Below are 101,896 nucleotides of genomic sequence, written 5' to 3' on the forward strand. Positions count from 1 at the left end.
ACACCATCTGGAGAAGGCACCCTTGAAATCTGAGACAATGGAGTAGTTTGCCCCTGAGGAGTGGACCACAACACCTGTGGACAAGTGCTGAACTCAACAGATACAGAAATTGCTCGATTTCTTTAAAAAAAACCCTGTGCAACAAAATATTAAGTTATAGATCCTACCATTTTTGTCCAGGTCTGTTTCAGTAGTTTGTAAAATGATTGTGTCCACACACATTTCAAAAGTAATGTCTAATTTTCATTAGTTAATTTTTAGTAAATGTTTATTAATTATTTCTTTTGTCAGTTTCAAGTTATTTCAGTGACCATTGTGGAATTTTCATTCAGAAACAGAGGTGTACAGACGATGTTGACCATGTGTGTATGTGCACCACCACTGCGTATTGCTCTGTCTGATAAAACCCCAAAAGATAGAAATGTTTGGTTATCATGTGACAAAATGTGAAAAAGTTCAAGGGGTTGAACTTTCATTGAGCTTTTTACGTGTCATCTCATTTTCTTCTTCAAAGACAGACTGTCACTGTCTTTGAAGAAGAACCAAACTAAAACAAGATTTCAAGCAACTTTTGTGCCCACAGAATGACAATTCCAACGCATATTTTACACAGAAGTACATTTATTTAGATCTGAAAACATTGATATCAAACAATATTACAATTTCTTATCATTACAAATCAGACTTCACAATTTCAGTTTTTTTTTTAAGTAAATGTAACAGATTTTGACTCTAAACTATAACGTGGGAATTCTTCCTCTTGTTACGAGGAGCCCTTTGTAATAAATGTAAGTAAAAGTGCATCATCTAAATTGGTCCAAAACATGCCTTTTGAGCAGGACTTCTCTGATGAATAAATATTGTGTATTTCATTTTCAAAATGCAATATAACTTCACAAGTTTTTTAAAGTAATTTGCTTTTTGTTGCTATTTCTCTAAAAACCTTTGATAATTTCAGTAAAAACAGTATAGTTAAAAGCTTAGCATATCGATCACTGCATCATCTATTTTCTAAATAAACTTCACCCCCCGCCCCATATAACTATCAGGAACATAACGTTTTGACAAGAACAACACCATAACATCACAGGGTTATGTTACATTAAAATATTTTTGTTAAAAGTTCAAGGGGAAAAAAAGGAGAAAATATAACGGCAACATAGAATTAAGGAATACAATGCATAGATTCAATCATCTGAAAATGTAGAGATATAATTTACTTAGTACAGCTCTGTAGTTTTAGAGTAAATCTACATAGATTTAATACAGTTAATCCTGACTTGAGTGACCGGCACAAATATATTTATACATTTTCACATAAAAATTATATATATGATTTTAAACACATCACATGATGGAGACGTTGAATATATCGCTTTGACTTCAAAGGCAAATTTGGCTATAGTACATATAATGGCATGTTTGGGTTAAAGAAAGGCAATGCCTGGCATGTAGGCTAAGCAGCAGCTTCTTTGAGGGCTTCTCTGCTTTTTGTAAAGGGTTAAGAATTTAGCTTTAGTCTTCTAAGATTTGACTATTCTGGCTGTACTGAGATGTTACTACATTTACATGCTCAAACTGAAGTTTACACAGAACATTTATCTGTGTTTCTAAAGCTGAAGTCATGTCAAAAAAGGTGATATAAAAACCGGCAAACGCAGAGTCTTCAAGAAAACGAGATTAACTCTTGTCATGCTCCAGATACAGCACCCTTCACAATTTTGCAACCCTGGTAAACATGTGCAACAAAAAACCTTAAAATGATATGAAAGTAATCTAAAAATGATAAGAATGTCATGTGAACTTATGGGGATCAAAGGTTAAGTTGCTAAGATATTTGAAAAACATAACCATCTCCATATGAGTGCCATTTAAAGCAGTACTTGTAAGTGAATTTAGTGTAAAACCTACATTTCATTATATTACCATTAAATATAAATTTTAACCCTTCTATAACAAACTTCATTTAAGACGATTAAAGTTCATTTAGATTTACGTGAATCTGTTGCAACTCATAAACAGGTTGGAACTGTAAAAATAAACTATGTTGATTAACAACAGGTTTATCTCTTAACATTCTTTTGTGGTAACGTCCTGGTTTGTGATGATCACTATACATTTGCCTTCACAAATAAATTAAATTAAATAAGTAAAGGCTTTTTCTAAGTTTCACAGTTGTTAAAACTACAATTTTTTAATATGGGAAGCTTACTCTACTAAATAAATGCAGTTAAATTAATCGCTGGATTTAAAAAAAAAATTCTGTGTGAAATTATGCTGCAGCTGCAAAAAAGAATTGTTACACAAGGCTTTACCAGGTGTTGCCAATAATTGTGGGTTGCACTGTAAATCCCACTACTAAAGTTACTGTCAAACTTAGTTTATCAAATTCCTTTTCATTCCTTATCCTCTTTGCCTTTTCGCCATGAAATGAGCCGACTTCATCGGATGAAGTCATGTTCTCAGACAAATTCACATTTTTGACTCTACATAAGATGAAATGTCTGTTAGTCCAGCGATCAGCGAGAAAATGCAAATATACAAGCGTAAGATCAGACTAACACTCAGTGGCATTTGTTTTAGGGACAATAAATTTAGTAAACCTTTTAATAAACAAAAATTAGGTGCCATCAAGACATGTAAATATTTAAAGAAACAACAATAAGCAGAGGTAGGAGAGGGCAGATTAAGAGAAGTAAGGCTGTTCTTAAAGACAGCATCAGAGGGCTCCTTTGGATCAACTCTAACCTTTGACGCCAGAAAGAAAACACAACAAAGCTCTGGCACAGGCTGGTAATTTGCGTGAAAATGACAGCAGCGCTAGGAAATTTCTTTCATCCAAACTGTCTGGAGCCAGTAACATTCACAGCACTAAACGTGTGTTCAGCAAACCTCAGCAACATCATTTTACAACTTTTTAAAAAAAAATTGAGCTCCAGAAAAGCAAACGGAAATTAAAAATATTTTTTTTCTCTTCAAGACTGCTGTATTTGAGCATCTCCTTGACCGTAGACATTTACAATATTATCTGAGCCTGCAGTCAAAATCTACATTTTCAGGAACTACAAATAGGCCCCTGTGGTATTAAGGTTCAGAGTGACGAATAACTCAGAACGATTCCAACGTCCGAGTGCAGTTTGTGCACCAGCGTAAATCTATATTAACCTCAAATAACTTAGCTCACAAATATATACTATATCTAGTAAACATGTACTGCTTCATTTTAATATACATTTGCAAAGTATGTACAAGAACTCAGCCTGACTGACCTGTTCACCCAACTTGTAATTAAAAGATCCAGTTTTCATTTTTATTTTTGAGCTCACTTCTGCTGGTTTGATTTTCATTTCCTTTCTGTAAACAGTATTTACAAACTCAATAAAAAAACAAGAAAAAAAAAAAACAAGGAACAAATATTACAAACTGTTCGATTACATTATGTACACTCAGGCAACAAGCATGTTCGTATCATTCTGAGTCCACCGAAAAATCTCTCATTTTTAAGCACTTCAGTTCCAAAACACACAAGACGCGTTACCTTCATCCTTCGTCAGAAGCTGAAATCAGTTATTTGGTACAAAAAGCTTGACTGATGGAACATTACAAACTGCTTGAGAAGGTGCCCATCTTCTGATTGTTGTGCTGCTGCTGCTGCTGCTGATGAGATGTATTTGGCAGTGTCCGTAACCTTTTGCGTGTAAACTCGAAAAATACAGCGCCTTGCAAAGGTATTCATACCCCTATAACTTTTTCCACTTTTTGTCAGGTTACAAAAACAAACTTCAATGTGTTTTTACTGGGATTTTATGCAACAGACCAACACAAAATGTACATAAATGTTAAGTGGAATGAAAACAACTCAAAGTTTATAAACTGTTTCAGACATAACAAGCTGAAAAGTGTTGTGTGCTTTTGTATTCAGCCACCTTTAGTCTGACATCCCTAAATTAAATCCAGTCCAATTGAAAGCTTTCACCTAATCACTAAATAGAGTCCACCTGTTTATTTAGAGCATCATAAAAATCAAGAGTCAACATGCCCAACAAGTCAGTGAGCAGGGATCAGAATTAATTCATAAAACAACATCAAAAGCTCTAACGCAATATTGTTTCTTTTTTTCATCACATGCAAATACAAAGAAGCCCAAGTCTGCAAGAGTTACAGGTACCACAGTTCAGGTGAGAGAATCACATTTGGCCTTTATGGATAAATGGCAATTATAATGCTATTGTTGAAAGACAGCAATCCAATGTTTAAAATTTGCCACAAGTAAAGGGACAGATTTATTGACGTCGTCGCTCTGGTCAGGTATGACTAAAACTAGACTTAAACTTTCTGACATACATACAAAGCATGAATTATGAAGGAATTCTAATACTGCCAATCACCTCTGGAAAATATATGCATACTGAAACATGATGCTGTCAGCATCATGCTGTCGGGATGCCTTTTTTGAGCCATGTTGGGGAAATGGATACTGAAAGCAATACTGCTGGAGTCTACAGAAGACTTGAGTCTGTGGAAGAAGTTGACCTAGCAACAAGAAAACAATCCTCAATCTGCTTTCAAAGCTAGAATGGAGCATATTCATGTTTTAGAAAGGACCAGTCAAAGTACAACAATAAAATCCAATTGAGAGTCTGTGTCAACACCTGAAAATTTGCAAATGTTCTCCATCCAATCTTATTGGGCTTGAGCTATTTTACAAAGACGAATGAGCAAATTAATATCAGTCTCTAAATATGTCAATCTCCAAATGTGTAAAAATGAATAAAAGATCTGGAGAAGTGATTGCAATGAAAGGTGGTACTTCAAAGTTTTCACTCCTATTTACTCAAAAACATCTTGAACAATTTTTTTTTGTCGCATTCACTCTTAAATTGTGTTGGTTTTTGTCATGAAATTCCAGTGAAATATAATTGAGTATGTAATTGTAATGTGGTAAAACATGAAAATGTTTAAGGGGTATTAGCCCTTTTCAAGACATTGTTTGTGTTTCAGTTCGACTCTCGTTAAGGCAAAATGTTTGGCACTTGGAGAAAATCCTGATCTTGTCTTCATTGGCTCTGAAGTTGACATGTCCATAAAGGGTCTGCAGAAATAACGTTGCCTGAAAATATAATTTTGGAGCAGAAATGTCGCTGCTTTATTTATTTTTTTTTGGATACGAAACTTTAATCTCATATTTAATTTTCTTTCTTTGCCTAAACAGCATTGTGTCAGTTGAGTAAATCTCTGATTGCCTTCACTTTCTACCCAGACACCCAGCTGTGTGTAGTGGTCTTCACTCCGTGTGGGAAACCTTGTTGGGTCACGACTGGCTCAAAGTTGAAGTCCAGTGAGTCGCCGTCCATGAGTGTTTCATGGAGCACCCTCTCCATGTCGATCTCAAACTTCTCGATGGACATGTCGTCCAGGTCACTTGGAAGTTTCTCCATGTGCGATGGTACGGACATGCCCGCTCGACCGTATCCGTTGGTGTTGAGAGGACAGAAGCTGCCGGGCATGCCTCCCCCACCAAGGTGCCCAGGGAGGCCGTAAGGCATCTGCATGGGGCTTTTGGTGACAGGTAGACGCGCGCCGCCCCCGTTGTAGCTCAGCGACATGAGCAAGCGGCCATTCATAGCTGGTGACGTGGCCTGGCCTTGGCTGTGCACGTTGTGGGGGTGAGAGAGACTGTGCGGGTGAGCGTTCCCTCCTGCCATGAGTTTGGCTGCGTGCTGGCTGCTGCTGTACGGTGGCAGCATGCAGCTCCCGCTGGACTGAGACACCACTGTGTCCACTGACGGCATCATCTCGCTGTGCTGGTCGGTGTCTGACGTCAGCAGTTCCTTCAGGAGCCCGGCGGGGCAGCTGTACTGCCCCATGCTGGGCACGAAGCCGGACTTGTTTTCTGACAGAGTCTGCAGAGGCATGGAAGGCAAGGTGTTCATCCCAGTTTGGCCGTAGACGCACTTGTGGAACTCCTGCTGCGACTGCGAGCCCATGCTCGGGGAGCTGTAGGCCGGGTAACCTGGGCTCGGCTGCATCATCGGTGAGGGGGAGGACTGGGAGGAGCCGGGGGTCGTCGCCCCCCCTCCGACCTGTGAGTTGTTGGGCGACAGCAAGTTCAGGTTGTCCAGGAGGTTCTCCATGACATTCTCAGAACTGTGTCCCAGAGATCCAGTCATCTCGGTGAGGCTGGGCAGTGTGGCTGTCATCTTTGATCCTGGAGCTCCAGGGTAGCCCATGTGCACGTCGGATTCCCCAAGGTCGTCCTCAGGCACGAACGGTGACAGGCGGCCGCTCACGGTGCTGGCATTGGAGCTGGTCCGAGGTCTGAAAGCCGTTCCAGGCTTCATAGTCATCGTTGCTGTGGGAGTTTGGGCTGCCGGGCCACTTGGAATAGGAACCTGGGCTGTCTGCACTGCCATCGGGGCCACCCTGCAAGGACAGCTATGAGGAAGAAACCAAAGGGAGATTATCACTGTACAGCAATGAAATAGAGAAATTAATTCAAACTTTCATTTAATTTACACAAAAAGTAATTATATTCTAGGTAAAGTAAATAAGTCTAAGTTCAAAGGAGAATGTATATGTTTATAGAGCAGTTTTGTTTAATTCTACTTGGGAGCCTTTCCCAAAGACTTAATGTTATTTACACTGGAAGAATGTTTGAGCCCCTTGCAAACTTCATAAGTTTGCAAGGGTGGATAATAGTTATCATGCTTATAACAAGGTGTAAAGCAGTACGGTATACCATGTACAGTTTTTAAAACTGTTTGTGCTTCATGTAACTGATATAAGCATAACCTAAAACTAATAAGAATATGATCCTGGCTAAATGTTTCCGAGGAAGAAGGGAAAGTAAATTAAAATCAAAACCCGTATTTGGTCTAAGGTTTTTATATAGAGTGTTTTGAATTATCATCAAAACACTCTCCAAATGAGTGTCTTCTAATATTGTAGAAGACAATGTCTTTCACAGTAAATATTAACATTATTTGATTCAAGAAATGGCAAAAGAAATATGTTGTGGGAGGCTAGTAGATCTTGAACAGGTAGAAACATGTAAAAAACTGTTGTCTTTATGGGATTAAGTGCTTATCTTAATCTGAGTAGAAACCTTTAAAAGAAGTCAAGTGTCAACTAGAGGAAATCTACCACTACTAAATAATTCTATCATCGGCAAAGAAGAGAACCATAGCTGGATGTAGACCTATTATTATTTATATTAGTACAAAAAAGGAACTGGTCCCAAAATTGATCTTTGACAAACATCCTTAGACACACTTTTGGTTCTGTCAGTTAGGTAGTTTATAAATAAATTCAACATAGGTTCACTAGACTATTTATTTTTAAGTCTTAAGATGTTCAAGTCAGGCTTTTCTTGCCTGACCCAATTTCCTGGTTTTCTTTGAGGTCAGAACTGCTGATTCTGACTTTTTCCAAGGACTAAACCATAGCAAAACTATAAAAAGTGTTGTATGTTTCTTGATAGAGCAAATAGTTTTCAATACCAGCAGAAAATGTTTAAACATCAAATTCGATCTCTAAAAATTCTTATCACTGAATGCATCAGTGACGATCATTTTGATCAACCACTCATTGACCAGAGCTCACCAATTGAAAACTGACAGATTTTTAGATGTAACTCAGTTTTGGATGTATCTAAAAAGAAAACAAGTTTGGCATATTATTTTTTTGTTACACAAAGCAACCTCGTCCAAAATGCTACATGTGGCTTCAAATATATTCTTACTGGCTACTTTTAGCTATACCAGATCCAATTTCTAACACTTATTTCGATAACACATTTTAATTCATTTAAACAGTGTCAGAACTTCTGTAAGTAATTGTTTTACACATGGAAAAGTACTTGACTAACGCACCTTTTTCTTTGCTGCTCTTCCCCTGCTCTTGGAGAACTTGCTGTTGTTGTCCATGGAGGCAGCCCTGCGTCGTGGGGATTTTCCACTTTTCCCGCCTTCTGGGTTCAACATCCACCACGAGCTCTTCCCTGTCCCCTCATTCTGGACGCGGACGAAGCGGCTGTGCAGGGACAGGTTGTGTCTAATGGAGTTCTGCAGGAGAGGGAGAGAGAGGGGGGAAAAAATGATGAGGAGCAGACAAACAGGGACATTTGCCCTTTTCCCAAAACACCTCAGATGTGCTTTATCACAGAAGTGTAAATCCGTGCGTACAGGTGGCGGCCCTTGAAAACATGCTTGCCTTGACAATTGACTTATGAGGAGAGAAGAGAGGTTTTTAAGGTCACTCAACGATCCCATGCTGTTTGCTTTCCAAAGAAAACACACGTGCACACACTCAATAGATGTCAGTGGGTTTACACGAGCAACACATCCTGAACTAATGTGGACTCATAGGAAAACAGAGAAGGCTATTGTAGAAAAAAAAACCAAAAAAAATACCCAGCAGTCACATTCCACCTGACTCTGTGTCTTGTCTAAACCAGCACAAATTCAAAGGGAGGAAACCGACTAATCTTTCCTCCTTACAGACACATTAATGCTAAGCTCTGACGTTGCTTAGTGACACCACCAGTGGAAAAACTAATTTTTGAGCAGGAAGCTAGTGAAGCGTTATAAAAACAGGGCAAACAAAAGAGCGAGAATATTGGGTAAATGTCTGCTGAGCAAACCGCAGAAAGCGAGACACTCTTTCTCTTCCACTGCACTCTGACGCCTAAGTCAGAAAACACTCAGGACTTCACCTGTTTGTTTGATTTTAAACTCCACACTGACTCAAAGTGCTGCTAAAGTGACCGTTTAACCTCAGAAAATAGTTTCAGCTCTGCCTTCGCATCATTTTCTGTACATATTTAAACATGAAGTAATGAGCCTTGCCCAGACATTACAGTGCCTGCGTAAAGCTTGTTGTTTTGGAGGAAAGGCTGGAAGTCCCGGCACGCACACTGACACACACACACGCACACACACGCACACCCCCACTCGCACGCAGAGCTTAGCGTGCATAGCAGCCAACGTCATCAAGCCTTTTGCCCGCCGTGAGTCACTGCTTCACATCTGGTTTGTAGTCTGCACCCTCTGTACTGCCTTCACCTCTGTTTCTACTCATCTCAGCCATCACTTCTTCTGAATTCCAAAATAAGTCCCGTGCCACAAATTACTGTCACTGTCTATGCGTTCACTAACTAGATGAATATTCTGATTACACAATAATGTCAGAGCACAACAAACTTCCTTGAATCTGAAAATCATTATAAAAAAGCACCTTAACTTTTTTTCCCTCATTCCCTGACATTAAATCAGATCAAACTTTTCCTGTTTTATGTCAGTTAGGATTACCAAAATAATTTTTATTCATCAAACACCAAAATAACTAATGAGAGGGATTCTTTAATAACTTGGCTAAAATTTAGATGTTTGCATGCGTTTCCTTACTACATCTTTAAATTGGTTTTTAAACTGTATGACTTAGGTCAATTCTTTTCTTTTTTCACTCAGTTTTTGACAACATTTCCCAGGAAATATTGCTCCATTAATCCTGACAGAACTGGTGGAACAGAGTCAGGTTTGTAGGCTGCCATGCTAGAACAACTTTCTTCAGCACTGTTTTTTATAGGAGTGAAATCAGAGCTTTGTGATGGCTCCTCCAAAAACATTGACTTCTGGTGTCCGTAAGCCACTTTGTAACAAATTATTCAGTATTATTACAATCATTGTCTATTTGGAAGACCCATTTGTGCTTTCAGAGATGTTGTTTCAGTATTTCCACAGCAGTTTATTTCATCATTATGCTATCTATTTTTAAGTTCACCAGTCACTGCTGTAGCTCAACACCCAAACACTATGTTGCTGACACACCTATACTTTACAGCTGGGATGTTCTCAGGCTTCCCCCAAAATCTAAGCATGACCATTTTGACTACACACTTCAATTTAAGTTTTATCAGAATTATGATAGTATCGTACAAACTACAGGCATATCTTTACAAGATCTTGCTTTTGGTCCAGCAGATTATAATATTTTGCACCAAAAAGTTGTTCTCTTTTGGCTATTCCTGTATGTAAAGTCATATTCAATAAATTATAATATGCAGTCCAATGAGACTTGTTTTGTCAGATTAAAAGTACCGTTTGAAAAAAAGGCAGGTATTAAAAAATCATAAACCCCACACTTCTGTACGTTTTATTTTCTTCCGATGTAATATTCTAATCTAAAATGTCATGTTTTCATCAGAAAATCATAACTGAAAAAAATCAGTCTTTGTGTAATTAATCTATATAATATATTTCACTTAGTGAACTGACTTATTCTAATTTACTGAATATATATATATGTAATCAAATATCTGGTTTAAACTGTACATATTATTGTAATAAAAGTTTTTAATTTCTTTGTTTTTCAAACTCAAGAGAACACCAAGTTAATTGAACATAAAAACAAATGTGCAAAATGAAAGACTCTGTCCGTTCTTCAGGGGTTAAATAGTCATCACGCCATTTAACTCTAAGCTCCTTGGAAATGGGGAAACTTGCAAGATATAAGAAAAAAAAGTTGTTTGTATGTCATAAGTTTTACATAATGCATTCTAATAACACCTCTGCAAATTACAGGAGCTGAAGAAATGTTACTATTTTAAGATGCAGATTCATGGCAATTTTTTTAAGTGAGGTACTGCAACATTATTATCAACTTGTGTCCCTCTATGCACTTGTATTACTCACTTTCTTTCCCTTCTCAAAGCCTCCAAAGGCCCATTCGGATCCGCTATGAACACGGAATGCAATTATTCCTGAATTAAATGACTTGACTGCTTCAGCCAATTGTTTTGGGCGAGTTTTCATGATCTGGGGTACGTGACAGCCCTTCCCTGATTAGCTTCGCCAATGCTTCTCTCCCGTTTCTCCTCCTCCTGCTGCTGCACATCAGTAGTTATGACAAAAGGCAAAGAGAGAAAAGTCTAGTCATGAGTCTCCGTCTCCCATGACTGCTAAGTGTGCTGCTTTATTCAGCTGTGCTGGAGTAAGGAATGCCTGCAATGTGTGTGCAGACGCCGGGATGTCCTGTTACGGCCCTTCCATCATCCTGATGACAGGATTGGGAGAGAAGAAAAAAAGTCTCAGCATTGAAGAAATCTATTTTGCCTTGTGACACAATTTAAAAGGCAGGGTGTGATGATCTAGAACATTTAGTCCAGAAGGAATGGAGCAAAAGAGTGAGCAGATGCGAGGGGACATAAAAGTGCTCTGATGGGAAATACCAAAACTCTAACAGAACTTGGTGTGCTGTGTGGGGAGTGTGGCCCGGGGTGTCTGGTGTGGCCAGTGGAAAACGCTCGTCGTCTGCCCCACTGTGTGTGTGTGTGTGTGTGTGTTTTAGTGGAATGGCACTATGACAAACAGCAGCTCTGTAAGTCTTTGATTCTGCAGCACAGTCTGCCTCAGCCAGTGACGGTGGTTTAAAAAACACACGCAACTGGGGATAAACATGAACACACACAGTTACCCACGTATATGAATCAAAGTCCCTCCGGTTACAAGTGTTTTCCAAAATATTCGTGCCGCTCAAACTTTTTATTACTCTGTCCCGTTCAAGTTTCACGTTTATTTGTATAGCACATTTCATCAACGAGGCAGTTCAAAGTGCATAACACGATGAAAACATAATTATGAAACAAGTAAATAAGCTTTGTCGTGTCAAATTCATCAAGAATAATCATCATCATATACAATGATCGTCCAGTTATGAATCAAAGGCAATTCTAAACAAGTTTTTAGCTTTATTTAAAAGAACTCAGTGTTCCAATTGTTTTGCAGTTTCTCGTAGCTTCTTCCAGATTTATGGTGCAAAACTGAACGTTTCTTCTCCGTGTTTGGTTTTGATTCTGCATCTAACAGGTTTCAGTTAAGGATTACCTTGTATTCACCTCTGCCCAGTTTCCCTGTTCCCTGGGAAACCATTCCCACAGCATGTTTCAGCTACAACAATAATTTTTACCATGGGGACGGTGTTTTCAGGGTGCTTTCCAGCATTTGTTTTCTACAGAATACAGCCCTTTGCATGTTTCGTAGGGCAAAAAGTTCAATCTTTTCTTCTTTCCACATGGCTTGCAGCAGACTAGCCATTTGGAACATGAGCTGTGAATCTCTGTAGCTCCTCCAGAGGGCTTCTTGGCTGCTTCTTTGATTAAATCTTTTCTTACCCAATTTGCCAGTTTAAGTGGACAAGTGTTTCTTGGGAGGTTCATAGTTGTGCATTTGTACCACATTAAAAATTTTCCATTTGTAATAAATGTGGTCCAAAAGCAATCTGTTTACTGAAATTAGGGATTTCAGATTGATGAGCATCGAAACACTTTTCAGATATTTATTTCAAAACAAAATGTGTTAGCCTATTACATGAAATCTAACCCCTAACATCACAAAGTATTAATTTGAAGAGGTACTGTACCAGTTTCAACACGATTCTTCTGCATGAAATAAAGAGCGTTTCTTTTGGAACCAGAGATGCTTTGTGACAAAGATTTATCTCTGGCTGTAGTACACAGGAATCTAAGCATTCCAGCTAATCACTGTGTGCAAAGTTCAATTGTAATCTCCGCCAACGTGCTAGTATCTTTTAGGAAACAGTAAATGCAGGATTCCCAGCCAGGCAGTCATCACAATCAACATTCCTGAGCAAGGTTACAAAACCCACAATTTCACATAGTTGAACTTTGATTACTGTAGCTGGGGGACATCTCGGAAAAAATACATGATAATGATGCACAAAAATAAAACAAATTAGGAAGAGTTTCTAAAAAAATAGATGGAGAAGGCTAAAGTTTCAGTCAACACGCCCAAAAGTCATTTTGAACTAAGATATGCAGCCATAATAAGCAGGCCATAAGCTGACATTACTGTCTTTGTGAGAGCTTACTTATGCAGCCGCAGATATGGAGAGAGAAAACTTCTCGCTGTTGTTCTTGAGCCCACCGTGAGGAGCACCACCTCCTGTTCTCCGAGTCAACACAACAGTACTGGCAAAACAGAAGGAAGTGACCACATGAAAGAGGACTGTGACAGGAAACAGAGCTGACTTCCTGCCTCAGGAAACATGGCGGTCGGTAAGCAGTGAAGAAGGCATGGAATGCGAAGCCGCAAAGGCCGCGAGCCAAGTGGACACCGCAAGTTCAATTCAATCCCCGTTCTGTCAGCCAGAGGAGTTTATGTTTAGCAACAGGCACTAAGGCCTGTTGTCAGAGCACATGCATTAAAAGAAAGTAATGTTCACTATGCCAAGGCGGGGCTGAAAGTGAATTACATGAGTGGATGCATCATGACTCAACATGTAGTAAGTAGTAAGGGGGTCGTCTGGGTGGTGAAGGCTGTTGAAGAAATGGAGACAGAGTAAGCTGTGTGTGTCCAAGGCTTGGATCCTTAAAGAACACACTGTGCAAACTTTAAACTGCGCAACTGGCAGCGCTACTGAAAGAACTCTCTGTTTGGTATATCGCTCTAGATTTGCATTTCTCCTTTTTTCTTCTTGCCATCTGCCATTTTTTCTGACCTTTCCCTTGCCTATTTTTTCGTGTTCTCGTGATCTTTTTGGGTCTCTTTCCCTTTACAATGTCCCAGATTTTCACTTCAAGTTCTCCTCCTCCTCTATTCTTATTTCTTAAATTGATAAAGCACATTGAAAAAGTTTTCATACTTCTAGTTTTTGCACTTTATCTAGAGATGCACCAATCCAGTATTAGTATCTGTATTGATGCTGATATAGCAAACAACTCTAGATTAGGTATCGCTGATATGCCGAAACCATATCTATTCAATCTAATTCTCTGGCTTGGCTCTGAGCAGCATCATGATTTCTTATTTATTTAGCATTGTATTTAGAATTTCTAACTACATTTTATGAACATCTGAAAGAAGGTTTGTTAATTTTGCATATTTGACCAAGGTAGTTCTTCCACTTATGAACTTTTTTTTTCATGAAACTGTTCAAGTACAGTCAGTTTGTATAAATTTTCATTTAACAGATTCTCATTGGATGTATTCCTTCCAGAATTGTTCTGTATGTAGCTACACCCATCTTCCCATTAACTCTGACCAGTTTTCCTGTTCTTGCTGAGGACTGCAACAAGTGCAAAGATTCCCTTTTACAAGTTATTTTGAAAACCATTCATCTTCTTTCCACTTCACCTGTTGCACTCTGTTACTCTTTCATGTAATATTACAAAAAAATATATTAACCTTGAGGCTGTAACCTAAGAAGATGACTAAAACTCCACTTATTTCCTTTCTTCTCTCTTTATCATCACCTTCTCTTGCAGACTCAAGCCATGTACTTAAAGAAAACTGACTGCAATGCAACAGAGAAAGAAAGTTGTTGGCACAGTGACCTTGGTGCTGACACTTTCAGGGCTGCTCAAATGTCAACTTGTCTAATGAAAAAAATCCCCGGAGGAAAGCGCAACACCACCTACATGCAGCGCCGCTTTGAATCAGTTGAAGCCACATGTAAAACCTCAGCTGCAAAGCCCATACAGTTATGGGTACGAGCAGCGGTGCTCTCTTCCTCACTGACTGAAAGCGTGCGAGCAGGTACGAATGTCACACAGCAGCAGATGCAGCTCAGCACACATTCACCCAGAGATATGGAAGAGATGAAAGTGAAAATTGTGGTTTCCCTGCACTAGTTCCACTGAAGTCATTAGAGAAACGGTGCTGTCCTGAGCAGAATTTTTTTCCTCTTTCGCTGCAAGTGTCTAAGCTTTAACAGTAGGTGTGTTTTTGCATGGGAACTACATATTTTTTATGTAATGTCTGAGATTATGAAAGCTGACATATAGGGCATGAGCCATTTCCAACCACCTCAGTAAGTAACCCTAAAGCTTCAGCCTGGTCATGTCTGGAGGTTAGTGCTGATTCTGGTTTATTTAGGGCTGTGTGGTTGAGACACAAGACATGCAAACTTGTCATTAGTTTAACACTGGCTCAGCATGTCTGCCCTCCTAACAACAGCATGTGGTTGCTCACATCGCTGCAGGTGAGAGGGTAAGACAGCAAGTGACAGCAAAGTATGTCCCACAAAGATCACAAAGTCATCAAAAGATGAGTCGAGCTGTAGCTTTCTGCCCATTGTGATCAAATATACAGTCCATAATATGGAGCGGAAAGGATCAAATGCTACCATACACAAAACAGTAGCATCTGGTCAAATCTAAAGCCACCCTTTCTGGAAACTCACATGCATCAATGTTTGCATCTGGCCCAGTGCAGCTCATCTTGAGCCTGGTTCTGAAGGAAGATTCTTTCTGTTAAAAATGAGTCACTCATATCTACCTTGTGCTTGCCCAGGATAAGGCAATTCAACAAAATAAAGATTCAAAGCAATCTGTTGGTTTTCTTGGTACAAATCTAACTATAATGATTTAAGCAGGATGTAACTAAACTTTATAATTTGATTTCAGAATCTAATTGTATTTGGTTTGATAATATTGGAATTAATCAAACAAATGTTGAGGGAATTGCTGCTGAAATAGATATTGCAGATTTTAAGGTACATTAAAAACAAGGTGGAGAAAATTAACTGGAATCACATTTGTTCTTTAACAGATCATTGAGTCATTGAGTACCCAATGACTATCAAAATTCATGAATGTGAAATTAATACCTCATACATGTAGACATGGAAAGGCAGGGTTGTGACACGACTCGAGTAGTAGCCATCGCTATTTCGTTTTATGTGCTGGGCTTCCCCCAAATAGCAGACTTTTGTAAGTCACTCTTGTTCATCGCTCCCCGTGTCGAGGCTGTTGTAAACACAACTTTAGTTTTTCAAGTTGGACTTTGCTGCTGTACTTTTCGTACCATTCTGTCTAAAATGTTTTTTCTAGTTCAAGTGCTTTCACCTTGCTTGACCCTGATCACCGCTCGGTACTTAAGGGTTGCACTAATATCCACACTCTTCTTGTGTGAATGCCGTTACTGACTAAATAATACTTAAAGTTAGTTATTTTCAGTGTCAGTAAGGTATTCAAATACAAATTCGGGAAAATTGCAGAGTTGAGACATGTCTGAGTTTCAGCTGGCCAGCCACAGTGAGAGAACAAAACTTTAAAGAAATAAGAGGAAGGCTAGAAAAATATATAGAGATATTTCTGTCATACTCTTTTGAGGTTTTTAACCTCTGCATATCTGATTTTGGAAATTTAAGAGTAAGGGTAAGGGTGTACTTTCTCAATGGAATATACACAGAGAGAGCAAACTTGAACGAAACGTATAACTTTTAGCATGTAGAACTTGTCTTGTTTTGGATGCTACTTATTAGCTAAAATATGTTGTATTTGCTAAGGGCTCTCAGTCTGTAGATGTGGGTGTTCTCAGGTCATTCATAGTGATAACCAGCAGCTTACCAGCAGTAGGGTAAGATTTTCTATACTTCTATACTTCCATTAGGCCATCAAAGCACCACAAGCTACATAATAAGTTAAAACAGGCACTGAAGAACATCTTCACGATTTTACTTTAAATATCAAACGAAAGCAACTCTTTTGCCTTTTGTTGAAAAAAAAAAAAAACTTTGGCTGATGCTGCATTTTGCTACAATATACTTGAAGGATAATCAACTAAAATTGGACTAGCAGAAGAAAGCTTTACAAAAACACAAGGGCAGACACCTTGCAACAATTTCTGATTGGTGCATTTCTAATTTCAAGTGACTGATATAATTTTTTACAATGCAATGACTGGATCAGTTGTAATACCTCTACATTTCACTCATTTGTCTTCACAATGATTCATCTCTTTCTATAATCTTTTGCATACTGGTACTACCATCTTCACAACAGGCTGAAGATGCCAATGCAATTCATGGTTTACATTAGCATGCAAACCATAAATGTATAACACTTTTAATTAATATATTATTCTACATTGTGATAATTATTTATATGTATTGTACAACCAAAGAGTCCAGTTCTTTGGTGTCTTAAGCTATCTATTAGGCATGTAAAGTGACCATATGTTTTATTAAGTTCTTTCTTAATAAAGACAAGAAAAACAAAATTTTAAAAAGCTTTAAAATTTATTTGAACGTTTGAATATTTTCTTTGAAGTTTTAGAATGTACTAAATGTTTAATATTTAATAAATTAGGAAGTCTCTTTACTTTAGTATTGATGTTTTCCTTGATGAGGCTGAATGTTAGAACATGAAGGATGTAGTAGAAAAACATAAACAAAATCACATTCTGTTTTTCTGTTAAGTTTTAGGTTAATTAAGTTTTCATTAACCTAAAACTTAATTAAATCTAAACTAATTCACGTAAACAATAAATAAATACAAAGAAATCATGCAGTTGTTCAGTTCATTTTTGTAACTGAACTAAAAGTCACCAAAGGACATTCTACAAAGTAAACAAGTTAAATGCAGATCCAATTTATTTCTTTTTGCAACACCATAACATTACCACACTTACAAAGCAATCTGAACAGACGGCAATGACTTCATGTGTTTGCAGTTTAATAGGTTATCATCAGCACCAATATTGAACTGTCCAGTTGTAATCACTGAAATCACTGACCTGTTTACCAAAGTCAATATGGCGATGATTATAAAAAGGCAGTGGAAATGAAAGGCCAAACACAGGAAATGCACAGCCCCGGGTCTGATTTTTTGTATTATTTACATGCTCAGATTAAAAACAGAAAAAATACAGTCTGAAAAATGGAAATGATTGTTATCATTAATGTTGCATAGCAGCGAGCAGCAAAGCAGAGCACCTCAGGTTTGTCTGGTGAGCAGAGTATAAATGTGTCACTGTTAGCAAGGCTATAAAAAGGAAACTGTTTTGCCACAATTTCTTTCAGAGAGAAAGCTTTTGGAACAAAAATGGAAACTGACCCTAGGACATGGGTAACCAAAAATAGGCCGTTTCTGATTTCTCTTCCATCCCTTATTATTTCCAGTTGCTCCTTCAGGCTCCTTAGTTAAAGATCACTACTTGCTGCACCTGATTGCACACTCGTGCTTCAAAAGGGTCTCTTTCAGCAGTTTATGTCTTATAGGCATTAATATCATATTCATTTTGGGGGTTTTATTTTACTTTGGTCATTTTTTTAATGGATGTATATGGATAATAAAAAAAACTGCGATGAATAAAAACAAACTGGTTGACAGTTTGAGATCACTATTTTTTCTCAAACCTAAATAGGTTAAAAATATACAATCAGGCTCAAATATATACATGTACCACTGCTTACATTAGATTAACAGTCTCTTAGCAAGTTTAATAAAGAATGCATACCTGGGTTATTAGAAGTAGTGGTCTTCCTTCAAAATGGTTGCTGTCTGAGCACACACTCAGCTTTTAAGCAAAGCTCCTAAACTGTCAGTAGCGTTGAGGTTGGGATCATCCCAGAAGCTTAATGTCTGTTTTTTCCCTCCCAACCAGTTTTATTGTTTGTTTGGAGTCCTTTTCATGATGGAACCTCAAACCGTGTTCAAGATTGACTCATCCTGCTGTTGGGTGACGTGAAGTTAATCTGGAGGTAGTCCTCCTTTATCATTAAACTGTTCACTTTTGTTACTGGTACTGCAAGCAACAGTGTTACCGGTGGAGAGAGCAAAATGCTGGAGAAAGAACTGTATTGTTAAAAACCCAAAATGCAAAATGACCCTCATCTCAGTCATAAATGAATTAAATTTTCTGACCAGCAGTGTGTATCTCCAAAGATAAGACAGTAGGCTATGCATTGAGCTGCCAGTGTGCAGCCCGTCAAATTCACTTTACAATTCTATTAGCCTGAATAGTAGTCAATGACTTCCAGGAAAGTACTTCTTTACAACAGCCATTACCAGATGGTGAGATATATGACCATCGTAAAGAGCAGATGGAAAGACAGAAAACACAAGTCATGCAGAAGCAAGTCTGTCTGCAAATGTATTTACCAACTGCACTCTTGGCAGGATCGCCTTCTCACAACCCTCTGTAAGCAATCTCAGAGCAACCAAACGCTCTTTCTCCTCAAACTTACACACAGTCAACTAAGTTTGGAAGCCACAGAGGACACCGACTGATAAGGATGAGAAGTGATTATTCTCAGAGTCTCTGCAGAAGGCTTGAAAGCAGATTTTGCAAACGATGAGGATCCACAAGGCCTCTGGCACTCGGGGATCTATCGTCGCTGTGACCGCTGCCGTCCCGTATAAGGCGCAGATTGGCTATTAGCAAACTTCCTGCTGCATTGTGTCCACACAGGAAGAGCTGGCCAGTCCTGATACTGATCCCGCAGATGCCTCTGGTTTACTTGAAAAACACCACAAAATGAGACCCTGCTAGGTGCAGAGCCAAGGGACCAGCTGGAGAAAACAGTGGGTTCATGAGCCACAACTTCCTAATCAAAACTCTAGTCTGACCGGGCAAAACAAGAGGAAAAAGGAAAGAGTGGTGCCTGGTCCAGGTAGGCCTTTTCATGGAGAGGTTACAATGGATCAGGAATTACTGTACATCCCAGAAACTATTCTTCACTGAAGACTTGACCCCATTAGGTACCCAAAACAAAGAGAAATAAATCCTCTCCTGTTGTTCTGGGTTTGACAGTTTGGAAAAATATTCAAAAGAAAACTTGGTTGAGGAGGTATCGCTGTGATCACATTGGAAACAAAAAAAGCTCACATTTTGTCACATCAAAACTACAAAACTAATTTTTATCTTATTGACATTTTATAAGTTACTCTAGCTCAAAATAGCACATAATTACAAAGTAGAAGGAAAATGATACATGTTTTTATTTGTGGCATTTTATGTTATTTGGATTTAGGTCTACAGTTTCTAGCTTTATGTTTTGAGTTGTTGTCCTGTGGAAGATCAACCTCTGCTCTAGTCTAATGTCTTCTCCAGCCCAGCCTCTAATAGGCTTTCACCTAGTTTTAAGCTTCAGCCACATTCTCATCAACTTTGAGGAGCTTTACTCTCCTTGGTGAAGAAAAGCCTCCCTGTGGTCACGACCATGACAATCTGTGAAAGAAATCAAACTCTTCTGCTCCTTCCCTGTGGTCCTACTGCCATCTGAAACAACCAATCAACTCCAGGAGGAGGGTCTTAGCAGCTCTACAGCTCCTCCTCCACAACGGAGCCTGCCATGAATGAGCAAACTAGTTAGCAAGACCACCGATGAGTGTTTTAAGTTTTAAGTTACTTACTGCAGCTTTAAAATTTTCACTTATAAATGTTAAAAATATTTGCACATTAATGTAATGTAGCTGTAGGTTTTATGACAGTGGACAGGTAATAATGTTAATATGCTGTGAAAATCATGTTCCTACAGTAGCCCTGAGTGGACAAACCAAAGCAGGGCTCTGGATTGAGATTACGTTCTGATTCTCGTTCTGTGTAAAATGTGTAATTAGTTTTTTGCCAGGGGCAACTTCATCTGTGAAGATGGATGTAGACTATTCAATAGTTTTCATTGATGTTTTTGTTTTTTTAATGAAGTCACACTGATTTAATATTAAATGTTCAAAATACACCATTGTTTGCAACATGACTAATTGGCATCGAATGACTCCAAGTGCTTTATTGGCATTTATTATATTTTTTATAAGTGTTGTTAGTGACAAATTCCTTGTAAGTAGTGTCTCGGCAGCAATGTGAGCTCTGTGTTCACATGTTGGGTTCGCTCGCGTGCTTGTTGATTATCTGACTCAGACTGGAGCAGCGTGCAGCTCATGTGTATAGACAGGGACTGAGTTGTGCTGGCTAAGCTTGCCATGCTAAAATATGTGCATGTGTTGCTATATGCCACACAATGTGAGTCTGTAAAATGGACAGAGCTGTGTCTGTGGAGTGGGAATATTTTTTGCCTCTGATCAGCACGGCCAATGATGCAATTAATTGCTTATTACGACAGGCATAGTGTGCAGCATTAAATCCTTGACTCAAAGTCCAGAGTCTGCTATTTTGAAGACAAAGTGCTGCTCATTACACATTATTGGACAAAAGAGAGTTACTGATCAGTGAAGTCTTTATTAAATACAGATTAGCACCAATTCATGTCAGAAGCATGGTCTGATTTTAGACTTTGATGTAGAAATGCAGGATATATCGTCATTAACATTAGTAATGGCCGATGTCTATTTTTAACATATCATTAATGGCCCTATAAGTATAACTGGGGCTTGGTCATGTGGTGTTTGTAGTGATGCAGAAAAGGATTGTGGGATGTTTCACTGAAGCAAAGAAGCAATGTCAGTTGTTTTTTTTCACAATGTCCAAAAGGTCAGGAAATATTTATAATATGTAATACAGGTGAACAGCAATATTGTTAATATCAGTATCATATCCCTACTCTAATATATAATATTTAGCTAATTTCCACACACTATTATTTGGAAAATTGTCAAATGTGAAGTAAAAAAAAATAATGTGAGAATTTACATGGACAAGCATCAAGAGTGATTCACTTCCTGCTCTCAGCAGAGTTCAGATGAAGGATGTTGAAAAATTAAGGAAACTGGAAGAGGAAGAAGCCACTGAATCTGGCATCACGCTCCCCGTTGCTTCCTCTGCGCATGACATCACTGCGATGGTGCTGCATACCTTGAGCTGTTTTCTAAAAAGCCCGCTTCCTGTCAGTGAGAGGTTTGAAATTTACATCTTCAAAAGTAGAAGATGAAGTAGGTGGAGAAAAGTGCCGGTGACAGGTTCTAGAAAAGACATCGATGTTGCTCCTGTGAGCTGATGACACAGAATAAACTGATAGACTCAGCCTGGAGTGCTTTAAATTAATCGGACACTTTTCTTCATCTTGTTTCTGCTGCTCACAGTCTGTTCCTGAATGATACAAAGACATAAATGTAGCACCTTGCAGAAGTATTCACACCACTTCCATGTTCAGAGAAGATAAAAAAGGAACACATGCAAAAAAATGCTCTTTGTAGAGGAAACACAGTAGATTACCATCCTATCATGAAACATGATAGTTTCATCATAATGAGCAGATGATATTATGATGAAGGACAAAAAACTGAGTTGACTTTCAGCAGGACAGCCATCCTAAACATACACAGAGGGCTACAATGGAGAGGTTTCCAGTCAGAACTCTTTTCCGCTTAGAAACTTAGGTCTTGGTTCAGTTGAATGCATATGTGAATACCAAGCACCACTTAAAAAGCAGGAAGGGAACTATTGCACAGGGCATTCTGGGTAAATACAACTAAAACAAATGTGCAAATCGAATGCAAGCAGAAGAAATGGCTCATGGCCATTTGCCAAAGAAAAAGAGAAATCCTACAAACTGCTAAAATTTGATGTCACCTAGGCCTGTCACGATAGCAAATTTTGCTGAACGATTAATTGTCTCAAAAATTATTGCGATAAACGATAATATTGTTTGAAGACCTTTTTACACTGAAATGACGTAATAATGCATGCGATTTCTTGCCAAAGATAGATACACTTTATTTTCAAAAGAACACTAAACACTGGAACTGATAAACAAAATAAACAAAACAACCAAAAACAAAAATAAAATGGATTCTCAGTCTCCATTAACAAAAAATGTACTTGAATAAAACCTAAACATAAAGCCAAAGTGGAAATAAATACTGCATTCAACCAAAAGATTATGAAGTCTGTATACTATGTTGCCCTTCAATAATCATTAGATTTAAATAGAGAAAATGGGCACATCGACTACATGATGCAATAGTTCACACTACATGATTTTTTGCTCCTATTTTTCCCCTTACAACAATCTTAGAAAGTTGGTCTTTCTAAGATTGTGTGGTGTGTTATGGTAGATCGTTGTTGCCACTCCAATCCAAATCAGGGTTTTTTCCCCGACTGGGATCTTTAACGCAGCCTGTTGAATGTGACAGGTAGCCAATCAGAAAGCGCGGCTTCTCCTCCGTGCTTTCTGAGGGGAAATTACGTCGGGGAATCCCAAACAGCTGACACGGCGGAACACGAAGTCCAGCGGACATTGGAGATGATATGTGGAAACAACATTAATGTTTATTCAACATGCAAAGAATATAGAAACGACAAGGGGAGGAGTTGGAGCGAAATTGCTACCGCAGTTGATAAACCCGGTAACTTTTCAGCTGTTCATTAACGTGACGTAAATAGGTTATAATGATTTTCATTCAGTCAGGACTTTACGCTGACACTAGCCACATGCATTGCAGGTAGATTGTAGTAAAGCATTAATTAATGCCTGGTTTTAAAATTAGTTAACTGGACTTGTAGCCATTATTTTGTGCCCATTGTTGGACACCACACGGCAGGAACGAACCCGATCGAACCGTTTTACCAAGGATTTCTGTCGGCTAATGTGTGATCTGTCAGGTTTTGAAAATGGGCCGACAATCGGCCGACAGCTCTAAGATCGTGTCGTGTGCGCTGGGCTTTACCCTAAGGGAATGAGGAAGGGAGGGTCAGTGCAGAGCACCGGAGTTGAGCCTTTTTTCATTCAGTGTCATTAGCTGAAAGAGAAAAAGGTCGGAAGAGACGATAATGCCGATAATGAAAATGACGTCGATAGTTTTAATTTATCGTACGATTAATTGATTTATCGTTTATCGCGACAGGCCTAATGTCACCCCATTTTTGTTTACATTTTGTGAAGAAGGAATTAGTGCTCATGTCTTCTTGAGAGGTTTTTGGTACAGCGCCACCACAGGTGAGGGAGACAGCAGGTTTTTCAAACAGTTTGGTTTGATTGACACAGATGAAATAGTAACAAATGTTGCTATTTTGATCCCCACTTGAACCATGTCTACCACACTATCAGGTGTGAAAACCCCCGAAAGCTTATTCATGACTGAGAATGGCCAAGTCAAAGTCAACAACAAATCCAAAGGAGAATCTGTAGAAAGACTTGAAAACTGATGCTCACAGATACTTTACATTCTGTCTGACTAAGGTTGAGCCATTTTGCAAAGACGACTTGCCAAAAATTAAAGAACTAACTTTCTGGAGGAACAAGTTGAGTTCAAGTGACTTTTTTTAATTTTGTTGAGGGGGACTCCAAAGTTTTCTGAGTTTAAAGTCAGAATTCGGAGAACTAAGATTTCTGAGAAAAAAAGTGTGAATTCTTAGATTAAAGTCTGATATTTTTTTCTTTTTCAGTGCCTCTAATCCTCCTGTAATGCAATACAGTGCTGAAAAGCTCAAAGGCTAAAGGGCAAGACACTCTCAAAGACATGAACTTAAGAACAGCTAAGTGCTGGTTCAAATATCATCTGAAGTAATACTTCAAATAGTGAAAGAAGCAGAAACTGCTGAATAGAAACTTTTCGTCTCACTCACAAGGCTCATGACATCAACTGACCTTTCTCACATTACGGCCGCCACCTAAAAATATCACTTTATATCAAGTCTTAAACAAGTGTTGAGGGGTTTTTTTTTAGGTTAAGTGGGTGATTAATTCTAATCTTTTGCGTCAATTACGTACAGCAAGAATAGGAATGAATCATTGGGAGACAAATAAAGAGATCTTTAAAACCATACTCTCAGTCTCACTCTGAATTAATCACAGATTTAAATTTCCACTGCTGAGCATTCATGAGTGTGACAGAGAGGGTCGAGTGAATGTGTGATGGTGTGATAATGCCAGGCCAGTCTGACAGGCACCGTGTATAATCGCTTTAGGGCAGGAATTGCACAACAATGTGGGTTTGGGTAATGCCAGTGGTTTGGGGCCCGGGGCAGCGAGCGAGCAGTCCCGTTAGAACGCTGCCCTCCCCACGGGTCTGCAATCCAGTTCAGAGATCCACGAGAGCGGATTTTCACATGTGAAAAAGTACTGGGGACTTTCATTTCTCGTTTTAACACTAAAACATCGACAGTTCCTCTTTTTGCACCGTAAAACAATGTCGATGTCTTCCTGCAAAAAGAATCAGGAGATTTATTTTTTTGGTTTGGGTTGTTTTCTTCAGTTTGTGTGAAAGATGAGAAGCTGCGACGGCACGCGGGGCAAAAGCACACTCTGCGCCAAGCCCGGCTAGACCCGCGACCAAAACAAAGTATCACGTGCTCCTGTCCCGCTACTACCAAACCCGCTCTGAGAAAAACAAAACATTCTGACTCATCCTAAATGACTGTTTACCTGGCAAGCTAACATGATCTCTACTCCATATTTTCACTCTTAGTGTAAACCCCCTAGATTTGGTGCTCCTCCCCTCTTTAGCTGAAAACCTAACTCTTTGCTGTTACGGCTACACTCACTGTGAAGTTAGTGGTCAGCCAGGACACTGAGTGGTCTGTCCTCTGGGCTGCAGCCAGAAAATGGGGACTGACAAAACAAAACACTGGCAGGAGCACAGCGTCTGAGGTGGGTGGAATCAGCCGGGTACACATTCCACCTGATTTGTTTGAAAATGAAAGGGTCACAATATGGGATTTTCCAGAGTTCAGTCCTGTTATATAAAGGCTCAGTAAGTGTTAATTTACCAGCTGCAGCACCTGATGTTTCACTAACTCGAGTAAAAAAAAAGTATTCCACAGCTCAGAACACATGCTGTGTAAATGGAAGGTGCTCTTACCGAGTATGTTTGACCTACTTTTAGAAAAGTCTTGTAGTTTGATGTAGTGCCTTGCAAAAGGATTCATGCCCCTTGAGCTTTTCACATTTATTCATGTTACAACCAAAAACCTTAAGCTGTTGTTGAAGGTTGAAAGACATGAAAGACCTGGGGTCAGCCAAGCAGCCATATTTAAGTTCACTTACACAAGAAAAAAGTTATCTAAAACCGCAAAACTTAGAAAAAAAAAACATGCCCTGTCTGGTGGAGGGACTGCTGAAACCAACTGGTTTTTTTTCAGTTTGTATTATAAACACAACTCACCTGTATTTATTAATAGGATTGATTTAGAATACAGTAGATCCCATGTTCGAGGGATGTAGGGACCTGAATTGGATAGCTGAAATCCACAAATATTTGAGACTCCCTTTGGAATCCCTCACAATTGCCTATTTTACCAGTTCTAAAATGAAATGCACTTTAACATGCTTTAATTTGCATAGTTGAAACCACTGAAGCTTTCTTATCTCTGCTCTTGAGGATACAGTCAATCAACGGCAAGGCAAATGAATGGCACTCCTGGATCGGCTGCTTTACAAACACAAGCCAATAGCGTGTCGAGTAGCAGGTATCTCAGCTTCCAAAGATGCTAAAAAATCCACAAATATGTGATTTTTCAGTAAATAATTTCAAGTAGCGCTCCACAGAAAACTCTGCAAGCAGGTGAATCCTCAAATACTGAACAACGAACAAGTGAAGATCCATTGTAATTTGCATTATATTTGTCTGTATGATAGGACTGAATTGACTATATATTTATTTATATAAATTGAATAATTTTGTTTTTAAAAGACGAGATCAGTGCTATATAAAAAAAACTGTATAACAAAAATATACAGATTTTTGTTATACAGATATACAAATAAACAGATCTTTACTTAATATGCACCAAATGAGATCAAACTGTAAAACAAGGACACCAATGAAGAAGTCCAACATGAGATAAATTAGAAACATTCAGCTGAAGTTAAAATGATGTGATGTCATTTCATCAGAATAGCATCCATAAATAAACACACGTGTTCCACACTTAGACATCAACATGCAAACATCATTTGATAGCTGTGCTGTGCCATAACTCTGCCCTGCTGTCGTGCCTGTTTACTGCTTCAGTCTACTGAAGTTTGATTAAATCCCCTAAAGCCCTTCTGGGCAAACAAGAATGAAAGAGTGCAGAGAGCAATAGTAGTGCCGGAGCTGAGGAGGTAAACAAATCTGGAGCAGGATAGAAGGGAAAACATGACGTTGTGAAATCGTCTGTGGGGCTACTAGTATCATGCTGTTGCTCCATCAGATCAGCTTGGATCAGCACAGTTACGTCACAATGTTACATCGTTCCCTGCCAGCACCATCAAAACAAACTGATTGACTTGTACTTACAAGGGCATAAAAATCAGATGATGTGAAAAGAAAAACCTTCAGTTTTTTAATTAATATATTAAACTAATTATCTGAATAATCCAAATAAGCAAAGACAATCCAAGAAGGAACAATGTACTGTTTTGCAGTAGGAGAAGGAGAGCTGTTGTAGAAGAAAAAACAAAGGACCTCCAGTAACTACTGACAAGCCAGAGAGATCCAATCCATTGATGTGAGAAGAAGCAATTGCTGAAAATATGCCATAAGAAGTTCCGTTTGCTGTTTGCAGCAACCAGTGTGGTGGCCCTGTTTTGCATAACTTCATTTCAGCAGGAAACTGCTCAGTTTTGGCTGACTTATATCAAAGCATATACAGTATATGTTTTGCAATGGCCCAGTCAAAGGTCATACCTTAATTCAATCCAAAATCTGTCCTAAAGTTTTAAAAAGACATGTTTACAGATACATTCCATCCAACTTGATGGTGCCCATAAATCAGTTCCTATGTCCATTCCCACTTTGCTTGACACCCCCTGTGTGCAGTTATGGTAATTCAGCACTACAAAATGAAATGTGATCCAGTAAGTGAAGAGTACAGGCAGTTTTAAAAGTTTCCGCATTGAAATCAGGCGGGAAGAAAAAAAAAAGACACAAAGTATTCCTCTACAGTAAAGAAAAGGATATAAAAGCATGTGCTGGAATGTTCCCTGTGTCTGCCTGTCTGTCTGCCATCGTGATTGTGCATCTGCCAGCAGAAGAGCTTTAATTATGAGGCCCAGGTTATGTGTGTGCACTCACACACTCACGCACGCCTACACACGCACACACCCACAGAAGACTAGCGTCCCACATATCTCCAACACAGGCCTCACAGTTCCGCTGACTAACCAGTGGCACCAGACTTTGGCCTGCGGCTCCCTGATTCCAGTAAATGTCTTGTTATGCAACTCCTCACAAGTGTCACCCAGACTGAACTTGGAGCTTTCTGGGACTCTCCTTCCCTTAATCTTTAGCTCTTTGGTTTTGTACAAGGAATGGAAGCCCCTGGTGTAGCTGAAGGTTTGACAATGGCAAAAGAATATGGAGAGAAAACAAAGGAGGGGAGTGTCTGGTAACCTTTTAAAAAATTAAGTGTGACCTGCTTTTTGCTGAGGCTAGAAACTGGGAATGAAGAGCAGACAGTGCAGGCAGGAAATGGGGAGGAGGGTGAGGAGAGCTCCTTCAGTTCTTTTTGCCTAAGAATCACAGCTGCCCCTCATGTCTTGGGACAATGCCAAGGCTAGACTCCTTAAATGCTTCACAGGGGTTTGGTGTGTGTGCTTTTTGAGTGTTGGGGTGTCCTTGTGTGTGTGTGTGTTTTGAACCAGCTGAAAGAAGAGGATTGCTGTTCTATCTAACTTTCTGTCCCACTTAAAACACTTTCAGGGAAGTTAACAATCTTAAAGTTGTGACAAAGTTCAACTAGCTTTGTGCTTAATCAGGATTATAACACCTTCGGTCTCAGCTTCTGGTTGACTTTAAGCCATATTTCAGAGGTTTATAGGGCAAACATTCCAACATTAAATAGCTTTCTGTATCCTTGCTCAAAAACAACAAAGAGTTAAACTGTAGCCTATAAGTTACTTAACTGCCTCAATTCAACTGAAGAGTGTTCATCATTCCTCGCTTTGAGGGAAATTTTTTGAAGGGTTTTATTTCTAAGGCTGACAATATTAGAAAAACGCAGATATACATTATTATTGTTCAAATACTGTTAATTTGGGACAATTTACATTGAGATTAACCCAAAGTAAATCTAGTTCATGCCTGCCATTTCAAGGGCTTGCAACTGAAAAGACAGCATAAAAAGGCAATATCAATCAATAGCTTCTTTCTTTTCCAGTTTAAATTCTGACTTTAGGGAGCACTATAGTTTTACCGAATGGGAACTCAGAAAATCTAACTCCAAAGTACAAAGGGACCACACCATAAGTACTTGTTCCCGTCAAACAATTACCAAAATAAATGTCACAAAATATTGAAGAAGCCTCCGGTAGAGAAAAAATGGCCAAAGAGAAAGACCAGATTTAAAAAAGCCATGCCAACCATCTTTAAGCTCTGAAAAAATACGACAACTAGATAATTGCTATAGCTACTCATTGTGCCAAAAACTAGTCTTTGAATCAGGGCTTATGCTATGTCATGAGTTGGGTAAAAGTAGGTTTCAAGTCAATACTTGGTAGAAATGGAAACAATAAGTTAACAATAAGTTCTGATATCCATTTTATAAAAGCTTGGTTGTTCACTCTTTTTGAGTTCCTTCCTGCTTTCTCAGAATTTGAGAGGACTTGTTCATGTTCTAGGTGAACAAAGACTGGCCTGTTTTAAAACCAGCTTTGATTATATTTGATAAAATCTCAACAGTTTAAGTTTAAGTAACTCTTATCAACAGCTTTCAGAAATTAAACAAAGCATCAATTGACAGACCCATGGTGAAGCCTAGGGATGATTCAGCCAATTTGCAACTGAGCAATTACAAAATGATTCAGTTCAACTCTGAGTAATTTCCAATGAAAAATTTGTTGCATAACGCAATCATTTTTTTAAGCGGGATGTTTAATTGTCTTCCACAGATTGCATAACTGCATTTGGATGTCAAAGGTAAGATAAAAATGCAGAAACAAGCAACTGTTAGTGTGATGTAAATAACCAGCAAAACCCAGTAATGAGAGGCTATATTCAGTTTTTACCCATTACTGGTTGAAATGTTTAATTTACTGGTTCATAATTTTTGTACTGGGACAGGAAGTGATCAAATGAAAAGTTTGATATTTTAAGAAAACTATCAACTTATGATACTATCCTGGGTCATTTGTCTGATTTGAAAGATAAATATATCTTTAAATCATTTCAGTTGTCATTCGCTTCTATGGTGTTGCAGGTGCTTGGGAGTTATTCTGTTAAAACGCTGGAGCAGAACCTTTCTCCTGTCAAAGTCAGTGTTTACAGTAAGACTGAGTGGGATGGGAGTCAATAGGCGCATTGACATGGTAATGACCCTTGTGCCGCTTGCCGTACAATCTGCTCGGACCGATGTGTTTGTCCGCTGCTACAGTTTGTTTTGAGTTCCGTGGGAGTATTTACCAGCGTAGGTTGAGGAATTTCAGGTCAAGAGAGCGCCGTGTACGGAGGAAATCTCTGACTGAACTGATCCTGATACTGACATCAAACGCACCTGAGCCATCAGGCTCCACCAGCTTAAAGCAAATATTTATCCTGTAGTGACGTAAAAGCAGAAAAAGAACAGATTTTTGGCAGGTATGAATGCATGCGTACCTCGTGTTATTTTAATGTGTGACTTTATTCATCTCATTAATTCCATTCATAAAGTTAAACTAATATACTATACAGATTCTTTACACGCAGAATAACAGAAGTCAAGCACGTATTTCTGTTAAGTTTTATAATAAAGGCGCCAATGATGCAGCACCAAATTGGTGTTCATGAAGCCCAGGTTTCTTTAATACTAGTCTATAGCTTGTCTGCATTGTTGGTTCTGATGTCTCTCATCTTGCTCTAAACAATATGCCTCAGATTCTCCATAGGGATCAGGTCAAGTGAGCTTCCTGGCCAATAAAACACATTGATTCTATGGTGACAAAGACAGGTATAAGCAGTTTTGTGGTAGTTTGGAAAGTGTCGAAACCTCTTGAAAAATAAAATCAGCAATAAAGCTTATCAGTAGAGGGAGACATGAAGCACTCTAAAATTTCATGTGCTGACTAATACTTGAGCTTTTGAAGCACACATTTTCCTTCCACATAACCTTCTACTAATGTGATTGTACAGAGCATATAACTGCCATTCCATCTGTATAATACTCTTATAACTTTGTGTAAGCAAAAATAATCAAAATTAACACGAATAAATTATCAAAACGTATTAGTGCGTGCAATGAATCTATATAATAAATGCATTTCACTTTTTTAATTGAATTAAAAAAAAAGAAGAGAATTTTTCAATGATAGCCTAATTTCTGGAGCTGTCCCTGCATTTCTGGCAATAACGCTTTACAAAGGGAAATAACTGATCATAAAATGTGCACAGATCTAAGACATGGAGAATGAGCTCAGCAAAAATGTTTGGTGATGCATTGTTTGTGCCATCTGCTCTCTTTCCCATCAGGTGGCATCCTGGGCTTGGGCCAGTGCCCAGACCAAGCTGATCCCACCTGACACAACTGTCCTCCAAATTCACACTGTCACAGACGGCCTGAGAAGTGTGGAGGCTGTCATGACTCAGCTTAGACTGGACCTACCGTGGAAGATTAGTGGGACTGTGAAATGAGCTCTGTACATTTACAGAGCACAGAACCCTAATTAGATATTAATGAGAACTTTATGTGCTTTCTTCACTAACAGTAGATAGTCACAGCAATAAACCATCCTCAAGTTAATTATAATTAATATCTGAAGGTGTTAAGGAAACCAAGTATTTTTTTGATATGCGGCCAGTCATGTCTACTGTAGCTCACATAGAAACCACTGTCAGCCAAAGACTTACTCAATCAGTGAATCAGCACAAACCACATATTGTTTTCTGATTCAGTGATTTGTGTTCTGTTAAGGTGATTTGGTGTGAGTGCTTTTATCAAAATTACTTTTCCAGCATCTGCATTAACAGAATATGTGCCTTTAACTAATGAAACCAACATGCTTTTGTATTTCCAGAGAGTTATTTTGTCCCATTTGAGACAGAATGTGGGTAACAGATAAAAATTAGGATAGCAACAAGCCAAAACAATGAAGACAAAAATGTTAAAATATGAGAGATGAGACCAGAACTGACCAAATTTTAGCTTGATTAACCGTAACTTCTGACCAGTCAATCATAAGCTCATTTTCTGATTAGTCATTCCATCACACAAAATAAGTGTTATCAAGTTGCAATGACAACAATCTTCAAAGTAAAAGCTTCAACGACACAGATTATTTCAGTGTCTTGTAGCTAGACAAAGGCTGAACAGAGTTAAGTAAAGATGTCATGTTTTAACCTTTTGAAATTCCAACCTTTGCTTGTCATAGAACATGCAAGATTTGGAAACATTGATAACTTTTGGGAGCATCCAGCTAAGCTAGTGATCTAAGTTATGTAGAATTTACAATTGGAGACTGCTGTTGTAGTAATGTTAGCCATGCTAACGGCTACAACAATGCTAATGATGCAAATGCTAATATAAGATGCCAAAGATAGATTAAAATGGACACTTCATAATAGCTTTGTCTTAAAACTGTTTCCCAGCAACTATCCTCTCACAGTCAGTAGACTGACTTTATTGCCGCCACTATCAGAATTTTTTTATTTTTTTTAAATATTTCTCAAACTGTTCTTATATTATAGTAGAACTTAGCTGATTGGAATAGAATTAGCCATTCAAGATTTACCAAAAACTAATTGGAAATCTGTCAAAATTTAAAAGGAGAAAATTAGTTTAAATATTAATTATATTAATGTCTTTTGAGATTGGGCTGCCTTACAACTGAGCTCCTGCTGAAGATACATTGTGTGACAGGCCCCCTGTGTGGAACCGAGCTCTATGAATAACTCCTCTCAGCAGTACTGAATGGTACTTTGATTTCCAACAGAATTACTCAGTTTTAAACACCCCCAACATGGCAGGAAAGGCGGCAAACCCAGGGGGTAGCCAAGCACCCCTCACTGGGCTGCCAGTCACACACAAACTGCTACATGGCTGCTACAGCAACAGAGAGGAAAGCTGTTAACTTAGATGCAGTAGATCAGACAAAAAACATGTTAAAATTCTGTCAGTGTGACTCTGTTACATATGTTATAAAATAAAAATTGACTGATGCAAATCAGAGTGCTGGAGACAATTAACCAGCGTTGATATTTTGTAACACTGTTTTGCTATAACAAAGTCACAAATTATCTCATTATACAGGACTCCAAAAATATAATGATCAATGGCTGAAAAACTGAAAGTGGGGTACCAACACCTTTCTTCCAGGAATCTTGCTTCTGGTTTCCTACTATTATTACAAATTAAAAATGGTTCCATGCATTAATATATTCCAAGGTTGCACAAATATTCTGTCAAAATGTTGCTACGGTTTAAAGTCTGCTTAAAGCTATGTCAGAGAAAGTCTTAGACCAGACCTGTTGCTGAAAACTCTGGGTCAGCTGGGTGAAAGAACATTGCTACAATTTTTCCTCACTTACAGGAAATGCAATTGAATTGTTTGGGAACAAAAACAGCCATGACATATCCAAATCAACATGATAAATAAATGTTAATTATAGTCAATAAGTTACTTTATTTCAGCAGAAGTGGAAATAACCGTTTTTTTTTTTTTCCTGTCTCCAATAATGGCGATTCAATAATTTTTTGGGTAGATTTTGTTTTACTTTTTTTTTAGCAAATAACATTTTATTGTGAGGATCTCATACTGGCTAAGCTTTCAAAAGACAATCATTAAAATAGCAAAAATACAATAAAAATTTTAATGCAATGTAGGATAGTTATCAAAGAAATCCTGTAGGCAGGTAGTTTTTTTGCATGTGGATTAAATAATGATGCACCTTCTCAAGTAAAAGCAATGAATCCTGCTTACGACTTTGTGTTTGTGTTTAGCCCACAAATCGTATGAAAACGCACTGCGAGAACATTTTAGAGCAAAAATGCACATCCAGAATAAACAGTGGGTAATTGACTTCAGGTAAAAATCTACTTGAACAATATCAGTCCCCCCGTGCACCACATCTGTCCATTGACGGCTTTGTTTACTGAGAGTATTCCACTACACTGGAAGGGTTTTTCCACTTGTGGGACAACATCTGACAACTCAATGTGAATTTTAAGCTAATTTACTAAAATCCTGGAGGTCAGACAGATGAATATGAAGCAAAATGTTTGCAAAAAAGAAAAAATACCTGCATGAAAACAGTGAAAATCCAAGTGAATCAGTATTGTTTATATCAATCTGTGTCAGATTCAGCATAAGCACTAAAAAACAATATTTTCTCCAATAACCGTGACTGACACATATGTCAAATTTCAGCACATGAGGTTGCTCAGATGGAGACAGCCCAAACAATAAAGAAAAAATCTACAACTGCTTCAAATTTCAAAAACCCGGACAGCTTACAATAGAGAACAGTCGTAGTAAATCTTTCAGTATTATGGGCTCACTATGATTTCCTGCTGGGAAAGCAGACTGTCATTAATTTATTGTCAGACATCAATGAAACTATGTTTCTCCAAACAATAAATTAAATGAACGAAACATTTTCGCCCCTCAATGGTCCTCAGTAGGCATGCTTTCTTTCACACCACATCAGAAATTTTGAATCTACTCTTGTGTAATGTTTTGGGAAAGTTTCTAGGACACATGATCGGCTCCAGTGTCTCCTTACGACATAGCCGCTTAAACTCAGCTGCATTGGAGTTCCACAGTCCAATGTGGAAAACTGTGATTCAGCCTGAAAATGTACAACATTTTCGCAGGACAAGAAAAAACAGAGGGGAGCTGCCTCAGCGGTACAGTGATTACCATGATTACCATGTTTAAAAGATCAATACGCCAAACTGGAAGAAAAAAAAAATCCTGTTGAGTCAGGAGACTCACATAAGTCACATTGTGCAGTAAGAAGTCAGATGACTGTTTAAGGTGATGGTAGTAACAGACAAGTTTGCAAAATTATAATGTACTGGTTGTAAGACATGGTACAATTAACAATTTCATTGGCATTTAAATGTTCTTGCATGCTTTTTCAGTTAAGACCATTGAAAAAGCAATGATCTAAACTTAATCGTGAGGTGAAATGAAAGATGTACCAATCAGTCAGCTGGGGATCGGCTTAGGCCAATTTTTCTCTTGATCAGCTCTAATTTTTGACGGCGTGTACTTTTTGAGTTTAAGAAAGATTAAAAATGTTAGGGACATGCAGTATGAGTGGAGCATATTGTTTTCTCTTTTATGTGAAAACATAAAAGATTCATGTCTGAATAGGAGAAAAAAAACCTGAAGTGTCACAAATTAAAATCGACAGGTCAGACATGATCAACCAGGAAAATCCTGATGAATGAATCATTTGTGAAAATGTAGACCAAAAGATAACATGCCAGTAACACAGACAACACAATGGAGATATAAAAGTAAACAACTCTAAAACAAAGGATACAAAATAAATTCCTTGTCTATCAAGCACCACAGAGAAGCCAAATCTCCCCAGAGGGGATATTACAGTTATACCACATGAGATAAAAACAGCATAAAACACAATGAAGTCCATAAAAACCCACTGTGAAATACCACAGACACAAAAAATTCCCCTGTGGATAACATTGTACAGGAACTGGCATAGGCAGAACTGGCATTGGCCAATCTTCACCTGATTGGCACTGATCAGTGCCGATCATTGTTTCCCCAACAGTAAAAACAGCAAAAGATGTTTAACCACAGATGGTAAGAACTTCATACCATTTTCAGTCTCTAAATGCATCAACCAATGACAGGTTTTGCTGCATAAATATCAGATTTGTTGTGACTATTCTTGACAGCACTTTTCTTTCTCCTGTTTTATGGATCATAGTCATTTGAATTTTAAAATATTAAAACCGAAACTAGCAGGTCAAAGTTTTATCAGCTTTGTTGACAAAAATGTTTTGACCTAGCCAGACCTTTTCTGAACAACTAAAACCACATGCAGAATGACTAAAACTACAGCAGAAATGAGTGAAATTTATGCTATTGAATAAAAACTAAATTGTAAAAATACTGGAAGGATCCATATTTAATTTTAGCTTGAGGAACGGTGGGATAGATTGTTTGTGTTGCAAGATATAAGTTTATTTCTATTGCATTCTAAAATAAATATTAGACTTTGATGTAAAAAATATATATATTTTCCTGATAAAAGTGAACTAAAAAGTATTTGAATATAGCTTTACACTATTGTCAACTGACTAAATTGTGAGTAAAGTCAAATTACAATTTAGTTAAAAGACTGTGACAAACCCCAATTTAAAATGTATTTTTACTTCTTCAAAAAAAATCGGTAATGGGTATCAGTCAGGAAAAAAACATGATTGGTGCATCGCTAATGTTGTCCACAGTAAACTCCAAGAAGCAAGTATGAAAACAGTCAGACATACCTTCCAGCCTGCAGAGCTGTTGCTGTCTCCCTTGTCCTTGAAGTAAGGCACACTTTTCACCATCCAGTCATAAATCTGAGACAGCGTTAGTCTGTTCTCTGGAGAACTTTCAATAGCTTTGGTTATGAGGTCTGCATATGACATATTCCCCCATGCGTTCCGCCGAGAGGAGCTGCTCTTCCTCTGTGCAGCGGCTGCAGCAGCTGCTGCGGCTGCCGAAGGTGAGGAGCCCACCGGGGTGGAGAGCAGAGGCACCTGCTGCTGCTGCTGCTGCTGCTGCTGCTGATGCGGGAGTTGCGGGTTTGGGTGCTGCTGCTGATGCTGGTGATGATGTTGCTGTTGGGCTTGCTGGTGGACGCAGTTTTCCTGACACTGAAACTCGCTGCACAGGATGACCGGCTTCTGCTCCGTGAAGTCTTCATTCTCCTCCAGCAGGCTCAGATTGTTGATGAACTCCGCATTGCCAACGCCGGGCTCCTGCTTCACGGACGGCACCGGCGACGAGGTGTTGGAGTCTCCCGGGTTGATGAACTCCGGCCGGGGCAGGGGCCAAGTGCACGACCGGGGCCGCGGAAGGGGCTCGAAATCCGGGTCGATTTCCACCAGGTGTGGCTGCTGGGCCGCTTCCGCCATGGTGTCGAGAGATGACCGAGTGTTCTTACAATGTCATATAAGTGTGACACCTTCTAAATAAGTCAAAACTTACGTTTTTGAAATGTTAAGAAACTCAAGAAAAGTCTCAGTGCTCCGCCTGGGCGCAAAATCCTCACTGGAAGTTACATCCCAAGCCGGTGGAAACGTGAAGCAGTTGAAAAAAGTCTGCGACCGAGTGGTCTTTCAAGGGGGCTAAAGTTGAGTTGGTGGGACGGTTCTGCTGGATCGCTGGTTTGTTTATGTTGTCCAGTCGTGGTGATGTTCCGTCTGATGTCCCGCACAGCCTGTTGACTCTGTGTTGTAGAGCATGTGAGGAGGACTTACTGGAAGTCTCATCTGTCAACTGATACCACCCACATTTGACTGACAGCCCTGAGCCACCAATGAATGCTATTTTAAAAGCTCCTCTGGTTTTATTCTGAGAAGGACCAAAAATACATTTAGTTCTCAGATAGTCTTCCAAAGTACTTTTAAATGTCAGTTTAATCGACTTTCTCTAAAGTAATCTGGCTTCTATAACAGTTTTTGTTGTAAATTTCTCCCCTAGAATTATATTATATTATATTATATTATTAAAAAGTGCAGTAACACTTGCCTATTTCAGTAACACACAAAGAAAGACATTTAATTACACCCTTTTTTCTTGTTTCTGTTAAATACTATAAGAATAAAGTTTTCAAAAGTTACTTTCTGTCTCACAAATGAGCTTCATTGGAACACACATTCTAATTTACTGAACATGATTGAATATATATATATATATATATATATATATATATATATATATATATATATATATATATATATATATATATACAGTATGTATATATACAGTATGTATATATATAGTGTATATTTAGACTGTGAGTTCAAGGTAGAGCAGATGAAATCAAGTATTGTAAATTAAAAAAACATTTAGTTTTCAAATAAAATTAGGCTAGTTATATTTTCCATGGTGCAATTTTTTAGGTAAAAAAAACAAAACAACAAAAAACCAAGAATCAAATCAATGTTTCTGATTAGTTGGTTGATGAATGTGGTGGCAGCATCAAGCTGAATGACGAAATGTTTTCATTAGGGTCACCTGAAGCAAGATGTAGCTGAAGTTGAAGGAAGAAAATCTGCAAAACACTTTATCCAATAGCAGAGGTTACCTTCCAACAGATCATACAGTCATAGCTGTCATAGAATAGTATAACATGGCAATATCCAGACCTAACCCCACTTAAACATCTGTGGCAAGATTTGATAATTGCTATTCAAAAATACTCTTTATTCAGTCTGGAATGTTTTTTGCCTACGTTAAAAAACAATGGAAGCTTTTAAATGGTAGATAAAAAAAATTCTCAGGCAACATGTTAGCTGAGCCCCATAATGATCAAGAGCAAGAAATGTTAAAAGGGTATGTTCTAAATGGATCAAAAGTGCAGTGCAGTTGTGATGCACATAATGATTCATCAAAAAAGCCCCTTTTGCAACATCTGGACAACATAACGTCTTTTTGATCTCTCTCTATTTCTCTCTCTCTCTTTGTCAGTCTCTCTCTTTCTCTCTCTCTCTGTTTGCCTCTCCCATTCTCTCTCTCTTTTTTCTTTCTCTCTCCAGCTCTCTCTTTCAGAATAGAATAGAATTGAATTGTACCATATTGCACAAAGAAATTAGGACAACCCATTTACCAAATACTTTCATATTTCACTGGATCTCAGGAAATGGTGGATTCAAACATCCAAACGCAATGAGAAATCTTAAACGAGAAGCAGCAGCATAAAAAAAGAAGCTGATTTATTATGCAACTATGTTTTTTTTGCTAGGTTTGCATTCTATTCCTCCCCTTATGAATCACAGCATCAGCACAGCAACTTATTCTTAAAAATGTATATATATTCCTAAATAAGGATATTCAAGTAATTTCGACTACCCTTATTTTGCACTAAAATGCTCGGTAGATAGATAGATAGATAGATAGATAGATAGATAGATAGATAGATAGATAGATAGATAGATAGATAGATAGATAGATAGATAGATAGATAGATAGATAGATAGATAGATAGATAGATAGATAGATAGATAGATAGATAGATAGAGTTAGTAACTACAAATTTCAAGGCATCCGTGGAGTCTGCTGACATCTTGTGGATAATATTAGGTATTACAATCTCAACTGTGTTCGAATAACCTATTCTGTCACTAGAGGGTTTAGTAGATTTTATTTCGCTCATTCTGAGTTTGAGGCTTTACGAGAATATATAAACAGAAAACATATACTAACTTTCTGTTCCGAACCTTTGTAGTCATGTCTAAATTGATTCCATGTTACTTTCAGAGAGCGTCTCATTTCTGTCTTCTGTCATTGATATCAGTCTCTTGACGCGCTTACGTAGGGTGTGCGCCACATCTTCAGGGCTCAAGGGAGACGGAAGTTCAGCACGGAGCACCGACGTTAGCTCGTTTCTTCGGGCTGTGTGAGAGCTCTGTTAACCTTTCCTGGAAAGTGGGGTGAACAGTTTTACCTGAGTGGTTCTTGTGGGGACAAAAAGTAAAGTAACGCTTCGATTAACAAATAACACCGTCTTACCTGTCATACTCTAAATCCGAGTTAAGGTGACTACAGAACAGGTGAGTGTGAAATATAAAGGTATGTACTGGCTGAATTACACCCAGTAAGAGTAATTCTCTTACTGGGTGCTTTTCTTTTTCTGCTCTAAAGTTACATGGGCTCTAGGGTTTGTGACTCTTTTTTATGAATTAAAAAAAGATTTGACCCTCAGGTTTGTTTATATGTACACAGGCTTCATCATCATGGCTCCACATCCTGTAATACAGGCACTCATTGACTTTTCAGCAGGAGCAGCAGGTGAGTTCATTATTTTCTTAAACCTTCATTCTGTTAATTAAAGGTATATCAGTCGAATTAGACTACATATTCATGCTTTTTAAGGACCAGTTATGCAGAGATCTACAGTTGGGTGATAGAATGCTAATTTTGGCCACTACAAGTCTGCCTTTTATGATATAGCTGCAAGAAAAAGCACTTGTTGAAAGAAACCAATAAGAGCTCTGATTTGGAGTTTTCTACAAGCCACTACAAAGAGGAAATCTCGGTCCCTAATCACAGTGAAAGGTCGTTTTACAATATATTTACTCCGGAGAGCTGGATACAAATGTGTGCCACACACACTTTTCAGATATTTATTTGCTAAGACATGTTGTTTGTTGATCTGTAATATAGAAGTCCAATATAACACAATTGAACTTGATTATTTCCTAGCCATATTTACATATACTTTAATGGTGAAGTAGAAAATATTTGTTCTGCTTTGTAAAACTTAAACTGTCCTATTTTAGGTGGTACAGCCTGCGTGCTAAGCGGTCAGCCATTTGACACCATCAAGGTGAAGATGCAGACGTTTCCCAGCATGTACCGTGGCTTCATCCACTGCTTCATTTCAAGTTTCAAACAGGTGGGACTCCGTGGTCTCTACAAAGGCACCACACCAGCCCTCCTGGCCAACATCAGTGAGAATGCGGTGCTCTTCTTGAGTTATGGCCTGTGCCAGGACACTGTCCGTCTTTTGTTAAGGATGGATAAAGGAGCAGAGCTCAGGTTTGAAACTGATGAGGATTTCTGTTTCTTTTATTTCAACTAAAAGTTTCACTGTGGACAAATATATTTGTTCATCTGTTTCCCACCCTGTTCTTCAATGAACACTGATCTGCATGTTTTAGCATGCAACACACCACATTCAGATGATAGCAATTCAGTAAAACCCCATTAGTCAGCCATCTATTGAAATCATGTGTGCTAAAGCAGGGGAATGCCTAAAACTTGCAGAGCAGCGTGCCTTGAGGACCAGGGTTGAAAAACACTGTTAGGCCACCACATTAATGTTTTGTAAAGTTTTAAAATCTGTACAATTTGCAGATCTCTTTGAAGAAGTGCTGGTAACAGGATCTTATGGCTTAATGAGCTCCCGCAATTTTTCCAACTTGTAGCAAGCAATATTGATATTTAAGAAACATTTATTTGTTAAGACATTAGGTGCACAATATTTCTGATAATTTTGACTAGAAGTCTAGTTCTGCTCTGGGGTGTACTGTAGGACCTCTGGAGATTATTTTGGAAGAAAGAATTCTTCATGAAATCTAGAACATTCTTAACCCTGTACAGTTTTTGAATAAACTTGGATAATATGAGTTAGAAAAACCTCTTAATTTTTCTTTGGCATTAATAAAGTATTTTTGGACTAATTACTAAAAGAACACTTAACTAAAGTTGATTCTTGTTACCTAACACACATGTGAGAATATAAGCATATTAAATCTTGATTATTCTGTGCAAATTCATAGCAGTCATTTCAACCTTTGCATCAATGTGTACCATTGTGTCTGAGGACTGTCACTCATCTTTATACATTGAAACATTTTCTGTTTGTGTTCAGTGATGTCCAAAAAGCTTCTGCAGGGTCTTTAGCTTCCATCTTCTCCTCCATGGCCATTTGCCCCACAGAGCTGGTGAAATGTCGCCTACAGGCCATGCATGAAATGGAGGAGACTGGAAAAGTTGCAAAAGGACAGCGAAGGTCCGTTTCATCAGAGATGTTGGAATATACAAAGCATTTTCAGTTTTGGCTGATTTCACCTTTCCTTTCTGTATTTGTGGTGGGACATTAGCACCGTCTGGTCTGTGGTTAAGACTGTGCTGAGGACAAATGGTCCTTTGGGTTTCTACCAGGGACTCACCTCAACCATTGTCAGGGAAATACCAGGTTACTTCTGCTTCTTTGGTGCCTACGAAGTATGTCGGACTACATTTGCACACCATATGGGGACAGACAAAGACAGTATAGGTAGGTTCATTTAATTTTAGTTTTGATGTCTGTGCTTAAAGCTACTCTGCAAACTGACATCTTTGTTTGCAGGCATTCTTCCACTTATGTTCAGCGGTGGATTTGGAGGGGCTTGTCTTTGGCTAGTGGTCTATCCAATAGATTGTGTGAAGTCTAGGATTCAAGTCTACTCTTTAGCTGGGAGGCAAGAGGGTTTCATGAAGACCTTCATGGGTATTATACGCACTGAGGGTAAGCTTTGACGATGCAATGTTTGCCTACTTTGACAGCAAATGCAGTTAGCAGTTGTAGAATACTGGGCATGGCTGATAGCTAGCACAGCAATCCCCAATAGAGACAACATCACACGTTTCTCTTGCTGGAGTTATGGAGATACTATATGACAAACACATTCAGTTGTTGCAGTCTAAAATATCAAGATCTAAAATTAAGCCCTAAAGCAATGAGAACCACAAATATTTAACATTGTTAATCATTTTTGCATTTATATACAGCTTTGCTAATATAGCAGATGTTTGAAAATATATTGAAAAATGTCACACATATTCATGTGCAGAATGTCATAAATGCATGTTATCCTAAACAGTAACATAAAACTGCATGCGGCAAAGCTAACTTACAAGTTAAATGAGTGATGAAACTCAAAAACTTGCTGGAGTTGTGAGGATAATGTCTCACTGTAAGACTATTGTACAGGTTTTGCATTTTATAGCCACTGTTTGACTGTTTCTGCCTTACAGGTTTCACGGCTCTGTACTCTGGTTTGACTCCTACCATGATACGCACCTTCCCTGCCAACGGAGCGCTCTTCCTAGCTTATGAGTTCAGCCGTAAATTTATGATGGACACAGTGGGGGCCTGATAGGGATGATACAAAATGTTTGGTCAAAATCATTTTAAATAAAGTTTTAATACAAATATTCATGTCATGGCTTCATATTTTTTACTTGGTATGAACATGTAAAAAAAATTCATCTAATCAATGGATAATTAGAACAAGTGCAATAATTGTTTAACTGTAGCGAAACTGAAGGATCAAAGTGACTGAACAGTTCAATTCTTCAGTTTTCATAAAATGTCAAAACTCTAAAAACGTAAATTCCTCTAATGAAATATTTGCATAGACCTTTTACTTGCAAACTACTGTATGTAAATAGAATAGAAGTACTTTATTCATCCCAGCAGGGAAATTAGTTCTAATGGAAAATAGGAATGCTCTTGTAGCAGGAAAAATATCTTGCATTGTGCATATCCTAAAATTGATGTTTTTTGTTTAAAAATACATCTTTATGTAGCCTTCTCAAGTTACATTTGGGAAAATCTTGGAAGAAGGCAGCCTTTAGGTTAACTAATCATCAAGTGTTAGCGGCTCATCAAAACCTGGAGTTCTGTCATTTAGCTGGTCTTTAACACAATGTCCATAAGATAAACATCATTGGTGATCTTGCCATAATGCCATATCTATAGTATTCGAAGTCCATTCTACATTAAGAAGGATTTTTCTAAAGTTGAAAATCATTTATCATTCATTCCAGGAGTAGACATCACAAAGTTTGATGTGCAGTGCTCAAAGAAATTTCAAAAGACACTCAAACTCTGTCTCAGACTCCACAAGCCTCAGCCATGTCAAAGGTCATAACAGTAAAATGCTAAAAATAAATAAATAAATAAACTGAACTAGTGTGGCTTGTTTAGCAGCCACACTGTGGATAAAACCATGTCCATCTTCTTGACTGCTTTTAGATATGGATGACACCAAAGTGGAGATGTATGCCCGATAATGCACGTTACAAAGTTTAGAGACAATAAAAGCGAATACAGGTTACTGGCAAAAAAACTTAATGTTGATTTGGACTTGTTTTGCAACCAAAGGTCATCGGCATCTTGAAGACTTTGAATTGACTATGTATTTTATTCTAAATTAAAATAATGTGAAGTCTTTATTGTTTAATGAAATTTTACTGTTTGGGGAGTGAAAGGGTTATACATTTTAAGGCAAAATATAATAATTTGAGAACCTTGCTTATGTATTAAAGTGAATCAGTGAATTTATTCTAGTCTAACAGAAATATTTCTCATCAGTCCAAGATAACTAAGTGACATGCTTAGAGTCAACAGGTTTTATTGAATTTCCCATTCAAGTCTTCTTACTTTCTCTGTGAACAATATGAATGTGGTTATCACACCCCTAATGTTGTGAAAAGGCTGTATTTCCTTTTTGCAGTCGATGAAAAAGACATTAGCGAGAAAGTAATAAACTTCTGTAAGTCATTTCTGTGGAAGGACTTAATTTTTTTCTCGTTAAAGTGAAACAAGAGAATGGTCACGCTGTCTCACCACATAAAGCCTCATGTTTCAGGACGTGATTATTTATTCATCATCTGCAGTCAACAAGTGACCGAATCCTGCAAGGGCAAGAAGATAATAGGATACCAAGAGGACTGAATTTGGAGTTCTCAACTGCGGAAAACATGCAAAGGCTGGATGCACTGTGGTTCAGGTTACCACAGCAATAGATTTGTACAAGGCAGGATGAGAGAAATGGATAGACCACACCCCACAGACAGAGGAGGGAAGTAAACAAGTGTGCCGCTGCAGCTCCAAGTGTCAGACTTCTCTCCAATGATCTCAACAACATCCAGCACAGTGGAGATGGTTACTCCACGCAAACTTCAGATCAGTGAAGAAAATGTTGAAGGTAAGTACTTTTTTAAGATCTTCCCATAACCATTATGGATACATGTTGTAGGTTTGAAATGTTCGTTAGCTCCAAATGAGGGGGATAAAATGAATTATTGTTCTGAGGCAAATGTCTGCTTTTATCTTTTTATTGTATTACATGTTTTAAAGTAAGTATTTTTTTACATTGTAATATATGTTATTATTAAATTACGTTTTGATGGCTAGTGTTCTAGATCACCATTCATTGGCTGCTATATTTCTCACTAGCTCTACCCTCACTTACTGAATTGATTTATTTCTTTTCATCCATAAGCCAAATTCACATTCTGTGTTGAAAATTTAGCTGGGATAAGTATGTACATTTTTTCCAGTTATGATTGCACAGAAATGTTAAATGAAGCTATGGAAGTACAATTGTATACAGCACCTCTTATTCTAAATTAATAAGAGATGGGACAGTAAGGAATTTTCCTCTTGCTTAAAATCCGGCCTTGATCATGTTGGCCAGCAAAGAGGTGGAGGTTTTAATCACCAACAGCCACTCTTTTGTCTCCCCTCCACAAAGTACTGTGTTCGAGAGAATAAAAATCACTAAACACTAAAAATCACTAAAATTAGTTAAACAAAAGCAATCAAAACCGTTTATAGCCTAGTTTGACTTAAACTGTCAGATTTTGTTTTCAGCCTAATAAAAAAGTATTTGCTGCCGTTTACAGATTTAATCAGGTTTTGCTTTTTTGTACCCTCTAAATCTTTTAGACCTTTGAACAAATTTTAATATCATACAAAGATAACCCACTTAAATACAAAAATCTAATTTCAATCATGATTTTATTTATCATAAAATCATAAATGGTATCCAAACCAACCTGATCCTATATGAAAAACGTGTTTCCTTTCTTTCAACTGAAAAATTAACTACAAATAAACCTGGTCAATTTGGTCAATTAAACTAGTCAGACCCAGCCCTAGTTAGCACATTACCTGTAAAAGCAAGAAATCATTTGACTAGAACCTGCATGACAACATGAAGTAGGCCTCAAGATATCAAAAAGCAGCATCTTAAGAAATTCAAAAGAGATGAGAAACAAATCCTCCTTGTTGGTGTTACTAGAAATGATGACAGTAATTTACAATGATATATCAGTTGGTTTGCGAAACATCTCTTGATTGAGACAACCTTTAGGTCTTCATAGTTTCCCTGTGAGATTAATTACATCATTAGTTACAAATGAGATGTGTGAATTTACTGCAGCCCTTACGTGACAGCGAGGATGTTCTGTGTTCTCCCACTGGATTGTACTACTTTCTAATCTGCCATCAACAATCTTACTACAAGAGATGTGTGTTTTCATGGCTTATCGAACAGAATCTAACTTTAACAAAGCAGACACTTCCCATTGTACTTTGAACTTCTCTCTCTCCACAGATAAAAATGCAGGGAGGTTGGAATGTTTTGGTTGGCTGCTGGTATTTATATCCCTCCTGTTTATAGCGCTAACCTTCCCAATCACGTTGTTTATGTGTGTCAAGGTAAGAAAATGTTCTTATTTGTTGCTGATCAGGCTGCATGCAACAGACCAAAACAGTGGAGGGTTTCATTGTGAACTGGAAGGAAAATAATACATACACGTCTTCCATTTTACTTTTACAAAAAATAAAAACCTTAGTGTGGCATGCATTTGTTTTTAGTACCCTTTCCTCGGATACCCCTAAATGAAATCTGGTGCAACCAGATAATCCTGTTTTCTCTGAGGATTTTTAGATCAATTCAGTGAACAAAATGTATAAGAAAGAGCAAACAGGGCAAACCGTTGTTGAGAAGTGTAGAGCAGGATTAGATCATAGAACAACACCCAAAAACCTAAACTGACAAGTCAAACAATGAGAGCATTTATCAGAGAAGAAGCCAAGAGGGCCATTGCTAGAGGAGGTGTGGGGATTAACAACTCAGGTTCATGAAAAAATCCAGCTTTTACAAAACAGTGGAAAAACGAAAACAATTGCTGAAAGATGAAGACGAAGAATTTTAGCCTAAATAATAATAAAAAAAACATACATTATCCACAGAGAAAATGTTGTGGCAGCATTAATGAAAGATGGATGGAGCTAAATATAGTATAAAATGCATACTTTTTATTGTAATCTGACAAAATTGTGAAAAAAAGTCTAAGGAATGTGAATGCTTTTACATCCAAGAAGTAAAAACTCTTCCCAGAATAATTTTGCTCTCTACACTGTTTGCTGTCATTGGTGTCCAGATAGTAAAGGAGTATGAGCGAGCGGTCATTTTCAGACTTGGGCGAATCACCGATCGGAAACCTAAAGGACCAGGTTTGTAGTTTTACATGACGGATTGTACACACCAGATCATTCCAGAAACTGATTTTCAGAAAAAAGTTGAACTTGAAACTGATGCAGTTTGATGTTTCTCTCTTTCTAGGCCTATTTTTTGTTTTGCCCTGCACTGATAACTTTGTGAAAGTTGATCTAAGGACTGTGTCTTTTGATATCCCTCCACAAGAGGTCTGTTTTCCTTTTGTACATAAAATGTAAAGCCAGGATGTGTTTCCAATAAACCTTCCAGTGTACTGTTCATTTGTATCTGTATTCTTTCACAGATCCTGACCAAAGACTCGGTCACTGTGTCCGTGGATGGAGTTGTCTACTTCCGCATTCACTGTCCCATCTCAGCTGTGGCCAACGTGTCCAATGCACACTCATCCACACGGCTGCTTGCTCAAACCACTCTGAGGAATGTACTTGGCACCAAAAACCTTTCAGAACTACTGTCTGACAGAGAAGGAATTTCAGTGAGCATGCAGGTTAGATAAAAGACAAGAGACAAATGGTCAATTGTACTGAAATGAAATACAATCCCATGGAAACATAGTGACTGTCTCAACAACGACAAACTATAATATATTAAGATTTGCTACGACTGACCAACAGAAAATAATAATTGTGAGGAGTAAGAAAAATGATATAGAGCAGGTTTTTCAAAATTTTGTTCAAATCTAAATTCATTTTTCATGTTTGCTGTAATCTCAACATAGCTTGTGGCAAACTGCAAAGGGGAGTTTTTTCTTTACACCATTTATTTTTTATTTGTAAAAACTGAATCATTTTCCTTCCACTTCACAACTATTCACTGCTTTGAGTTTGTCTACCACTAAAGTCCCAGTAGAGGGAAATATTTTGTAGTTGCATGCGAAATGTATTGAATGCTAAAATTTCCGAGTATTTATGTAGGTAATAGCAGCCTTAAAAATATCTTTACTCAAAATATTTCGAATAATTTAATCTGAGTTTCTGAAATGAAGCTGAAGGAGTGTTTGTTCTCATACAGGAGGCCCTGGATGAAGCCACCGACTCATGGGGGATCAAGGTGGAGCGTGTGGAGATCAAGGATGTGAAGCTGCCTCAGCAGCTGCAGAGAGCCATGGCTGCAGAGGCGGAGGCCAGTCGGGAGGCCAGGGCTAAAGTGAGAGCAGTAGTGGAAGATTTACTTTCCATATCACACTCTACATCACTAAAAATATATTTTTTAAAAATTGTAGGAAATGGTTGCAAGGCTGGTTATTGTTTGTGTCTGTTTCAGATCATTGCTGCAGAAGGTGAGATGAATGCTTCCCGGGCTCTGAAAGAAGCAGCTCTAGTCATCGATGAAGCCCCATCTGCTCTCCAGCTGCGATACCTGCAGACTCTCAATTCCATCGCCGCAGAGAAGAACTCCACCATCATCTTCCCTCTGCCCATAGACATGATGCAGAGTTTCATGCAGAAAAAGTGATGAACCGTGTAGTCTGCACAATTATTTTCGTCCCAAAGTAAGTTTGCATGTTTCAAATAGGGAGGAAAAAGAGCTACTCGTTAATGCAAATACAAACCAAACACTGTTTTTGTGTACTTATTATGCTTATTGTGATTTAATAATTAAATACAAAGTGCAACATACACAGCCATAGCCTCTCATTATTAACCTCAGCTAAGTTACAGTTTCAGTAGAGGAGAGCGAATGAAGTAGGCAAGAAACAAAAACAATTCACAGCAAACTTATAAAGACATGCTTTCATGGAAACTTCTCTGGAGTATCTGATTACAATCATTTTTAACAACAATCCACAGAAGTAACAACATCCACGTGATGCAGCGACCTCTCTCTGATATTGCATGAAAACTGTAAACAAAAGCTTTTACTCTTATTCATTCATTAAATGTGTACAAGACGGTGTCCACAGGACACAGAGGCAATCAGTGCAATCGGAGTACCTGATGTAGAAAAAGGCAACTTCCACTGTCGGAATACAACAAATCCTCTTCCCAATAAACGTAATTATCTTATCTACCAATAAACGCAGCCACAGCCAAATACCTGCTTTAAACATGTTTACACACTTTACGATAGATGAAATGAATAAATGAAATACTGTAATGCTTAAATCTGCAGTAGGGAGCTATAATAATCAATTAGTTTTTTGCATAACAGATAGACAGATAATCTGGGAAACAATTGAGCTCCTCCGTTTCCTCCCTGTGGTCCTGCAGCTGTCTGCAGTGATACACCGCTTCCAGTCAGAAACAACCAATCAGAGCCAGGACGAGGGTCTTAATTCTGTCAATCAAGCTCGTGTATGCACTGCTCAATGGGAAAGAACTTACTGTTACAGAAAAATCTTTCATCTGTTGTCATCAGTGGCCATGCTAACTAGCCTTAGCTTTCATGGCAGGCTCCAGTGTGATAAACTAGCTGAGAGCAAGGGGAGTGTGTGAGCTGCATGTACACAAGGGTGATTGACAGTGGTAAGACCCTCCTCCTGGTTCTGATTGGTTGTTTCTGACTGAGCGGAGTATTTCTGCAGATGGCAGTAGGACCGCAGGGAGAAGGCAGAAGAGCTCAATTTTTCACAGATTGCCTGTCTCATGTTTTAATAAACATGTAAAAAGCATATTGTTTCTAAAAGTTACTCACTGCAACTTTAAGTAGTGATTTTTTTCTAAGACCTTTTTGAAACATTTCTACCTACTTCTAACATCTAAATGCCTGTGTAAGAGAAATGTTTATTGAGACAGACTTCTGACGGCTGGTTGCCATATGTAAACATGAACGAATAAAATAAATGAAATTTAAATAAAATAAAAACCATGGCAGTTGCTTCCCTTTGATGACTTATGCATTTTCTCAAATCCTGAGCTTAATCAAAACAATGAAAAATGAGGTAAGATTGCATCAGACTTTCATTTCTTGCTTCTAAGTGACTCAGGAAATGTTGCAAAACAGGAACACTGCAGATATGGTGGAGAGACTTTATAATTGGTTTAGCTGCTCAAACTGTACATATGGAAATATGAAGAACACTGAACAGAGCGCAGAAAAGATAAAGCAAACTGTTACTGCTGCAAAAGGATTCATACCCCTTAAGCTTTTCAACAATTTGTCACGTTGCAACCACAAACTTAAATGTTTTTTATTAGGACTTTATATAATAAACCAATGTAAAGTAGTGCATAATTGTAAAATGAAAGGAAATTGGTAGTTCGCAAATAAAAAAAAAAAGACTTCTGAAGTTACTGATGGTATGTATATGTGATTTAATCTCATCTAAATACAGGCAATTGGGTATTAACATAAAATTTTCTTGAGATCTCAAGAAGTTTTATCGTGGTTAAATAAAGGTTGAATAAAGAACCTTTATTTCCACTGTGAAAACACAGTGGTAGCAGCATCAAGCTTATCGGAGTTGATGTGAAAATGAATGGCGCTAAATTAAAGACGAACCTGCCGGAATATGAAAAGGTTCCAGCAGGGCAGTAACCCTAAACACATCGCCAGATTTACATTGGAATGGTTTAGATGAAGGAATAATCATATGTTGGAATCTTACATGTATGCTTTTTTAGCTTACATACAGTATGTATGGCATACTTTTCAGCTTTCAGCTCATGAAATCCAAATAAAAACATTCAAGTTTGTGTTTGAAACATCCCAAAATGTAAAAAAAACTCAAGGGGCTTCGTCTGAAGCATGAATGTTCTGCATTGAGTTCCAAGCATGTAACTGATGCAGTGTCATAGTTTAAGAACTTCATCTTTGGTGGTTTTATTTTGTGTGAGTTGACTACCTTTTCTTTAATTCAACTGAGGGTGAGGGTTCTTTCTTCTCCAAAATATGTTGAAGTGCTTCTTTTTAATTCTTATCATCATACATACATGAAATAATCTGAAAATCTGTTCTAATCGGAAGACAACCCATGCTGCAAAGATAGTCATACATCTACAGAGTCTACACACGTAATAACTCATAATATACATACACTGTATTGGCAGTAAAGTGGAGTTATAAATGGTTTGGGGTTAGATGACTTGGTATAAATCATACACTCATGATAAATGAAATGTTTCTACATGAAAATGTTAAGAACTGAAGTTGGCTTTTTCTGATAATACTGCCAACCCCCAGGTGGACCTTGCTGGTGGGAGGGAATGGATGACTGAAGGCGCTTCATGTTTTTTGAGTTTACTATGTCTTATTTATCCATCATCCTGAGAGCTGGAGGAGAAGATGAAAATGTAAATGGAGGCGATAACATGTAAATGAGGCACTGCGATGCTCTCTGAACTTTCACCTGCTGGAGAAACATGCTAAGGTTTTACTCTTTGTGTAATTATCCGTACAATTCATGAGGTCAAAGAAAAAAAAAAGTGTTTTGGAAATGCATCAAATGAGAGGAGATTCTCCCCAAACAAACAGAACATATTACTGTCTCTTTGTCCACTGATTGTATAATATTCCTTTAAAACAGAGGAACATTTTTTCAGAGTTAAACAAAACACTAATAAAATAAGATGTTTGGTACAAACAGTCACTGGTGGTAGGAGTGGGGGCGGGCGGGGGAGCCCGGTCCAGAGGCTGGGTGGTGGATGGGGGAGGAGCTGGGGGTCATGTGTGGACTCAGCTCGCCTGTCTGCAGACGCCACAGCAGCTCCTCGTTGGTGCGGCTCAGACGCTTCTTCTCTTTGCTCTCCATCTCCACGTGCACCTGCAGGTTGGCGTTCTCTTCAGAGAGTTGCCTGAAGTAGAAAAGGGACAAAAGAACATAAGTAAAAAATGTAAGTCATTTTGATAGCTACAGTGTTCATGCCCCTTAAACCTTTAACATTGTTGTGATGCTGCAACCACAAACGTGTGTTTTATTGAGATTTTATGTGACATCCATTACTGAAGTGACAGTAAAATGTCTATAAAATGCGGCATGCATCTCTATTCACACTCATTTATTTAGATATTTTTTAAGATAATCTCTGGAGGAGCTGCAGAGATTCTCGGCACTGATGGGAGAAAAAAAGAGAGACAAAAATAAAGTCTCAATTAGTCAGTGTCAACCGAAATAAGGGACACAATAAACATGGATGAAACTTTTTGGTCTATATGCAAACTGTGTTTGTCAGAAAGCTAACACACATACACACACGCATCATCCGCAATACAACACCCCCACTGTAAAACATGATGGTGGATTGGTGTAATGCTATTTTTTTCTGCAGAGATAAAAAAATAAAGCAGAAAAATCAGTTATAAAAAAAGCTACAGACTACAAAGGACTTGAGAATGGCATTGAGGTTCACCTTCCAGCTGGACAGTGACCTGAAACATGCAGCAATGGAATGGTTTTAATCTAACTATTCTCATGTGTTGGAAAGGCCCAGTCAAAATCCTGAATTTGTAGCAAGACCTAAAAACTGATGTTCACAGATGTTCACCCTTCGACTCAACAAGAGCCATTTTGTACTGAAAAACCTGCAGAAATTTGGTTTTAGAAGTGGAAAAGTGATAGAGACATATGCCAACTATAACTATAACTGTAACTATAGCAAAAACTGGCTCCATGAACAAGTTTCAGACTTTTCAGTTTTTAACTTTATGGTTGTAATGTGATAAAAGGCGAAATAAACTTTTGCAATGCGCTGTGAGTGTTGAACTCAACCTTATTACCTATGTATAATTTAAATGCACATACAAACAGACCTGGACACAGCTTGATTCTTGTCTATCTGCTCTCTCAGGTCTTCGTTCTGCTGCTGCAACACTTGCAGTCTCTCCTCTAGGTGCACATTCTTTTCAGCCTGCTCAAAAACACAGGAGAAAACAGCGCAAAACATTAAAGTCTTTAAATAAGTTAAAGCATTAGAATCCATTGAATGATATAGATGGTAATGCCATTTGATTTTACAGTCAAAAAGGTAACGAACGTAATAATCATTTAATTTAGACCATTACTATTTGACTGTTCTTGCAAGGATAGAATTGCATAGCAATTTAATCAAATTCAAGTATATCTTTATGTTTAATTTAATATTACAAAAAAAATTAGGAATAAGACACTCAAAAGTCATTGTTGTTACTTTACAAAATATCCAGACTAAAAGTTGAAGCATACTATTTTCTCCAGTTCAGAAATCTTCAGCTCCTGTTGATGAATTTGTTGATTCTTCATCTCCAGAACTTCTTTAAGGCTCTTCAGGTCCTCATCAATATGCTTATATGGAGCCAAAGCGTCCTGAAAGAGAAGCGCTGTTTGTTCTGCAGGTATTTTCAGAGCTGTCAGTGTGTTATAGTGTTCTGCATCATGAAAACTTACAACTATCTGCTCATCTGTGCTCTTACGAAGAGCTTCTTCAAAGCGTTTGGCTCGATCTCTCAGGCTGCGGTTCTGAAAGGTAAGCGTGTCCACCTGATCCTGGAAATCAAACGCACACAAATCTGCAAGGGATTTGGTTTTTTCTGGTGGTAAATTTTACCTTAAAATGAAAAAACGCATACCTGGAGTGAAAGTCTGATTTTCTCAAACTCTTCCTCTAGAGACTTTTTCTGTTGTTCATGAGCCATTTTCAGATCTTTTAAAAGACATAACATATTATCGTCTCAAACTGAGGAATACGCACAGGAGAAGTTTTTAAAAGTGCTTCTTACTCTTTACTGTCCTTGCATGCTCCTCCTGCAAAGTGTCCAAAGTGTCATTGTGGGCTGTCTCCATCTCTGTCAAGGATGCCTCATGATTCTCTGTCATCTCCTCAAGCTACAAAGAAAATGTTGAAACATTTTTCAGTTTTGTTTTCAACAAAAAGTTCTTCATTTTCAGTTTTCATGCCAAATCATTAAAATCCTGAGCAAGTGAAGACATTAGAGTCTGTTTCTGCATGCTGCACCTGCTCCTGGTGTCTGAACTGTAGCTCCTCCAGCTCAGCTCGCTGATGGGCCTGCAGGCTCTCGGTCTCCTCTGCGTGCCGAGCCTTCAGCCTCTCCTCCAGCGCTCCCAGCTCGCTCCGCTGCTGAGCCTGCAGCCCCTGCAGCTCAGCCTCAAAACGGTGCTCCTGATCCTCCTTCTCCTGCTGCAGCTGCTCCCAGTGCGCGACGCTAACAGCTGGAAAACATACAGAGGTGAAACTGACTTCACCAGATTCAAATGTTGGTAATTGGCTACTCATCAAATGTTCAAAATAATAGATTTAGTACTATGCCTCGTCTCATAAATAGTGGATTTTAAATAAACCATTCTGGTTAGCATGTTTATTTAACCCATTTTATGCAGTTGTGTAATTGAAAAGTGCTTAACTCTTATAAATTCAGGTTTTCACCTCCTCTTTTCTCTGAAGAGGTAATCCATCACGTACATGTTGGGAGTCCGGCTCCCTGAGGTTTCCACTTACCCACTTCATCCCTGATTCTGCCGAGCTCCAGGGACAGCTCCCTCTCTTTTACAATGGCGCTCTCATTCTGGAATGAAACAGAACATGACACATTCAAGGAGACAAACTGATGTATTTTATAGGCAAACTGCAAAATGAAAGAATTTTATTTCCATCATGTTCAGCACGATAGATAATGGTCAAGACATTGGCAGGAAGATAAGCTTGGATCCTCAGGGGGCTCTGCCTGTCACAGTTTTAACTATTTTAAACTTAAATTTATTGAGAGACTAATAGGAAAATGTGACATTAAAAGTTAATGTTCCAGATCTAACAAGAACAGATTTGGGAAAAACAGAAAAAGATGATTAAAACCTGATTTACTTCAAATTATTGCTAAAAATATCTTGTAATTGGTAGCAGAGATATACAGTATTTCATCAGTGCTATTATACTGATGTGCCTCCTGTCAGTAATAACATAGAGATAATCAGATAATGTAATTATCTGATGATGAAAAAAGTTCCAGTAATAAACTTCTATCTTTTTTATCAACCCTATCTTTACAGATATAGCAAATGTCTTAAAAATTTCAAGTTATCTACAACTATAAGCATTTTCTGAGAGGTACGAGGCTTGCGTTAAACTTTTTTCAACTAGCTAAACAGACCCCAGATGCATTGCGCCAATATGGGGCAATTAGGAGGTTTTTGTAGAGGTTAACATCTTGCAACACATTTGTACGGCACACACCTGTAGGTGTTGAATGGCCCAAATTATGAATGAACCAATAAGGTTTTTTAAGAGAGAGAGAGAGAGATAAAAGACAGCAACAAGATATCTGATCATAATTAATGTCTGCAGAAAAATATCTAATCCAAAAATAACTCAACAATCCTGAAGAGAGAAAGACTCAGAGGGGAACAAAGTGGAGCTTTTGAAAAATGTATGAAACGGTCAACAGTATGTCCCAGTAGAAATGATGTCACCATCTGAGAGGTTTTCTATGCAGCAGAAAATCATCACTAAGAGACTGGAATGATCTCAAGAGGGATGAAACATGTTCAGCATCATTTTATACCATCTAGAGTAAAGGGCGGTGACAAGCTATTCCTTATAGAATACCAATACATTTTTATGTAATGTTTCGGGGGGGGGGTAAAGTGAAATTTTTTAATAGATACATTTTTACATACAGTACAGACCAAAAGTTTGGACACAACTGTGTGTCCAAACTTTTGGCACACATTGACCACAAACCTTTGGTCAATACAGACCAAAAGTTTGGACACACTTTCTCATTGAATTCAATGAGAAGGTGTGTCCAAACTTTTGGTCTGTACTGTATGTCTGACTAAATACCCTTAGTGTAGTGCTACACAGAGGAAAAAATAGCATAAGTTTCTGAAAAACACTAAACAGAGTTAACTAACTTGAAGCAGTCATTTATTCCAGCCTAAGTGCAGCTTTAGCTTCAGTGGTGTAGCTGCTTATTTGGTGGGAGTTTTTGTCTTGTAACAATTTAAAGGCCAGGAAGAACACGAGAGGCTGCAAAAAATCTTCCTTGTTAAAGTTTCAACTTTAACAAGGAAGCTTCAACTTTTGTTAAAGTTGAAACTTTCATCCAGAAGTCATTTAAAAACTGCTGTGCTTTGCAACAGTAATTGTATTCCTTGGACTTTTGCATTGTTTTTCACAGTATAGCAACAGTTAATTTGGGTTTTCAGGGTTTTGTGTTTGACTAAAACAATGTAATGCAGAATTACTAAATTGAAGGAAAATGATACATGGTTTTCAGAACCTATTGCAAATAAATATCTGAAATATGTCGAGTAGATTGTATCCGGCTGTTTTGATAATAATTCCCCTAAAAAATATGCAATCAATTGTGTGGGAAGTTGGATGAAGTTTCACATTTTGACAGAAAAGCAAGTTTACAATGGAGGAGTTTAGATCAAAGCATATTCACATGTTAGGAGGAGAGGAGAGACATTGACACAGCACACAGGAATCTGATCGATAAATGCAAACACACCCCAACACTGAAATTATTATATCAGAATGAAGCACAGCTGCAAAATTATTCCATGCCGTCTTCCTGGAAACTCAGGCAGCTTTGACTCAGCACAATCCTCCCTAGCTCTTTGCTCTCTGCCTGCTCTGTCGCTAGGAAACAAGTGAACATAATGATCATATAGACGCACGCATTCAGACTCCCACAGCACCAAACACACATGAGCAAAGCTACAAATGCATCAAGGAATCCTCGGTGCCGGACAAAAACAAGCTTACTGCCTGCAGTAGACACTGTCTTTACCGTTTGGTCCAGACAGCAGAGAGGGAGAAAATGAAGCCTGCAGCAGCAATGGCCCATATTAGGCTAGCAAACGGCAGCATCCCTTAGCCTGATGGGGAGGCAGCAGGGACAGATGGGAAGTGAAAAGAAAGATGCAGAAAGAATGTCAAAGCAGAGGGGAGGGATGAGGCAGGCGGAGGAGAGGGAGAGAAGAGAGGAGAGAAGGGAAAGACCAAAAGCTCACCTCGCTGCTTGGTTTGCGAGCATCATTTCTCTCTACTGGAACAAAGAGAGCCAGACCCAGCCCAGCTCTGACTGTCCTCCTCTCAACCCCCCACCAACACGCCCCATACCACAGTCATAAGCATGACAGAGAGCAACACACCCAGACACACGCACACAGCATCTTTGAATCTCTGAAGGCAGACGAAGAAACAGGGGAGTGACCTGATCAATAAATGCATAGATTTTCAGATTAGCGGGAAATACTGGCTTATTATTATTCTTTTTTCTCCTACAGAAGCTGCAGAATTACACAACAGCATACATCTGACAAAAACTGCCTAAATAGTTCAGTCCAAGCGCAGTTTAAAACATTTAATACTTTTTAATCAAAAGGGGTTTTAATTCAATCCAGAATGAGCTAATCTACTCATAATGGGTTGGGCTCATAGTAGGACAAATAAAATAAAATCAAAGGAAGAGATAAAAGGACAAGACAATAGTTAAAAAGCAGCACACACAGCACCATTATTAGCATTTGCATAAGTATAATAGGAAATTAACTGAAATATCTTTTATATTTTCCTTAGATTTTTTAGGGAACACCCGAAGTGTTTCACAGTCCAAATTTCAGTATAGGCTTCTTTGAGAATGAATGTGTCCTCTACTATTATATCAGCATAAAAACAAACTTTGGTATAGAACTTTAATTTGGAATTTTTTTTAACTTTCTTACATACTGAAGATTTTGAACTAATGTATTTGCAAAGCAGCCCAGAGTCAACAAAGCACAAAAAAAATCTACAACAAATCACACAGTGGAAACATCTGAGTGCATTAAACAGTAAATACTTGCAAAGGTTCTTATGCTTCCTTAACTTTTTCATGTAGTGTCACATATCATTCATAAACTTATACATACAGTATATATGCTACAAGTGTATTTTAATGCGATTCTTATGTGAAATACGAAACTGTGAAGTGGAAGAAAAATGTTCAATTACTTTCAAATTTGTTTACAACTTCCTTTCTTTACTGCAAAACTGAAAAGTGTGGCACATACTTGTATTAGGCTCTCTATGTCAATTCCTCTGGCTTCAAATACATCTGGATTTTAGTAGGGTGTCCTTACCTGCACAACTAATTTCGAATCCAATAATAGAAGCACAAATCTGTATGACTGTTATTTTGCTAGTGGTACACCTAAAATTCTCCACTGAGGGATAATAAAGATATTTCTAATATCTATTATTTTCTGTATTTGTTTCCCTTCATCTTTCTGTCATCTAATCTCTGACCAGCTTTCTTGTTATTGTTTAAGTATAAACAACACCCAAATTTACACTTCCCTTTTAACTATTATATTGACCTGTCATAAAAAATCTAAAATACACCAAAAGTTTGTGACATCATATCAAAATGTCATAAAGTTTAGGAGGTAAAAATGCTTCCATATGGCACTCTATATATTGAAAGCAAAATACAACTAGTGTTCTTTTTCCCATTTTAAATAAATATAAAACCTTTGGAAGTCCTCAAGTTTGATGAGCCCTGATGCTGCAGACTCACACTTGATGTGAAAAAAAAGATTTAAAGAAATCAAAGGAACTTGCTTTGACAGTAGCAACTGGATGCTACAGGTGTCTTTTGAACAAAGGGATGTTGGATGCTTTGTAGTTGTATTGAAGCTCACAGTGAGATTCTCTCAGTTGGCTCTGTCAGACACTATTGGTCATAGAGAGTTTACAACCATGCAGCTAAATGGGAATCTAAATGGAAGCAAGTTCAATGATGATACTGTTTACACAATAAAATTTGTGCATTGTCCTTATGAAGTGATAGTGTGTAATCTTGTTTGCTTCAACCATAGCTTCCTTCAACACAAGAAAGCTAATTCAACCATATTCTTAACCTTCTTCCCTAAAAACCAATTTACTTATCTAAAGCTCCTAAATCTTAGACATCACAGCTAACTGACCCTACGTGCAACTTTTTTTTTTTCACATAGAACTGACAGAATCTAATCTTAGCTCTAAAGGCGTATTTATGTCTGCAGAGCCTACCTTATCACAAAAGTGCAGAGTGGTGATGCTGAAAACATCCAGGCACAGAGAGGCCTTCTTCAGCTGGACCTGGAGAGTCTGCAGCTGCAGGGCCTGCTGCTCACATCGCTCCTGTAGCCGCTGGATCAGAGCCCGGTCCACTTCCTGACACCGTCCTGTCCGAGGAACCGCTGCTGTTCGACCGCGAGCTAGGAGCACAGATAACCAAAATGTTATTGCTTAGACTCAGATGAGAGTCAAAGTAAAAATGATCAGAGGAAATATACTAATCAATGATATTTCCTTGCAACTATGGCCCCCTTTTCAGATTAAAAAAATAAATAAATAAAAATTTATATATATATATATACATATATATATATATATATACATAATATACAGTTCACCACTGTATGTTTGAACATTATCTAACTAATTGGACTCCTCTGAATCTACATGAACTTTACTTTTTAGATTAAACTGATGAAATTAATCATTTTTTATGATATTATAAACTAATGGGGTGCACCTGTACTAACTGCAATGAGTCATACAACTTTACAACGATGAGCTCTGTTTGCTTTGTATAATTAATTTTCCTTTCTTGGCAAATCCCAAAGCAGGGAAGAGGAAATAAGATCTATTTCTGCACATTGTGGAAAGAGGAGCAGCTTCCTACTTTTCAAGTAGGACCGCATAATGTGTGTCTTGTATTGGAACATTGTTCACTGTACTGCAACTCTATATGCTACTACCGCTTCTCTGTCTCAGTGGTCTCTGAATAAAGCAAAATTGGTGGCGAGCACTGATGTAATCTGAGCTGGAAGAACAGGCACAGAGGGAGCTATAGCAGCATTACTGCTACTGTAGCTTGTTGCTATGACAACATCAGGTCGCCCGTGTGTAAGATCAGGAAATGAGGAGCAGAGATTGTGAACGCAATTTAAATTTTTAAAGGAACGGAAGCAGCAATTGACATGGAACAAACTTAAGATGACATCATATCGTATAGGACACAACCTGTGGGTACATTATGTGTGTAGAGCAGAGAGAAGGTTGAAGTGTGAACAGTGTGACATGACAGACTCACAGGGTGATTGTGGCTTTGGTGGAACCACAGCACATCTTTTAGGGGAAGATCTTGGTGAGAACACAGCCTCTGTGTCCTTCTGCAGGTCTGTCCTCGACACTGTGTAGAATAGAAAACTGGTGATCTGCTGCAAAATGTCCAAGATGAAAGCATTCTTTGATTTCCCAAAGCATAGAATACATGCCAAAAATTAGGAGGTTACATCAAAAGAGTTCCAAAATAGATTCTAGTAAAGAATAAACATTATTATTACATAATGGGTTACCTATAAGAATACATTACATAATTTAGAAGGATGTCCTTTCTTAGAGTTTGCTTGCTTCAAGGTATATCCTCCTCTGGCTTAAACCCCAGCATGGCATACATGTCAAAAACCAGAGGTTTTATCAAAACTGAAACCTTTTCAACTCATACAAATTTTTCAGAAAAGAATTGTGAAAACAAAAATATTTCAACAGCTATAGATTATGTACTAAAATGGGCCAGTCAAAGGCAACGCATAAGTACAAGAGACAATTTTTTAGCTAAGACTGATAAACTGAAACTGAATTTCACACCAATTTCCATTGGTCTTTAAAATCTGGGCAAAATTTAATTAAATTCATGTGAGAATTGTTAAAGAGTGTAATTGTGTAAGAAACTTTAAGTTTATAAATGTAATCTAATTAAATGTATGACTTAGTAAATCTCATGAAAGGCGATAAAAACATTAAAATAAAACATTAAAATATATTTGCCTTGAATAAATAATAATTGTATGATGGTAGATACAATGCCGGTTAAAAAGGGGACCTGTACAGATGAACCGGGCAGCTACCAATTACACAGATAACCACTAGATGGTGATGATTTCCAACATTCAAATCAAATATTAACTTGAGGAATTTGATCGAGCTCACTGCCTCCTACAGGAGTATAAAGGAAGTGCAGTGTGTGGTGCTGCATCACTTCTGAACTGCAGCGCTAAGCAGTAGTTACAACAGCACCGAGGCCTGCAGTTGTGGTGTTTTCTGCACATTCTTTCAGAAATCCTTAATTAGACTATTAGTGAGGAAACTGGTCATTAAGACATTGTTGATCATAAAGGAAGCACTCTGTGATTGCTGTTTTTGGTTTTAAAATATCATGCTAAGATACAACTTAAAAAAGCAGAAAATGAAGCAAAACCTCTCAACAAAAACACAATGCTCTATGAAAAGCCTAATTATTAGTTCTGTTTTTCTTTTTTAAATATTTTGGGTAAGAAAAAAAAAAGTCATTTTATCCATTTATTTTCTATGCCGGTTTGTCCTTGCATGCAGGGGATGCCGGTGCCAATTTCCAGTGGTCATTAGATAAGGAGATAGAGGTACATCCTGGACACGTCACCAGTTACAAGGCAGTACAGAAACACAGCAGGACCAAAAAACGTGCACACACACATTCACTATATAAAGACCAATTAACAAATGGTCATGTGTTTGGGAAGAAGCTTGAGGAGAGATCCCAGAACCTAACTCTTTCTTCCTAAAAGGCAACAGTGCTATTCAAATGCTTTATCTAAAAATATACAAAGCAAACTTCATTAAAGAGAAATAAGAAATGGTTTGCAGCACTTTTCTGCAATTTTTCTTTTTTTATGGCTTCTTTTGGTGACAAAATCAAATGATCCGGCACAGCTCGAGGTCTAAACCAGCTGTCAAAATTCACATCCAGGCATGGAAATAACGTGATCTCACCTCAGGATTACTCTAAATTGATAATCGCTCACAAGCACACACACTGAAACTGGATATCGGAAAACTATTTCCTCCTGTCTGTGCGATGTGTGACTGTACCAAGGGAGGAGCCATGTTGGGGTGATAGGTTACGATTCTGCAGACTCGTAGTGCTGGAGGGCTGAACCCGGCCCTTAGCCTGGGAGGTTTCACTGTCTATGACGGCTTTGTGTGGAAGTGTTTCATCACCGCCAGAGCAGGGATCTACAAAGGAAGGAGACAGATAAACGTGAATCTCTGTGCTTTACCTGCAGGTATGTCTGGAAAAACACAGCAGAGGAAAACTAGACTATTTAAGCTGACGTTAATGTGATTTCAAATCGAAAGAAGAATTCTTTCCAGCTTAAAGACACTCCAGTAGCAAATTTTCTAAATAACCAAAAGCACAAAAAAGCATTGCTGCAAACATTTTTATTGCATTTCTGGTTTTTGCACCAGAGATGCAAAAACCATCTCTGGTGTAAAATATACCAAAGATGGTTGTATATTTTTGCTACTCAGTTTCTGTGTAACCAGCAGCTTAAAAAGACATTCCTGTAGAGAATGTTCTAAATGTCTGAACTACCAAGAGCACAAAAAAGAAATGCTGCAAACATGTTACTGCATCTCAGTTTTTTTTTATTATTATGAACAGTTTTAGATGTGGAGAAAATATGAACAAAAAACATTTTCTTTAAGAGAATACAATATTAGCAGCAAGATGGTAATCATTTTGCTGCTAATATTTATTCAATAAAAAATCTGTAAAAAATAATAACTCACACTTTCAATATTCAAATGTACCATCCAACAGCCAGTACTTTAATACAATTTATGTATTAAATGTGGTTACCTTCATAATAACCATATTTGAAACTATTAACAAGAAACTTGCAGGATGCTTTTCCTGGTCAAAATTGCAATATGTATCTTTTATGAAAAAAAAAAAATGTTTTATACATATTTGTTAAAACTGTTACTTTGTCATGATTGTACAAAATGAGACAGAAAAGGAAAAAAAATGAAGCTCCTCCCTGTAGTACTATTGCCATTTGCAGAAATACACTGATTGTTCAGAAACAGCCAATCAGAGCCAGGAGGAAGGTCTCAGTTAGAACTGTCAATCAGGCTTGAGTATGCACTGCTTACACCCTCCCCCTTACGCTCTGCTACACTATAAGTTATGGTAATAATGTGAAATTGGAAATGCGAGGAATATCCTACTTAGTGCATTTCTAGTTTTTAATTTGAGTTGTTTCTAACCATTTTTACATACAAACATGTCTAGATTAAAGTTTACTATGTCTGCGTAAACAGGAAGTCAAAAACCAGACAGACAGATTACATTACTTATAAAACATTCAGCTGCTAAATCAATGGTTGTGCTGACACAACTCCACTTTCTACAGGTAATGTGACACTTTCAAACTGAAAAAAACGGAGTCTTTTGCCCTTGAGCATCTTTACTGTGACCTTAGTCCAGATCAGATTGCACTGTACACTACTACACACTTAACTGCCTGAATCTTACAACTGCTGCAGCTTAATATAGTCTGGTTCTAAAATGAACACCCTGTAGGTGTGTGTGATACTTTCACAGGGACTGCCGCATCTCTTCACACTGCAGCAGTCTGAATCCACCTGGGAGAGTCAGCACATTTTCCCTTTAACTGAAGCTGATACCAAGCCAGGAAGAGCACTGACTAATAGGCAGAGCTATACAGCAATTTATGCTGTTGTTTGCATGCTTGGCTGCATGTGCAATATTAGTCCAACCTCCACAACAACAACACGATGAGTAGTTAGAGGCCTTGGGAACTCTGATTGGTACCTTTATATTAGAAGTTGCAACAAACTCTTGGATTCTGGTTAGCATGTTCAGTTTTTTTTTCTTTTTTTTTATTTTAGCTAAAATTGTATTGCTGCCATCTTACTACAGCACACTTTCAGGAGACCATACATGCATGGATCAAAGTTATGTTTTTGGCAGCCAAAAGACAAAGTTTTTATAAATTGATTGGAACACAATACAGTTTTTAATAAGCATCATTTTATGAAAATAGATCACAGTTAAATAAATCTTACAAATTGATCGCTCATCAATTTGGGGCATTTGCTGTAAGCTGTAATTATGAAACACTTGGAATACTGCAGCACTCTTTTTGTAATCAATCTAAGAATGTCTTATTTCTTGACTTGAATTACTGAAAATAACTAACTTTTTATTGATATTCTATTATATTAAGATGCAAATTTGTGAATATTAAGAAGTGTAAGCTTTAATTGTGATGTTAATCAGTATATCTTAACAAGCATTTTAGGTTCAGTTTGTTTGTCCAATATTAAAAAACAAACAAAATCCCAATATTTAATGAGAAAACCACTTAAACCACATCATTTGTAGAGAGAGAAAAACAAACTTTTAACATTGCTACAATATAACATTTCTGGAATAAAATCATTTTTTAATTGTGTGAAGTGATATTCTAAATTTCATGAGTACTGTAAGGCAGTGGTCATCACTTTAAATAAATCCCTCTGTGTTTAATGAATATGAGTTTCACTTTCTTATTCAAATAAATGAAATAAAACATGTTACGACAGTTTTCTAATTTATTGACTTGCGCCTGTATAATCAAAGCACAGTCAAATAGAAAAAGCTTCACGACTTACAGTGACATTGGTCGTTGTGACAGCTGTCGTTGGACTGGCTGCTGGACAACGATGAGGCGCTGGAGCTGCGTATGACGCCTAAAGCAGCTAGTCGAGCAGCTGGAAGGCTGGAAAAGCCTGGAGGACGGAGACCGGACTGGCCCGACTTCAGCAGGACAGTTTTGGGTGTGATTTCTGGACCTTGGCAGAAATATATGTGGTTTTCCATGTGGAATACAACACAATGAAGCTGGGGTTCCCTTTTTAGGTTATAATTGTGGTGACATAAATGTATCTAATTTAAATAAATAAATAAATAAACAGCACAAAATCCTAAACCTAGTAAAAAATACATCTATTCAGAAATTTAGAGCACAATATAGAAGAGACCAGCATGCACCAAAGCACAATAGGGCTTGAAAGAGTTGAAATATGCAATGAATATTGACAGAAAGTCCTAATGTTAACCTTTTAAAGATTTCTCAAACGGATGGAGGTTAACTTTCCACCATCTTACCTGTTTGGTCCTGGAGGCCTGGGGTGGACACGCTTGCTGCACGGCAGGATAGTGGAGCTGACCTCTGACCCATTTGCGGGACTCTTGTCTTGGCCGCGGGCTGCCTGGTGACTGCCCCCAAACCTAGCTGAGGCCTCAGAGTTCTAGGTGAACGATAGACGCCTCCACCGTCTTGGTAAAGATGCTGATGAAGGACATTAGCAACCAATTACTGTCACAAGAGCTACATTTCCTTTCACAATGAATATATTGAAGTTGAGGGATGCAATGGGGAAAAAAATGAAAAGGGTAAGGGAGAATGATTATGTTACATCTTGATTGTCATTGTATGTTAGGAATAGATGAAATCCAGAATCTACATCTCACCTCTTGGACGTATTTCTTCGACATTTCTTCATGAAAGCTCTCTGATTTCCCGCTCACCCTCTGAGGTGCGGTGTTCCCTGGAGGTTTCACGCCCATCGGAGCTGCGCCTGGCGGATAGTACCCTGCGTTCTGCAACTCCTGTCGATATTTGTCAAACAGTACATTGGAGGAGCTGAGCACCGGAGTGGATCTGGATTGAGGAACCCCCTTTGAATCCTTCTCAGCTTGTGCACCAGAAGAAGATAGTGGTTGAGTTGCCTTTGTCAAGCCTTCAGACTGGGTGTCGGTGTCTTGTGATTTTGCTGGTGTGCTTTTTCGAATGTATGTAATGATTTTTGGTCTCACATTTTTGGGCTTCTGTGGTAGAGGGGGAATTTTGGGCTCATTTTCTTTCTGTTGAGAGATGGGTTTGGGAATGCCACTATTTATGTTTATTTTATTCGGAAGTCTGACGATCTGACTGACAGTTTTTTGAAAAGCAGCACTTCTTTCCAAACTCAAAGCCCTTGTGCCCTGGACTTTAGCTGGAGAACCAGGCGGTTGTCTTTTGGGTGAGCAGGAGGTAGTTTTGGGAGTTGCAGGGGCTGCAGATCGACCAGGGCTTCCCCATGTTTTCCTCCGCTCCTGAGATGACAAGCTGGAGCTGTTCTCAAAGGAGCCCTGCTTTTTCAGGCTGTTATCAAAAGAAAGCTGCTTCTTGAAAGAATTCTCAAAGGATGGCTGCTTTTTGAAACTCCTGTCAAAAGAGTTTTGTTTCTTTAGACCGTTATCAAATGAGCCTTGTTTTCTTATGGCTTTTGGTTCACTTGATGGATGAGTTGCTTTTGCACCACTATTGACTGGTTTTATCAACTCAAGGATTTCACTGGCTTGTGTGCTTTTATCCATTTTAGTTTTGCTTTCTACACAGAATAAAGCTTTGTGGTCTGTATTATCACAATCTCCCTTTGAAATGGTTTTTCCTTCCACATTCCTCTGGTTATTATCCGTGTTCTGCTTGTTGCTTACATCCTCGCTTAAGACACCATTCTCCACTTGCTGTTGCGGTACAATAATCTCTGGATGCGGTGTTGAATTTAAATTCATGTCTAAATCTTGCTGGTGTGTTGAGCTGTTTCCAGCTGACAAGGAGAGATCAGCTTTTTGGGGGGCTTTGTCTCGCTCAGAGACGATGCTACAGGTTTGGGAGGCCACAGTAAGATCCTCTGAGAGGGCAGAGTGGTTACCAGGGGCAACATGCCAGGAGTCTGTCGTCAGAGTAGCAGTGGTGGACAAGCAGGTCACAAAAACATCAGAATCAGAGACATGAGACGCTGATGATTCCTGCTCACAAGCAACATCCACAACCGACTTCATTCCTTTACGATTTGTACCACCTGTTGCCTGTTTTTCTGTGGCGTTACTACACGGTGAGGTCTCCTCTTGATGTTTCTTCCTTTCTGTGAGCCCAACAAAATCTTCCCCATCCTCAACCAAATAAGCCTCCAACTCCTGACACTCCAACATCTCAAACTCAGCCAGCTCGGGGTCATCACACTGAGAGTCTGTGCCCCAGATGATGACTTTGTCTTGCTCTGCTGTCTCAGTCATTATCCCTGACAGAGAGCCAGTATGTCCAGTTCTCCCATCATCCTCCTCTGTCTGAACTCTGTTGGCATTTGCATCACCAGCACCCTGCTGGTTGTTGTTCCTCAATTCCCGGTCACCAACTTCCTCTACTTGATCACACATTATGGACAAAGTTAAGAGTCTGTGGCACCCTAAGGAGGTCGTTCACATCACTCATCCATAGCGTCAGTTATAAATCTCTGCCTTCTCATTAAAAAGCCTTGCATGCAGAAGAGGAGCACATAATGACATGCTTTTTTCCAGCACTGAAGGAATCAGAATGTCTCAGATAAGAGCAAATTTTGAAGAGATGTCCTCATTACATCTTTCTGGAGTCTGTAAGACAAGAGCAAAATAAAAACAGCATGACATTAGAATTGGTATTACAGCCTGATCCCACAATATTTGTCATTAGGGCTGAAATGATTCATTGGATTAATCGTGATAAACTGATTATTGAAATAATCGTCAACTAATTTAGTAATTGATTAAACGTTAACTGGAGGATAACAGACTCAAGAAAAGTCAGACATTCAGAGAAGTAATTACTTTAACTTTAAAGAGGCATTATAGTGGGACTCAGTATCAGTAAATGTCAGATTTTAAAGTGAACCTGAATAAAATATCAGTGGTTCTTGTAGGACACACAGATAACTATAAATCTGCTAGGATTTATAGTTTTTAGAAAACTTGTTTGTAAGCAAGTTAACCTGAAGTATATATCGTGTAGTATGAATGAACACTTAATACAACTCGCCCAGGTCTTTATGTGACATAGATAAAACTATGTAGTATAAAAACAGGAGACAGAAGCTCATCCAGCTTCAGATGTCCTGTATAAATATGACTGTAAACAAAAGCGGAAACTAGGACAGACCTCACTAGTCCTAAAAGAAGGATTTAACAACAACATTATCAATAATGATGACTGGAGGGAAAGGAACAAAGAGATGATCAAATTATATTTTTGAATTACAATCAAGGAATGACTGAATATCTGCCCTGTTTTTTGCAATGTTGAGTAACATTAACAGAGAGGAAAACAAAACAAAGAATGCACCATATAATTTTAACTTATCTGTTTCCCCATCAGTTGTATAGATATTGTCATAAATAACGCATTATGTGGCAGCTGTTACTTTGTGCTGCATTTTCAATTCTAATTTCTGATTTTTTGTTGTTGCGAGCCCTTAGAAATGCAACAAGAACAACAGAACTTACATCTACCATGGCTCATCACTGACATGAAAGAAACTATGTTGTCTTCTGAGAAGTGAATAAGAGTTGCATGCTGTGCTGCAGGCAGAACAGGAGGCTCTTAGCTTTGTTGATGGCTGCATTTACTATGAAAGGGTCTGCATTTTCAGAGCTCTTGTGCAATTAAAGGGACAGCAAGCCATGTTCAAGCTGTGCAGCACTGCTAATGGTTTTTGGTTCTCTTAATATAGTGGCAGAAGCAATAACTCGGGTGGATGAATCCTTCAAAAAAGGTCACTGAAAGATTTGTTACTTTGCCATATTATTTGGGACTTTCTACAATAAATTTTGCATAGCAAGTAGGGGTCTGTTCAGTAATGCAAATGTTTTTTTGTTCTTGTCTCAGCTTATAGAGAAAAGGTAGAAATGGGGCTGCATATCTGAAAATTATGCAGTGATCATAATGTTAAATATAATGATAATGTAACCAGTTGTAATAAATCCACATTAAAGTTTTCTGTTATTATGATGAATGTTAATCATCTTAGATACTATCACGTATGTGAAGTATGGACATTTAGTTCAGTGAAATTAAAAATTTGTGATACTTGCAGCATAACAACCAAGAGATATTGGATTCCAAACAGTTGTTTGTAATATTTTTTATTATTGCAGACAATGATGTTGTGATATATTTGCAATGTAAGGTGGCGCACTAGTTGAGAAATTATAAATCCAGTCATAATGCTTGATATTATTTTAATCTCTTTCTTTTATTTTGGATACAACACCACTACCCTATTCAAGGCCTTGCCAATAATGTGTCACATTTATTTGTTGAATTAAAATAATACACATAAAATGTTGCATAGGTTATATATAGGATACAGTGGAATTGTAAAGGAAGAATACGATATGTAATGCACTCTACTTATTAAAACATCTGAAAGTAGCCAATGAAATGCCTAATTAATCCGTCTCCAACTGGAATACTGTCATGATTTGGGGTGGTGAGGCAGAGGCAGCAGACCCAGGGTAAGATGAATAAGATGGTTTAATAATGAAGGTAGTCCAAAAATCCAAAAACATACAAAGTCCAGGCAGCACAAAGGAGCGGATGCAGAAGCTCACAGACAGTGACAACAGGACAAACACGACGAGGACCCGACAAGGAACAAAGAACATAGGTGGGGTTAAATACACAGAGGGTAATCAAGGAGAAAAGAAACACCTGGGAACAATCAAGGGGAGACAGGACAACACGGAGACTCAGAGAGACAGAAACTCAAAATAAACACAGGTAAGGGACAGATCCCGACAAATACAGTATTTTGGTTGTCACTCAGTGGGCGCCACATTCCTGCTGTTCATGAGCAGCTGGAGTTTTGGTCCACCCCAGAAGTGAAATTCTAATATTTTAATATTTTGAAGAAATTGGAATCTTTGATAAAGTATATGATACAGATCATTTTTCAATCACTATATGTCTCTGAACAGACTTTGAGCTGCTCTGCACTTTGTGCATTTAAAGCCCCAGTTTTTAAGGAGATATTGTTTGAAACGGCTGATGAGGATCCCTGTCCAGCTGTGGGAGTATTTGAAGTTGACATATCACAGAAGTACAGTATTGATGTACTGACAGAATGTACATGACTGATGCTTATATTGTGTTACAGCCATCGAAGACAACTGCATCTTGGCCATAATCCCACTGACCACAGCATGGTCATGATTATAGCTTTAGTAACAGCTGAGCACATTCACATATATCACAGCAGTAACATGAGTGAGAGCTGTTAAACCTTTACTTCATTCTCTTTGTGGGATGGAGATTCACTGACGTTTAATAAATTGTTTACTACATATTAAAGACTAAACTGCAACATAAAACAGCCCAGACTCTCCCTCAGGGTTGAAGGACACACAAACAAAAGCATGAGTACTGTAACAAGATGGAGTGAGGTTGGATGTAAATCTTGTAAGAATGTGTCTTTAAGTTGTTTGAAGCAGAAGAAAAACATATTGTCATGAAGTGCGGGTGGTGAGAGTGGTGAGGCAGACGCTGTAGACCCAGGATGTGGTAAATTAATGGTTTTAATGATGAATATGTCTGAATATTCAAACCATAGTCCAAAACCCTGTCAGCACAGCAGCAGCGGGAAAAACACAGCCTCAGCACGGTTAGCACGGTACACGAATGGACTGAAGGAACAAACAAACGACTGACTGTTGGTAGAGGAAGAGGACCCGACAAAGAACAGACACACAGGTGACACTAAATACACTGGGGGTAATCAGGGAACAAGAAACACCTGGGAACTAATCAAGGGGAGGACAGGACAACGAAGAGACTTAAGGACACAAAAAACTCTAAATGAACACAGAAAACACAGATCCTGACAGTACCCCCCCCCCAAGGGCGGCTACCAGACGCCCAAAAAAAAAAAACCACAACAAGGGTGGGCGGAGGGGCGCCGGACGGGGGGCCAGAGTCCAGAAAAAACAAAAACACAACAAGGGTGGGCGGAGGGGCGCTGGACGGGGGGCCAGAGTCCAGAAAAACAAAAAACAACCCACCATCGTGGGCGGAAACACAAGAAGGGCCAAGAGTCCAAAAACAAACAAAAAACTACCCACAGGGTGGGCGGAGGCAAAGGAGGCAGGAACCACGGAGGTGGTCCGGCGGTCGTCTGCGGCGGCGGGAACCACGGAGGCGGTCCGGCGGCCGTCCGCGGCGCTGGAGGCGGGAACCACGGAGGCGGTCCGGCGGCCGTCCGCGGCGCTGGAGGCGGGAACCACGGAGGCGGTCCGGCGGCCGTCCGCGGCGCTGGAGGTGGCGATGAGTCCCGGGGGCCGCCCACAGACGGCGACGACGAGCCCCCCGAGGCAGGGTCTCTGGTGGAGCACAGGGGGTCTCGGTCGGAACGCTGGGGGTCTCGGTCTCGGGTGGAACGCAGGGAGTCTCGGTCTCGGGTGGAACGCAGGGAGTCTCGGTCTCGGGTGGAACGCAGGGAGTCTCGGTCTCGGGTGGAACGCAGGGAGTCTCGGTCTCGGGTGGAACGCAGGGAGTCTCGGTCTCGGGTGGAACGCAGGAGGTCAGGGTCTCAGGAGGAACGCAGGAGGTCAGGGTCTCAGGAGGAACGCTGGAAGTCAGGGTCTCAGGAGGAACGCAGAAGGTCAGGGTCTCAGGAGGAACGCAGAAGGTCAGGGTCTCAGGAGGAACGCAGAAGGTCAGGGTCTCAGGAGGAACGCAGAGGGTCTCGGGAGTCGGGGTCTCGGAGGGAACGTAGAGGGTCTCGGGAGTCGGGGTCTCGGAAGGAACGTAGAGGGTCTGGGTCTCGGTAGGAACACAGGGAGTCTCTGGAGGAACACAGGGAGTCTGAGTCGGAGCGCTGGGGGTCTGGGTCTCGGAAGGAACACTGGGAGTCTCGGAAGGAACACTGGGAGTCTCGGAAGGAACGCCGGCTGGAACGCCGGCTGATTTGGCCTCGGGTGCGCCGGCTGGAGGTGAGCCGGAGCGGAGCCTCGGGGCCGGCTGCGGGGGCGAGCCGCAGCGAAGCCTGGGAACCGGCTGCGGGGGCGAGCCGCAGCGGAGCCTGGGAACCGGCAGCGGAGGTGACAGCTCCGGAAGGCGACGAGGGGCCGGGTCCACCGGCGGCTCACGTCGCTGTCTCCGGGCGGCCTGGGGTGCGCCGGCTGGAACACCGGCTGATTCGGCCTGCGGTGCGCCGGCTGGAACGCCGGCTGAAACGGCCTCGGGTGCGCCGGCTGGAACGCCGGCTGAATCGCCGGCTGGAGGTGCCGGTCCCGGAACTGGAGCGGGCTCTGGGCTGGCGGAGAGACTGTGCGGCTTGGGAGGCAGAGGGTTACCTTTCAGCACGGCCGCTGCTGTCTGGAATTGCCACTCTGCCTCTTGTTGTAATTCCGCCAGTCCCAGATGCGGGAGTCGCGGGATCCACTGATCCAGCAGGAGGACCAGGCGTATGGATGTGTTCAGCCGCCGATGGGCTGAGTACGGGCTTGCCACCACCGCTACATAGTCCTCGACGGCTGTCCACAAGATCTCTGGGTCCATGTTGTAAAAAACAAGGCGTGCCTCACCGTACTTCCTGGTCGGGTCCTACTGTCATGAAGTGCGGGTGGTGAGAGTGGTGAGGCAGACGCTGTAGACCCAGGATGTGGTAAATTAATGGTTTTAATGATGAATATGTCTGAATATTCAAACCAGTCCAAAACCCTGTCAGCACAGCAGAGCGGGAAAACAAAGCTCAGCACTGGTAGCACAGGTACACGAATGGACATGAAGGAACAAACAAACGACTGACTGTTGGTAGACGAGGACCCGACAAAGAACAGACACACAGGTGACACTAAATACACTGGGGGTAATCAGGGAACAAGAAACACCTGGGAACTAATCAAGGGGAGGACAGGACAACGAAGAGACTTAAGGACACAAAAAACTCTAAATGAACACAGAAAACACAGATCCTGACACATATACAAGATAAATTTTAAATTTGAGCCTTTTTTCCCATGCGTATCTCTAGAATTCTATACTTCCATACCTTTTATATCTGTGAAATTTACCAACTTATTTACTTACACGATCACAATACAATAAAAAAGCTCTAAAATATTTACTTGGATCATTTTGACCCACATGAGCTCATATGTGCCAGTCAGGTTTCTCAAATATCTCTGCAGTAGGAAATTTTGCAGCTGCTCAATTCTGCAAAGTGGAGGAAATCAGAGGCACAACTTTCCTGCCATTTCCCTTCATCTTTTCAGGCAAAAAAAAAAAAAAAAATTAATAAAGGATGTCTGCAAAGGATTTCCTGACTGAATTCCTGTGCAGAAAAAGAGCCTTGAAAGTCCCTCTGATCTCAGCCGTGCCCACAAATCCACCTGCATTAAGCTCTCATCGCCAAATCCAAGAATTTATCCTCTGCTGTTTTAAAAGTTCATTCAGCTCATAAAATCTAACTGGACATTTAATAAAACTGTCCTGTTGCCAAGCCTCATTATAATGATCAGTGTTTTTTGATTTTTTTTCTCACAAAAATGTGAACCGGCAAAGGGTTAAACAAAGGCTGGATTAATCTGCTCTGTGCACAAACAGAACTTCAGTAAATGTCTTTTTCACACACATCAACCTGTTAGCAAAAAATTAAACTACTGAATACTGCCCTGCTTCATGGTTTTACTCCCCATTTCTATCCCTTACACAGTAGAAATAAAAACATCCTTGTGAAGGCTTGACATATGTCTACAACAAGAAGAAAAACATGTACCTGCAAAAGATGAATGAAGTTTACTAGTTTAGTTCTATTCGCTTATGGTTACTTAGGTTAAGACGAGCTGCAGAGATTTCCCACAGTTACTTTGCACTTGCAGACACATGAGACGAGCTGATTCAGCAAAGCCCTCAGCTGTACACAAACCGATAAATCACATATCAGATTTCTTTATACGTGCACTTCCTGTTCCTGCCGATCAGGTCTCATACAGCAACGCAAGAGGTTTTAATGAAGTCAAAGTATGAACTGATTTCTGCTTTCAGGTCTCTCAGGTGGGTTATAGGTTGAACATTTCCAGGAATGATGGAGACTTTGAAATACAGGAGCAGCCACACTTATCAGCAACCTAGATAATTGTGTGAAAAATCCTACAGGCCTACAGGAGACTTGGTGACCTAAAAACACTTATTACAACATTTTTAGGTCTCTTAAACTGCTGTCATACTGTCACCTACAGTATCTTGCTAGTTGCTATGAATGTTAGCATATTGAAAAACATATATTATGTTGGTCTAAATGTAGGAAAAATGAAATTTCTGACATGTCGTGGAATTACTGTTACATTTGAAGTGCATAGTGAATGTGTATTGTCATCATGGGGCTGTAATTTACAGTATTCTGCTGCATCATACCCAGGTATTTTACTTTTTCAGTTGTCGCCCTTTGGCTTTATTTATTTTTTGTCATATATAAGGATCAACTGACTCATTGGAAATAAAACATAATTTATTGCTGACATTCATTTCATAGCAGGTCATACCATCATTTTCACCTGAGTTGACTGAATTTACTGCAGTGCATACAAGCTGTATAACATAGTGTGATATGCTATTATTAAGTCACTATGATTATTGCAACATTATAACCACAAATGAGAATATGTGCAACATACATGTCATGTGAGAGCTGTGCTGTTCTTGTGAGATTTTGCTCTTCCCATAAATTATTACTTTATTTTATCTTTTTTTCCCCACACATCATTACAAATAAATGTGTCAGTCAGTGTAAAGCACACATACCTGTTCAAAACAAAGTAGACAATCTGAAGTTTTGATTGTATCAAGTGAATTCATTAACATGCCACAAGACATCAACAATTTATATTTGTATATTTTTGTGTCAAAGATCACTAAAAAGTAAACGCAATGGAAAACACTCTTAGATAGAATAAAAACACAACAGCCAAATGACTGCTGTGTTATGTCTAAAGAACAACCTTGTGTTAGCTTCTCCTAAGCTTTCTGTTGAAAGCCTATAAAATGTGAAGAAACTCTGAGATGAGCACAAGACTGCTTTGCTCATCTCTGCAGCATTTTATTTGCGATTCTCTTTGTGGTTCTTAACTTTTCATTGTGCGGATCAATCCCAACAGCCTGTATCGAGCCAGCTCACATGAAATTTCTTCACACCAAATAAAGCTTAGGCCTCCCCTAGGGCAACCAGACATCCAGGGACGCCTGACAAGAGATCATTTTCAAGAAAGTAGCTGCAGTTTGGTAAAAAGGCTTGTTTCTGCTGTGGTCTTGATTGCTTTCCCATGCCTTAAATTGAATTCCAGCTTGAAATCAATCCAGCACAAAGTCAAGCCAATGCACAGACAGTCCAGGCCATCAGTATTTATCAGAGCAGTGGTGATAGATATGATATGGTGCACTTATTACATTTTGAAAGATTTATTCAATCAAAGCTCTGAACAGTTTGAGATAGAAAAACATGAGTACAGTGTAACAGTAATTGAAGAAATAAACTTGATTCTGTTCACACTTTTAAGAAAAACAAGCTGCTTCTTTTGCCAGCTGGAACATGTCCAATGTCAAATTATTATTTACAGTATGTTGCACATACATTTATATCCTTGAACTTGCTTTTTGTCACTCAGAAAGACCTCTTCAGCCTGAGTAGGAGAATTTTTTGACAGGAGAACTTTTAATCAGCAAATCTAGCTTTTATGGAACAACGTAAATCAGAAAGACATCATGGAAAGAGACAATTAAAAGTTTAGTTTGTCACAAGCCATGTAAGAGTCAAAACAAACAAGTAGAAGGGACTAGAAATCAAACTTTTTTCCCCTATGTAAAACTCTACTCTAATTGACACTGCATGTGACCCTAAACACATAATTTCTACACTAAACAATTGTGCTATAGGGATGGTTTCCTTAAGCAGATAATGAAACTGTTCAGAGTCAATGGGGGAAAAAAACCTAAACATATCTGAATCCTGGAAGAAAACCTCTTAGAGGCTACAAAAGAGTTGAAACTGGAGCAGAGATTTACCTTTTGTTTTGATAACGACCAAAAACATAATCAAAGCAAGTATTGACTCAGGCTGTTCAGACACGTATAACTTGGAAAAAAACAAGTTCCATACTTCCTTGTGGAATTTCTTTCTAATTCCACAATTGCATTCTACTTTGCATAGGACTCCCATGTGAAATCTCATTGAAATACATGTTTCATTGTTTATGGATGTAACATGGAAAAAATGATTTAAAAAATATTTCTTCAAGTCACTATTTGTGCCATACACAAAGGTTCTTCTGACAGTATTTGAGAAGAAATATTCAGTTTTCTCAGAGAAAAGAGGAATGTTTTTTTCTCTCAGATGAAAGAGAAAAAGTAAAAGAATACACCGTGTTCCAAATTATTATGCAAGTGATATTTTCTCAGATTTTCTTAAATGGTCAATGCAAATGATGGTCAGTATAATTTTCAAGTCATGAACTATTACAGTATAAATCAAATTTTACTGAACAAAGCTCCCCATGAGAACAATATTTTTTTCAAAAATAGAAAATTCAAAATGCACTGTTCCAAATTATTATGCCTCATTATGCCTTTATCTGTAGAAACCCATCTTTGTTCTGAATCAGCTACAAATCTCTTCACAGTACGATAACTTCAGTTTTCGTTAAATATCTAATGTTTTCATACCTTGTAATACGGCACTACACTATCTGATGAGTTTCGTCAGCAGAGAGATCCTTTCTCTTTCCCATATTGCTTGAAACCTGTGGCCTGCTTAATAATGTGGAACATCCTTCTTAAGTAGATTTCCTTTAATTGAGCTCACCAGACAAACTAATCAACCCAGCTCTCTGAAATGAAGCCTAGGCGCAAATTCAAACTGGAAGACTCTTTTATCCCCACCGGGACCCGTTAATTGAAGCGACCTGCCCACAATCGTCGACCTATCAACGCCGGACCAAGCCACGTCACGTCCAATCACCGACCAAGTCCCAGCTGATAAGGACCTTCATCCATGGTGTCCTTCGCTCTCCAGCCGAGCTCAACCCACCACCACCCCTTCTCCTCCATTCGCCCGGTCCTGAGGCCCGCACCCTTCTTCAACCTCCACCACCAGTGCCGGGCCCCGGGGGATGACGTTCCTAACAGCATCGGGGATGCTCATCTGAAGCCTATCGCTAATGCTGCGATAACCGTTATCCCCAGCCGGGGCCCGAGCGCCAAAGACTTTAAATTCTGTTTGTCAATAAACTCTTCTAATTGTCTTCTCATCTCCGTCTGAGTCTCTCCAGATTGAAATTAATTATAGTGATTCAAAGAGCCCTGACACACAATACCATCTATAAACTTAATAGCACAACAAAAAAATTAATCTTTAAACTTAAATCCAATTTGCATAATAATTTGGAACATGTTGTAAAGTATCATAAAATGTAAGGACTCAAGTAAAGTGCATATGATGTATTCCAAATAAAGTGCAGTTCCTTAGGGAACACTCTCATGCTTTGCTGGACAGTTATAGCTGTACAGTACATTGATGCTAGCACGTGCGCCAGTTTCTTTCTTGTTTTCCTGCTGTTGCTGTGCTCCTCAAACACCTCAGGCAACCTGATAATTATAGCACAAGGGATAATTAGGAAATTTCTGCCAGTCCTAACAACACGCTTCCCTGAGCATATTTCTCCCTCACCATCCCCCATAACCCAGCGACTCACCCTGCCACCTGCCTCCTGACAACCAGGAAGGACCTTCGCTGTGATGAAATCTGTACACTTGTTTTGACTGTGGACTGCAATAACTTGTAGTCTTCTGTGAAACTGAGGCTTCCTCTACATCAGGAGTTATCATCCTGAAGCAAAACAGAGATCAAGACCTACGTTTAGTGTACTTAGCTTCACTGGGTGGTTTGTGCAGGATTCTCATGAAATATTGAGGACGTATGAAAATGGAGGCACTAGTCTCCCTCCAATTTTTAATGCCTGAGTGGTCCTGATTTCTTTGTGTACCCACTCGAAGTCTGCAGCGTTAGGTGTGCAGATGGTTTGCTGTGTTAATGAATAAAAATGTAACATAAGCTATAAGCTTCAGGCCTTAGATGTAGACCGTATTTGTTCTTTGCTGTGACTGTCACATCTGGACTAACTCTGAACAGTAACCAGCTGAATCTGTCATCTTAGTTTTACTCATCTCCAGTCCTTCCTTTTCTAAATATAATACATCTATATTCATCATCCAAAAAGAAAAGGGAAGGAGGGATATTGCAAATTCAAACATTACAGATGAAAAACAAGATATGGATAACTCAGGATCTGACAGAATAAAGGTAAGCACACCTACAGGAAGGAGATATTATTCCAGGATGACTATAATCAAGCTGCCACTCCTAAAAAAACAATTAACCACAGCTTACACGTTATTACAGACACCAGCACCAACAGGCTCACCCGCAGCATCCCAGCAGATGCAGCAGCCTTCATCAATCCCATTTATTCCCGAGCCTGCGAGTGAGACTGAGACGAGCAGGACTCACCTGCTGTCCTTCAGGAGGAACGGAAACGCTTACCGGCTGGATTCTGCAAGTCCTCTTCTGAAGGGCTCCAAGGCGAAGAGAGGACGGAAGAGAAGCGAAGTATCGGGTGTTAAGGCGAGATGGAGAGGAATCAGTCTGCAGGATTGCTGGAAAATAGGGAGGAGGTGAGAAGACGAGAGGTGACGCTGAGGTGGGTTGCCACCTGCTGGTCCGAACCAGTAATTACACCCAATAACTTCACAAACACAAGATGAAGTACTGCTCAGAAGTAAATCACAGAGCAGTAATAATAATAAAACACTGAATATATCTTAGTACCTGTAGGGATGATTTTTCCTGGCAGTCTTTCAAAAATAATTTAAATTAATTTGCTTTGTTTGGACTTTGCCCTTTACTTTTTGTATTAAACCACTTAATGACATTTGAATTGTTGAAATATCTCATTGATGTTCTGTGAAAGCCAATGTAAATTGCTGTCTGCACAGTTTTGCACAGCGCACATCCCCTTAACCACAGCAGCCTCTTGGTGAAACATTATGGTGGCAGAATCGTGCTGTGGGGACGTATTTCTGTAACATATCTGTGCTACACACTGTTCTGAATTTTATCAATAAAACACCTCAAAAACATTTTTCTTTTCCACTTCCCAATTATGTCATTCTCCATTGGTCTATCTTTTCAAAAACACACAGACATTAATGTTTGTGGTTGTAATCAGACAAAATGTGAAAAAGTTCAGGGGCTGCTAAATTATCTCTCATAACAAACAAGGTCATGTCTTTACTTTTGCAGCCTTTTGTAGGAAAGTGGGGGAAACTGGCTTAATAAACAATATTCATTTGAAATGTTGAGGGACTTCACTATGAATGAGAGAAAATCTTTTCAGCAAACGTTTTCAGAAAGTCTGGAGACCTAATGATTAAGACTCTTTCAAAAAATTAGGAAAACAGACTCCTTAAAAGCATAAAGTACAGAGAGGTTGCACGTGCAGCGCAGCATAAGAAACATTTCAAGAGATTTAACTATCACATCACAATTATTAAAGTTAAACTTAATTTCAACTGTATTTTTTTTTCAATTTCAGTAATTAGAAGATCCGATACCATGTAAAAAAAATACAAATAAAATAAATAATGACGACAAATTTAGGTTTTAACATTCACCATCATTTATTTACAGAACCAAATAAATCCATAAACAGATGATGGACACAGAAAACAAATACTACCAGAATATACTGTAGATATTTACCAAAATGCTACAAAAAATGTAGGTTAATGTGTATAAACGAGCAACCAGCAAACTGTCCATTTGTCACATAGCATTTGAACACTGTACCATAGTCTGCATGGTAAATACTTCAGCTTGGAAGGTGAAAAAAACCTTTACAAGCCAACCAAACTTGAGTAAATTTGGCATATTCCTTTATATTGTTATTGGTATTTACAACATGGATTTAAACAACTCTATGACGCACAATCACACAATCAACAAAATCTGAGCATAGTTACATTTTATGTACATTGTTGGTTATCTTACATGAAAGCCAGCACACTGACACTGTGACAAAGATCAACACAAAGATCTGTTAATAAATAGAGCAGTGTCCTGACATGGAACCATTTAATTTACCAGAATTGAATTCAAGCAGCAGACAAGTTAACGGAAGATAAGTAGAACCCAATATGAATGCTATTCATATTCAAGTTTATAGGTAAATCCATGGTAGAAATTTAAAATGGAAATTTTCTAATGCACACATTTCACCTAGTTGCCATTTTGACATGTAACATTCATGTTTGAGCTGCCTGGTGGGTCTTCACACAGTCACAGTAGCTTTCACTGTCATCATCAGTAAATTGTATCATACATAGCACAGTCCTGCTTCGGTTATGTCCAAATTAGGCATGTCCTAGTACAATCCCAAGCATTTGAAGAGGGTCCAGAGCAAGACATTTACATGATCGGTGTAGGCATCTATTGGTAAGCTTCACTCTTTATATCCATTAATTGTGTAAAGATGGTGATTTTATGTTAGCCAACCTCCCAGGAAACTGAGTTTTTTAAAAGTAGAGGAGATGAAGTTGCAAAATTGTTCCAGATTATTTTGTTGATCTAACAATCTGAATATTCACAAAGAATAAAAGTGTTAAAAATAATTTGCAATGAAGATCACCACAAAAGGAACAAGAGACTCTTTTGACTGTTGTAGCTTTGAGTGTGTCTATCATATCACTAGTTCTATATGCTGAACAACAGACAACTGTTGATGGTGGAGACAAGAATGCAGTTGAAACATAGATCATTAAATTTTATGATGATCAAAGCAGAGTACTAAGTTTATAAAACAGGAGAATAAACCTTTGAATGCAAGTTTCTTCTAAAATCAATCAGATATTTGCCCAAATTATCAACAAGTCACATCATAACTGAATCGACATGCTAGCATTAGCCTAGCATGTTCCACATGAAAGCACAGTTAACAGGAGAAATATGTAAGTTTACTAAAGATTGTGGCTGTAAGACATATCTCTAGACATGTAAGACTGACCTGCAGAATACCTAAAAGGTCAAAATATTGGCTGCTCTTGTGAAGAAATGATAATACAATGTCTGGAATATCACTGGTGAGTGAGTTAAATGCAACACAGTCACAGTGGTAATGCTAACCACGTATTACTGATGAAACATAATCAGAAACTTTAAAGCTACTAAATTTTGAAGCATAAGTTCAGCATTGATTGCTGGGCAAATGGCTCGAATGGTTCGGCCCTGTACTTGGGACGAAATTTTTTAAAGAGACACTTGTTGCAGTTGCTACAGCGAGTTTGAGAAGAGCAACTTAAGTGAGTTTTGACCACTCAAACAAACCTTGACCACAATAAAACTGTTCTTTCTGTTTAAATGCATATGCACAAAAATGTAAAAATGGTCCAAAAATAAAATTTTCCATTTTCCTAAAAACCGGATTTTCATACTCCAGAGCATACTTTATATACAGACAATAAACTGCATTGTCATCTCCTAACAAGTATCAAATGTTTAAAGAATCTCACCTTTAAAGTTGTGACATCTCTTTGGGAAAAAGACACTTAAAATAATCCCTCTCAAGTATCTGATAAAAACTCCATATTAGCAGCTTTGCAGGTTTCAGATAAAACGTGCAATTTCCCCTCAAAAAAACAACACTCATCTTTACACCCAACAAACTTGTGTAATTGATTCGGCTAATTTGCAATACGTTGACGCATTGCTCTAATTTGCGATTAGAGCAATGCGTATTGCTCTAATTTGAGCAGCTCATCGAAAGCAGCATAATGCATTTCTTTGAGATGTAAAATTAATGTATGAAGCAACTATTTTTTCAGTAACATGAATATATTGTTTTTCAATGCACCTAACACTTAATATATGTGTTAGGTGTTGTGGCAGAATGGCAGAGTGGGTGATTGTCAGCTCTGTCGATAATCTCTGTAATTCACAGTAAGCAACAGATATTAAAACATTAGGCTCTGAGTCTGTGAGCCACAGCTAATTCTGCACAACAAATGTATCACTGAAAATGTGTTTGTTGTTTTGGCAAGTTGTCAGTTCGGAGATAGAGAACTTTAAAAACAGACATTCAAGGATGCATGCATGCATGGATCTGTAGCGTTTTCTGTCCAGCTGTTTCAGAAAATCTCAACGTGTGTAAGCACTCATTTCCTCATCAGTCTCTCCGTCTCGAGTGCAGTTTGGTGTGTTCAAGGACTCCTTCTCTCTGGTCATTGGCTCTCCTTTTATTGAGCAGGCATCAGACCTGGTCGCCTCTGCACTGTTCCGAAAGCCATAGAGGAAGTAGATAAAGATACCTGCAGTAGTGGAGGAATATCAGGTCAGAGAGGTCAGACTATACTTAGAAAAGCTGGCAGAAAATGTTGCACTCTTGAGACCCAGTACCTATCAACATCCAAATGGTAAAGCGCAGCCAGGTTCCTTTATTGAGCTGCATCATCAGGTAGATATTGACAAACATGCTGATGATGGGAATGAAGGGCAACAAGGGAACCTGTGGAGAGAGAATCCATTTCAAAAGGTGTCCTTAAAAAACTCCTTCACAAAAACATAGTTCTGAAATCTATCAAGATAAATGGAATGAATGGCTTCATGTATCTAGAAGGAAATCTAGCAAAAGAAGTGAGAAGAGCAAAAAAAAGATTTCACGGTTAGGTTTCTATATATCATCACTGGTTAAATAAAGTATTAATAAAATATTCAAGAAAAACCTTAGTCTGACTTAGATTGTTCAAAAACTGTCATTTGGGTTCACCCTCATCACTGAAAGGGAGTTGCACAAAAATCTTCCTGTAGTGGTACTAGTGGGTATTACAGGCCCAGTGTGAAAGCTTAATAAATATTTGACATTTGCAAAGTTTTTCTAAATAAACAGAAGTTCTGTGCTCTTCAAAGCAGCTGCCCAACACAAAATATCAGTGATGAGAGGAAAAGGAAGAAGGAAGCAAAACACTTTCAGAGAGCTGTTTTTCTCAGTTGATATAAAGTAATACATGTTGACAGTCGAACTAAAGAATGGAAGACTAATCAAATTGCCTGAACCAAGACAAATCAAGACCTGCATCTGATCACCAAGACAGGCCAAAACCTTTGTGCACAAGCTGCAACCACACCTATACAAATATGACCTTCACTATAATACTATGCTCTAATCCATACACCTAAATGCAATGTGAGTAGTTTACAAACCAACACCCTGATCTGACAAAGGCTCCTTATTTTGTTTGCCAAGTCTCCAAAATAAATTGTAGAAAACAATAATTGAGACTTCTTATAGGTTTATTTCAAAACTGACATTGTTCTTGCTACTCCATTATCAAAAATTTGGGGAATGCGTGACAAATAGTGATACTATCAACATGAACCCTGGATGGCTTACTAATTGAATTGCTTCTGAAAGCAGTTGGGAGCACTGAGTTTGAAATTCTTGTTTACCTCTGCTTTACTTCAATAATATACTGCGATGGTGCTGTTTTGTGTTGGTCTATCACATAAAATGTCCCAAAAATACACAGAGGTTTGTGTTGGTAACATTCCAGAAATTGAAAAGGTAAAAGCAACAAAAAATTAGCAAAAGGTTAAAGTTCAAACTCACCTTAAAGGCCAGCTTGGCTTTGCTTTGAGGCTGCCTGAATATAACAACTGGTGAGAAGTACAATAGCCGCCATGGTAACACTCATCAGAATCACTGCCCAGGGGGCCAGAGTTTGTTGAGAAGCAACAACACTGAAGACACACATCAGAACAACTGGAGGAGAAAAAAAAAGGAGACCTCGTCACGCTCTGGGCCAGTTCAACATGAATTGTTCACTTTCATCCTCCTCCATGGCTCACCAAGTATGCTGGTGCAGATGTTGACTGTACGACCAGACAAAGGAGAGGGTTCAGGGTTGGACGGGGACAGGAGATTCTTGATGCTGACCGTATCTTCTGGTTGAGGAAAGACATCAGAGTTCCCTTCGCTGTAAGACTCCGGCTCATCCTGGGTGTTGGCCATCTCATAGGCCGTACTCAGCTGCTCAGGCTGGTACCTTCACATGACAGGCGAAACAGAGAGCAGACAAGTCACTAAGGATGGGGAGGCGGGACTTAAAGATGAGGTAAAATCATTCAACAATAAACAAATTTTATATCTTTTAAAAGCAAGAACTGGGTGCGTGAATACAAAATCTAGCTCATTGTAGATTGTGTTATAATCTAGTAGACTTAAACTTATAAATATATGCTGAGATGGAGGGAGCAGGCCAGAGAACTAGGAGAAAATCAAGAACTAGGAGAAAATACTTAAACAATCTAGCCTTTGAGTATGTGCTAAAGTTTGAGAATTCTGAGAGTAGTCCTTTAAATGTTCAATTTCTAATCTGAGAATTCATTTATTCTCATGGCATATATCTAAACTTCAAAGTCAGGAGTATTGCATATTTCTTGGAATTTGGTTTTGGTTACATGTCTAATAAAACACGGTGAGAAAAATAACTACCTGAGTATCAACACACAGGCAGCAACCAGAGTATAGGCCATCAAAGTGCCAATAGACATGAGGTCCACCAGGTCCTTTAGCTCAAACAGGAAAGCCATCATAGCTGCGGGGCACAGAGGAGAAAATACACATCAGCAGAGTAATTTCAACAAAACACACAGCAGAATTAGATTAAATATTATTGACACAGTATTTTAATTAAAATAAAGTCTAAAAATAAAGCAGAAAACTGCCAATCTATTACTGTAAAGATCAAATACATTTACAACTATGTGTGATTTTTCCCCTCCCTCCTTCTTCCACATGGGGGCACTGTTGACTTTGGCTTTATCTCGGCCACCTACCAGACATCAGCCCTGCCACCAAGGATGGAGACGATGGGCGTCTTCCTCTTGCTGACATGAGCCAGAAACGAGAAAATCACCCCGTCACGAGCCATAGCAAAGATAATGCGTGGCAGCGGAAACATGGAGCCAAGGAGGCTACGTCGTGGATGAAGGGAGGAGGAGGAGACTTTAGAACGTAGCTGTTGTTCCACACGAGCCCTCAAACATTGTCAGCCCAACAGAAGAGCTGCTGCGTCAGCTAAAGTTTGCTGCCTTTGTGCTGCGTTTGCATGTTAGGTGTTGAGGGGCCTGCTTCGCCACACGTCGTGCAGCATTCTGCCAGTTAGTGAGTTTAGGGTGTGAGCTCACCTGCGACTATGCCGGAGGTTACTGTAGCTGTTAGCGGGGTTTTGGTTCGCGTGCTGATTTTAGCCAAACATTTGAAGAGCAGGCCATCCTCCGCCATGGCCCAGATCACTCTTGGCATTGGGAACATGGAGCCCAGCAAGCTGATTGGTGCAGGGAGGGAGAAAAGAGCATGCAATGTCAAGGAAAACACATACACACACACAGCTCAGATATGTATATGTATGTTAGAACAAGCATATAATGTGGGCCATTTATGTCTCAACAAAATCATTTTATTAACATTTTACTGTATGCTTGTTAAAGAGCTATCAAAAATTGATTGTTGTATCTTTATGGCTGACTAAGCTTTTTGTTAGTTTTCTGTGAGTATATCATGTAAACGTAAAATATGCACCACTGGAACTTTTGCATAATTCCCGAGTGTGGTGTAAATTTGGATCTACCCAACTGTGGTCTATGCAATTACTTTAATAAGAGCAAAAAATGTATTTCACTTATTTTTTATGGTTCCTGAGCAACTCCAGTTGTTTTTGAAGTATTTCATATTCTCCCTAGGCCTCCATGCAGGGCTTTCTGCGTCTCCACATGGGGTACTGCTATTCTTGAATAAATGTGGGAACTAATTGTTTAAAGCTAGACATTAATATTCAATCGAGAGACTTAAGAGGTAACATAAAACTCAGAAACACATATGTACCTCAGAAACAAACAAAAAGGAAGGAATGAAAAAAGGAGAGAAAGAAACAAACAAGGAAAGAAACCAAAAAGCAAAGAAACAACAAAACAAAGAATGAAACAAAGGTTCATACTATTTTTTTTCCATATTTATCCACACATTGAAAATAGTTAAATTCCATATTTTTCCAGAAATTTGACCTTGTAGTAAATACTACAAGGATCATTATTTACTTTCAGAATCTAAATGATTTAAAATTTGCATTTATATATTGTACCAAAAGCAGACAAAATGTTTCTAACTAAGACAATCTTTCTAATCTGTCACCTGCCGCATACACCCCAGTCCTTCCAACCTACTATTCTTTAACTGCAGCTTGTTGGCTACCAGCGAGTAAAGCATTATGTAAAAGAATTCACTACTCAGAGTAGCTGAAATGAATTATTCATTTTCTAAAGATTCCTGCTGAACAATTACGCGCCCTCTGTGGCTTCTCATGCTGAGAGGCAGTAGGAGACCCACTTACCTGGTCGACAGAGCACATAAAGAGCCAATGGCTTACTGCATAAGTGGCTCCCTCCCAGCCTACATACTGAAAGGCCACTGGAAGAGGGCTGTTCTTGTCCAGCAGGTAGTACGGCATCATAACAGTGAGAGCCGCCGAAACGCCGAAGTAAGCCACAAAACAGATGAGGAGAGAGGCCACGATGCCGATGGGAATGGCCCTCTGGGGGTTCTTCACTTCCTCTCCTGAGGGGGAAATAAACAAAAAACGATATGTCAGGTAACAGAGCTCGTGTGTGTACTACCCATGTTAATGCATTTGCTGTCACCTGTAGTGGCAATGCAGTCAAACCCCACAAAGGCATAAAAACAGGTAGCAGCACCAGACAAGACTCCTGTCCACCCGAACGGCATGAAGCCGCCTGCACCAAGACTTCCATTTTTAGGGTGGGGAAATGTGGTACTGGAAGTAAGAACAAAAAGTACTTATTTACTTTATGAAGATAATTAGAGATGGTAATCATGATACACTGATCTTTATTGAACCTACTTATAGGTGGCGTTTCCAGTGGCATTGAGGATCTTTACAGGGTCCAGTTTCCAGTTTTTTAGGTCTCCTTTAACCAGTCCAGAGATGATCACAAACAGCAGGACAAGCACATTGATGCAAGTGAATATTTTATTCACCATGGCCGATTCTTTGACTCCAAAACCAAGCAAGGCTGTGAAAAGTTGAAAAGGAAAAAATATGATAGGATATATGACAGAAACAATGGGGGTGGAGGGAAGAAACCTTGTAATTTTTAAGCCCATTGTTTACGCAAAAATAAGAAAAAATAAAGAAAAGAAAAGAAACAAGAAAAGAAGGAATGACAGATGGATGGATGTGAAACTGAAACAATTAATCAGATTAATCGTGACTAATCGTTTAATGGAATAATTGTCAACTAATTTAGCAATTGATTAATCGTCAACTGGAGTATACAGACTCAAAAAAGCAATTTGCTAAAGCAATAACACACTCAGAGCAGTAATTATGCTAAAGCTGTAAGTAGTTGAAAGAGACATCTTCAAAATGCAACAATTTTTTAATGCAATTAATCGTCAAAATAGTCAATAAAAGAATCGATTAGTAAAATATTTTTAGGTTGTAGCCGTAGATGGATGGATAATTAAAGGAGGGATGGACAAATGGAAGGAGGGAGTGATGAACGAATGGATGAATGGGTACAACGTTTAGATGGTAGAACATATATATAAAAAATAGAAATACAACGAATGTTCTATACTAAGTTGTCTTTCTTATTCTGATCCAGGAATGAAAAATCGAATTCCTTATTTTTCTAAACATATCCACACTGTACCGGAGTCATGGAAAGAAATTATTGTGTCTAACCTGTCAGAGAGAGTATGATGAAGACAGCAAACATGTCTGGATATTCTGCCAGCCATGGTATATTCATTTTCATGTATTGATTGCAAAATTTTTCAATGTGCTTTCCGGTGAGATCATCAAAGGTGGCGCTCCAAGCCCTCGCCACACTTGAAGTTCCTGCACAGAGAAATCTTCAGGTAATTCACAAATCAGAGATTAGCAGCCAGGTCTTTCCCTTTCCTGTTTCTAAGTGATCTCACCAATGACATAGGAGAGAATGAGGTTCCAGCCCGAGATATAACCCCCCAGTTCTCCCACCGTCACATAGCTGTAGAGGTAAGCTGATCCGGTTCTTGGGACACGGGCTCCAAACTCGGCATAGCACAGACCAGCTAGCACGGAAGCTAGCGCAGCGATGAGAAATGAGACGACGATGCAAGGTCCAGCGTTTTCACGAGCAACGGCACCAGCGAGCACATAAACACCGGCACCCAATGTGCTCCCAACGCCCAGGGCCACCAGGTCAAAGGTGCTGAGGCATCGGGCCAGCCGGGTTTCGTCTGTGCTGCAGTCCACAACCTTCACCCTCAGGAGCTGCTTCCCAATGCTTTGTAATTTAGCCAGAATCATCTCTGTTAGCGCCAAAGGGACACAAAAATACCTGTGGACAGAACAAGACAGGAATGGGGATGGGATTATGACACATCTGTAAACACAAGATATTCTGTTAAGCCTGTCACAATATCAAATTTTGCTGGATGATAAATTGTCCCAGAAATTATTGCGAGAAATGTTGTTTTCAGACCATTTTCAAGTGACATATTGGTAACGGCGTAAAAATGCAAGTTTGCCCTTTCAAAGTCCCACAACTTTAACTTTGTAAAGAACACTTCACAATGGAACTAAATGTATTTTAAATATCCAAAATAAAACACAATGACCACAAACCATAAATAAAATGAAAATAAAAACCACAAATAACCAAAACCATAAATTCTAGTTTATAAACAAATTTGCTCTTCAAAAAGTACCATTAGAATTTATCAAGCTCATTTTAATTTACTATGCAATTGATTATTACTACATGCTTATATTCAATGCTTATGACTTACAAAAATTATTCAAACCTAGTAAGTGTTCCATTTTCATTGGAAATCTTTATGACAGATCAAAAAGTAGTGAATGGCTGTCAAGCGAACAAAAAGTTATATAAGTTTTTTACCAAAAAATGCTTGAAAGTATAGTATGTAGTTGTATTTATTTGTATTTGCCACTAAAAGCATGGAACACAGCAAGCATGTGGAAGGAGACATTCTGATCTGGTCCAAAACAATAGTACTTATTGTCCCTTGTGTTGTTATCAAAGTGGTAACAAAAAATATTGTGATAAATCTTTAAGTCCATATTGGACTCTTTAAGTCCATTCCTACTGAAAAGGCTTGAATTTTCAATTACAGAAAATTGTGGGGGTGCTCATGGCAAATGTGTGTGACACTTTTCAGCATCTTATTTGTAAAACAAAAATTAAAACCCTTTATCATTTCTCTTCCACTCCCCAGTTGTACACTCATTTGTGCTGATCCTTTATATAAAGTCCTGATGAAAAGCATTGAAGTTTGTGGTTGTGACACGACACGACAAAATGTGGAGAGAGTGCAAAGATTTCACAAGGCACTGAATCCGTGCTCAGTGTAGAAAAGCATGACCCTAAGATCACATCTTTTTACCATCTATGGGCATTCCAGGAAAGAGGCTCATCAGTTTATTGTACTAATTTACAACATCCAATCAGGCTTAATGCCACAGATCCAGCATTTAATCTGAAAATGTCTAGGGCAGCTTCCTGTTTAATGAACACACCTCATTCAAAAATCAGTGACAGATTGACGTGTAATGTCCACACCTAAAATATGGGTGAACTAACTATTTGAATATCTCTTATTGTAAAATATGTTCCACATTTAGTTTTCTTAGTTAGTCCCAGTTACATCAATTATGCTCCGTTCCTCCAGAAAGCTAAATTAGCTTCTTTCAAATTTGTTTGAGCTTACAGCTTTATTGTAGTTTTCTTGTAAAATATCAATTACTAAGGGAGCTAACATGTACAATATTCCTGCTACTGAAAAGAGTTAAAATGGAAGGGGACAATGTCTGATCAACAGAAGCGGCTAAACAATTGTGACACTACAGTCATTCCTTCAAGCTTCTGCAAAAACAATACATCAGCAATTGAAATGATAAAAAAAAGTACTCACTTCCGTTTTACAACAAAATCAACACAGGTTCCTGACTTTCACTGCTGCCTATACTCTCACAATGCTCCCAAGCTTGATTGTCCAGATGGCACATCACCTTACCACCAGCTTTAGATGACATATTTACACTCAGGGGCTTGACATGTGACACAGATGCCAATTTGTGTACAAACCATTCAGGTATTTGGTGTACAAATAGAACAGTGATATATCACATGGCCTCAGACGCAGCTGTCTTGACACCAATAAACCCCCCTTCCTCTTCAGAGACCATTTCAAGTTCATATGTAGATAGAGGCAACCTAATAGGACTATTTCTTTTTGTTATAGCAGCAACATCTAGAAACTTATATCAAACAAATCCTGAGCAGATTTTAAATGTTATGTTCATGTGGTCTAAAAAATTTATTGGCAAAACATCCCTTAACATTTTGATGGGTTTTTTTTCTTCTTGAAAGGATACTGTTTGATTTTGAAGGTTTAGAACAAAGCAGAGAGAATAACATGCCTGTGTACAAGAAATGCACGATATATCGGCACTAACATCAGTATCGCCAAGTATTAGTCATTTTAATATACGAGTATCTGACTGATAAATAAAACAGATATTACAAAAAAAGTTTATTTCTATCTCGTTTTTGGAGGGGGCAGGAAGTTAGTCGTGGTATTTGTTTGCTCATGTGACAGTCATAGTAATGCAGTGCAGGATTGTGGAAATTTAACTGAAGCAGAGAAGCAATAACATGGTTGTTTTTTAAGGTTTTTAAGGGGTAGTGAAATGGTCATTGGCCTATAGCAGCAATATTAACCTAGGATATCAGTATTGGTCCAAAATTTTATATCTGTTTATCTATCCTATACAACATTTATAGTCTGGGATTTGACTAAGTATAGGCCAGTCTGAAATGCTCCTAGTATAAGTTTCAGTAAAGATACTGTGGTAACTTTACCATAGTATTTTTGCCAAAATATATGCAATTTACAATTTCTCAGGATGAAATTTTAATATTTGTAATAAAAAATTGTGGTATTATATTGTTGCCTTATTATCTATTTCAAGCAGTGAACAAACCTCAGTTGAAGCCAAACAATTTTAAGGTGCGTGCCCAGGTCGTACTGAACTGTTACACTGACCCATATGCAGTTGACAAAACAAACTGAACCAAATAGCCAAATATAGACACTAGGGAAAAAAATCAAATGGAAAAAAAAAATCTGGAAACTATAAGTATTTCCTTCTCCTGAAGCTAAAATAGGCTAGCAGGAATGTTTCCTTATATGCTGCTGGTGATTGGGATCATTAGCCACATCTCTGTCCAGGAAAAAAAAATAAAAATAGGAGTGTTGTGATGAGTCAGTGGCTCCGAATTAACAACACAGATATACAGCAGAATGAACATGACGTGGTGTGTCTTAGCTGAGCTAAAAAGGGCGGGTGGGAAGGATGGGACACTGCCCTCATCTCAGCCAATCTCTGTGCTGATGACTCGTATCGGCATGTGCATGAATTTAGGAAAGCAATTGGTCCCACAGTCTTTAATGTTTGCCTGCAGGCACAATACATTTACTCCTTCAAATGACTTTTATACCGACAGTCACAGTTAGGCCTCAAAGACAACTTCTAAAAGCAGATCAGCTAAGTAATGAATAAATTACAAAGTAATTACTCATTTGATTAGATTCTCTTCATGTAAACATTGGTTTCAGGCAGAAGTTTTTGAATATAAAGGGGATGTGAGTGGACTGGAAGTGTACACACAGTGCCTGCTCACTGGTGCTCAGAGTGATGATGCAATGTTGACATACCATAACTACTTCAAGTTTTTTTCCAAAGGTTTCAAGATAATTACCAACATGCTATCATGCTTTACACTTTACAGTGCCTTGTATTCGCCTAGCACCTGGCGCCTAGTATACCAAGTTTTGCAGCATTAAAACCACAAACTTCAATTCAATTTATTGGCACTTTATGAGACAGACCAACACAAACTGGTGCATATTGTGAAGTTGAAAGAAAACACACATGTTTTAATGCTTCCACAAACACAAATCTGAGAAGTGTCTCATGTATTTGTCTTTAGGCCCCTTTTTCTCTGATAAACCATCTGTAAATGAAAATGTGGCTACTGCAGTCATAGCTAAACACTCTCTTAGTTAATAAATGTGGTGATAATCAGAACCATATGCTTTTTCGGTTAATATATGCACTATTGTAATTGTTAATGCATTCCTTCGAGTTTTTGGCAGGAATGTAACTCCATACACCATGGTAACTAAAGGAGCTGCAAAGTTCCCAAGCTTTAATGAGAGAACATATTGACAGAAACAATCGGCATCATGCATTAAGAGAGTGTCAAAAATAAATTAATTCTTGGGAAAAAGCCAAAGTTAGGTTTTCACTATAGCACAAGCCATGGGGGGCACACAGCAAACATATGGAACTCCACAACTGAAGGTTTGGGCTTTCATGCAAGTATTATGCAAGACACCATGTTGAAAGGTAGCATTATCCTGGGAGGTATAAATGCTAATCAGACTCCATGGGAAGGTGGAAGGAGCTGTTCTTCCATTTTCCAAAAGGTCCTGATAGAAAACGTGTTAAGGGCTGCAAAAGACTAGAGACTAGGGTGAGGATTTACATCCTTCCAGGTGAACAACCCTATAGCCAGATCTACAAGTGAATGGCTTAGTTCAAAAGATATTCATGAGTAAAGATTGCCAACTAGGACAACACAACTGAGAATCTATGACAAGACTCCATGTCCATGTTTTCTACCCAATATCACTGAACTTGAGCTAAATACGAATGGACAAACATCTTAGTCTCCTGGTACAAGCACATGAAAACAATATGAAGACTTGTAGATATAACTGCAGTCAAAGGTAGTTCCACACCATATTGACTCAATGACAGCTGAATACAAATTGCAATGTTTACATTTTTATTTCTAAAAAAATATTCAAAAGTACGCATCTTTTTTTCTTTCTACAGTTTTCCCAGTTTTGGGTTATGTTGCAGCATACATTTCCAACAGAATAAAAAGGTTAAAGGAGGCAAGGCAAACTACAGCACAAAATAACACACAGAAACTTAATCACATATCTCCTCATGTATCCTTGATAAGTGCCTGACCTCTTGGTAATAACCCTGCCTGTAGCATTGCTCCAAAAATATATTTAAAAAAGAACTATTAATTTTATGGTTCCTTGTCTGGTGGCAACACTGCTTATTAGGGGAATTAATTACTACCTTGAATGTATTTGTATTTATTTTAAGAACCTTGGTAAGGCTAATTAACCGTTATGACAAAAACTCTGAACTTTGAGTTATTTGTTAATTTCTTCATTGTAGTAATTTTCAAACTCAAGTTGTAGAAGCAAATACAGAATCATCATAGCAATAAATTTAAAAACAAATAATTAGTCGATTCATTTAGGGCTGAAACGATTCCTCGAGTGATTCGAGTACCTCGATTATTAAAATTCCTCGAGGAAAATTTGTCTGCCTCAAAGCTTCGTTAAGTTATATTTTATTATTTAGCGCACCATGTTCCGGCCGGGTTATTACTGGCATTGGACAGCGCTCTCACTTCCGCCTGAGTTACTGATGAAAGCTAAGTGTTAGCAGCATAACGTCCAGTTTTCAAATTCGGCCTGAGAGGATTTTATTGATTGATGATAATGTCCGGGTCTTAGTCGTTTTTCAGGGGACCAATACGCATCCTTAAAATGATGGGAGCGAAGCTTGGAGTACGGCAGCTTTTCTCCTCTCGGAGCTGCTGCCTGGTGGCGGTTCAGAGCGAATGGTGGGGACGAGCGCCGTAGGTGTATTTATACAGGTGAGCGGATAGACTGAACTCTGCGGGCGGCTGCGCATTATTTTATTAATGTAAGTGTACCTTTACGGACGAACCGGAAAATATATTTCATATCATCCCGGTCTCAACAAATGGGTGGCGAAGCGCATCGTGGCGACACGTAGCTGGTAGATGTTTCTGTGTGTGACGAACAAAGATGTCAAATCCCGTCGCTAACATGAACACAAAAGCTATAAATGTCTGGGCAAGGTGAGAGTTCATCTATTAAATTGACTGAAGATGAATACATAAACGAAAATCTGGAGTATTGACATTTTTTTTTCTAAGCATATTTGTGAGCCTGCCTCTTTATTATTACATTGAATATAATTTCAGATTTTTGTATAACTTTTATTCAGCTTAACTTAAAAAGTGAGCTATTGTTGTTACAGGTTAATTTTCTAAACTACAAAACAGTAATTGTTAGGGATGCTTAAATATGAAAAAGTGGACTGATGTTGATATCCGATAGTAACTCTGCTGTTATGTTAGATTTACCAATGTTTTACTGTATCTTTTTTTATCCGATTACTCGGTTAATCGTAAGAATAATCGATAGATTACTCGATTACTAAAATATTTGTTAACAACACCCCTAATTTCATTCCCTCTGACAAAAAGACATATTTCCAGCCAAGTTTTAGGATAAGCATGGGTTCTGTTGGGAGAAAGAGGGACTGATGCAGATGCTGAATTTAAGAATTCTGTTACTCCAATTTGAATTCTGTTTTCCTTTTACAAAGAATCAGGATGCTATGATGATCTGAAATCTGACCGTCATAGTTAACTTTGGTGCATTCAGTCTCTGGAAGGCCAACGGTAAAATAAATCAACAAATATTGTCTGCAGATAAAATACATGAAAATGATTGCCTAACTGATTCTGAAATAATTATTAACCCTTTATTACACATATTATAACCTAAAAACCTTTGGCCGTCTAGGCTTTTTGTCTGGTTATTTTATGTTCATGAAATTCAGTCAGGGAAATGAAAATGTCCAGACCAACAAGCCTGAACACAAATTAAAAAGAAAGTGCTGAATCTTTGTGTCTTTTAAATTCATTGATCACTAGTTAAATAAACAACGTCAGTGCTGATTTCAAAGATGATCAAGTATGGACGGAATGAAAGTGCCCCACAAATAAACTCTGCTTCCGTCTCAAATAACTTTGGGTCGTCTCTGAAAATAATTAAGTTTCACAATGTAACACAACTGATTTAGAAAACAAAACGTTGTGATCTCAGTGACTTGGATTCCTTTCTAATTTACTGTAGATAAATTAAAACAGGTCCTAAACCTGCCCCAGAGAACAGGAAGTTTAATTCATACGTGTTTTGGGTTCACGTGAGTTCATCCGCCAGAACTACAGCTGTGAAGCGCACTCCTATAAAAGGAAATGTTCCTCCGCCTGCAGTGCTCACACTTTTTAAAAGTGTAAACATCAACAAAACTTCTTTAAACTTGCCTCGATGCTTAGGTTTCTTGACAATTTACACCACACTCTGAAACTTCAAAGTCTGCTAATGTGAAGAGTGGATCTTCTCTGAGATGCCCTGAAGTTTTATTGCATCAGCCGGATGATCCGTTCGTCCTCTCGGAGTCCATGTGCGCTGCTTCCTTATTAACAACTGCAGCGGGAGCGTGGCTCAGATGAAACCCGCGCGGCTGCTGAGTTTTTCCCCTCCTCTTTCATTCGAAAACAGAATAATTAACAATCACTTACTTTCAAATCAGCAACAAACAGCTTTAGTTTTCCCCCTTCAGGAAACTGACAGATGATTCCGTAGGAAGGGCACGCGCATGGAGGTGTTCAGTACTCTCTCTCACACACAGACAAAAAAAAAAAAACAGGAGTCCACCCACCCAGCTGTCGGTGGCGCCTGTGGCTCCACCCGATGCTGTGCGCTGCAGGTGATTCGCACAGCCGCTAGATGGCGCGGTTCACAAGTTAATGCTCCTCCAGGGCGTCCTTAGGATCTCTGAGGTACCTAGGATGGAGATCAGAGCACAGCGTGTCCTCCGGCCATGTCTCACTTTTAAAAGTACCCCTATAGCCCATCAGTATGCGTGCCTTCACATCTGTCCCTGCTGTTCTTTTCAACGCTGGATGATTATGAATTTCTTGTGAAGTTGTAAAAGACTCTGTGGGGGGAAACAAAGCTGCTACGCTCCATTCTCCCAGTGTCCTGCTGTGGCTGAGTGGTGGTGATCCTCTTATCCCAGCCTGGATCTTCATAGATAACATAAATCTACATCAGGATTTAGGTTTGTCTACACAACTTTTACAGCATTTAATGCAAAAGTCACTATTACACTCATAGGCCAATTTATTAGGAACACCTGACTAGTAATGAGTTGGACTTCAGTTTGCCTTCATCACCACCTAATTTCCTCATGGAGTACATTCCTCAAGGTGTCAGAAACATTGCTCTGAGATTTTGGTCAGTATTGACATGACACCGTCACACAGTCACTGCAGATTTCTCTGGCGATCCGTGATAAGGATTTGTTCCACAACTTTACAAAAGTTCTCTGTTGGGATAGGGTCTTGTAACTGTGCTGCAGGTCACTGGAAACTAGTCTGAGATTATTTGAGCTTTGTGACAGAGTTCAGTATGTTCCTGGAAACAGTCCTCAGAAGACAGAGATGCTGTTAAAATAAAGAGATGGACAATTTGAGCACCAGTGCTTCGATATGGTTAGGGTGTGCCAAGAAATTATACCAAAACCACCATCCTGATCTGTTGATACAAGACTCACTGAATTCATTCTTTCTTGTTGTTTACATCACATTTTGACCCCTTCCATCTGAAGGTTGCAGCAAAAATCAAGACTTCAAATTGTTTAATGTCCAGTTCTGGTGAACCTGTATGAATTACAGTATGAATTCCACAGCAGATGTGGTCTTCTGCTGTGGTAGCTCACCTGCTACAAAGTTTGAAGTGTTGTGTGTTTATCGTATTCTACATACCATATATGGGCTACTGTCACATTCTTATGCCAAATCAGTTTGTCACTTTTCTTCCGATCTTTAACATCAACAAGGGAATTTATCCACATAAGTGCTGCCCAATTGATTTTACATACAGGAGCAGGAAAATAGGTGGTATTTACTTAAATTTATGCAAACCAGTTGCCTCAAAAGATTAAATCACTGCAACATATAAAAGACAAGTGTAGTTACATTGTGTGATTTTGGCAAACAATATTTTAAAACTCATCCAAAATATTATTCTCCGCAAAACTTCTTTTATTATATTTGAGTTTGTGCAACAAACAACAAAAGAAGAAAAAAAAACTATATAAAACCTGAATGGCCATTCAGTTTGATAAATATTTACACAGACCATCATTCAATAAATTGATAGAAATCCAAGTGCACACATCAAAACATCAAATCTAAATAAATAATATGAACTGTATTAAATATTTTAATACAGACTGATGGTTTACATTGATCATTTATAAGCTTTAGTAATGGAAAATTCAACAACTACAGGTGTACTATATTTTGTTAGTGAACACACTCCATTATTTGTAAGATAATGGATGGAGGGAAAGCATCATTAGGGCCAAGAAACATACAGCAAATAAGTCAGAGACAAAAGTAGTGGATAATTTTAAAGGTAAAAAAAACAATTCCCCATGTTGTGACCAACTCTTGGAGCATGGTTGTGCAGTGTAAAAAAAAACTTTCAACTTTGGGGAAAGTTGAAAGTTAAATATGAGTAGCCTCACCTAGGCCTGTTTAGTCTCTGTCACATATTCTTAAGAAATAAATTTACAGATGAAGAACTTTTACTGACATGTATCACACTATGAAGTGTTAGAGAAAAAAAACCTATAAGAGTTTAGTTCTTATAGATTCATTTTTTTTTTTTTTTTTTGAATGGATGAAGGAAATCACAAACGCTGCACTGACTAGTTGTGCTACCATAAATAATGCAGAAAAACTATGTTTTCTTTAGAGGTACAGTACAGACCAAAAGTTTGGACACACCTTTTAATTCAATGAGTTTCCTTTATTTTCATGACTATTGACATTGTAGATTCACACTGAAGGCATCAAAACTATGAATAACACATGTGGAAATATGCACTAAACAAAAAAGTGTAAAACAACTGAAAATACCCCTTATATTCTAGTTTCTTCAAAGTAGCAACCTTTTGCTGTGATTACTACTTTGCACACACTCTGCATTTTCTTGATGAGCTTCAAGATGTAGTCACCTGAAATGGTTTTCACTTCATAGGTGTGCCCTGTCAGGTTAATAAGTGGGATTTCTTGCCTTATAAATAGTCATGAAAATAAAGAAAACCCATTGAATTAGAAAGGTGTGTCCAAACTTTTGGTCTGTACTGTATGTGTTTACTCTTTCGCAGGGACAGGGGCTTTTGTTCCCCCCTCACGACTGCTTCCTACACCCATGGACGCGCATATGGTGTGGTGAGTAGGGGAGGGCCACCTGCAAAGGGAATGTTTATTGCTGAACCCAGGGGCTCTGCTGCATCTCTTGAGACACAGAGTTAAAGTCAGAGGTATTACAACATTCTATTTAAATATGCTATATTGTATATTATGTAATATTCTGGTTAGTGATTATCTGTCATGTATTGTTTTCAAACTTTATTTGTATTCTTCTTAAAACTCATAGAGGTCAGAAGGAGTTTACCAAAACAAAGTGTCACAAAGATGGTGAGCAAATGTCCTGACCATCCCGAGATTCATCCTGTACTGGTGTTTAAATTCTACATACCAGAGAGAATGTTTTATTGCTGATCCCTTTTAATTGCATTCTTCCTAAACTTCATAGAGGTCGGAAGGAGCTTTCGAAAGCAAGGTGCCACAAAGTTGGTGAGCAAATGTCTTGACCGTCCCGAGTTTCATCCTGTGCTGGCCAAAAGCAGAGAGGTTTTTGTGCTACCATAAATAATGCACCAGGGGCTTTTACCCCCTCACACAGATGGCATGTTGAGCAGGGCTGGGGTCAGCCCCCTTCCCCCACTTCACGCTAGACTGTAGTACATGCTATATATATTGTTCTTGATTATCTAACACTTATTGTTTTTTCATACTTTAGTTGTATTACTCTTAAAACTCAGAGGTCATAAGGAGTTTACCAAAACAAAGCGTCACAAAGATGGGACTAACAGATGTCAAAGGAATGTTTATTTTGGGGGATGGAATGTTTATTTTATGGGGGGCACATCCGGTCACCGGAAATTAAAAGCAATTAATGATTAGGGTCATAAATCAGTCCACTGATTAAATTTTATCATAAGGGTGTCTATATATCTCTCTTACTACAACCATGCTTTCTTAAATTATTTTCTTTCTTCCCCGTTCTGATGCTTGGTTTTAACTTAAAAAAGTAATCTTCTTTTGTCCAATGTTTCTGCAATGTGATTGGCTGACTGGCTCTGCGTGTTAGCAAGCAGTTAATACAGTGAATCTTATAAAATGGATGGTGAGTGTAAAACCAACCATTTCAATACTTAATGCTTTTGACAATATGTCTGTAAACCAGAGAAGTAATTTTGTCTGCTTAGATTGTTGACATCAATTGGATTCTTTTATTGCTGGAATGACTTCCTCTTTTACTTGGACTACAGCTAGTACCATGTATCAAAACTTTATTGGAATAGAAGAAGCACTGCAGATTGCCTCATCTGACATTTTTAGATATATTATGGACTGCTACTCACCCAGTAGGCCAATTGTGGGTATCCTTGATGAATGGTAATAGGTGCTCTTAGGTGATTTTTGTAGCAACAAAGTTCTCAGGGAAGGAAGTGGTTCAAAAGACATATTAAATCAGATCTCTACTTCTTTCCGGCTCACCAGAAAGAGACATGTCTAGAGGGAAGTTCCCTCTTTATAAATGATCATCTAAATTAATGAAGCTAGTAATCTTGTTTCTTAGTAACATAGAGTCTAACTTTGAATCCCAAATATTTGTGCTGTGTAAAGACTAATAAGTAATACAGCTAGAAGAAAAAATATAACATGCAGTGCCACACAAAATATTAATACGAAAAAATTGTTCTACATTTGGTCATACAACTACCACAAACCTCAGCTTCACAACTATCTGCTGCGGAGAATATCATAAGATTCGCGGAAAATTTGATTAATCACCATTCCCAAAAGTTTTAGTAGACGAGACTGATATCGAGTTTTATAGCAAAAATAAAAAAAACGTGCAAGCTTCTGTAAACACAGAAGCCATGCAAGCACTTCAAAAGCTTCCGTTTGTGTCTGTTGTGCAAACCAATTACATTAAAGTCACAGAGCTGAGCATGCTTTAAAAACACATTTATTGATATTTTCAGACTCTCAAAGACTCTTTTAAGGTTCTGGAGGGAAAAGAACTGAAAAAGGGGTTTTGCATGATAAAGAACATTATCCCAAGTTACAATTCAACTTCCTAATCAAAACAAACTGAAGTCATAAATTAATTATGCATGTGTTCAGTTTGCACATCATAAAGCCAACTAAATGCAAAAACAAAATACTGTCAAAGCTTGTTAAAAGATGAAAAGCTTACCAAAATCTGTATAAGAACTAATATGTTTATTTGTGGGTTCACAGTTTAACTCTGTACAAAAAAGATTTACATGCTAGAAATTTTTTTAAGTGCATACCGTACAGCGTCCATCTCTTTATTGCTCACCCATGAAAACGTGCCACCCGTTTAACAGATATGTTTAAAAGCATCAATGATTGAGTCTCCATGAAAATATGTAACCATCACCTTGTAATTAATAAGTATAAAATACAAATTTAACTTATTCGATTAAATTACTGAAATAATACAAAGCTGTGTCTGTATTTGTGGTGGTAGCTTCAAATTTTAAGAAATGTTTAGAAATTATTTTTGAAATTTTTCAAATATTCTCCAATTTTAAAAAATATATATATAAAAAGTAGAAATGTTAGAAGCAACAAATTTGGAGGGAGCACTCTTTTAAAAGAACAGCAACCACAAAAAATCTAAAATTGTTAGTCTAAATGGAATAAGATTTCATGCTGTGTGTAACAGGTGTTCAAAGCTGCAGGAGCTTATTGTTCATAAACGCCATGTACCATTCCCTCAAAAAGCTACACTGGGAGCGATGTGTAATATAGAGGTACAGCAAGCAACCTGTATACAGATACTATTAGTTCTCAATGCAGCTGCCCAGCTGGTTTGATTCCTGACCTAGTGACCATTGCTGATTATCTTCCTGTCTAAATATTGCAAATAAAACTGGATGTTTCTCATAACTGCAGAGAGAGGTGTCCATGCTGAAAGATCGACTTTACACTTTTAAAAGTAAAGATGCAAAAAAATGATTCCAAACAATCCATACAAGTGAGTCTTGATTTTAGATGTGGCCATCTGAGGGCAGCTAAGTGTTTTGTGTTAGCATTTACTCAAACATGAACAGATTTTACAAGATGGCATTTAGAAATGCTCTGGAGGAAGTAAACTGCATCTAAGCAGATTTTTCAGGCACTAGGTGTTCCCTGCTGCTTGGACTGTATTATCCTGCAGAGAAAGGGGAGCTGTAGGATAGCGTACAAAGTGTAAACCCCTTTCATCACTCCATTCGGTGACATCTGCCATTGGATGAAACTGTATTTGAGCAGCAGCAGTTAGCACAGTGAAAAACACTCTCTGACTGGTGCAGTCTCATGGGCTAGACAGACACCATCCCCTCCGTGTCTGTCACACCTCCCAATTTTGATGACATGACTCCTGTTTAGAAATTTATTCATGAGGGCAAATAAGGAATGCAATTCAACAAAGTATTACAACACAGAACCCCCGCTACAGCCTCCTGTGTGAAGTCTTCTCATGTACTGTACTGCATAGTTTATACAGTACGACATGCATTTTTCATGGCACAGATACCTACAGGGAGTGCTGTCAATAACATGAACGGGTGTAAAATTCAGTGTTTCAGAAAGGTGGTTATTGCTCTCAGGTAGGCGTTGAGGCCATATCATGTGGTATTGATGTATTTTCTTTGCAGCATGTTTTTAGCATTGTCTACAATGTCAACACGGTTACCCCATTTGTGTTTCAGCACCCTCTCAGGTCAAACATACAGCACATTGCAAAGATACTCAACCACCTCCAACCTTTTCACATTTCATCATGTTGCAACTGAAAACCTGAAATCTGGTACATGTCAACACAATGAGGCTCATAATTGTGAAACCGAATACAAATAAAAGGGGTTTTCAAGCTGTTTTAAAAAATAAAAGTCTGAAAAGTTTCTGTTTATTTGTACTTTGATACATCTAAATAAAATCCAAATGGATTCCAACTGGGTGTAATTCAGGGAGCATTAGAGAGAAAGCAGCTTTATTAAGAACAAGGACGACAGCAGACAGGTCAGGAATAAACCTGTGAAGAAGTTTAAAAATGGGTTTGATTATAAATCAGTACTCCGAGCTTTGGACCTCACCGAGCACGTTGCAACATATCATATGAAAAGAGTACAGAACTTACCAAGACATGGACGTCCACCTAAAATGACAGCCGAACATCAATCAGTGAAGTAGCCATGGCGACTCAGGAGCTGAAATGCTCTACATGTCAGGAGGGACAATCTGTTGGCAGTTCAACTTTTAGTTGTTAATCTGGCCTTTACAAAAGATTGGCAAAAATACAACCAGTGCTACAACGGAATTGTTCAAGTATATTCATGTGTTTCAGTAGTCCAGAATGCAGATTATTATCCAATTGAGAATATGTGGCAAAATATATAACATTCCTGTCAC

At 38.6% G+C, this 101,896-nt stretch overlaps 3 protein-coding genes and 1 pseudogene across 6 annotated transcripts; 1 reads left to right on the plus strand and 3 right to left on the minus strand.

Annotated features, from left to right (window-relative positions):
* Window positions 1-603: 603 nt before the first annotated feature.
* On the minus strand, window positions 604-37,037 carry foxo1a (forkhead box O1 a). The gene is given in 4 exon segments (XM_032590739.1): window positions 604-6,323; window positions 6,325-6,435; window positions 7,872-8,063; window positions 36,051-37,037. Coding segments are annotated over 4 exon segments (2,007 nt in total). The 5' UTR covers window positions 36,684-37,037; the 3' UTR covers window positions 604-5,252.
* A 1,937-nt stretch (window positions 37,038-38,974) lies between these two features.
* Window positions 38,975-49,391, plus strand: slc25a15a (solute carrier family 25 member 15a). Its single transcript, XM_032545667.1, has 14 exons — window positions 38,975-39,323; window positions 39,496-39,561; window positions 40,053-40,311; window positions 41,147-41,287; window positions 41,379-41,554; window positions 41,627-41,785; window positions 42,295-42,413; window positions 44,135-44,252; window positions 45,666-45,769; window positions 46,498-46,570; window positions 46,680-46,762; window positions 46,858-47,061; window positions 47,586-47,720; window positions 47,838-49,391. The coding sequence occupies exons 2-14, from the start codon at window positions 39,507-39,509 to the stop codon at window positions 48,027-48,029; spliced, it is 1,818 nt and encodes a 605-aa protein (XP_032401558.1). The 5' UTR covers window positions 38,975-39,323; window positions 39,496-39,506; the 3' UTR covers window positions 48,030-49,391.
* A 425-nt stretch (window positions 49,392-49,816) lies between these two features.
* Window positions 49,817-64,963, minus strand: mtus2b (microtubule associated tumor suppressor candidate 2b). Of its 4 annotated transcripts, none has more exons than XM_032545555.1 (14): window positions 64,845-64,963; window positions 64,479-64,662; window positions 63,983-64,162; window positions 61,391-61,534; window positions 59,574-59,672; window positions 58,505-58,677; window positions 53,945-54,011; window positions 53,444-53,658; window positions 53,208-53,313; window positions 53,058-53,131; window positions 52,876-52,974; window positions 52,675-52,794; window positions 52,263-52,363; window positions 49,817-51,307 (listed from the first exon to the last, which is right to left on the minus strand). In XM_032545555.1, exons 1-14 carry the CDS (start codon window positions 64,938-64,940, stop codon window positions 51,100-51,102), a joined length of 1,866 nt encoding a protein of 621 aa, XP_032401446.1. In that variant the 5' UTR covers window positions 64,941-64,963; the 3' UTR covers window positions 49,817-51,099. The 4 variants fall into 4 exon arrangements, with proteins under 4 accessions (XP_032401446.1, XP_032401445.1, XP_032401447.1 ...); XM_032545554.1 differs by having other exon boundaries at window positions 49,820-51,307; window positions 58,505-58,692; XM_032545556.1 differs by lacking the exons at window positions 58,505-58,677; window positions 59,574-59,672; window positions 61,391-61,534; ... (1 more) ...; window positions 64,479-64,662; window positions 64,845-64,963 and adding an exon at window positions 56,241-56,400 and having other exon boundaries at window positions 49,825-51,307.
* Window positions 64,964-78,869: 13,906 nt separating this feature from the next.
* Window positions 78,870-96,214, minus strand: LOC116707752 (high affinity cationic amino acid transporter 1-like; annotated as a pseudogene).
* Window positions 96,215-101,896: the final 5,682 nt, after the last annotated feature.

This window comes from Xiphophorus hellerii, chromosome 18, assembly GCF_003331165.1.
Source record: "Xiphophorus hellerii strain 12219 chromosome 18, Xiphophorus_hellerii-4.1, whole genome shotgun sequence".
NCBI classification, from domain to species: domain Eukaryota; kingdom Metazoa; phylum Chordata; class Actinopteri; order Cyprinodontiformes; family Poeciliidae; genus Xiphophorus; species Xiphophorus hellerii.

What these genes read in the sequence shown, in the direction of transcription:
- slc25a15a (XM_032545667.1), top strand. Translation starts at nt 39,507, where the DNA reads ATGGCTCCACATCCTGTAATACAGGCACTCATTGACTTTTCAGCAGGA. An exon ending in GTTGCAAAAGGACAGCGAAG is followed by an intron (nt 41,288 to 41,378) that starts GTCCGTTTCATC and finishes GTGGGACATTAG; the next exon opens with CACCGTCTGGTCTGTGGTTA. An exon ending in CAGTGAAGAAAATGTTGAAG is followed by an intron (nt 44,253 to 45,665) that starts GTAAGTACTTTT and finishes CTCTCTCCACAG; the next exon opens with ATAAAAATGCAGGGAGGTTG.
- mtus2b (XM_032545554.1), bottom strand. Translation starts at nt 64,940, where the DNA reads ATGGGCGTGAAACCTCCAGGGAACACCGCACCTCAGAGGGTGAGCGGG. An exon ending in AAATCAGACTTTCACTCCAG is followed by an intron (nt 52,975 to 53,057) that starts GTATGCGTTTTT and finishes TTTGATTTCCAG; the next exon opens with GATCAGGTGGACACGCTTAC. An exon ending in TTTCTGAACTGGAGAAAATA is followed by an intron (nt 52,364 to 52,674) that starts GTATGCTTCAAC and finishes TGTGTTTTTGAG; the next exon opens with CAGGCTGAAAAGAATGTGCA.